Source organism: Orcinus orca, chromosome 13 (assembly GCF_937001465.1).
Source record: "Orcinus orca chromosome 13, mOrcOrc1.1, whole genome shotgun sequence".
In the NCBI taxonomy this organism is placed as follows: domain Eukaryota; kingdom Metazoa; phylum Chordata; class Mammalia; order Artiodactyla; family Delphinidae; genus Orcinus; species Orcinus orca.
The window spans coordinates 81,216,097-81,360,275 of NC_064571.1; the positions used below are offsets into that span (position 1 = coordinate 81,216,097).

The following is a 144,179-nucleotide window of genomic DNA, read 5'->3' on the forward strand; positions in this document are numbered from 1 at the left end:
CATGTGAAATGCCCCTCGTGGTGCTGGAAGTATGGGAATCCCTCAGCAAATGGTGATTTCTCCTTTTATGACAAATGAAATCGGGCATGAAATGTGCTGTATAAACTTCAAAGGTCTCATTATTATTGTGCGTTGGTTCTTTCTTGGGTGCTTAGAGTTTCACTCTTTAATTAGAGGCCACTCCTTTAACTTCCTTGGAACAGCGTTAAATCCCAAAGGCTGCCTTTGATCTGGGCTGACTGGGTCACACCCAGGTTTTTAAATACAGTTATAATCTCCAGCTAATCACAGTATACATGCTGACAGCTTACTGCCTACCAGGGGGTGAGTATAAACCAATAGCCTTATCCACCACTTCAGTCTCTCCATTCTTAGATTAACCAGATAAGAAGTGTGAGAAAGAGCTCTGACTTTCCGATTTTGGGAGGCTTCCTGCAAAATCAGTCATTTTGGTCTAGGAAGCGCTGCTGTCCTACCTAATCCGTCGGGGGGCAGGCAGAGAAGAGACAACAGGAGTCACCACAGTGTTGAAAAGCATAAGCCTTGGAATCAGACAGATGGGTTGACTCAAGTCCAAGGTTATCCATTCCACTGCTGTAATGTAAGTGGTAGTTTATTTCATCATTCTAAGTCCATTTCCCTGTTTATAAAAGGGAGACCATATTGCCTACTCATTGCATTGCTGTGTGATGCACTTGTCACACAGTAAATGCAAAATTCATAGTAGTGTTTCTTTCCAGACTTTCTGCATGTGGACCAATGTCTGCCTCATCAGGGTGCTTTTCCTTCCTGTGCAGAGGAATCTGCCCCTTCCAGTCCCCAAAAGGGACTATTTCCACTTAAATGGTTTCACAGCCTGCCTAAAAGGCCAAAAAGAACATATTCCTCATACACTTATTCATTCATTTATTCAACCTATTGACTCCCGTCAAGGTCCTCTGCTATGAGATGCAGGTTAATTGGAAATTATATTTCATGTTATGTTAAAATACTAACAAATCTCTTGTACTGTACTAGAAAATAATCATTTAAGGAATACATTAATTCAGTAGTAGCGCTTCTGAGATGTTTTGTATTTTAGAAACTATAAATCCTTCAGACGCTTTGATGAGACATGTTTGAGTAATTAATTTATATGCTCATACATCTAAGAAGCTTGCAAAACTATTTTATTTGAATGTAATATATATATGTATAAGTGTCTATATCTAATCTCTCATTATCTTGTGAATTATATAGTCATGTCATGTTTCCATTATTTAGACAGATCTCTAGAAATAAAGGGCAGTCTGTTATTTACATAAATTTACATAAATAAATAAACAATATGTATTTATATTTATTCATAACAAAATAATTCCAGATTTATTGTATTTAAGGATTTCAGCTTTTCTCATCCAAAGCGAAACACAATTAACTCACTCTCGCATTCTTTTGTTTAACATTTATGAAATAACTACTGCAAGGCGAGACTGCCTGATTCCTCAAGTTTGCCTTCTTGTTCCCATTGAGGCTTTTCCAAAACAGTCTCCTCAGGCAAAGGCAGAGACTGAATATTGTTGGTATGCTGTAGAGGGAATGTCATAGTCAATATGCAGATATTAAATCCAAAAGTAGTTGTTGGCCTAAGGAGGCAGCAAAGCTCCTGATTGGAATTGTGAAGTCAAGTGGAGGATGAGAAAGGGAGAAGGGGGTGGCGGGTATGAAAGGCATGTTTCCTGTTTGTGTCTCTTCCACATTCCTGTGTTGAAACCCTAACCTTTCCCCCCGACCCCCACCCCATGACGGTAATTAGGTCATGAAGGTGGAGCCCTCATGTAGACATTAGTGCCCTTATAAAGAAGAGAAATTAGAAAGCTTACTCTGCCCACCCCACACTCCCTGCCATGTGAAGACAGAGCAAGAAGGTGGCCGTCTGCAAACCCAGAAGGGAGCTCTCACCAGACCTGGCCATACTAGCACCCTGATCTCAGACTTCCAGCCTGCAGAACTGTGAGAAGTTTCTGTATAAGTCAGTCAGTCCATGGTGTTTTGTCACAGCAGCCTGGACTGACTGAGATAAAGCGGAAGAAGCATTTTGGGGAGCAGTGTGTATGATTAAGGTGGTGTAGATTAAGTGGTACAGATGGATTCAAAGCATGGACGGCCAATGCCTAAGACATAGGTTTTCATTCCACCAATCAACCAGCCCTTACTGAGTATTACTGTATAGCAGACTGGAGATACAATGTGAAAGTATTCTCCCCCTCAAGCAAGTTTGTCCACTGGCTGTGCCTATCCCAGCACTTCCCAGGACACAGGTCAAGGGTTGATGTTGTCTGGCATGTCTCTAATGTAGCCTAAGATGTATCAGGCGGTCACAGTTTAATGCTATTTGATACTTAGCTTTGACACTTACCTCCTCTCTCTCTGACTCTTCACGAGAAATAAATACCTGGCTAAAATTTGATTTACCGTGTAATTCTTCTACAGGGATAAAAAGTATTTGTCAAAAGACACAGAACAGCTGCTCTCCCTGCCGATTGTAGTTTTCATTGTAAATTAATTAAATGACATGGTGTGGGTTCCACTTGATAGACTTTCTTTGCATTCTGGGTTAAAAAAAAAAAATCGGGGGCTGACCCTGGACTGGTGAAGTCAATGCATATTATGGGTATACAAGACCAAATATATACGTTTTAACCCCTTGTCTATTCTTCTCTGAGCAATGGCAGACTTGAGCTTGAGTAGGAGAGAGTGGCAAGAAATATGGACGGCACTGTGGAAAGGAGTGAAATGAGGTCTGGTCAGGACTCAGGAGGTGCCCTAGCTCCTGTTCTGACACAAACTCACAGTGTGATTCTTGGCAAATGGCTTAAAAACACTGTGTAACTTTTTCTGATCTACTGAAAAACAATAATGTCTAGTCCTAGTCCAGAGTCTTCTAAGGATATAAGACTAACTCATAAAAAATAAGTAAAGAATAGTATGAATAAATGTAAAAAGAATCACATGTGGTGATTATCCCTCGCGGTGTGTGTCAGAATCACCTGTTGTGAATTTTAAAAATCACAAATAACCAGGTTCTAGCTCAGACTTATTAAGATATCTCTCCCTCACCTTCACTACCACCCCCCACACCCCTACACACAGAAAATGGATAAAAGTGATATGAAAAAGAGGTAGAGTTGGAGGAGACCATCCTGGGTTTCACATGAAGCATATTTTCAGATGGAGGCTGCTGAATTGTGAGTCTCTGGAAGGCAGGAAGTGGGGTTGCTTTGTTTCTGGTTGTGTGCCCTTCAGCCTGAAACAGTGCGTTAGCCCCAGTTAGCCCCTGAGCACAGAGCACTGACTGGAGGTTGGAGGTGGGGTTGGGATATTAGGGTTTTAGTCTCTGACTTTCATAGCTGTGTGACCTTGGGCAAGTCAGTTTCTCTCTCTAAACTTTGCTTTCTTGACCTGCAAAATAAGGTGATGTGATATGGTGACCCTTAATGTTTTCCAAAGTACGGATTCTTGGGAGGCAGATTTGGGCTTGAATTCTGGCCCCAATATTTATTTTTGGTCTCGTGCAAATTAACTGGCACCTAGTCTGTTAATTTCCTTCTCCTCTCCTCCAAATTGTAATGTTCAGTGCATCTAACAGGAACATTTACTTCTGGTCTACCTCCTGCTTGTTTTGCTTTCAGTTAATTATACGGAGCGATGATGAGTAAATATGTAATGAAAGGGGAGAGAGCCTAAGCTGTGATCAGACACTTCTGGCTCTAAAAGGTCTGAAAAATTCAACTTCTTAAGACAGTACCTCTGAGGAGATATTGGCACATTAACCACTCTGTCAAACTCATTATAGTTGGCAAAGCACTTTGCAAAACATGGTATCATTTGAGCTTTCCAGCCATCCTGAGAATCATGCAGGCATAGATTGTTTTTCACTTTTGCTGAGGGTGTATCTCAGGCTCAGAGATTTTAAATGACTAAGTCTACCTTCCTTCTTATTCGTAACAGCACTGATCGTTATTAGTAGTACAAAGTATATGGTCTTCTTCAGTGTTCAAAACACCCTCCGTATAATGTTATAGCATCTATAAGTAGCACAGTGAAGTAAAATTCAACTTTGCCAGCCCATTTTACAGCTGAAGAGCCCTCATCTCTGGGAGATTAAATTGTCCAAGTTCCTAAAAATAGTAAGTAGCAGATTCAAGAATTTAATTCTCTGAAGTCTCTCTTTCAGCACTTTGGAAACTCTATGAATAGTTTCTTTAATTACTTCTGTATTTCCATCGATTCATCATCTTTTCTGAGATAATTGTTTCATAGAATTGATCGAAATTCGAAAGCAAAGCAGAGGGGTCATCCTATTTGTACTTATTTAATTCCTCTTGGAATTATCAAGACATACCAAGGGCAAGATCATCTCATCAACCCCAAAGGTACTTAAAATCAACGTCATTCAATGACAGAGGATAGTTCCCGAAGCCAGATGTCGTTCATTGAAGTGTTTACATACAGGTCATTTCTGAGCTGCATACCAGTATAGCCCCACATGGAGTGTCAAGTTACTTCAATCTGATATTTTGACTTGAACGTGAATGCTATGCATTGAGAACGTTATTGATCTGAATTATGTGATGGCTGCTAAATTCCAATGAGAGTTACAAAAATAAACCAAACATGCTCATTAGAAATCTCCATCCCAGATTCAACCACATATTCCCCTTATCTCTAATGGAGGTAATGGTTCATCTTAACATTCTCAGTTCTTGTTTTGTTGTATTTCCTTCCAGCCTTTCCCAAAATACGTTATGAAATTGGAGTTTCTCTACTAATTTGGTAGGTAACACCAAGATGTGTTAATGATTGATCATATTTGTACTATACCTTGTCATAAAAATATCCATGTGCATCACTTTATTTAACTCCTATATATCTTATGATATAGGAACAAAATAAAGTATGATTTTCCCGTTACACATGAGAAAAAGTAAATTTAAGATTGTTGCTAATAGTAATTTGAGAAATTGTGAATTCAGTTCTGCTAACTACAGCGTTTATCTTTTTTTTCTCTACTGTATGATAACTACTTTAAGATACCACTTTTGGGGCTGGTTTTTATAATCAGTGGACATATCTTCTAACCATTTGAGAGTTATGAGGTATGTAGCATTCACCCAGAATGCTCAGTGGCATAGAATAACTGTAGCTTTTGGTATAACTAAAAGATACAATAAGAAAGATTTTTAAATGGTTTAGCAGCTCTGAAAATAAAAATCTTCTCAGTTCAACAGTGTTCCCTTGTGTTTGTACATTTAATCCAGGTTCCTTTTTATGAGTTGCTTTTCTTGCTCAGAGAATTCTTTCTGCTGCTCTTTGTTCTGTTTATAGATGTATTTTGTTGAGTCTCCAAATGAGAAAAAAAATACAAAGAAGAAGAAAACATTTACATGTTATGATTTATTGTCAAAATGGTTATGGTGGTGAGTGGGGATTCACTCTAGTTTATGAATAATATATTTACACTATTATGTCTCCCGGTAAAATTGTAAGATTGATGTTCAACAAAGAGACTCTAAGCATGATGAATTGCTACCACATAAAGGTAGTCAATCTTTATCAGCTTCCATTCAAATGAGCTGGAATTGTTGCAGGAATGCTGTGAGAGCTTTCCAGCTGGTGCTTTCTGCTGTATTCTTTCAATTCTTTTGGAAAAGAGATATTGAGCATCAGACCCCCATTTCTGTGATAAGGTGGGCGGGCTCAGCAGCAGTGGATGCCGGGACTGGGACTTAATACAGAAGGAGAGGCAAAATCTACAATTCAGTTAGAATTGGGGCTTTTGGAGTGACTGAAAGGTTGTAATGTCAGCAGTTGAACATGCATTGTATTCAAATAGGCAGTGAATTTCATCTAGATTCAAGCTGGTATTACGGAAATGGATGTAGGTGGAGCCAGGCAGCATCAATTTTCTATACAGTGACTTTTTCTAGCTAGAAGTAGTATAGCATGCTGGTGTCTTCAGTCAGCTTATGTTCCTTTAGTGCCTACTGCAACCCAAGCATTGCCACAGGCATTTGGATACATCAGAGAACAAAATGAATAAGTCTTTGCCCTCAGGAAACTTACTTGCTACTGGGAGACAGAAATAAATTAAAAGTAAATAGGTAGGAAGTCAGATGATGAAAATAACAATGCTGAAAAGTAAAGCAGGGTAAGAGGGATGGAGGGGGTGAGGGCGGCTAGAGGGATGATTTGCTTTTTTTCATTTTAATATTTGGGAAGACCTTGCTGATAAAGGGATATTTGAGGGAAAAGCATGAAGGAAGTGAAGGAGCAAACCATGTGGATACCTGCTAGGAGCATTCCAGGTAATGGAGCAAGAACCACAAACGCGTTGGGATAAAAGTAAGCTCAGCATGTGTTTAGATGATTGGAATGGAAGCAGCAACAGTAAGGGATGCAAAGATGCACAGCAGTGCCTGCATCTGTGGGGAGCACAGGTGGAGTATGGAAGGAAGCATAGAGAGTAGGAAGGAACTGAGGATATCCATGTACTGAACGTAGCAGAGCACATGCTGAAGACCTTCTACATGCTCGACTCTGTGGGGATTCAGAGCAAACAGATCCTTATGTATCTTTTAAATATCTTTCTTGCTCCTACTCTATCTGACCTAAGTATCTCAGAAACATCAAAGAAATACCACGAAATATCCTTTTTTTTTTTTTTTTTTTTGCGGTACGCGGGCCTCTCACTGTTGTGGCCTCTCCCGTTGCGGAGCACAGGCTCTGGACTTGCAGGCTCAGCGGCCATGGCTCACGGGCCCAGCCACTCCGTGGCATGTGGGATCTTCCCAGACCGGGGCACGAACCCGTGTCCCCTGCATCGGCAGGCGGACTCTCAACCACTGTGCCACCAGGGAAGCCCGAAATGTCCATTTTTTATATTCAGGTCCTGGGCCATCTGGCCTTACCAACCACACAGCTCACTCCAGGTCAGTCTTTCTAGGTTCCTAGGACTGTCCTTCTGCTCAAAAAGTGATGGTTAAACCTTTGAGCCTTCCTGCAACTGAAACAAGATCTGCTCTTTTTCAGATTCTCACTTGGTTCCAACTTTTTTTTGTTGTTCTGGATAGAATTTTTAAAAAATTTTATTGGAGTATAATTGCTTTACAATGTTGTGTTAGTTTCTGCTGTACAGTGAACTGAATCAGCTCTATGTATACATATATCCCCTCCCTCTTGGACCTCCCTCTCCACCCTCATCCCACCCATCTAGGTCATCACAGAGCACCGAGCTGAGCTCCCTGTGCTATACAGCAGGTTCCCACTAGCTAGCTATTTTACACATGGTAGTGTATTTATGTCAAACCTAATCTCCCAGTTCATCCCACCCTCCCCTTCCCCCCACTGTATCCACACGCCCATTCTCTACAGCTGCCTTTCTATTCCTGCCCTGCAGATAGGTTCATCTGTGCCATTTTTCTAGATTCCACATATATGCTTTAATATACAATAATTGTTTTTCTCTTTCTGACTGATTTCACTCTGTATGACAGACTCTAGGTCCATCCACATCTCTACATATGACCCAATTACATCTTTTTATGGCTGAATAATATTCCATTATATATACATATATATATATATATACACACCACATCTTCTTTATCCATTCATCTGTCGATGGACATTTACGTTGTTTGCATGTCCCGGCTATTGTAAATAGTGCTGCAATGAACATTGGGGAACATGTGTCTTTTTGAATTATGGTTTTCTCAGGATATATGCCCAGTAGTGGGATTGTGGGTCATATGGTAGTTCTATTTTTAGTTTTTTAAGGAACCTCCTCATTGTTCTCTACAGTGGCTATATCAATTTACATTCCCACCAACAGTGCAAGAGGGTTCCCATTTCTCTGCACCCTCTCCAGCATTTATTGTTTGGAGATTTTTTGATGATGCCTATTCTGACCAATGTGAGGTCATACCTCATTGTAGTTTTGATTTGCATTTCTCCAATAATTAGTGCTTTAGAGCATCTTTTCATGTGCCTCTTGGCCATCTCTATGACTTCTTTGCTGAAATGACTATTTAGGTCTTCCATCCACTTTTTGATTGGGTTGTTTGTTTTTTTGATATTGAGCTGCATGAGCTGTTTTTATATTTTGAAGATTAATCCTTTGTCCATTGCTTCATTTGCAAATATTTTCTCCCATTCTATGGTTTTTCTTTTTGTCTTGTTTATGGTTTCCTTTACTGTGCAAAAGCTTTTAAGTTTAATTAGGTCCCATTCGCTTATTTTTGTTTTTATTTTCATTACTCTAGGAGGTGGGCCATAAAAGATCTTGCTGTGATTTATGTCTAAGAGTGTTTTTCCTATGTTTTCCTCTAAGAGTTTTATAGTGTCCAGTCTTACATTTAGGTCTTTAATCCATTTTGAGTTTATTTTTGTGTATGGTGTTAGGGAGTGTTCTAATTTCATTCTTTTACATGTAGTTGTCCAGTTTTCCCAGCACCATTGATTGAAGAGGCTCTCTTGTCTCCATTATATATTCTTGCTTCCTTTGTCATAGATTAGGTGACCATAGGTGCGTGGGTTTATCTCTGGGCTTTCTATCCTGTTCCATTGATCTATATTTCTGTTTTTGTGCCACTACCCTATTGTCTTGATTACTGTAGCTTTGCAGTATAGTCTGAAGTCAGGAAGCCTGATTCCTCCAGCTCCATTTTTCTTTCTCAAGATTGCTTTGGCTATTTGGGGTCTTTTGTGTTTGCATAAAAATTGCATAATTTTTTGTTCTAATTCTGTAAAACAATGCCATTGGTAATTTGGTAGAGATTGCATTGAACCTGTAGATTGCGTTGGGTAGTATGATCATTTTCACAATATTGATTCTTCCAGTTCAGGAACATGGTATATCTCTCCATCTGTTTGTGTCATCTTTGATTCCTTTCATCAATGTTTTATAGTTTTCTGAGTACAGGTCTTTTGCCTCCTTAGGTAGGTTTATTCCTAGTTATTTTATTCTTTTTGTTGTGATGGTAAATGGGATTGATTCCTTAATTTCTCTTTCTAAGCTTTTGTGTTAGTGTGTAGGAATGCAAGAGATTTCTGTGCATTAATTTTGTATTCTGCAGCCTTACCAAATTCAATGATTAGTTCTAGTAGTTTTCTGGTGGCATCTTTAGGATCATCTATGTATAGTATCATGGCATCTGAAAACAGTGACAGTTTTACTTCTTCTTTTTCAATTCGTATTCCTTTTATTTCTTTTTATTCTCTGATTGACGTGGTTAGGACTTCCAAAACTATGTTGAATTTTCAAGAGTGGTGAGAGTGGACATCCTTGTCTTGTTCCTGATCTTAGAGAAAATGCTTTCAGTTTTTCTCCATTGAGAATGATGTTTGCTGTGGGTTTGTCATATATGACCTTTATTACGTTGAGGTAGGTTCCCTCTATGCCCACTTTCTGGAGAGGTTTTTTTTTTTTTTTGTGGTACACGGGCCTCTCACTGTTGTGGCCTCTCCCGTTGAGGAGCACAGGCTCCGGACGCGCAGGCCCAGTGGCCATGGCTCACGGGCCCAGCCGCTCCGCGGCATGTGGGATCTTCCTGGACCGGGGCACGAACCTGTGTCCCCTGCATCGGCAGGTGGACTCTCAACCACTGCACCACCAGGGAAGCCCCTCTGGAGAGTTTTCATCATAAATGGGTGTTGAATTTTGTCAAAAGCTTTTTCTGCCTTATTGAGATGATCATATCGGTTTTTTTTCTTTAATTTGTTAATATGGTGTATCACATTGATTGTTTTGCGTATATTGAAGAATCCTTGCATCCCTGGGATAAATCCCACTTGATCGTGGTGTATGATCTTTTTAATGTGTTGTTGGATTCTGTTTGCTAGTATTTTGTTGAGGATTTTTGTGTCTATATTCATGAGTGATATTGGTCTGTAATTTCCTTTTCTTGTGATATCTTTGTGTGGCTTTGGTATCAGGGTAATGATGGCTTCATAGAATGAGTTTGGGAGTGTTCCTCCCTCTGCAATTTTTTGGAAGAGTTTGAGAAGGATATGTATTAGCTCTTCTCTAAATATTTGATAGAAATCACCTGTGAAGCCATCTGGTCTTGGGCTTTGGTTGGAAGATTTTTATTTACAGTTTCAATTCTCTCCTCTTTCTTCAGCTTGGTCAGTTGATCAAAGATTTTCTTTTTAATACCCCTTCTGCTCCACCACATTGTCAGAGACTTCTCCTTTCCACCACCTCCAGGCTCATCTCTTATTCTGTCTCCTCTGACCTTGCATTCTATCACAGGATGTAACACAGAATCTCTGCCCTTAAGAATTTTTCAGAAAGAGAACACCTGCCCAACTCATTGATAAAAGTTGAGTGAAACCAAGATGCAAGCTCTTTTGTTGGAGCAAATAAAGTGAGTTTAGAGAAGAACTTCCTTCTGCCAAAGGAAGGTAATAGAGGCTCATGAAAAAAGTGACCTATGGTTTGGGCCTTGAAGGATAAGTGATATTGTAGTAGGCAGAAGGGGTAAGGTTGGGAAAATACACTCCATGCAGAAGGAGTCACTTGTACAAGTATATTCTTATGTATTCCCATTCCTGCCATTCCCCTCTTATGACACTGTGCTATGGCCCAGTTTACCTACATGTCTAGCCCTACATGATATTTATTGATGGTTTTATATGATAACTTAAACACATGCCATCTTCTACTTCTGTGGGTGTACTTCCGTTTGGTTGGTTGGTTGGTTGATTGCTCACTTGCTTCTGAGCGTGGTATTTTCAAGAATCCTTCCTGAACCTACCCCAGCCTGCTCTAACCACACCTTTATACTGTGATTTCTTCACAGTTTGGCCCTGGGTGATATAGTCACTGTAACTCTCTGCAGACCTTTCCATCTGTGTATGCTGCTAAGGAAAGCAAAGGGAGGTCCCAGAAACCTAGATTCTGGTTCTAGTTCACCATTCACTGACCTATGACAAGTGCCAGACTCCTCTTTGGTAAGGCAGCTCACCTGCCAAGATATGGGATATTGGATCAAATGTCCCTTCCAAATCTGAAAAGCAAGAGCCTATGGTTTTGAAAGATTGCAATCACCTTGAAGTAGGAGAATGAGTTCACTCTTTCTCTTGGAATCTGTGCCCTTCCACTGAATTAGAGGCAAATGGCAATCTTGTCAGGGGTTCCTGTACAGGTTTTGGATCTACTGTTAACTTCCTACATGACCTTGGTTAAGTCTTTTCCACATGCTTAGCTTTAGTTTCCTCACCTACAAATTAGTGATAAGAATAGCCATGTCATATACAGTGGGGAGGATTAAAGGAGATAAAGTGTAAGGATGCAACACATGTGATAACTTTGAAAAACGTTTGAGTTACAACCACACAAAGGAGATGTTCAGCACTTGTTGTTACAATTGAGCTTTTATCTGATTGGACTGGACATAATTGTAACTATCAGCTGACTCTCCATTTTCTGAAATGAGGGAGTTTTCTGTTGCAGAGATAAGTTATAACACATTTTAACTCAGTGGCAAGGCTGCTGCTGAGCTTGCAAGCTTAAGGACATCCTGGAGAATCCATAGTTAACTCAGTGTTTAGTAGAATATCATTCATACTTAGGAATATTTAGCACAAGTACATGAATAGCTAGACTTGCAGTTGCAACATTTAAAAAAAAATCAATGACTTCATAAACTTATCTATAATCGTTAGAAGATGTTTTCAATAAACCTTAATGAAATTTATTATTATTTCACCTATAAAACTAAATAGATTTGCAGACGGATAAGGATCAGCTCAGCTCAGCTCCTCCTGTGAAATTGCCCATTCAGATCTGCCTACTGCAATATATTCAGGAGTGATTTGCAGCAAATTAGGTCAAGTGACTTCACATTACAATCTTCTGCTAAAGACACTTTCCTAATGGATCCTGTTTCTTCCTGGGTTTTCAAAGTCGTCTTTTTTTTTTTTTTTCCGAATTTCAAAAGCACTTAGGACAGTTTAAAGTAGTCCAATAAAATGTAATACAGCTGATTAAGGCATGTAAATAAAATGAGTTTCAAGGCCAGAAAATTAAAACTTGAGTAGCTTATAGCCAGGCAGAAAAAAGCAGTGAAGAACGTGGTGAAAGATGTATGCATTCAACATACATTTACCTACATTTATTTACTGAGTATTTATTGTGTTTTAGGGATCAGAATATGAGTAAAATCTGGCACTTGCCTTTAAGATATTCCTGGTCCAGCCAGAGTGACAGGAGTTAGGTTTGTGCAGGGAATGTATATGAAGAATTTGAAACTTGGAAAGTGTATTAGCTGCTGTAACAAATTACCACTATCTTAGTGACTTAAAACCATACAGATTTACTATCATGAAGGTCTGTAAGTCAGAAGTCCAACACAGGTCTCACTGGGCTAAAATTAAGGTGCAGGGAGGGCTACATTGCTTTCTGGAGGCTCCAGGGGAGAATCCACTGTCTAGAGGTGGTCCTCCTTCCTTAACTCATGGCTCCTTTCCTCCATCTTCAAAGTTCAGCTTATCTTTCTCCCTCTGTATCACTCTTACCTCCTCCCCTGCCTCTCTCTCTCTCTTAAGAACCTGTATTCATTTGCTAGGGCTGCAGAAAGAAAGTACAAAGCTACAAGCAACAGAAATTTATTGCCTTCCAATTCTGGAGGCTAGAAGTCCAAGGTCAAGGTGTTGGCAGTGTTGGTTTCTCCTAAGGGCTATGAGGGAGAATCTGTTCCAGGTGTCTCACCTGGCTTCAGGTGATTTGTTGGCAATATTTGTCATTCCTTGCCTTGTAGAATCATGACTCTGACCTCTGCCTTCAACTTCTCATGGCCTTCTCTCTCTATGTGTTTGTTTGTGTCCAAATTCCCCCCTTTTATAAGGGTACCAGTCATACTGGGTTAGGGGGCCACCATACTCAAGTATGACCTCATCACTTACAGCTGCAATCACCCTATTTCCAAATAAGATTATATGCTGAGGTCCTTGGGATCAGGATTTCAACATGTGAATTCTGAGGGACACAATTCAACCTCTTCCAGGACCCCTGTGATTACACAGGGCCCATCCAGGTAGTCCAGAATAATCTCCCTATCACAAGATCCTTAAATTCAGGTAAGATATTTACAGGTTCCATGGATTAGGATGTGGAACTCTTTGGGGGGGGCTGTTATTCTGTCTACTACAGAAGCTTCTGGGGTCAGGTATTATTGAAGACTTAAAGATGAAAGAAATGGGTTATTATATGAAATCATGTGTGTGAAACTTCTGAAAATTGTAAAGCACTGTAGAATTTAAAGAATCATTCAATTTAAAAAAAAGTTAAAATAAAAAAGAATGAAGGGGAATTCATCAAATGGAGATTTGGGGTGGAGGACACTGCAGGCAGAAGGAGCTGCCTCCCCAGGATATCGTGGGAAACAATAGTGCATTCAGCAAACCACATAGACCCATGCAGCTGAAAGCTTTTATACTCAGGCTTCATTTTTCTCAATTTCACTTGATAGACTACTCTTTGCATCTTAAAGCATCTTCTCCAAGTTTCTGTGACACCACAGTTGGCTTGTTTTCCTTTAACCACTGTTTCTATTCCTTCTCATCAACTCCAGAGCTGGCAGATCACAGCTGCTGGCCAAATTCTGCTTGTTGCCTCCTTTTGTAAATAAAGTTTTCTTGGAACACAGCCATGCCTGTTTTTGTCTGTGGCTGCTTCAGTGATATAATAGCAGAGTTGAGGAGGCACAGGCAAGACAGTGTGGCCTTCAAAGGTGGACGTATCTATTGCCTGGCCTTTTATGAAAACAAGTTTCCCAATCCCTGATCTACTTGGCTGGATTCTTCTCTCCTCGCTTTGCAGGGCTCAGAATTCAATCTTATTCATCTTCCCTTTTCTACCTACATTCTTTAAGTGACCTTAGTCAGTCTCCTGTCTTTAACTACAACCTTACTGCTGATGACATTCAAATTTGTATGGCAAATTCTGACCCCTCCCCTGTGAGTTCCAGATACAAATATCAGTCTTCTCAGCATCTCCACTTAGATAATTCATAGGTATCCAAAAGTTAATGTTTCCAAAAAGAACTCTTGAAAATGTTACCGAACGCAAGTCCATGTGCCCGATGCACAGTGAGGCCAAACAAACTGAAACATCAGAGTTTGGAGCAGAGAAAGGTTTATTGCAGGGCGAGGCAAGGAGAACGGGTGGCTCATGCTCAAAACCCTCTAACTCCCCAATGGTTTGGGCGGGGGGGGGGGACGTTCTATAGGCAAAATTTGGGGTGAGGGTTACAGGGTGAGTGACTTTCTTCTGATTGGTTGGTGGTGAGGTAAAAGGGTGGTGCTCCAGGAATCTTGTGCTCAGCCTGAAGTTGCCATCCTCTGCCGAGGTGGCGGCCTTGGTTCTGTAGAAGAGCTCAAAGATAATGTTTTGTATATTCTTTGAGGAACCAGGACCCTGCCCCAAGGCTGCACTATTGCTTCTTGACTGCTTCTCCCTTGTTTCTTTGGCCCCTCCCTTCCCTGATCAGCAACTGTTTGAATCTGCCCTTTGGAACTCAGGGAAGGTTAAGGAAGCTGAATGAAGCCTATATTTCCTACAAACAAGAAATGGGGAACACGGGAAGGATTTGTACCTGCGAGGGCCCCACAGGGTCCTGCTCAGTTTTAGATACTCCCAAACACCCTAACATGCTCCTCCCCTGGTCAGTGCCATTATTGTTCACAGTTGTGCAAGTCAAATATCTAGCAGAAAGCCTTGATATTTCTCATTCCTTCATCCCCACCTCCAATCCACCAGCTGTCTGGTGAGCACTACTTCTAAAATGCCCCCAAATCTGACCCCTTCTCACTACCTGATCACATCTACAGCTGCCATCCCTGTGCATATCAGCATCCCTTGCCTGTGCCACTGCAATGACACCTGCTGTCCTCCTAGCTTCTACTCTGCAGTAAATTCACTGACCAGCAGTCCAGTAATCTTTTTTAAAGTAAATGATATTTTTTTTCTCTGCCATAGATTACCATCTCACTTAAAATAATAATCAAGTTTCTATGCCATGGCTGACAAAACCCACATGGGTCCATGTGATCTGGTCTCAATCTGCCTTTGCACCCAGCTCTCCCTGGCTCCCCTGGCCCCCTACTCCCCTGGCCTTATTGTGTGGCTTGAGCACAACAGCCACACTTCTGTCTCTGGATCTTTGTGTATTGTTCATTCTGCAGGAACTCTTTGCTCCATATTTTTACATACCTGGCTCGCTCTCATCACTGTGATCTCAGTTTAAATGTCACCTCTGACCATCCTTGCTAAATATCACCCCCCACCCCAGTCCACCCAAAGCCCTTCCTCTCATATCTCACTTTTGTTAAGTTTTATTCATCGAACTTTTCATTTTTCTGAATTTATCATATTTAAATATTGCTTACTGTTTCCCCAAACTCACCCTTCCTCCTCCTCTTCCCACAACATTGGGATACGAGCTACATGATGGCAAGGACTTGGACTTAATTAGCAAATACTTCATGGAAGAGGTGTCACTGGTGCCTTCCAGGTGATATTTATTCGTGCACACACGCATATGTGAATGAATACTTTCACATTTTTATAATTTTACTATCAATATTAAGTAATTTTTTTCATTCAGTATTGCAGACACTTCTGCATGTTAACAGTGTATATTTTCAAATCATGTGTAATGGCCACAGGCTAGCGTATTTTCTAGATGTACCACAATTTTCGTAACCAGTCCCCTAAAGATGAGCACTGTTCTTCTGATATTATAAACATCCTGTGATGATGTCCACTGCATGCATTTTCAACACTTGTATTTTTATAGGGCCAACTTTTGGTCAGTAAGACAAGAGTAATTGTTGAAATATATAAAATCTGTACCAAATTATATACAACTGACCAGGACCACTATGTGCCTCAAGTCTCAGCCCCCTTGTCTGTCCCAGCCTCTGTCTCAGGACCCTTCACACCTTCCTCACAGCCTGGAACCAAAGGTCAATCCCTGCCTCAGCAGGGTCCCTTCTGGACAGACGCTGTTGGGAGGTCACTTCCATGCCAAGCACTGCTGGAACAGTTTTGAATGTTTGATTATAAAACCTGTACTACTAAGGCCTTAAAATTAGATAAAAAGTTATGCACATGACTCACTTGGAAATGTATTACAAAAGTTCTTTCTACAAAATTTGTTTCAGCTGAGCGTTTATGAGTCCTGAGGGTGGGAAATTAATTATAACTTCACCAACACTGGTTATTGCCAATCTCTGATTTTTGTGAATCTTATTGGGAAAAATAGATATCATTTTTGTTTTATTTGTATTAGTTTGACTCTTGATAAGTTGAGCATCATTTTATATGGTATTGGTTATTTATATTCCTTTCTAAGAGAAACTTGCTGCTTGTGTGTTTTGCCCTCTTTTCTTTGGACCTTGGAAGTTTAAAATTTTTTCTCTTTTGAGTCAGGTTTGTTGAGGTATAATTATTTTAACAGCTTTATTGATTATATAAGTCACATACCATACAACTCACCATTTAAAGTGTGCAGTTGAATTGGCTTTAGGATCAGTACATTCACAGATTCATGCAATCATCACCACAATCCAATTTTAGCATATTTTCATCACTCCAAAAAGAAACTCTGTACTGGCAATCACTCCGTATTAATTTTTCCCCACCCCATTCCCTGGCAAGCATTAATCTGCTTTCTGTCTCTCTAAGTTTGCCAACTATGAATATTTTATATGAATGAATTATACAATATGTTGTCTTTTGTGGCTGGCTAATTTAACTTGGCCCTGTGTTTTCAAGGTTTCTCCATGTAGTAGCATGTATGAGTAATTTCTTCTTAGTGTGGAGTAAAATTCCATTGCATGGATATGCCATATTTTATTTATCTATTTATCAGTTGATGAACATTTGGATTGCTCCCACTTTGGGCTAGTATGAATAACACTGCCATGAACACTCATGTACACGATCCAGTAATTCCACTTCTGAATATATACCCCAAAGAATTAACAGCAGGGTTCTGAAGAGATATTTGTATACCCATGTTCTTAGCAGAATTATTCACAATATCTAAAATGTGGAAGCAGCAACCCAAGTGCCCACTGAGGGATGAACGGATAAGCAAAACGTGGCATACACACACAATGGAATATTATTTGGCCTTGAAAAAGAAGGAACTTCTGACATATGCTAAAACATGAATAAACATTAAGGACATTATGCTAAGTGAAATTAGTCACAAAAAGACAAATACCGTATGATTCCATTTATATGAGATACTTACCAGAGTCGAAACCATAGAGACAAAAAGTAGGATGGTGGTTGCCAGGGGCTAGGGAGAGGAGGAAATGGGGAAGTAGTATTTAATAGGTACAGAGATCTAGTGGTACAAGGTTACAAAGAGTTCTGGAAATGGATGGTGGTGATGGTCACACAACATTATGAATGTATTTTATACTACTGAACTGTACACTTACAAATGGTTAAGATAGTAAATTTTATGTTCTATGTATTTTACCTCAGTACAAAAAACTAGGAAAAATTCATGTACAGTTTCTGTATATACATATACTTCTGCTTCTCTGTATATAACCTCGAGTGGGATTGCTGAGTCATATATAAACTCCATGTTTAACATTTTGAGGAACTGCCAAACTTTTTAAAAGTAGCATTTACACCATTTTATATTCCTACCAGCAATCTATGAAGGTTACAATTTCTCTGTATCCTCGTCAACATGTTATTTTCTCTTTTTTTGAATGTAGGCATACTAGTGGGCATGAAGTGCTGTCTCATTGTGGTTGTGATACTAATGATGGTAATCATCTTTCTATGTGCTTATTAGCCATTTGTGTATCTTTGGAGAAATGTCTGGACATGTACTTTCTCTATTTCTTGGCTTTTTAACCTTATTAAGTTGTAAGTACCCTTTACATAATTTCTGGATACAGTCCGTTATCAGACAAATGATTTACAAATATTTTCTTCACTTTATGGAATGGTGTCATTTCCAATACAAAAGTTTTAATTTTTATAAAATCAATATTACATATTTTCTGCAAACAAAATTATGTCATCTGCATATAATTTACCTGCAATAAAATTCACCTTTTTTTCTTAAAGTTCTATACATTTTGACACATACACATTGTCATACAGTTTCATTACCCCAATAAATTCACTTGGGGTACTGCCGATCTATTTTTTGTCCCTAAATTTTTGCTTTCTCAGGAATATCATGTAAATAAAATCATCGCAGATAAAATGTCAGATGTGTTTCTGGTTTTTAGTGAAAAGGAATTCTATTGAGTGGTTGTTTATATTCAAACCTACATCTTTTTCTTTTTTAAACTCTGTTCATGATTTTAATTTCAAGATTTCTCTGTCACAATTTTTGGTGTGACTCTTTCATTGTACATATACAGCACATCAAAATCTTTGCATTCTAATCAGGTATGAAAATTTCCTGGCCTTAAAGTCTTGAGTCAAGTTTGCAAAAAGGTTATTCAAATTAGACATATTACAGATGGACTAGGGTGATGGTTTTCTAACTTTTTTTTTTTAAATAGGAGAGGGCTTCGCTGGTGGCACAGTGGTTGAGAGTCCGCCTGCCGATGCAGGGGACGCGGGTTCGTGCCCCGGTACGGGAAGATCCCACATGCCGCGGAGCGGCTGGGCCCATGAGCTATGGCCGCTGAGCCTGCGCGTCCGGAGCCTGTGCTCCGCAATGGGAGAGGCCACAATAGTGAGAGGCCCGCGTACCGCAAAAAAATAAAAAATAAAATAAAAAATAGGAGAACTTTCTTAAAATAAAACTTTGCATAGAAACTCAATATGTATACACATCAAAGCAGAGTTTCTCCTTTGAATTCTGAATAGACACCCTGCCCATGACTCCCTCTTTTCTTCAGAGCATAGTTTGAGTATCCGTGGTCTCACTCTTGAGTTATCCTGAGTTGACTGATCTACTAGGAGCAGCATTAACATATTGGTCATCAGGATCAATCTCAGAATGAAGAAGAGGGAGAAACCTGAGAAACAGCCTAACTACAGGGTTCTTATCTCAGGCAATGGCTTTCCTACTCTGCTGTTCATTGTGCTGAGCTCCCAAGAGGAAATGAGAATACTCAGGGATAATGACAACTGTCTTTACACACCGGAAGGGCTGCCATGTGGAGGCTGATGAGAATAGTTCAAAATCATTCCAGAAGATAGATCTAGAATGACAGTGATTAAACAAATAAGAAGGAAGAACATTCTACAAACAAGGTCAATGCTGATTTTGAAAGTGAGATAGATTTTCCTGCCCCATATATAAAAATCGGAGTAGAGAGCACAAAAGCCCTCCCAGCATTGAATTCTGTGTCTGTGGGCAACTGCATACACCTGGCCCTTCTGTGATAGATACACACCACTGACTAGCATTCATTTTCTATCGTGCCACTTCCCACTATCTGTCCTAGAGGCACAGAGGGGAGCATCACAGTGACCAGTGACAGGGATCCCTAAAGTAAATGTGTCGTTAAACTAAGTTTTCAATTACAACCTTATAAAAAATGAAGAGACCCCAAACTCAGAGTTTCTAATGTACCGTATTTATTAAAGTACCATACATTTGCTTAATTTCAGTCCCCTTTTCTATGGTATGAGAGATCTTCGCAAAAGAACAGAAAGGAACTCTGTAGTTTCCTCTGTAGATATTGTGATCTGTGTTTTTCAGTGTGTGCAGAGGCAAAGAGGGCTTTTCAGTGACAGTTCCCCATTGTCTCTGCCTTTCTACAAGCATCCATTTCTTGACTCCACTTAGGAGTATAGGGCTGCCTGGCTCTCCTGATCACCACCGTGGGATGGTGCCCATTTATCCTTTGTACTCTTACGCATCCTATTGGATTCTCACATGCCCACTGGTTTACATTCTGTCTGCTTGTCAGTGCAGGGATGCTCTAGCTTGTTTCTTTAATAAGACTGCACATAGTCACGCATTTTGAGAAGGAATTTGGGGACTAACTCAAAATAGTAAATGTGCCAAACCTCAAGTTAAATTTAGTATGATTTTATTGAACTGGCCATTCTACATTTGCTTTGGGTTTTTTTTTTTTTTATGTTGTCCCCCCTAAGGCTTATCACCCTGGTTGTTTCAACTTGGTATAATTTTATAGTTTTTCTAAACAACTGTGGTGTTGTTGATCAGCTGCTGTGACTGTGGCCTTTATTGTGGGTTGGGAGATCAGGCAGGACTTAGCTGAATCCTTGGCTCAGGTTCTCACAGGGCTTCAATCAAGGTGTGGGCTGTGTTCTCATCTGAATGCTAAACTGGAGAAGAATACTTTTCCAAGTTCCTTTAGGTTGTTGGCAGAATTAATTCCCTGTGGCTCTGTGAGTGAGGGCCCCAGCTTTGTGCTGGCTGAAGGCAGCCATCCTAGAGCTTAGAGGCCACCCACAGCTCCTTGCCATGTGGGCTTCTTCAAGCCAGGAAAGATAAGCTCTCCCTAAGGAGGACCCAGTCCTTCTTGTAAGGGCTTTCACCAAAGTCAGGCCACCCCAGGATATACTCCCTTTTGGCTAACTCAAAGTCAACCCATTTGAGGTCTTTTTTACATCTGCAAAATCCCTTCACTTTCACCATATTCTGTGGGCTAGAAGCGAATCACAGGTCCCTCCCACACTCGAGGGAAGTTTTTATACAAGGCGTGACCGCTAGGGTGTGGTGATCTTTGGGGCTCACCTTTGGTCTACCCACCACAGGTGTAAAAAAAATTCACATTGTGGGAGCAAGAGGAGAATCTTAAGTTGAGGCATCTGTGATATGAGAAGTCAAAGGGGTTGTAGAAGTGGGGATCTAAGGAAGCCAATGTCCAGTCTGAGAATGTTCCCAGATGGAGGCTGTTGAATTGAAAGAGTCAGAGAAGCAAGAACTGAATCAGCAGTCAAGAATCATCAGTGGAGAAGGTTATAGACGATTAAAGTTACCAGCAAGAGCACCATGGGCTGAAGGTATGAGCAAAAGTGCAAAAGGCAACAGCCAGTTTTTAATACAACACTTGAACCTCATTTCGGGAGCGTATCAGCTACTTTTAGAGGGTCCACATCTGGTAAAATTGTACCCAGCACTACGTTAGTCATCCAAATATTCTGCTCTTTCACTGTGTTTCTGTGAGGACAAAACGACAGAATCTAGTACTTTGTGAAATACAAAGCTCTGAAAAATGACAAAGGCGAATTGCTCCTTTGACAGTGTCTTTAGGCAGCTTTCTTAGCTTTCTCTTGTCTTTTGCTCCAGACCTTCACCTGTGCAGATCTGTCACTGTGTCCTTACTCCTAGGGGATTGCTTACAGGACAATGAGGGAGTAGATGCATTTAGGACCCAGTGGGTTGGGCCTATAGCACCAGGTAAGGATGCATTCTCTTGTTGGAAAGCCCTAGTGCCTATACCTGAACAGGTGTCAAAATGAAGTTTGTTCAGGGGGAGGTTAAGGCCAAGCTAGGGCCCTGCAGGGCTTAAAGACTATGAAATAGTAGCTAGGTATTATTTAAAGATGCACTTGATGGTACGGGGCCCTCAGGTAGGGAAGCATGTAGCAGTTAACCAAGGAAGTAGAAGAAAGTAGGTCAGAAAACCAGAATTCAGTGGCTGGAGAGGCATCCAGGACGGTAGGTTATCAGTACCAGGGCTCTTTGGCATGAGTGTGGGCATATGAGACCTAAAAGGAGTACAGCCCTCACTTCTGAGTGCTTACTACGAGTCAGGCATTGTTCCAAATGCTTTATACAAATTAATTCATTTGTTCCTCATAACTGGCTTATAAATTATTTTTAAGCTCATTTTACAGATGAAAACTCGTAGCCATAGATGGTAAATAACTTGGCCAGGTCCAGACAGGTAGAAAGCAGCACATCTGTTATCTCCCTTCTTGAACAAGGCACCCCGCATGTGTCTGCTCAGCCCAGAGTCTCAGCCTCTGTATCTACCACCTCCTGCATGAGTGATGGCATCATCTAGCAGCAGAATGGGCAGAGGTAGAGGCGGGCAGGTGACTGACACCCAGAGGACCTCGGGGGGCTAAATTCAGGGAAAGAACGCCAATCTCGAGAGAAACAGAAAGACCAGTTCAGGGCCCCTTTTCGTGAACTAGAGGCTCAGAATCAGGGAGACAAGTTACCAGGAGCAGAGGATGGGATGTGCCTCTAGGCTGACTTGATGCTGAGCTGCAGGATTTCTGTCTTGAGGTTGCTTCACTGGATCCTAAATATAGGGGCAGGGCTGTGGGAACATTCCAGCTATGAGTCCTGGAGGGCAGCAGGCCAAGCAAGTCATGGCAATTACCTAGCAAGCACTTACCCATCACATGTTAGGACTGTTTGGGGTGCGAGGAATTCACAGGGGAGCAAGGTCATTCCTGCCCTGGGACTGTTCCCCAGTGAGTGGCACTGTCTACTCTTTTGCCTACATTTTGTCCACACCTAATATTGCCTCTTTCTTATCACAAGAATAGAAATGATCATTGATATCATCATTTTCTGAGACAAACTTTGCCATGGTAATTTCCACGGCGATTTTAATAAAGCCCAAGTGGAAATTCAATTTATTAAAAACATCTTTTTTTTTCATTTTCTCATTTTCTGTTTAACTGGAACATTAACATTAGTCTGAGAATAGAAAAATTAGATTAGTAGCTTAAAACAAAATCTCTTAAATGCCAATAAAATTGTGCAGAGTGTTACATGTATTTCCCATCCTTGGTCCACGGCGAGCTGATTCGGGCAGTGCGTGGTACCTCTGGGGAACTCACCCAGACCCATGAAAGCTAAGCTTTCATGCTGGTCAGAATCAGACTCCATTGTGTGTGGACCCTTTTAAAGGTAAATGTTTTCACAGACCCTGCAATATGGAACTAGACTGTTTTATCCTCATGTTGTTTAAATATGCAGACACACAAAACTAGGTCTAAACTCCTTATGCTTTTAATTCATACTACTTTGAAGTCAGAACAAATTAACAAGCTAAAACCAAATTACAAAAGCAAAAGTAATTCAAATGCCGCTTGCATTAGGGCTACGGTGTGGACTATTCCTTTAATTTGCTTAGGCCTTTCCCAATCTGTCGGACTGAAGTCAATTTTTTTCACCACTTCTCGCACTGCTTCAGAACCTTCATCCCCACAGTTCACAGTGATGTCATTTAGAGTTCACATGGCAGGAGTTCATCATTTGCCTACTAAATCTGCCTTTGTTCTTTTCTCATTAGCCTGGGACAGTTAAAGTAGCCCTGTTTGGTGACAACTCATTTATAAATATAAGTGCAAACTTGGACACTGGAACTATACGAAAGGATTTAGAAATAAAGCAATTGTGCCAATAATTCAGAATATGGCATTTTAAATTGTTAAAGGAGTCTTCTAGGGAATTTCAAGACCTCTGAGAACTTGTCCTTGGACTTCTGTTTATCAAAATCAATCCTAAAATAACTATAATAGAGAGCTGTTTCTCACTGTACATTGTTTCCATCCTCTTTGTTTTACTTTGGAGGAGACCACAGATAAATGCTGGGCTGGACATCAGGTACTCCTGTGAGAAGTTAGATTGGGATGACATGGATGGACGTGTCCTATGAAATATTAGTATGTGGATAGTCAGTCAACAGAATCAAGTGGAACCAACCCTGAAGCAAAACTATGTGTTAGGGCCCCATATTTTCCTGAAAATAGCCCTTTGGGCTGCTACACAAAAGTCAGTGTTCTACGGGATCCCACATCTGGCATCGTGTGTAAGTTCAGGTTACTCGTGTGACTGATGGCTGATTCACACCTTAAGGTCAGCTGTCTTGATCTATAATGAATTTTTGTCGAGTTATGAGTAGAGATTAAGAAATAGTCACTGGACAAACCTTGGTGACTCCTCTCTCAGCCAAAGAAGGGCTGCCTGTCAGGTTAGAGATGTAGTGTAGCCTAGTCCATAAGAGCTCCGGGTTGCAGTTTGGACTTTGCCTCTTGAGAACTACTTGGCTTTGAGCAAGGTGTCTCTCTTGTTTAGGAATCAGGTTGCTCTGCTGTAAGGTGGGAGTAACAGCAGAACTTACTTGAGAAGGCTGCAGCAAGGACCTGGGTGGAATAAAGCAGGAGAGCGCTTGACGCGATAGCCTCAACAGAGAAAGTGCTCCATCCACTGAGCCATTATTATTTACATGAATACCGAACTCAACATTGTCCTCTAGAACATGAGTTCTCAAACTTGTCTGCTGAGTAGCTACGAGAAGTAGTAACACCTGGGTCCCACCCCCAGAGATTCTGATTCACTTGGTACGCGGTGCAGCTGGGGCACTGGGATTTTAAAAAGTCCCCAGGTGGTTCTAATACGCAGCCAAAATGGAGAATCAGCTTCTGTTCTAGAGGAGCTCACAGTAGGTGAAGTCTGGCGCCATGAATACTGGAGAGTGGAATGCTTGTCCCAATCTGATAGTCGATCATTGTGTCCCTGGGCAAGTCCCCTTCCCACTCAGTTCCCCGTTTATTGTAGAATGAAGGCCAGATTTCAGATTCTATGCTCTCCAGGCTCAGCACAGAGGGAAAAACCAATCTCTTAGGTTATAGCTCTATCTCCAAGCTGCTTTGAAAAAAAAAAAAAAAATTAAATCCATGAAAAAGCTTTTAAACTGTTCGTTTAAAATAAAAATACATAAAGAAATTCTTTATTTTTTACTTTTTTTTTACTGGTTCGTATTTATAAACATACCAAGAAGGCTGGTATTTGGAGGCACAAAATCTAGAAGTTGAACTACGTAGCAGAGAAAAGGTAGAAGGGCAGGGCGTGTTTTACTATAATTCACTATCAGTCACTTTCCTTCTGCCACTTTACTAAGAAAACCACGGATTTGAGAATGTCTTCTACACACCCCTGGCTCTTGTGACACCCCTGGTAGGAAGGTTTGGGACGGGACAGGTTGAAGGTCACACCTGCGCTAGCATTTAACCCCATGGCTAGCCTCAGATGTGTGAGGGTTCACCCCAGGTTCTTAGCTGTCCATTCACAACCAACTCTTAATAACTGTGCTTTAGAAAGAAGTAGACTGAAGGAAAACATCACTGAATGTTATGTGATCTGCAAGTAGCATGATAATGGTCACGTGCAGAACAAGGTATGGCTTACAAAATGTGTTCATGTACATTTCTTAGCGTTCACAGTAAGACTGTGAATGCATCTTTTATTTGAATTTTGTGGTAGAGAAAACTGATGCATAGAGAAGGTGATTCACTCAATGGTATTCATCCAGTAAGTGGCTGAGCAAGGACTCCCTCTCTCCCGTGACGAATTCCACATATCCCCACTGTACCGGGCTCACATCTGGGGCGTGAACTATGAGTCCCATAGGACTGAGTGACTCATAATCTTGTAGTGTCTGCTGTGAGAGTATTTGAATTTCTAAGATCTGTTCTCTCCCCTCCCTAACATCTTCCTTTCCTTCCTTCATCCACTTTCTTGTGTTCTTTCTTTGGCTTTCTTTATATCCTACTCCTTGCCGCTTTCTGTAACAAATCTGGAAATTTCACACAGGTAGAGCCTCTGTTTTCCCTAGTGCACCTGTCATTCTCCTTGAGCGCTACCCTGTTTTTCCCAAGGGAAGCCTCCTCTTGTCCTGATTGAGATGAGTTTGACTCTGGTCCCAGTGCTGCTTGATTAGAGCCCAAACACCCTTCTGAGTTCAAGCTGACTTCCTCTCGCAAAGCACCGGATCCAAATCTCCAGCTGCCACTGGATCTGTGAGGAAAAGGAAATAATTCACCACCTCGAGACTCTACCCATTTCCTCCAGTTGCCTTTTGGCACTTAGGTTCTCGTATGGAATATTGCCCTTGATCATCATCTGAGTTTACGCTTGAAGTCTTCATGTGGTTTACACACCCGGCTTTGGACGTGGTGCCAACCAAAGGCTGCCCTTCCTCTGGCTCCATCCTCCCATGCGTCCAGCTCCCCATAACTGAGGCACAGACCCTTCTTAAGGTAGGATATACTTTCCGCCTCCTTCAGGAGTTCTCTGTCCTACTGAAGAAAGCTTTCATGAGGAAGAGAAAACAGCCAACTTCTTGTAGGGATCAGTCATAAAATCTGGCATATTTTAACTCTTGCCACGAGTTCACTTATTTTAAGACTGAGGAATATTTCTTCATCAGAATGTTATGAAATGTTATGCTGTTGATCTCAACTTTCAGACTAAGAAAGTAACTACTGTGTTTTCTACAGAACTCTCAATTTCATGATAAATTTTTTTTAGAGAACGTGGGTTTCCAGATGGTGAGATTGTGATAATAATCATTTGGATTAGACCAGAATTTAATTTTGATATTTTTCATGGAGAGGATTATTTTAGCTTCTGAATAAATTAAACAAGTTTTTGGTTTGCTGTATTCAGTGAAGAAAACCAGCTGAGTTTAGATTTCTTCCCCTTTCTTAGTCACTGTGTATTTTTTTTCTCGTTTAAATCAGTGGATTATGTATTATAAGATGTGCTTCATAGAAAATGCCTGTCTTATATGGAAATTGAAGGTTACAATTTTGTAATTTGAGCTTGATAATATCAGACCTGCGTTTGAAATTACATCTATTCCCTGTTCCTGAGTTCTGGCATATTTTCTATCAGCTACTGCTGCATAGCTTAAAGACTTAAAGAGAGTCACTCCTTTACCTGGCCTCATTTTTCTCATCTGTAACAAACTGGATTTGAATTAGTTCATGGCCAATGGCCTTTTCAGGTCTAACAGTCTCTTTTATATTAGCTCCAAATTGCCAATCTAAAAACGTCGGGTATTAAACTTGCAAAAATACAATGATTTAGTGTAAATATCTTGTATAGCTCATCTTTTTTGTGGTTACCAAAAAGAACCACAATTTAAAGTTATTTCCCTGGGACTTCCCTGGTGGCACAGTGGTTAAGAATCCACCTGTCAATGCAGAGGACACGGGTTTGAGCCCTGGTCCGGGAAGATCCCACATGCCCCAGAGCAACTAAGCCCACGCCCCACAACTACTGGAGCCCATGCACCTAGAGCCCGTGCTCCGCAACAAGAGAAGCCACCGCAATGAGACGCCCGCGCACCGCAACGAAGAGTAGCCCCCGCTCGCCGCAACTAGAGAAAGCCCGCACAGCAACGAAGACCCAACACAGCCAAAAATAAAATAAATTTAAAAAAAGAAAAATGAAAAAACAAACAAAAAGCTATTTCCCTAACTAGGTAAATAATGGTTTCTTAGTCCAGACAAGACCATGGTTTTTCACTTTATTTTTAAAATTAAATTGTTTGTTTAATAATGACTCATATGATTAAAATATATATATTGGCACAGGCCACATGTGATTTTAGATTAACTCCTTTTAAAGCTCAGCTGTGTTTTTAAGGTAGATTCTCAGTCATCCCAATATATAAGAATGTTGCCCTACCGAATAGGAGCCCAAGAAACTTTGAAACGGGATCCAAACCCATTCACATTTGAAAGGTTCTCCAGAAACTGTTACTTTATTTTTACCAGATAGCTCTGCGATTCTTCAAAGCCTGTAATTGCATTAAGTGGAGGGCAGCTCAGTGGGAAATGCTTGCTATCTCTGGTTGTCTCTCTCTCACCGTATGTTACCTTAACTGTGGATACCTGCATTTCATTAAAGCAATCAGCCATGCCCTTATGTATTCCTTGTGTTTGAACGTACAGGGGGTTAGATGCCTGACCATTCAGCAAGAACATACAATCTTTTGAGTAATGGGGGTTTCTCAGAACCTTTAATAATTCTCAAAAGTCCTTAATTTGAAGAGACAGTTCACTAAGGCTTTAAACAAGTTCCCATGACCTCACCATCTGCTTGCATTAAAACAAGGTAAATCGCTCACTCTGCTTCCACTTGCTTTCTTTTTTTAATTTTATTTATTTTTTTATACATCAGGTTCTTATTAGTCATCAGTTTTATACACATCAGTGTATACATGTCAATCCCAATCTCCCAGTTCTTCCCACCCCCACCCCCCTGCCCCCCCTGCCACTTTCCCCCCTTGGTGTCCATATGCTTGTTCTCTACAACTGTGTCTCAATTTCTGCCCTGCAAACTGGTTCATCTGTACCATGTTTCTAGGTTCCACATATATGCGTTAATATACGATATTTGTTTTTCTCTTTCTGACTTACTTCACTCTGTATGACAGTCTCTAGATTCATCCACATCTCTACAAGAGACCCAATTTCATTCCTTTTAATGGTTGAGTAATATTTCATTGTATATATGTACCATTTCTTCTTTATCCATTTGTCTGTCGATGGGCATTTAGGTTGATTCCATGTCCTGGCTATTGTAAATAGTGCTGCAATGAACATTGGAGCGCATGTGTCGTTTTGAATTATGGTTTTCTCTGGGTATATGCCCAGTAGTGGGATTGCTGGGTCATATGATAGTTCTATTTTTAGTTTTTTGAGGAACCTCCATACTGTTCTCCATAGTGGCTGTATCAATTTACATTCCCAGCAACAGTGCAAGAGGGTTCCCTTTTCTCCACACCCTCTCCAGCATTTGTTGTTTGTAGATTTTCTGATGATGCCCATTCTAACTGGTGTGAGGTGATATCTCAGTGTAGTTTTGATTTGCATTTCTCTAATAATTGGTGATGTTGAGCAGCTTTTCATGTGCTTCTTGGCCATCTGTATGTCTTCTTTGGAGAAATGTCTATGTAGGTCTTCTGCCCATTTTTGGATTGAGTTGTTTGTTTTTTAATATTGAGCTGCATGAGCTGTTTATATATTTTGGAGATTAATCCTTTGTCCGTTGATTTGTTTGCAAATATTTTCTCCCATTCTGAGGGTGGTCTTTTCATCTTGTTTGTAGTTTCCTTTGCTGTCCAAAAGCTTTTAAGTTTTGTTAGGTCCCATTTGCTTATTTTTATTTCCATTACTCTAGGAGGTGGATCAAAAAAGATCTTGCTGTGATTTATGTCAAAGAGTGTTTTTCCTATGTTTTCCTCTGAGAGTTTTATAGTGTCTGGTCTTACATTTAGGTCTCTAATCGATTTTGAGTTATTTTTGTGTATGGTGTTAGGGAGTGTTCTAATTTCATTCTTCTACACGTAGCAGTCCAGTTTTCCCAGCACCACTTATTGAAGAGACTGTCCTTTCTCCATTGTATATCCTTACCTCCTTTGTAATAGATTAGTTGACCATAGGTGTGTGGGTTTATCTCTGGGCTTTCTATCCTGTTCCATTGATCTATATCTCTGTTTCTGTGCCAGTACCATATTGTCTTGATTACTGTAGCTCTGTAGTATAGTCTGAAGTTAGGGAGTCTTGATTCCTCCAGCTCTGTTTTTTCCCCTCAAGACGCCTTTGGCTACTCGCGTTCTTTTGTGTCTCCATACAAATTTTAAGATTTTTTTATTCTAGTTCTGTAAAAGAATGCCATTGGTAATTTGATAGGGATTGGACTAAATCTGTAGATGGCTTTGGGTAGTATAGTCATTTTCACCATATTGATTCTTCCAATCCAGCAACATGGTGTATCTCTCCATTAGTTGGTATCACCTTTAATTTCTTTCATCAGTGTCTTATAGTTTTCTGCATACAGGTCTTTTGTTTCCCTAGGTAGGTTTATTCCTAGGTATTTTATTCTTTTTGTTGCAATGGTAAATGGGACTGTTTCTTTAATTTCTCTTCCAGATTTTTCATCATTAGTGTATAGAAATGCAAGAGATTTCTGTCCATTAATTTTGTATCCTGCAACTTTACCAAATTCATTGATTGACTAGCTCTAGTAGTTTTCTAGTGGCATCTTTAGGACTCTATAGGTATAGTATCATGTCATCTGAAAACAGTGACAATTTTACTTCTTTTCCAATTTGGATTCCATTTATTTCTTTTTATTCTCTGATTGCTATAGCTAGGACTTCCAAAACTATGTTGAATAATAGTGGACATCCTTGTCTTGTTTTTGATCTTGGTGAAAAACTGAAAGCATTTCCTCTATTGAGAATGATGTTTGCTCTGGGTTTATCATATATGGCCTTTATTATGTTGAGGTAGATTCCCTCTATGCCCACTTTCTGGAGTTTTTATCATAAATGGGTGTTGAATTTTGTCAAAAGCTTTTTCTGCATCTATTGAGATGATGATATGGTTTTTATTCTTCAGTATTTTTTTTTTTAATATCTTTCTTGGAGTATAATTGCTTTACAATGGTGTGTTAGTTTCTGCTTTATAACAAAGTGAATCAGTTATACATATACATATGTTCCCATATCTCTTCCCTCTTGCGTCTCCCTCCCTCCCACCCTCCCTATCTCACCCCTCTAGGTGGTCACAAAGCACTGAGCTGATCTCCCTGTGCCATGCGGCTGCTCCCCACTAGCTATCTATTTTACATTTGGTAGTGTATATATGTCCATGCCACTCTCTCACTTCGTCACAGCTTACCCTTCCCCCTCCCCATATCCTCAAGTCCATTCTCTAGTAGGTCTGTGTCTTTATTCCTGTCTTACCCCTAGGTTCTTCTTGACATTTTTTTTCTTAAATTCCATATATATGTGTTAGTATACAGTATTTGTCTGACTTACTTCACTCTGTATGACAGACTCTAGGTCCATCCACCTCATTACAAATAGTTCAATTTCATTTCTTTTTATGACTGAGTAATATTGCATTGGATATATGTGCTTCAGTTTGTTAATATGGAGTATCACATTGATTGATTTGCATGTATTGAAGAATCCTTGCATCCCTGGGATAAATCCCACTTGATCATGGTGTATGATCCTTTTAATGTGTTGTTGGATTCTGTTTGCTAGTATTTTGTTGAGGATTTTTGCATCTATATTCATCAGTGATATTGGTCTATAATTTTTTTTGTAGTATCTTTGGTTTTGGTATCATGGTGATGGTGGCCTCATAGAATGAGTTTGGGAGTGTTCCTTCCTCTGCAATTTTTTGGAAGAGTTTGAGAAGGATGGGTGTTAGGTCTTCTCTAAATGTTTGATGGAATTCACCTGTGAAGCCATTGGGTCCTGGACTTCTGTTTGTTGGAAGATTTTTAATCCAGTTTCAATTTCATTACTTGTGATTGGTCTGTTCATATTTTCTATTTCTTCCTGGCTCAGCCTTGGAAGGTTATACCTTTCTAAGAATTGTCCATTTCTTCCAGGTTGTCCATTTTATTGGCATAGAGTTGCTTGTAGTAGTCTCTTAGGATGCTTTGTATTTCTGCGGTGTCTGTTGTAGCTTCTTCTTTTTCATTTCTAATTTGACGGATTTGAGTCCTCTCCCTCTTTTTCTTGATGAGTCTGGTTAATGGTTTATCAATTTTGTTTATCTTCTCAAAGAACCAGCTTTTAGTTTTACTGATCTTTGCTACTGTTTTCTTTGTTTCTATTTCATTATTTTCTGCTCTGATCTTTATGATTTCTTTCCTACTACTAACTTTGGGTTTTGTTTGTTCTTCTTTCTCTCGTTCCTTTAGGTGTAAGGTTAGATTGTTTATTTGAGATTTTTCTTGTTTCTTGATGTAGGCTTGTATTGCTGTAAACTTCCCTCTTAGAACTGCTTTTGCTGCATCCCACAGATTTTGGATTGTTGTGCTTTCATTGTCATTTGTCTCTAGGTATTTTTTGATTTCCTCTTTGATTTCTTCAGTGATCTCTTGGTTATTTAGTAGTGTATTGTTTAGCTTCCGTGTGTTTGTGTTTTCTCCATTTTTTCCCCTGTAATTTATTTCTAATCTCATAGTGTTGTGGTCAGAAAAGATGCTTGATATGATTTAAATTTTCTTAAATTTACTGAGGCTTGATATGTGACCCAAGATGTGATCTATCCTGGAGAATGTTCTGTGTGCACTTGAGAAGAAAGTGTAATCTGCTGTTTTTGGATGGAATGTCCTAAAAATATCAATTAAATCTATCTGGTCTATTGTGTCATATAAAGCTGTATTTCCTTAGTAATTTTCTGTTTGGATGATCTGTCCATTGGTGTAAGTGCGGTGTTAAAGTCTCCCACTATTATTGTGTTACTGTCTATTTCCTCTTTTATAGCTGCTAGCAGTTGCCTTATGTATTGAGGTGCTCCTATGTTGGGAGCATATATGTTTATAATTGTTATATCTTCTTCTTGGATTGATCCCATGATCGTTATGTAGTGTCCTTCCTCGTCTCTTGTAACATTCTTTATTTTTTGCGGTATGTGGGCCTCTCACTGTTGTGGCCTCTCCTGTTGTGGAGCACAGCCTCCGGACGTGCAGGCTCAGCAGCCATGGCTCACGGGCCTAGCCGCTCCGCGGCATGCGGGATCTTCCCAGACCAGGGCACGAACCCATGTCCCCTGCATCGGCAGGCGGACTCTCAACTACTGCGCCATCAGGGAAGCCCCATTCTTTATTTTAAAGTCTGTTTTATCTGATATGAGTATTGCGACTCCAGCTTTCTTTTGATTTCCATTTGCATGGACTATCTTTCCATCCCCTCACTTTCAATCTGTGTGTGTCCCTAGGTCTGAAGTGGGTCTCTTGTAGACAGAATATATATGGGTCTTGTGTTTGTATCCATTCAGCCAGTCTGTATCTTGTGCTTGGAGCATTTAATCCATTCATGTTTAAGGTAATTATCGATATGTATATTCCTATTACCATTTTCTTAATTGTTTTGGGTTTGTTTTTGTAGGTCCTTTTCTTCTCTTGTGTTTCCCACTTAGAGAAGTTCCTTTAGCATTTGTTGTAGAGCTGGTTTGGTGGTGCTGAATTCTCTTAGCTTTTGCTTGTCTGTAAAGCTTTTGATTTCTCCATCAAATCTGAATGAGATTCTTGCTGGGTAGAGCAATCTTGGTGTAGTTTCTTCCCTATCATCACTTTAAATATGTCATGCCACTCCCTTCTGGCTTGTAGAGTTTCTGCTGAGAAATCAGCTGTTAACCTTATGGGAGTTCCCTTGTATGTTATTTGTCATTTTTCCCTGGCTGCTTTCAATAACTTTTCTTTGTCTTTAATTTTTGCCAGTTTGATCACTATGTGTCTTGGCATGTTTCTCCTTGGGTTTATCTTGTATGGGTCTTTCTGCACTTCCTGGCCTTGGGTGGCTATTTCCTTTCCCATGTTAGGGAAGTTTTCGACTATAATCTCTTCAAATATTTTCTCGGGTCCTTTCTCTCTCTTCTCCTTCTGGGACCCCCATAATGTGAATGTTGTTAGGTTTAATGTTGTCCCAGAGGTCTCTTAGGCTGTCTTCATTTCTTTTCTTTCTTTTTTTCTTTATTCTGTTCCGCAGCAGTGAATCCCACCATTCTGTCTTTCAGGTCACTTATCCGTTCTTCTGCCTCGGTTATTCTGCTATTGTTTCCTTCTAGTGTATTTTTCATTTCAGTTATTGTATTGTTCATCTCTGTTTGTTTGTTCTTTAATTCTTCTAGGTCTTTGTTAAACATTTCCTGCATCTTCTCGATCTTTGCCTCCATTCTTTTTCCGAGGTCCTGGATCATCTTCACTATCATCTTTCTGAATTCTTTTCCTGGAAGGTTGCTTATCTCTACTTCATTTAGTTGTTTTTCTGGGGTTTTATCTTGTTCCTTCACCTGGTACATAGCCCTCTGCCTTTTCATCTTGTCTTTCTGTGAATGTGGTTTTTGTTCCATAGGTTGTAGGACTGTAGTTCTTCTTGCTTCTGCTGTCTCTCCACTTTCTCCAGATGGGAAGTGGACCTGACTTCTGTCTCCACCTCTTCCTTCAGAATCCACAGCACACCACCTTCAAGGAATGATGCAGGGCCAGTGGGGCCATGCTGACTTGCTACACTGAGGTGGAAGAGTTTTTCCTGCATGTTTGCATTTCTCCTACTGCAGGTATTCAGTCTATGGCAAGTGAACTCAGACTTTCCATGTCTATCTGAACATTCCTTACTAGCAGGTGTGTGGATCTGTCTTATTATTAAGATAAATACTATTGCTGAAAATAACTGCAGGCTATTTTGTACTCCCAGAGCACGGTGTACCCGGGACTCAGTGATACTACTGTTAGTTTAATTGTCTGTCTCTCCTAGGAGACTGATCTTCCTGAGAACGGTAGCTTTGTCACATTCATTTTTACGTCCTGCAGCTCCTCGTGTAGCTCCTAAGGTTGACTGACTCACTGACTGGTCTGGTGATGAGACTCAGTAAGAGATAGTCTTTAGCCCCATTTTATATGAGGGAGGCCAAGTGTTCTGACCAAGGACTCTAAACGAGTAAATTGCCCAAATGGAATGAAATCCCAGATACTCTGGTAACCTAGTTATTCATACCACAACATTTATTTATACTATACCATACAATCCATGAAAGAACAGCATATGTGGGAGAAAATGAACTTGAAGCTGGGACTTAACATTGATAAAATTTCTATCAGTACAGGGAAGATGGAAGAAAATATCAGAGAGTAGAAAGTGAAGTGGGGAGGTACAGGGGCAGAACTTGGATATGGACTTGGTCCATGTAGGCATTAATGACTCATTTTGCTTAACTGGAGTTAAAGTCTAAGCTGGGGAAGAGTGGAAACAAAAATAGTTGGGTAGATTTGGGTCTGATTTTGAAGGGTCTTGAGTGTGAGCTGGTGGTACCTAAACCTGCTATAGGACAACTATAAATTAGAATATTTTGTGACAGTCTTTTACATTTGGCTTGTCCTCATTTACATTTAAAATGCTCTTATAGATATTATATGTTTTCATCTTTTTAAATTACCTTATGAGGTAGAAAAATGCTAGATGACTTTAAGAGCCCGAAGCTGGAGCCTCAAGGTGGTATCAAGTTGCACCGTCCTGCAGGGTGCGTCTCCGTTACCTGCTTGTAGAAAGAACTAGAATCTCCTGGAACAGGTTGTGTGGTTCTGAATGTTTTTCCCCTAAATTTTATATAACTTTTCCAAGGTGTCCATGGCAGAAAAAGAATCTACAATACACATTCATACACTATAATACTGTGTTCGTGTTTACCTTTTCATCCCAAAGCTAACTGTTAAACAAAGCTTTGTGCCATTATAACTCATCAGGAACCCGTGGCTGGATTTTGCGATCTTCGTTCTTTTATTGGGTGCCAAGTGCGGCTTTGCTGGGCTCTCCTTCACTCATGTAGTGTCCGCTAGTCACTCAGCAGGCATGGAGACTCTGCTCAGGTCATAGTGAAGCGTCAGACACAATTCCTGCATTCAAGAAACCGACAATTGATGAAAGAAGACAATATTTTTGTGTAATTTCTAGTAAAAGGTAATAAGTTATTCAAATAAATAGTCTTGGGCAGAGAAATTTTAAACAAACAATAGGAGAGTTTGTTACTTTAGGTTTTCTGCAATATATATTTGTACACACAACTTACAAATACCACACCACACAAATATGTGTTTCAAAACGTAGAATAGCTGTGCAGGACATTCTTGAACTTAATGAACTCCACTCTTGCCAAAGAGCTTAATGAACTCCACTCTTGCCAAAGAGCAAAATGTTTGCCTTGACAACTAATATACATACACACACACACATACTCACACATAATGCACACCCATACATACATATATTAATACTTGGGCTATAGAAATTCCCATCTTACATAATAATAAAACACTGAAATAGAACCTTCTATCAACTGGGTAGATATGAGAACTGTAAATAAAAATGTATACTTTTAGGAAAGAGGAAAAATAACCAGATACGTTTTCTGAATAGCTACTCAAAAAACTATTAAAATAATTGAAATTGACATTTCTTTGTCTGACCTGAATTTGCTTTTTGAGAGGAGTGATATATATTCCACTCTTCCTGATCATTAGGGTTAATAAAACATGCATCTTTTACTTTTCCCCCTCTTCTGGACAAGCAACTGACTGATAGCTGAGATTAGATAAAAGAAGTATGTAGTACTTCTGGTACAAATATTAGTACCAGTCAAGATTAATGGAACTCAGCAATCATTAATTCATCCATGTGTATTTACTGAGCTCAAGTCCAGGCAACTAGAACCAATGGAATAAGGATAAAAAAATATGCAGAATACAAATTGCACATTCTAAACACAGCCACAGCAATATTTCCCATCCCACATGCTCTTCCAGAACTTTCCCTCTCCCCCTCAAGAGGTAGAATGTGTACCTTCCTCCCTTGAATTAGGCTTTTGTGACTGAATTAACTAACAGAATGCAGCAGCCCTGACTTCTGAGACTAAGGTCATAAAAGCAATACAGCTTCTGGTTGTCTCAGGACACATCCCTTGCCTTGCTACTTGTTGACCTGCCATTTAAGAAGTCTGAGGCTGCCATCTTGTGAGGAAGCCCAAACTAATTCATGTGGAGAAAACACAGAGAACTGAGAGTACGTGAAGAGAAGAGATGCCCAATTAGCCCTCAGCTGTTTTAGCCCTCCACTGTTCTAGCTCCAGCCACTGTATGCCTATGACTGCATGAGAAATGCCAATCCAACACTGCCCAACTAAGCAATTCCCAAATTCCTGACCCCCAGCAATCACAGAGATAAATGCTTTTTGTTGTTTTAAGCAATTTGGGGGGGTTGTTACACAGTAATAGATATCCAGAACAAAGCACACAGAATACTGCCCTCAGTAAGCAGTAAGTTCTAATTCCCATGAGAAATATCACTTTTAATAATTTACATAAATTACATAATAAATTACAATAACAATTACATTATGAAAGGAGATAGTTATAAGTGCTACAAGAGAAAAGCTACTAAAGTACAGGAACTCAGAGAAAGGTGAGAAAAGGTCTTCCAGAAACTACCATCAAAAACCTCAAAGAGGAGCTGCTGAGTGAGCTTAAATTAAGAATGAAATTTGGATATGTAGATGTGAGAAAATTCCAGGTAAAAGGAACAAGTTACCCACAAATGTACAACTAGTTCAATACATACATTTGCACATTTCTCAATTATAGTGGCCAGTTCAAACCCTATGGCCAGTTCAAATGCTACAGGATTAGCATTTCTGTGACATCTTTCGTCAGTCCGTCCTACGGCAAAATTAACACTATATTTTCGCATCCAATCTGGAATTCATATCTGTTATATTTGATATATATTATTTTGAGAGTTGCTGGGATTTGTGACGTCCCCTGTAGTCAAAAAGCACATTGCCATGAGCCTGAACCTCTGGAAGACTTTGGTAAAAAAGGGAAGAATGAGACGTAGTCCTGATCTTAACCTCACAGTGGCAGTGCAGGGTACCAGGCATTATAAGAAAGGTGAATTACGAGATGCTGAAGGCAGGAAGGAGGGAGTTAGCAACCATGCCTGAGGGGATCTGAGAAAGCAGCCTTTTAACTGAATCATTAAGGACTCAGTTGTGCCAGGCAGAAAAAGACTTCCGGGCACAGGAGACAGAAAGAAAAATGGCCCCCAAACATAAAACATGGTGTGTTTTGGGAACAGCAAATAGTTCAGTAGATCCAGAGAGCAATATTTAAGGGGGGAAGATAAGACTGGAGAAGGAAGCAGGAACCAGCTTGCTGAGGAGTTTGGACTACATCCCAAAGGTGACAGGGAGAATCTTTGAAAGGTCACCAATTATTCAGTCTACACGTTCAAATTGTAATTATTTCCACCACAGCCATTTTCTCTAGGTATGGTTTCTGGGACTAGAATGCAATCTTTGATGAAAAGCCATCTCACTTTTGCCTACTTTAAAATTCGGTCATCCATCTCCCCAGTGGATAGTATTCACCCTAATGATTGGACCTAATGTAGCTGAAAGATGCCTAATGCCACCTTACAGGAATCAGAAGCAATCTATTACGAAGTGTTTTCCACTGACTGTTCTTTCTGGAAATGTGGTTTCTCACGCCATGAAACTTGCATGACGCCATAAAGACACTAATTGTAGTAATTTATGGACTGTGGCTCTGTCAGACCCATTTGATCTCCTAGAGGTGGATCAATTACAGTTTGAGGACCCCCAAGCCCTATACAAAAACCACCTTATTAGCCTGTTCCCACCGTTAGGAAATCTGGTGGTAAATAATTCAAGATAAATACGATCCCAGTGGGGAATTGCAAGTGCCTATATTTCATGACCCGTGACATCCCTTGTGACATATGATGCTGTGCTGAGGGGACCATGGGATCCTTAATGAGCCCTCACATATTGGCACTGCTTCCTTTGGTTCAGCTTATCTGATCTGCCTGAAGCCTTTTCATCCATCATCCTCAGCAATGAAGGACAATTCTTCCAGAAAACCCATTCCCATATTTCTTCTTCTCTGTAAGGCTGATGGTGCTCTAAATGCTTTATGATTTTTTTTTCCATTCAGGTCTTTTAGAGTGCCAGGAGGATAGTTTAAATTCAGCCACCATTGTTAAGATCTTTGGTTTTTTAGTTTTATTCAGTTAGGAAAAAAAATCCTTCCTGGATAGTTAAAACTTCTGGCTATCTATTGAATGGTGAACAGTGCAGATATGGGTCTCGTCTCAAGGAGTTTACTGTATAGCTCTGTATTGTTGGGAAAAGAGCAATGTTAAAAATTACAGTATTGTGTAACACGACATTGTAAAGAAACTATACTCCAATAAAAAAAAATTAAAGTATTGTAGAGCTGACAAAACACTTTCACACACATGTCCTTTGAACACTTTTGGATGTTAGTGTTACTTGGGCACACCAGCTGGCCTGGGGTATAATTTGTTCTGAGGGTTGATGATTTGGTTTTCTCAAATTTCTGTACCAGACTTTGCCCCATGCCCTTCTCTAGGGTGAGTACCTTCAATATATATGGTTCTGAAGTAAGTAATTTCCATTCTTATGTCATCTAAGTCCTAAAATAACCCTGGAGGGAAGTACTGGTAACCTAATTTTACCGATGAGGAAATGAAAGTTTCAAGATGTTCCGTGACTTGCCTCGGTTACAGGACTAGTCCATGGAATTGCTTAGTTCGCAGTCCTGGGCTGTCTGACTTGAAAGGTCTTTGTCTTATTCACTGCTCTAAGTTACATTAGATACCTGTGTAAAATAATTTCTGGAAGTTTCCTTCTAATTAGGATTTTAAGAATATGACAAAGGGATTGCTGAGTGCTTATGACAATTACAACATGTAATTCAGTTATTTTAGTGAACGTAATATAGAGGACCGATCTTAGCTATGGTCATCTGTCCTTTGAGATTTGGATAAAATTGATCCAATTTTCTGCTTGCACTAAACTCTTATGTCCCGTGTTTGCTTTCTCCTTACCCATCCAGGAGTGGCATGCAATTTGTGCTCTATGAGTTCTCTTAGAAATGGTTGTGTGTAAAACATAGACTTCGTTAAAAACTTGGGGGGCAGTGATTGGGTTTTAATTTGTAGCAGTGAAAACAAAATTAAATATTAAGCATACCATAAAATTAAATACATTAATTTTATTACAGGAATAAGCTAGAGTTCACAGTGTAGAAACAGAATAAAAATCAAAGTTGTCTTTCACTTTATATCATATATTTTATCTTTAATATATCATACGTGAGATGCCTGTCTTTCTGACATCTCACCACTTGGAAATCCTTCCCCTTGCTGCCTTTCTCAAGGCACCAGGACCCAGCCATGCTCAGGCTCGCCACTCCTCTTCAAAAGCCTCCTTGTAGCTCAGTCCCCCTCACTTTTTTTTTACGTGTAGAATCTAGTTTTCTATCTTCTCTAAGTGGCTTATGAACATGCTCTCCAAAGAAAAAGGCCATTTACCTCTTTACTCATCTTTTAGTAGCCTGGCAAACCTGTAAGTTTCATCATTTCTTCTTCCACTCAAAGTCCTCATCATTGTAAAGATAAGAAATAGACCATTTTCTCTCCTTACTATCCATATGCTAACCCCCAAAATATTCAAAGGGAGAAGCTTCTACCATCAGATCTGGTTTCATGTATCTACTTAAAATTTTTTTTTCCTGTTGCATATTCACATACTACACAGATACGCAAAATCTATTATGAAGTAATATTCTGTTATTTACAAGTATTTCGTACGAAGTGGAAGGAAACTCTAAGAAGATGCTTTTTCACTTCATTTTGGGCATTGTCTAATTCTACCAACTCTCTTGCGTATGTTCCATATTTGCCCCCACTTCACATGGGCCTGTGTATACTTACTTTCACTTGTATGGATCATTTGAAGAAAATGTGTTGTCTTTTTAGCTTAGTCAAGGAGATGGCTGAGGTTCTGCATTATAGCATCGGGGGAGCATTGGACGACTCTAGGTAGGCTGAATAGCTGAGTGCCAACTTGACTCATGTTAATATACTAGCTGTGCAACATTGGACAAGCATGCTACCTCTCTAAGCTTTATTTTTCTTATGGTAAAATAAGGAACAAGTAATAATTAAGTATTGTGAAGATTAAAATTGAAATCATTCTAGGAGGAGCATTTAACATGGGGCTTGGCATATAGAAAGCACTCAACAAATGCAAGTTGCTCATTTATGATCTCATTATTATTATTGCTCATATAATAATCTCATCATTTCTGTTCTTTCCAAAAAGAATTGTGAATGCTTGTCTCTAATTATTTATTACTTTAGGAATAAGGTCACACCTTTGCAAAACCCACAGCTCCCTGTTTCTTCTTTCAATGTTCTATGCTCCAACCTGTTGCTTACGTGTTCTGTGCCTGAAGGGGGATTTATCTTCTTTTACACAGAAATGAACTCCTGTTTGGGCAGAAAATGGATGTCTTGACCCTCTTTGTACAATACTATTTAAATCAAACATTCTCTTCCAAACTTTACCTGCCCAGTGTTGTAACTTTAGGTGTATCTCTGGTGAATCATTTCTCCCTGACATTGTGTTTGCTACATTAGTTCATATGATCCTGTTTTATAGAGGATGAACTGGAGATCAGAGGTTGAGTCACATGTATGGTGTAGCCATGGAACTAGTCATTACCTCCCCAGAGTTTGATTCATAGAAGGGTCCAAAACATGTTTGTTCCTTGAAGAAGTCATTCAGCAAATACTCCTTGTGCAACGAGATAGTGATGAAATGAATGCACGTTCAGAGAAATTCTAAAATGGTAGGTCTGCACCATTATTAGGCTGAAGGATAAACTTTGTCCTTTTCAGTAAACTCTTTATCCATCTTTGAAGCACTGTCAAGCCATTAGCAAGGAAATGTGAAAATGTACTTAGGTTGATCTGTGTGTGCCTTCCCTACCCGTGTCTATAACACAGAAGTCCAATGATGTTTTTTCTCCCTGAACAGACAGACAAAACACCATGAATTGTGTGCAGTCCAGTGAGACCATTACCTAGAGTTGCCATCGTGGTCTGGATGTAAAAACCGTAACAATTCTTACTGACTTCAGTTGGAAAATAAAATCTTCCAGAAAGGCTGAGGACAGCTGTAAAGGCTAAGACAGGCTCTAAATTATTCTTCTTCAGAGGAGGTTTGGCACATTAGAGCAATTCAATTACAGTCTTAGAGAAAAGGGGACCTCTGAGGTCACCTCAGTGTACCTCACCACAGGTATCAAGCTGCTCAGAGAAGTTGCCACTTATCCAGGGAACACAGCATCCCAAGTGTCTCAGGACGGGCTGAGATTCTAAAATTCCCTGGATGGTTCTCACTTTGGTCCCTTCTCTCGATCACTACTAATTAACCTTAGCTCAAGCCTTAAGGTTTCTTCTCTAGGCTCTGGCGTCAGGCTAACAAGTCTCTGTCTGGTGTCTAGCCCCCATTCCACTCAATCGCAATTGCCCAACATTCTTTTTAACTGTAAATCTGCCCATGTTAATTCTCTGCTCAGAATGGTTCAACTCTTTGCATGGCCTTCAAAGACCGAAGTGTTTTGGTCTGTGTCTACGTATTCCATTTCATTTTCTTTCTCACATCTTATGTTCCACTAGTATTGACATCTCTGTGCCTTTACACGTGCCGTTTTCTTTTTGGTACGCTTGTCCTTCCTCTGCCTCACTGTTCAGTCATCGTCTCTTCCCAAATGTATGCCTCTTCCCCTCTGCTGGGCGAAGGGTCCTGTTTTTCCCTTTGAACGTCCTCTGCTTACCATTCCAAAGGAGTGTTTTGTCCTTCAGTGAAATCATCATCAGAGGCTAAACACTGATCCTGATATGGCTTAAATATGTTGTTTTAAATTTGAATTCAAATCCTTTCAAGCTTTAGTCTTCAATAGATGCTCTGTGACCGAACATATTGGAGACTATTTATATAATGGTTTAACACATACTTTTTCTTTTTTTAAATTGAGGTATATTGGACTTAACAACATTATATTACTTAGAATATTATATTAGTTTCAGGTATACAATGTAATGATTCAATATTTTTGTAGATTACAAACCATACAAAGTTATTATGAAATATTGACTACGTTCCCTGTGCTGTACAGCACATCACTGTGACTTATTTTGTAGCTGGCAGCTTGTACCTCTTAATCCCCTTCATCTATCGATATTTTGCCTCTCTTCCTACCCCTCTCCCTTCTGGTAAGCCCTAGTTCTCTGTAAGTTTGCTTCTATTTTGTTATATTTGTTCATTCGTTTTGTTTTTTAGATTCCATATATAAGTGAAAACATACAGTGTTTGTCTTTCTGTCTGATTTTTCTCACTAAGCATAAAAATCTCCAGGTCTATACTTGTTGCAAATGGCAAGATTTCATTCTATTCCAGTGTGTGTGTGTATCTCACATCTTCTTTATCCATCCATTTGCTGATGGGCACTTAGGTTGCTTCTGTATCTTGGCTACTGTATAATAAATAATGCTGCAATTAGCACTGGGGTGAATATATCTTTACAAATTAGTGTTTTCATTTTCTTCAGATATATACCCAGGACTAGAACTGCTAGATCACATGGTAGTTCTATTTTTAATTTTTTGAGGAACCTCCATACTGTTTTCCATAGCAGCTGCACCCATTTACATTCCCATTCCCATCGACAGTGTACTATGGTACTCTTCTTCACATCCCCTCCAACAGTTATTTCTGTCTTTTTGACTACTGTCATTCTGACAAGTGTGTTGGTGATATCACTGTGGTTTTGATTTGCATTTCCTTGATGATTAATAATGTTGAGCATCTTTTCAGGTGCCTGTTAGCCATCTACATGTCTTTTTGGAAAAATGACTATTCAGGTCCTCTGCCCATTTTTTAATCAGCTTTTTTAATATTAAGTTGTATGACTTCCTTATGTATCTTGAATATTAAACTCTTATCATACACATCATTTGCTTACTACTCAGTGGGTTGCCTTTTTGTTTTGTTGATTTCTTTCACTGTGAAACAGCTTTTTAGTTTTATTAGGTCCCATTTGTTTATTTTTGCTTTTGCTGCCCTTACCTGAGGGGAGAGATCCAAAAAATATTGCTAAAACTGATTTTGAAGAGTGTATTGCTTGTGTTTTCCTCTAGAATTTTTATGGTTTCAGATCTTATGTTTAAGTCTAATCCATTTGAGTTTCTTCTTGGATGTTGTGTGAGAAAATGCTCTAGTTTCTTTTATATATGGCTGCCCAGTTTTCCCAACACTGCTTATTGAAGAGACTGTCTTTTCCCCATTGTATGTTCTTGCCTCCTTTGTTGTAGATTAATTGTATGGTTTTATTCCTGGGCTCTCTATTCTGTTCCATTGATTTATGTGTCTTTTTTGGTGCCAGTACCATACTGTTTTGATTACCGTAGCTTTGTAGTATAGTTTGAAATCAGGACATGTGATACCTCCAACTTTGTCTTCTCAAGATTTCTTTGGCTATTTGGGGTCTATTGTGGTCACATACAAGTTTTAGGATTATTTATTCTAGTTTTGTCAAAAATGCCAAGGGTATTTTCATAGTGAGTACATGGAATTTGTAGACTGCTTTGGGTAGTATGGACATTGTAGCACTACTAATTCATGTGATCCATGAGCATGGTGTATCTTTCCATTTATTTGTGCTGTCTTCAATTTCTTTCATCAGTGTCTTATTTTTCAGCCTATAGGTTTTTCCCCTCCTTGGTTAAGTTTATTTCTAAGTGTTTTATTCTTTCTGATTTGATTTTAAATGGGACTGTTTTCTTGATTTTGCTTTCTGATAGTTCATTTTTAGTGTATAAAAATGCAACAAATTTCTGTACATTAACTTTTTATCCTACAAATTTACTGAATTCATTTATTCTAACAGTTTTCTTAATGAAGTCTTTAGGTAGACTCTTTCTATATATAGTATCATATCATCTTCAAATAGTGGCAGTTTTACTTCTAGCCCCTTCCAGTTTGGATGCCTTTTATTATTTTTTGTTGTCTGTTGTGGCTACAACTTCCAATAAATATTAGCTAGGGTGTGTCATAAATGGCCTTTATTATGTGGAGATATTTTCCATCTCTACTAACTTTGTCTACTAATTTTGTTGAGAACTTGTATCATGGGATGATGTTGAATTTTGTCAGATGCTTTTTCTACGTCTATTGAGATGATCATGTAATTTTTATCCTTTGTTAATGTAGTGTAGCATGTTGATTTGTAACTATTGACCCATCCTTGCATCCCTGAGATAAATTCCACTTGATAAATAATGTATGATCTTTTTAATGTATTGTTGAATTCAGTTTGCTAATATTTTGTTGAGGATTTTTGAATCTAGGTTCGTCGGGGATATTTGCCTGCAATTTTCATTTTTTGTGGTGTCTTTGTCTGGTTTTAGTATCGGGGTAATGCTGGCCTTGTAGAATGAGTTTGAAAGTGTTCCCTCCTCTTCATTTTTTTGACATAGTTTGAGAAGGACAGGTATTGACTCTTCTTTAACTGTTTGGTAGAATTCCTCTTGTCTGGTCCTGAACTGTTGCTTGTTGGCAGTTTTTTGATTAGTGATTCAGTTTCATTACTAGTGATTAGTCTGTTCAGATTTACTACTTCTTCCTAATTTGGTCTTGGATGATTATATATTTCTAGTTATTTATCCATTTCGTCTAGGTTTTCCAATTTGTTGACGTATATCTGTTCATAGTATTCTCTTATCATTGTTTGTATTTATGTCATATTGATTGTAATTGTACTTGTTTGGACCCCCCTCTCTCTTTTTTCTTGATGAGTCTGGCTAAAGATTTATCAATTTTGTTTATCTTTTCAACAAACCAGCTCTTAGTTTCACTGATCTTTTCTATTGTTTTTTGGTCTCTATTTTATTTATTTCTGCTCTGATCTTTATTATTTCCTTCCTTCTGCTAATTTTTGCCTCTGTTCTTTTCTAATTCCTTTAGGTTGAAAGTTAGGCTTTTCATTTGAGACTTCTCTTGCTTCATTAGGTAGGCCTGTATTGCTATGAACTTCCTTCTTAGAACTACTTTTGCTGTGTCCCACAGATTTTGGAAAGTTGTATTTCTATTTTCAAGGTATTTTTTTTGATATCCTCTTTGATTTCTTCATTGACCCATTACTTTTGTAGTAGCATGGTGTTTAGTCTCCATGTGTTTGTGGTTTTTCCGGCTTTCTTCCTCGAGTTGATTTCTAGTTTCTTACTGTTGTGGTCAGTAAAGTTGCTTGATATGATTTCAGTCTTCTTAAATTTACTGAGACCTGTTTTGTGGCCTAGCATGGTGATCTATCTTGGAGAAAGTTCCATGTGTGCTTGAAAAGAATGTGTATTCTGTTGGTTTTGGATGCATGTTCTATAGATATCTATTGTGTCATTTAAGGCCACTGTTTCCTTATTGATTTTATGTCTGGATGATCTATCCATTGATGTAAGTGGAGTATTACAATTTCTCCCTTTATGTCTGTTAATATTTGCTTTATATATTTAGGTGCTCCTGTATTAGGTTATATGTTTGAGAATGTTATATTCTCTTCTTGGATTGACTCTTTTATCATTATATGTAATGATAAATGATATTTATCATTATATGTAATGATAAATGATATATAATGCCCTTCTTTGTCTTTTTTAAAGTCTACTGATATGAATATTGCTACCCCAACTTTCTTTTTACTTCCATTTGCATGGAAATCTACCACTCACCTTTAATCTGTGTGTATCTTTAGCTCTGAATAATCTGTGTGTATCTTTAGCTCTGAAGTGAGGCTCTTGTAGACAGAATTTGTATGGGTCCTTTTTTTAACCATTCAGCCACCCTATCTTTTGACTGGAGCATTTAGCCCATTTACTTTTAAAGTGATTATTGATAGGTATGTAGTTGTTGCTATTTTGTTACATGTTTCTTGGTTCTCTGCAGTTGTTTCTTTCCTTGGAAAAAGATCTAAAGGCAAACTGAGGTAGGCAGAATAATGGCTAGCCCCAAAATGCCCATATCCTAATACTTAGAACCTGTGAATATGTTAAGTTACATGACAAAGGGAAATTAAGGTAGCAGATAAACAGCGTGGTTATCCTGGATCATCCAGGTGAGCTCAACATAATCACAAGGGTTCTTAAGAGAGGAAGAGGGAGGCAAAGAGGGGGTCAGAGAGATGTAATGTTGCTGGTTTTGAAGGTGGAGGAAGGGAGTCATGAGCCAAGGGAGGTGGGTGACTTCTAGAGAATTAAAAATGCAAGAAAATGGATTTAATGGATTTAACCCTAGAACCTCTAGAAGGAATGTAGCCCTACAAACACTTTGTGAGACCCGCGTCAGATGTCTGACAGAACTGTTTGATGATAAATTTGTGTTACCACTAAGTCAGCAATTTGTTACAGCAGTAATATAAAATTAATATGCAAAGATTGAAGGAAAAAAATTTTGAATTTCTGATGGATAGGACTCTAAAGTTTTGGGGCACTGTATTGGTAGTTAAAACTGCCTATAAAGTAAAGAAATGGATTTTCTTGAGGAGATCATGAATGCTCATAGCCCATAAATCCTAACAGCTTATATGTTTCTCATTCTTTACATTTTTCTTATCAGCAGACTTCAGGGAAAGTCTTCAGGGAAAGTCAGAGTGCCTTCAGCAGTCATGAGAATGCTAGGGGCCTGGCATGGTCTTGCTCTCCCTTGTGTGTAAGGGTAGATGATTTGATGCTGGTGAGAAAGATGTTGGGGCAGCAGTTCTGTCAGATGCTGCACAACATCTGTTGATCCTTCATCATGATAATGACAAGAACCATAATGACCATTAATTGTTTAGCATATTTCAGAAGCTGTACATTATTATACTGACCATAAAGACAAAAATCATATGAAGGCGTTATTACACCTATGTGTAAAACCAGGAAACTAAACTACAAAGAAGTTGTACTAAGTGACTCACCCAAAGGTGTAGAACACATAAAATCATGGTGCCTTTACAACGGTTTAGGTCTTTGTGACCCAAGACTGTGCTTTGTACACTGTATTGTACTGTCTCCCCAGCAAGCTGCACCTCTATTTTTCATTTTGGAATAAAAAAGCAGCTGGCAAAAATTTCTATCACGAAGACTTCGGTTGGAGCCTTCCGGGAAGATGGCGGAAGAGTAAGACGCGGAGATCACCTTCCTCCCCACAGATACACCAGAAATACATCTACACGTGGAACAACTCCTACAGAGAACCTACTGAACACTGGCAGAAGACCTCCCAAAAGGCAAAAACCCCCGCACGTACCTGGGTAGGGCGAAAGAAAAAAGAATAAACAGAGACAAAAGGATAGGGACAGGACCTGCACCAGTGGGAGGGAGCTGTGAAGGAGGAAAGGTTTCCACACACTAGAAGCCCCTTCGCAGGCAGAGACTGCAGGTGGCGGAGGGGGAAGCTTCGGACCTGCAGAGGAGAGCGCAGCAACAGGGGTGCGGAGGGCAAAGCAGAGAGATTCCCGCACAGAGGATCGGTGCCGACTGGCACTCACCAGCCCGAGAGGCTTGTCTGCTCACCCGCCGGGGTGGGCGGGGCTGCGAGCTGAGGCGTCGGTCAGAGCACAGGGAGAGGACTGGGGTTGGCGGCGTGAACACAGCCTGCAGGGGGTTAGTGCGCCACGGCTAGCCGAGAGGGAGTCCAGGAAAAGGTCTGGAGCTGCTGAAGAGCCAAGAGACTTTTTCTTCCCTCTTTGTTTCCTGGTGCACGAGGAGAAGGGACTAAGAGCGCTGCTTAAAGGAGCTCCAGAGACAGGCGTGAGCCGTGGCTAACAGCGCGGACCCCAGAGGTGGGCATGAGACGCTAAGGCTGCCACCACCAAGAAGCCTGTGTGCGAGCACAGATCACTATCCACACCCCACTTCCAGGGAGACTGTGCAGCCCGCCATTGCCAGGGTCCCGTGATCCAAGGACAACTTCCCCAGGAGAATGCATGGTGCGCCTCAGGCTGGTGCAACATCACACCAGCCTCTGCTGCCACAGGCTTGCCCCGCGCCCCTCCCTCCCCCTGGCCTGAGTCAGCCAGAGTCCCTGAATCAGCGGCTCCTTTAACCCCGTCCTGTCTGAGCAAAGAAGAGATGCCCGCCAGCAACTACACGCAGAGGCGGGGCCAAATCCAAAGCTGAGGCCCTGGGAGCTGTGAAAACAAAGAAGCAAAAGGGAAATCTCTCCCAGCAGCCTCAGAAGCAGCGGATTAAAGCTCCACAATCAACTTGATGTACCCTGCATCTGTGGAATACATGAATAGACAACGAATCATCCCCAATTAAGGAGGTAGACTTTGAGAACAAGATTTATGATTTTTTTCCCCCTTTTCCTCTTTTTGTGAGTGTGTATGTGTATGCTTCTCTGTGAGATTTTGTCTGTATAGCTTTGCTTCCACTATTTGCCCTAAGGTTCTATCCGTCCGTTTTTTTCTCAATAATATTTTAATTTTATCTTACTATATTTTATTTTATCTTACTTTATCTTCTTTCTTTCCTTCCCTCCTTCCCTTCATCCCTCCCTCCTTTCTTTCTTTCTACTAATTCTTTCTATTTCTACTTCTACTAATTCTTTCTACTTTTTCTCCCTTTTATGCTGAGCCCTGTGGATGAAAGGCTCTTGGTGCTGCAGCCAGGAGTCAGTGCTGTGCCTCTGAGGTGGGAGAGACAACTTCAGGACACTGGTCCACAAGAGACCTCCCAGCTCCACATAATATCAAATGGCGAAAATCTCCCAGAGATCTCCTTGTCAACACCAGCACCCAGCTTCACTCAACGACCAGTAAGCTACAGTGCTGGACATCCTATGCCAAGACAGGAACACAACCCCACCCATTAGCAGAGAGGCTGCCTAAAATCATAGTAAGTCCACAGACACCCCAAAACACACCACCAGACGTGGACCTGCCCACCAAGATCCAGCCTCATCCACCAGAACACAGGCACTAGTCCCCTCCACCAGGAAGCATACACAACCCACTGAACCAACCTTAGCCACTGGGGACAGACACCAACAGGAACTACGAACCTGCAGCCTGCAAAATGGAGACCCCCAAACACAGTAAGATAAGCAAAATGAGAAGACAGAAAAACACACAGCAGATGAAGGAGCAAGATAAAAACCCACCAGACCTAACAAATGAAGAGGAAATAGGAAGTCTACCTGAAAAAGAATTCAGAATAATGATAGTAAAAATCTTGGAAATAGAATAGACAAAATGCAAGAAACATTTAAACAAGGACCTAGAAGAACTAAAGATGAAACAAAAAATGATGAACACAATAAATGAAATGAAAAATAAGGAAAAAAGAATGAAAACAACTGAGGAAAGTCTCAGAGACCTCTGGGACAACATTAAATGCACCAACATTCGAATTATAGGGGTTCCAGAAGAAGAAGAGAAAAAGAAAGGGACTGAGAAAATATTTGAAGAGATTAGAGTTGAGAACTTCCCTAATATGGGAAAGGAAATAGTTAATCAAGTCCAGGAAGCACAGAGAGTCCCATACAGGATAAATCCAAGGAGAAATACGCCAAGACACATATTAATCAAACTCAAAAATTAAATACAAAGAAAACATATTAAAAGCAACAAGGGAAAAACAACAAATAACACACAAGGGAATCCCCATAAGGTTAACAGATGTCACAAAGAAAACTACAGGCCAATATCACTGATGAAAACAGATGCAAAATTCGTCAACAAAATACTAGCAAACAGAATCCAACAGCACATTAAACGGATCATACACAATCATCAAGTGGGGTTTATTCCAGGAATGCAAGGATTCTTCAATATACGTAAATCAATGAACGTGATAAACCATATTAACAAACTGAAGGAGAAAAACCATATGATCATCTCAATAGATGCAGAGAAAGCTTTCGACAAAATTCAACACCCATTTATGATAAAAACCCTGCAGAAAGTGGGCATAGAGGGAACTTTCCTCAACATAATAAAGGCCATATATGACAAACCCACAGCCAACATCGTCCTCAATGGTGAAAAACTGAAAGCATTTCCAGTAAGATCAGGAACAAGAGAAGGTTGCCCACTCTCACCACTCTTATTCAACATCGTTTTGGAAGTTTTAGCCACAGCAATCAGAGAAGAAAAGGAAATAAAAGGAATCCAAATCAGAAAAGAAGAAGTAAAGCTGTCACTGTTTGCAGATCACATGATACTATACATAGAGAATCCTAAAGACTCTACCAGAAAACTACTAGAGCTAATCAATGAATTTGGTAAAGTAGCAGGATACAAAATTAATGCACAGAAATCTCTGGCATTCCTATACACTAATGATGAAAAATCTGAAAGTGAAATCAAGAAAACACTCCCATTTACCATTGCAACAAAAAGAATAAAATATCTAGGAATAAACCTACCTAAGGAGACAAAACAAACACCTGTATGCAGAAAATTATCAGACACTGATAGAAGAAATTAAAGATGATACAAATAGATGGAGAGATATACCATGTTCTTGGATTGGAAGAATCAACATTGTGAAAATGACTCTACTACCCAAAGCAATCTACAGATTCAGTGCAATCCCTATCAAACTACCACTGGCATTTTTCACAGAACTAGAACAAAAAATTTCACAATTTGTATGGAAACACAAAAGACCCCGAATAGCCAAAGCAATCTTGAGAACGAAAAACGGAGCTGGAGGAATGAGGCTCCCTGACTTCAGACTATACTACAAAGCTACAGTAATCAAGACAGTATGGTACTGACACAAAAACAGAAAGATAGAGCAATGGAACAGGATAGAAAGCCCAGAGATAAACCCATGCACCTGTGGTCACCTTATCTTTGATAAAGGAGGCAAGAATGTACAGTGGAGAAAGGACAGCCTCTTCAATAAGTGGTGCTGGGAAAACTGGACAGCTACATGTAAAAGTATGAGATTAGAACACTCCCTAACACCATACACAAAAATAAGCTCAAAATGGATTAAAGACCTAAGTGTAAGGCCAGAAACTATCAAACTCTTAGAGGCAAACATAGGCAGGACACTCTATGACATAAATCACAGCAAGATCATTTTTGACCCACCTGCTAGAGAAATGGAAATAAAAACAAAAATAAATGGCACCTAATGAAACTTCAAAGCCTTTGCACAGCAAAGGAAACCATAAACAAGACCAAAGGACAACCCTCAGAATGGGAGAAAATATTTGCAAATGAAGTAACTGACAAAGGATTAATCTCCAAAATTTACAAGCAGCTCATGCAGCTTAATAACAAACAAACAACCCAATCCAAAAATGGGCAGAAGACCTAAATAAACATTTCTCCAAAGAAGATATACAGACTGCCAACAAACACATGAAAGAATGCTCAACATCACTAATCATTAGAGAAATGCAAAACAAAGCTACAATGAGATATCATCTCACACCAGTCAGAATGGCCATCATCAAAAAATCTAGAAGCAATAAATGCTGGAGAGGGTGTGGAGAAAAGGGAACCCTCTTGCACTGTTTGTTGGAATGTGAATTGATACAGCCACTGTGGAGAACAGTATGGAGGTTCCTTAAAAAACTACAAATAGAACTACCACATGACCCAGCAATCCCAGTACTGGGCATATACCCTGAGAAAACCAAAATTCAAAACGAGTCATGTACCAAAATGTTCATTGTAGCTCTATTTACAATAGCCCAGAGATGGAAACAACCTAAGTGTCCCTCATCGGATGAATGGATAAAGAAGATGTGGCACATATATACAATGGAATATTACTCAGCCATAAAAAGAAACGAAATTGAGCTATTTGTAATGAGGTGGATAGACCTAGAGTCTGTCATACAGAGTGAAGTAAGTCAGAAAGAGAGAGACAAATACCATATGCTAACACATATATATGGAATTTAAGGAAAAAAATGTCATGAAGAACCTAGGAGTAAGACAGGAATAAAGACACAGACCTACTAGAGAATGGACTTGAGGATATGGGGAGGGGTAAGGGTAAGAGAGAGGCATGGACATATACACACTACCAAACGTAAGGTAGATAGCTAGTCGGAAGCAGCCGCATAGCACAGGGAGATCAGCTCGGTGCTTTGTGACCGCCTGGAGGGGTGGGATATGGAGGGTGGGAGGGAGACGCAAGAGGGAGGAGATATGGGAACATATGTATATACATTGCTGATTCATTTTGTTTTAAAGCAGAAACTAACACACCATTGTAAAGCAATTATACTCCAATAAAGATGTTAAAAAATAAAAAATTTGTATCACACCTTCCTTTATGAAATCTGCCTCCCTTCCCTAAAACCAATCCTGTACGCAGAGCTGTTTGATATATTAGATAGTCAGTGCTCACTATTTTTAGTAGATGTTGCACATCAGTCTGCTGCTTACGGTACTGAAGAACTAGTATTTCACTACAATATCATCATACAAAATATCATTGTATTTTCCCAGGCACAGTGTTGTGATACGCAGTAACACTTAACTCATAGTCTATTAGGACGTTTTCCCAGAACAAAACGTGTCCCAGAAGAAACCATGTGATGTGGTTTATCCTGGTGTGTTATTTTCTCCAGAGCACTTGTCTCCTCCCCCTGAAAGCTCACATATTTTAAGCTTCACAAATAACACTTTCAAGAGGACTGTGAAATGAAAGGCCCACACAGTGATGGAGGACTGTAGGGGGCATGCGTGTGTGTTTGCTTTCCTTAGCCAGATTCTGAAAAGGTACAGAATGTGGGAGGTGTTATGATAGGTTTCATGAGGCCTGGGGAACATGAAAGAATCCCTTCATCAGCCTTATTTTTGCAGAACTTCAAAGGGAGGCCAAGAAAGAGTATGTTTAGGAGCAGTCAGGCTAGAAATTCACCATCTACCCTTGTTTGTTTCAATTGTGTTTCAAGTCCATTGCTCAGGTGACCTCATGCTGTGCTGGGAACTGACGGGTGGTGAGCACAACTGCTTGTCAGAACTTTACTAAGTTGCCACCTGGGTTTTTTTTCTTTCCATCTCAGGCTATGCACATTCATCTGGAATGGAAGGTGGTGACTAAGGAACCAGCAGATAAGAGATTTGTATCTTTTAGGGTTGACCTATATATTTTATCCCCAAGAAGTTGGAGGTGAGAAAATTCATACTTTTATTTATATTAATCAATCATTTTAATTAAATATAACCAGTGTACTCAAAACCTAAGTGCCTCCTGTTTCAAAGAAAATACTGTTTTATCTTCTCTCTAGACCATGCCACTTCATACATCCTGTGGATAATATTAAACATGTGATAACTGGCATTATCCTGCCCTTGAGAAACTTGTCTAATTGGGGAGAAGAGACCTCACATGTGGAACAATCCAGAAGTACTTAAGGCACCTACCATAAAGGCTTAACACATTAAAGAACTGAGAATTATTTGGCTATAACAGAGAATCTGCTAAATTAATGGCATGGCCAATACATGCCATATTTCCAAAGAGGGTGCTAGGACTATGGGCCAAAATTACCTGGGAATGTTCGAGAAGGCAGTGAGTGTATAAGCTGAACTTTAAGGAAATCTGTAGGAATTGAAGGCGTAGAGGAGAAAAACAAGGGCATTCTAGGTGGCAAGGCTGCTGCATGCCCGTCCCCAGGTAGGTCCAGGAGGAATTGGAGAGGTTGGAAAAGGGGTTGGAGAGGCAGGTTAGGCAAGGCCTTGAGTGCTTTCATAAAAGTTTACACCAGGTTCTTCAGGTAAAGGCAGCATTTTTCTTTTTTTTTTTAAATCAGAGTAGTGGCAGGTACGAAAGTATGGGCTGAAGGGCACTGGCTGTGGTGAACAGGATGTTCTGGGTGATACAGGGACAGGGAATAGGGTGTCCGGCTGGGGAGGTCCTTTAATGGACCCAGCAGTGAGAGAAGAGGGCAGGAGAATGATGAGTAGCCCCCTTAAGTGCCAGATGCCTTTCATATATGATCCCGTTTGTTTTTATCCTCTGGAAATCCTGCACAGTGGCTATGACTCTCCTTACTTTAAAGATGAAGAAACTGAAGCTTGGGCAAGTATGATAATGAGCTTCACGTCAAAAGACTACTATTTTAGTAGAACTTTTCTTGGCTCTAAATCCCCTGTTCTTTCCACTTTGTCAGGCTGCTGGGAGCTCATGAGCACAAAGTTACTGCATGTCCTGATTCAACCTCCACGTTGCAACTGCCAACAACAGAGCTTGTATCCCCCTCACAGACACACAAACGCGGTCAGCTCATCACTCCCACGCTTCCCAAAAGGCTGGGAAAGCGAATCAGAACGTTAATTGAAGTCCTCTCCTTCCTGAATTCCACCGTGGTGATCCCACGATATGACACACCTGTGAGCCTTTTCTCCCTTTCCGGGTGCTCTGGGAAAGATATACTTCATAGTATTTACATTTTGGAACCTTGAAAGGCAGGTTGTAATTAAATTCCTTTTTCTTTTTTTTCCACCTTGATGTCATCTGTTCTCACATGTACAACCAGATGTCCTATACACAACACCCTCCCAGGAATGATGGCCTTATCCTGGAATGATGTGTTTAGTGTCTCTCCCACACCTGACTGAGAGCTGTTTGAGACCAGGATGATTGCTTAAAAAAAAAAAACCATATATATATATGCTTTCCTAAGTTCTGGATCTTCATCTAACATCTTGATACACCTAACGGAAGTATACATTAAGAACTCTGACTACATCTATAGCACAATAAACAACTAGGCATTTCAAAAAAATATTCGCAAGAAAATCAGTGGATTCAAATATTCAGAATGATTAAACAATTGGACACGTGGATTTAATGTGGATGGTCCCCTGTTGTGAAGGCTTAGTATTTGTAGGTGCTCATCTTATGCAGTAAGTAAACACAAATAGGAAACCAACATTTCTTACTAGATAGTCTCAGCCCCAGGTATTTTATTTATTTATCTTTGCAATGAATCTGTTTTTAGTCAATTTACTGTTATTTATATATTATTTTATGTATCAATATGCATTTTATGTGATATATATCTATAATATGCATTTTATGTGATATATATCTATATATATTTTATATTATTTATCATTCTTTAATTATTAGATTCATTTTGGTTTCTTCCCTGGCAGTATTTTTAAAATTTCTGTTTCACCCCATTGTCATGTTGCATAACAGAAACAAGTGAGATAACAAGTGACTTGAGTTTTAGTTCCTCTCCTGACTCTGTGACATTGAACAAGTCATTCCTCCTCATGCATCAAATTCCTCATCTGTAAAGTGACTGAGTTACTTTAAATAAGTGTTACAGTTTCTAAATAAGTGTTACAGTTTCACCAACGAACTCAAATTTACAGGCAAGGAAAAGTGGGATGGTTGTAGCTGAGGGCTAGTGTGTATCCAACTTGGAGGTTTCCAAGAAGTCATAAACCAGCCGGGTGGGTTTGACCTGATTGATAACTTTCCCAGCCTAGCATCTCAGCTTGGCCGCCTGCTTGACTCCTGACCAAACTTCCTGGCAGCCCTTCTAATGTTCAAGCATTCTGCGTAGGGGGTCTTGGAAGAAGTAAATATGCTGCAATTGAAGTTTCTGGTTTCCAACTTTTCACCCCTAGGAACCTTTTTTGTTAAATTGTTCCTTTAAGAATTTCTTTGTTTTTAAAGTTTGGCCAAGCAAACTTCATTATTTCTGTAATGGTTCTATTCCTTTGTATTTGTGTTGACAAAGAGATATTGAATTGTTAATCTGAGTTTTTGGTAAAACAGTGATAATCATCAGTGTGACTCTCCAGTTAAAAGCAAAAAACTTCAATTGTTATTTCATGTGATCTGTGTGGAGGTAAATGTATGATTTCCAATTATGACAGGGCTTCACATAAAGATGGAAAGATCTGGAGCAATACGGGGTGAGGGAAGGATACTGACTAGTGGTCCTTTGTTAGAGATACATGGGAAGGGGAATTCTCAGGGCCAAGCCAAGGTGTGGTTAGAGCAGAGGAAATGCACAGCCAAGTATTTCCATGTGTAGGCAAGCATGTTCACCAGAAAAAATTGCAGATTTGAATGAAACAGCAGAAAGAACCCAAGAAGGGGCTTTAGGGAAGTACAGAACCAACAGTATGTGGAGTAACCTAAGATGACAGTCATGCGGTTGAGTAACTAATCCCAAGGTTTGAAACAATATTTTGGTGTAAAGTTACTTTGATACAATGCTAATTCAGTGTGAGGTGAGAGAATTCCACCTGGTGCAATGTGTCTGGTTGGCTAGGGCAGTAAATTGAGATGGGTTCTCACGCTCTTGGATGGGAAGAATTAATGTTGTTAGAATGGCCATACTACCCAAAGCAATCTACAGATTTAATGTGATCCCTATCAAATTACCCATGACATTTTTCACAGAACTAGAAACAATGCTGAAATGCATATGGAACCATGAAAGACCCAGAAAGCAATCCTAAAGAAAAAGAACAAAGCAGGAGGCATAACCCCCCTAGGCTTCAGACAGTACAACAACGCTACAGTAATCAAACCGGCAAAACAGACATATGGATCAATGGAACAGAAGAGAGAGCCCAGAAATAAACCCACACACCTATGGTCAATTAATCTGCAACAAAGGAGGCAAGAATATGCAGTGGGAAAAAGTCTCTTAAGTAAGTGGTGTTGGGAAAGTTGGACAGCCACGTGTGAATCAGTGAGGTTAGAACACACCCTTCTCACCACACACAAGAATAAACTCAAAACGGCTTAAAGACTTAAACATAAGACACGACACCATAAAACTCCTAGAAGAGATCATAGGCAATATATTCTCTGTCATAAATCATACCAATGTTTTCTTAGGTTTCTTAGGTCAGTCTCCCAAAGCAATAGAAATAAAAACAAAAATAAACAAATGGGACCTAAATGAACTTAAAAGCTTTTGCACAGCAGAGGACATACCATAAACAAAACAAAAAGACAACCTATAGAATGGGAGAAAATATTTGCAAATGATGCACCCGACAAGGGCTTAATTTCCAAAATATACAAACAGTTCATACAACTAAACAACAAAAAACAACCCAATTGAAAAATGGGCAAAAGACCTAAATAGACATTTTTTCCAAAGAAGAACTACAGATGGCCAATAGGCACATGAAAAGATGCTCAACATCTCTAATCATTAGAGAAATGCAAATCAAAACTACAATGAGGGGCTTCCCCGGTGGCGCAGTGGTTGAGAGGCCGCCTGCCGATGCAGGGGACACAAGTTCGTGCCCCGGTCCGGGAAGATCCCACATGCCACGGAGCGGCTGGGCCCGTGAGCCATGGCCGCTGAACCTGCGTGTCCGGAGCCTGTGCTCCACAATGGGAGCGGCCACAACAGTGAGAGGCCCGCGTAAAACTACAATGAGGTATCACCTCACACCGGTCAGAATGGCGGCCATTAAAAAGCCTACAAATAACAAACACTGGAGAGGGTGTGGAGGAAAGGGAACCCTCCTACACTGTTGGTGGGAATGTTAGTTGGTACAGGCACTGTGGAAAACAGTATGGAGGTTCCTCAGAAAACTAGAATTACCATACAATCCAGGGCATCTATCCAGACAAAAACTCCTGGGCATATATCCAGACAAAAACTCTAACTCAAAGAGATACGTGCACCTCTACGTGCATACCAGCACTACTCACAATAGCCAAGACATGGAAATGACCTCAATGTCCACTGACAGATGAATGGATAAGAAAGATGTGGTATATTACACAATGGAATACTACTCAGCCATAAGAATGAAATAATGCCATTTGCATCAACACAGATGAAACTAGAGATTATCATACTAAATGAAGTAAATCAGAAAGAGAAAGACAAATACCATATATCACTTATATGAGGAATCTAAAATATGACACAAATGAACTTATCTATGAAACAAACACAGTCACAGACATAGAGAACAGACTTGTGGTTGCCAAGGGGGAGGGGGCTGGGGGAGGGATGGAGTGGGAGGCTGGGGCTAGCAGATGTAAGCTATTATATATAGAATGGATAAACAACAAGGTCCTATTATATAGCACAGGGAACTATACTCAATATCCTATGATGAACCATAATGGAAAATATTAAAAAAGGATATATACATATGTATAACTGAATCACTTTGTTGTATAGCAGAAATAAACACAATATTGTAAATCAACTATACTTCAATTAAAAAAATAAGAAAAAAAAGTTGATACGGGTTCTGTTATTCCTGAGGCCAGCATGAGGATGGACCTCAAGTCTTCAGAAGCCTGGTACATAGCTATTGAGACAAAAATGAATGTTGGTTAAATTGTTCTGATTATTTGGAATTTTAATAAAAATATTAGATTGAATAAATGAATGATCAATCCTATGTTTCACATCTGTAGAATTCAGGAAAAGTCTAAATAGAGAATGGATGTGGGCTGGAGTGGAGTGAAGTGGAGAGAGATCATGGAGTAGAGCCATATACAACATTTTCTAGGGTTGGTGTGGGGAAGGCCAGCCTGTTGAAGAAATACCACAGCACTGATGTGTAGATGGAATCCTTGATTCCTAGTGACCAATAGGTAGAGCTCAGACCTGGTCTGGAGCCAGAGAAAAACAGGATTCAGGGCCTGGATTACTATGAGATCCAAGGATGGTCTCAGAACAGTGCCATAACCATGCAACAAGGAACCTAGGGGTAGAGATCATGTTAAGTCACTTAGCCCCACCCAGCACACCTCTCAATTTATGTTTAAGGAAACTGAGGCCCAAGGAAATAAAGTGATTCACCCAAGTTCACACAAATAGAGAGCTGAGTATGGGTCTTCTGATCTTTCCACTGCTTCACACTGGCTCACCCATAAATCGACAAAGACCCCAGAAAACCCCTTGGTTTGTGGCAGTCTCAAAGATTTCCACAGTGCTCTGCTAGACTGCCTTCTCCTAAAATACCCTCCAAATTGTACCATCAAATGATGTTCTTTTCCCTCCTGAAACTGTTAGGAATGTTCTGGTCACATCTGACAAGTGGAGCAGAACTCATACGCTTTGCAAAGGCCTTTCATTAGCCAAATACAGGAAAGCCTCATTAATTTGAGTGAATCAGTGAAGGCCTATCAAATAAGATCTGTGAGCCAAACTAAACCCTGACCCAAAAACCAGGACAGGTCTCTTTAGTGTAAAGAAGCACGAATAGCAATCTATGGAACTAGAATGCCAAAGTACTTCCAGATATTTTATGAGGCTCAAATCCCTTGCTAAGTCCTAAATTAGTCTGCATTATGCAATACTTAAATATAAATAAAAATTTTAATTTTTTCAAATATACATAATCGCTAGCCTTCAACATTCTTACCTAATGAAGGTTCTAGTAGAGCTACACCAAAGACTCAGTTTGGTTGTACATAGATTCCTATTTGTGTAAAGAATGAATACTCTTTTATTATCTCCCTTTTGTTTTCCGATCTAAGATTCAATGAACTTAATGTTGGGAAAATTCAACTTCAGAGAATTCAATTCAGTAGTCTTTAACGCTATTCACCAATCACTCAACTATTTCAAATGATTTTGAGAAAAATTATGTCAAATTTCACTTTCTGTGGAAAACTGAAGGACAGATTTGAGATTGTCTATTGAAATTCTTCTGCAACTTGGCAGTGTTCTAATGGCAGAGGTTGGCAAACTGTAAGGGATCAGAATAAATATTTAAGTTTTGCAGGCCACATGTGATCTCTGTCTCATACCTTTCTTCCTTATCCCTACCCCCCAACCCCTGATGATAAATCTTTAAAAATATTTTTTAAAGTTCTAGCTATGGGCCATACAAAAATAAACATGGCCATGTTTGGCCCATGGGCAATAGTTTGCCCATCTGTATGAGTCTTTGAGTGATATGTCTATAGATTTAATATCAGATATATTGTGTCATCTCTTGGTACATGGGTCTATAGCTAATGTACTCACAGTACATCAGTCTGGACTTAAAAGTTCTCCCAAACACCAGTGCTTACTTACCTTGTGGAGCAGTCATGGACATGCACATAAAATTTGCTATATACCACAGACCCTATCCATACAAACAGAATTTTGCATAAAATTCAGAAGGCTCATTGACTGTCTAGATCTGTTCATAGACCCTAGGTTAATCAAAACATGTTCTAGATAAGCGTTTTTTTCTTATCCTCTCCCCACACCCACCCCCCACCCCCAAATGGCCAATCATTCCTACATACTGATACAAATATCTTCTTCTAAGAGAACTTTGGGTAAAGTGAACAACATTCTGAGCATATGAAATTAAAAGTCTGGCTAATATGCTTTTCATGGAATGTTTGCCAATTTGTTTATTCATTTTGCTATATTTAGATGTTTAACTAATTGAAGATTTTTTTGCTATTATAAAATGGTGAACATCTTTGTGCATAAAACTTTTTGTTTTATGACTATGTATTTTCTCTCATAACTGGAATAACTGGATCAAAGGATCAAAAGAAGAAAGCTTTTTAAGAATTTTGTTAAACACAACACCAAAGATAGTTATCAAATCAAAAGAGAAGAGAACAAAAGAGGAAGGGAAGAAAAAACACCTACAAAAACAAATCCAAAGCAATTAAGAAAATGTCAATAGGAACATACATATCAATAATTACCTTAAATGTAAATGGATTAAATGCTCCAACCAAAACATACACTGGCTGAGTGGATACAAAAACAAGGCCTGTATATACACTGTCTACAAGAGACCCGCTTCAGATCTAGGGACACATACAGACTGAAAGCAAGGGGATGGAAAAAGGTATTCCATGCAAACGAAAACCAAAAGAAAGCTGGAATAGCAATACTCATATTAGACAAAACAGACTTTAAAATAAAGACTGTTACAAGAGAAAGGGAAGGACACTACAGAATAATCAAGGGATCAATCCAATAAGAAGATATAACAATTGTAAATATATATGCACCCAACATAGGAGCACCTCAATATGTAAGGCAAATGTTAACAGCCATAAAAGGGGAAATCAACAGTAACATAATAATACTGGGGGACTTTAACACCCCACTTACACCAATGGACAGATCATCCAGACAGAAAATCAATAAGGAAACACAAGCCTTAAATGACACATTAGACCAAATAAACTTAATTGATACTTATAGGACATTCCATCCGAAAGCAGCAGAATACACTTTCTTATCAAATGCACATGGAACATTCTCCAGGATAGATCACTTTGTGGGCCACAAATCAAGCCTTGGTAAATTTAAGGAAACTGAAATCATATCAACCTCAAAACTGAGATGAGAAATCAATTACAGAAAAAAAATGTAAAAAGCACAAACACATGGAGCCTAAACAATGTTACTAAACAACCAATGGATCACTGAATAAATCAAAGAGGAAATCAAAAAATACCTAGAGATAAATAAAAATGAAAGCACAATGATCCAAAACCTATGGGATGCAGCAAAAGCAGTTCTAAGAGGGAAGTTTATAGCAGTACAATCTTACCTCAGGAAACAAGAAAAATCTCAAACAACCTAGCTTTACACCTTAAGCAAACAGTGAAAGAACAAACAAAACCCAAAGTTAGTAGAAGGAAATAAATCATAAAGATCAGAGCAGAAATCAATGAAATAGAGACAAAGAAAACAATAGCAAAGATCAATGAAATTAAAAGCTGGTTCTTTGAGAAGATAAACAAAATTGATAAACCTTTGGCCAGACTCATGAAGGAAAAAGGGGAGAGGACTCATATCAATAAAATTAGGAATGAAAAGGAAGTTAAAACTGATACCACAGAAATACAAAGGATCATAAGAGACTACTACAAGCAACTATATGTCAATAAAATGGACAATGTAGAAGAAATGAACAAATCCTTAGAAAGGTACAAACTTCCAAGACTGAACAAGGAAGAAATAGAAAATATGGACAGACCAATCACAACTACTGAAATTGAAACTGTGATTTAAAAACTTCCAACAAACGAAAGTCCAGAACCAGATGGCTTCACGGGCAAATTCCATCAAACTTTTAAAGAAGGGTTAACACCTATCCTTCTGAAACTCTTTCAAAAAATTGCAGAGGAAGGAACACTCCCAGTCTCATTCTACAAGGCCACCATTACCTTGATAACCAAAACCAGACAAAGATATCACAAAAAAAGAAAATTACAGGCCAACGTCACTGATGAACATAGATGCAAAAATCCTCAACAAAAATACTAGCAAACTGAATCCAACAACACATTAAAAGGATCAAATACCATGATCAAGTGGGATTTATCCCAGGGATGCAAGGATTCTTCAATATATGCAAATCAATCAATGTGATAAATCATATTAACAAATTGAAGGATAAAAACCGTATGATCATTTCAATAGATGCAGAAAAAGCTTTTGACAAAATTCAACACCTACTTATGATCAAAACTCTCCAGAAAGAGGGCACAGAGGGAACCTGAAACATAATTAAGGTCATATATGACAAACCCACAGCAAACATCATTCTCAACGGTGAAAAACTGAAAGCATTTCCTCTAAGATCAGGAACAAGACAAGGATGTCCACTGTCGCCACTCTTATTCAACACAGTTTGGGAAGTTCTAGCCACAGCAATCAGAGAAGAAAAAGAAATAAAAGGAATCCAAATTGGAAAAGAAGTAAAGCTGTCACTGTTTGCAGATGACATGATACTATACATAGGAAATCCTAAAGATGCTGCCAGAAAACTACTAGATCTTATCAATGAATTTGTTAAAGTTGCAGGATACAAAATTAATGCACAGAAATCTCTTGCATTCCTAAACACTAACAACAAAGGATCAGAAAAAATTAAAGAAACAATCCCATTTACCATCACATCAGAAACAATAAAATATCTAGGAATAAACCTACCTTAGGAGGCAAGAGACCTGTACTCAGAAAACTGTAAGATACTGATGAGAGAAATCAAAGATGACATAAACAGATGGAGAGATATACCATGTTCTTGGATTGGAAGAATCAGTATTACCAAGATGACTATACTACGCAAAGCAATCTACAGATTGAATGCAATCCCTATGAAATTACCAATGGCATTTTTCACAGATTTAGAACAAAAATGTTTACAATTTGTATGGAAACACAAAAGTCCCTGAATAGCCAAAGCAATCTTGAGAAAGAAAAATGGAGCTGGAGGAATCAGGGTCCCTGACTTCAGACTATACTATTGCTACAAAGCTACAGTACTCAAAACAGTATGATACTGGCACAAAATCAGAAATATAGATCAATGGAACAGGATAGAAAGTCCAGAGATAAACCCATGTACCTATGGTCAACTAATCTATGACAAAGAAGGCAAGAATATAATGTTGAGAAAAGACAGTCTATTCAATAAATGGTGCTCAGAAAACTGAATAGCTACCTGTAAAAGAATGAAATTAGAACACTCCCTAACACCAAAAATAGAGAATGGACTTGAGGACACGGGGAGGGGGAAGGGTAAGCTGGGACAAAGTGAGAGAGTGGCACTGACATATATTCATCTCCAAATGTAAAATAGATAGCTAGTGGGAAGCAGCCTCATAGCACAGAGAGATCAGCTCGGTGCTTTGTGACCACCTAGAAGGGTGGGATAGGGAGGGTGGGAGGAAGACACAAGAGGGAGGGGATATGGGGATATGTGTATACGTATAGCTGATTCACTTTGTTATACAGCAGAAACTAACACAACAATGTAAAGCAATTATACTCCAATAACGATGTTAAAAAAAATGAAATTCGAAATGGATTAAAAACCTAAATATAAGGCCAGATACTATAAAACTCTTAGAGGAAAACATAGGCAGAACACTCTCTCTCTGACATAAAATGTAGCAAGATCTTTTTTGACCCACCTCCTAGAGTAATGGAAATAAAAACAGAAATAAGCAAATGGGACCTAATGAAACTTAAAAGCTTCTGCACAGCAAAGGAAACCATAAACAAGACCAATAGCCAAAGCAATCTTGAGAACGAAAAACAGGGCTGGAGGAATCAGGCTCCCTGACTTCACCCTATACTACAAAGCTACAGTAATCAAGACAGTATGGTACTGGCACAGAAACAGAAAGATAGATCAATGGAACAGGATAGAAAGCCCAGAGATAAACCCACGCACATATGGTCACCTTATCTTTGATAAAGGAGGCAGGAATGTACAGCGGAGAAAAGACAGCCTCTTCAATAAGTGGTGCTGGGGAAACTGGACAGGTACATGTAAAAGTATGAGATTAGAACACTCCCTAACACCATACACAAAAATAAGCTCAAAATGGATTAAAGACCTAAATGTAAGGCCGGACATTATCAAACTCTTAGAGGAAAACATAGGCAGAACACTCTATGACATAAATCACAGCAAGATCCTTTTTGACCCATCTCCTAGAGAAATGGAAATAAAAACAAAAATAAACAAATGGGACCTAATGAAACTTAAAAGCTTTTGCACAGCAAAGGAAACCATAAACAAGACCAAAAGACAACCCTCAAAATGGGAGAAAATATTTTCAAATGAAGCAACTGACAAAGGATTAACCTCCAAAATTTACAAGCAGCTCATGCAGCTCAATAACAAAAAAACAAGCAACCCAATCCAAAAATGGGCAGAAGACCTACATAGACATTTCTCCAAAGAAGACATACAGATGGCCAACAAACATATGAAAGAATGCTCAACATCATTAATCATTAGAGAAATGCAAGTCAAAACTACAATGAGATGTCATCTCACACCAGTCAGAATGGCTATCATCAAAAAATCTAGAAGCAATAAATGCTGGAGAGGGTGTGGAGAAAAGGGAACCCTCTTGCACTGTTGGTGGGAATGTAAATTGGTACAGCCACTATGGAGAACAGTACGGAGGTTCCTTAAAAAATTACAAATAGAACTACCATATGACTCAGCAATCCCACTACTGGGCATATACCCTGAGAAAAACATAATTCAAAAAGAGTCATGTACCAAAATGTTCATTGCAGCTCTATTTACAATAGCCAGGATATGGAAGCAACCTAAGTGTCCATCATCGGATGAATGGATCAAGAAGATGTGGCACATATATACAATGGAATATTACTCAGCCATAAAAAGAAATGATACTGAGTTATTTGTAGTGAGGTGGATGGACCTAGAGTCTGTCATACAGAGTGAAGTAAGTCAGAAAGAGAAAGACAAATACCATACGCTAACACATATATATGGAATCTAAGGGAAAAAAATGTCATGAAGGACCTAGGGGTAAGACGGGAATAAAGACACAGACCTACTAGAGAATGGACTTGAGGATATGGGGAGGGGGAAGGGTAAGCTGTGACAAAGTGAGAGAGTGGCATGGACATATGTACACTACCAAACATAAAATAGATAGCTAGTGGGAAGCAGCCGTGTAGCACCAGGAGATTAGCTCAGTGCTTTATGACCACCTAGAGATGTGGGATAGGGAGGGAGATGTAAGAGGGAAGAGATATGGGAACATATGTATATGTATAACTGATTCACTTTGTTATAAAGCAGAAACTAACACACCATTGTAAAGCAATTATACTCCAATAAAGATGTTTAAAAAAAAAGTTGTTTACAGCATACATACAAGATAAAATTAAATTTGAGAAAATGTAAGCAGATGAGGAATACATATAAGAAAGATAAGCTATAGCTAGCAGGGTGGCTGGTATGTGGAATGAATTCTGTGAAGCCCTACACAGTAGACAGAGATCGACCACACATTCACTCCTAAGCTTTCTAGCCAACAACACAGAGAGGGAGACACAGTAGATGATGTGGCTTCTACTTCATTTTGAGGACCAAATGAAGCATTCACAGGAAAATAAAGCAAAATGATTCCATTTAAGAAAACAGGAAATGCTCAACATCATTAATCATTAGAGAAATGCACATCAAAACTACAATGAGGTATCATCTCACACTGGTCAGAATGGCCATCATCAAAAAATCTACAAACAATAAATGCTGGATAGGGTGTGGAGAAAAGGGAACTGTTGGTGGGAATGTAAATTGATACAGCCACTATGGAAAACAGTATGGAGGTTCCTTAAAAAACTAAAAATAGAACTACCATACGACCCAGCAATCCCACTACTGGGCATATACCCAGAGAAAACCATAATTCAAAATATACATGCACCCCAATATTCACTGCAGCACTGTTTACAATAGCCAGGGCACAGAAGCAACCTAAATGTCCATCAACATAGGAATGGATAAACAAGATATGGTTCATATATGCAATGGTATATTACTCAGCCATAAAAAAGAACAAAATAATACCATCTGCAGCAACATGGATGGACCTAGAGATTGTCATACTGAGTGAAGTAAGTCAGACAGAGAAGGACAAATATCGTATGATATTGCTTATATGTGGAATCTAAAAAATGGTACAAATGAACTTATTTACAAAATAGAAATAGAGTTAAAGATGTAGAAAACAATCATATGGTTACCGGGGGAAAGCGGGGGGGAGGGATAAATTGGGCGATTGGGATTGACATATACACACTACTATATATAAAATAGATAACTAATAAGTATCTACTGTATAGTACAGGGAACTCTACTCAACACTCTGTAATGAGCTATATGGGAAAAGAATCTAAAAAAGTGTGGATGTGTGTATATGTATAACTGATTCACTTTGCTGTACAGCAGCACAAAGTAACACATCGTAAATCAACTATACTCCAATAAAAAAATTAAAAAAAAATTTTGTACCATAAAGAATTTTGTTGCTAACTACTAAATCAGTTATATATATATATATTTATATAAATCATATATATTTTTTAATATGGGTATATATATATATTTTATTTGGGGGGTCATCATAGGAAATATTCAGGTATTGTACAGAATGCAACATTATTTGCGGTGTTTACCCCAAACATCACTTTTTTCCTCTATACTTTAAAGGTCTAAAGAATATGAATCCCTAATCACCTGTCCTCTTGAGTACCAAGAATCCTAATATACTGAACTTACCTTTGCCTCAGTGAACAGTCAATCCTGAGATCTTTGTGGCTTGATATTATTTTGATAATAATTAAATTTCTGGTAGAAATTACTTCGGTAGAATTTTCATTACTCCATTTATTCACCCAACAAGTATCATTTAGTATCTATTTTGTACAGTAGTGTTCTAGGCAAGAGAATATATCATCATTATCATAACATCATTGGGGCAATAATAATATTAAAACAATAGCAAAGCTTTTATTATGTAGTGCATACTAAGTGCCCGCCATTGTTTTAAGTGCTTTTACATGTATTAACTTATTCTACTCTACGAGGTAAACAGTTTTAGCATTCCATTTCACAGATGAGGAAACTGAGGACTAACGAAGTTTATGAATAAGCCCCAAATCATCTAACAAGTAAGTATGAGAACCAATGTTTGAACTCAGGCAATCAAAATAGATATCTCCTGGTCTCATGACTATCCCACGCTAATATAGTGAGAGTATTCTATACAGGGTGAAGAATTTTCCATTTCAGTGTTTCGAGTCATCTATACAGATGAAATTTTGTTTGCAAGAGAGGTGAATAAGATGAGGAAGAAGTGACAATGGATCACGAGCTTGTATGTTTCTCTTTTCCTGGACGTAAGTCCAAGCAAACTTCTCCCTGCACACGGGTGACCCCTTCCCTGAACAGACACATTCAGACCATGTTAGCAGAAGACCATGTTAGCAGAAGACCCTGTGGCCCAGACTCAAGTAACAGCAAATGTTTTTTCAAAGCATTCACCGGTTAGGGTGCTATTCTTCAGGCATGCCATTTCCCAGAAGGTTCTTTTGTCTTTTTCCCCAAGCCTCCCCTGATTTTAGCTCCATTTATTTTGCTTGTTATCCTCAGGGCCTTGCACAAGTTCCCAGGTCTTAATGCAGCCTCACAACAGGATTTGAAGGGAGTGAATCTTCAGTGACTAACACTGTTGGGAATTCTGTTAAAGAAACACTTTCCTTATTAAGAGAAAATCTGTGCCCTGCCTCTAGGTCACTCTTAGCTTCCAGACACTGCTTGAGACAGCTGTGATTCTGATTGCTTAATTCTGTTCTAGAGACTCATAGAGAGCAGAAGCACACATTTTAGAGTCTACAGACCTGAGTCAGGCTCTCACCTTTATCCCTTACTAACTGTGTGATTTGGACAAGGTATTTCACTGCTAGTTTCCTTGTGTGAACACCAGGGGTATAAGTCCCACATTGAGCGATCACAGATATGAAGAATGAATAATATTTATTAGGTAGGAAGTACTCAATAAATAGTAGTGTATTTCTCTTCTCCCCAGACTTTAAAAAAAATACATCCTTAGTGATTAGGTGGAAGAGAGAACAGGAAATATGAACTGCTGAGAATTTAACTCCTTAGGATAGATGCATGAAAATAAAACAGAGTCATCAAAATTATTTCTAGGTTGTTAAATGCAGATTTTGCTCCAAATTAGCATCAGAACCATCTTCCTGAAACACAGCTCCAAATATTTCCTTCAAATCCTCACAATCTCTCAACGGCTCTTCACTGCCTGCAGGGTCAAGTCCAAGCCTCTTGGCTGGACATTCAAGACCCTACATAACATCGAACAAAATGAAAATAAAATTCTTAGGCCTCGCCACTTCCCCTTGTGTAATTATGGTCCAGCAAACGAGAAACATTCATTATTCCTAGAAGATGCTTTCCTGATTCTATGCCTTTGTGCCTCCTCTATCTTTCTCTTGGCACGTTCTCTCTGTATTTCTGCCTGGTGATTATTCCATTCTTTAAAGGCTCTCTTTAGAAGCAATTACTCTTGGCCTCCACAACTTCATGGGTCAGCAATCACAAATCACTCCCCTTGTCACTTCTCCATGGTATTTTGTGCTCCCTCTATCAGAATGTCTTGGATTCCACCTTGAATTTATTTGAGGGTGTGGTCAACTACTTCCCTTTTAGTTCATGGGCTCAAGAGCAGGCCTGAGACTTTATTACCTTTAACTATTGTAAAACGTGGCACAGTGCCTCACGTGATGGTCTGTCCTTAATAAATGTTTATTCATTGAATGAAATAGATAAGCTGGACATAAAAACTTTGGCCCAGAGTTGCCCACCTAGATTCTAATCCTAGCTGGTGATCTTGGGAAAGTCTTTTGTCTACAATCGACAATGTGGTTAGAAGCTTTCAAGTTAGACTTCATGGAGTCAAGTTCACTGAAGACCTTCTGGCTCAAATCTGAGGGGAGACGGAATTCCAGGCTTTCTCTCCTGTTACAACGAGCAAAGTTCCTCTTTCATCTATTCATATCAGGGATACCAAATGAGCTTTTATTTAAAGAAAATATTTTGTACATTAAACAAATTACACCATGAGACTGGCTAATCCGTGAGGATCCTTCCATTTCTCACTGCCAGATCTGTCATAAATACACACACAATCAAAGACATATTTAAATGCTGCTCCATGATAACTGGGACTGATTCAAAGCTTCCTCAAATTCAGAAATGAAGGGGCAGAACACTACTCCTTACTGGATACTTAATATATGTTTTGATTATCTACTAAGTGCCAATTCAGTGCTAGTAATTTTACTAGTTTATATGTCTACATATATGTCTCTGTTGTAGATTTTAACTTTAAAATCTACAACATAGGCATAAGTTTTCTCACTTTACACATGACAAAGAAGATGGAGTAAAAAAATGCCTCCCATTAAACAGCCAGGAGGAGTTGGATCCCTGATAGAAAGCAGGTATGACCAGCCTAAAAGCTTGTGCTCTTTCCCTGGGATGACACCTACGTCAATACAAACGGATTCTGGGAATTGAAACACACATACTCATACCCAAAACAATGGGGTGGTTTTGGAAACACCTCTCTTCTCTTCATGTGTAAGATGTATCTGTTATTTGGAGAGTAGCAGTGACTCAGACAGCCTCATTACAATTTCCCATAAGAGGTTCAGCTCAGACCAATGAATGTAATGATTATAAAGCCTGTTCCCATGCTGTTCAACTCATATTTGCTCAACCAGGAGCTGGCTTGCCTATACTAGAATTGTATTCACTGCCCAGAAAACATGCAGGGAGGCTTTAGCTAGAGTACCCAGCAGGAAACAAAAGCCCAGCTTGGTCCTGGAGAGAGGGAGGTGGTGCAGGCTTAAGGGGGAGTCTGAGAAGTTCAGTTGCGGGCATAGGGCCACGTGATGGCTATGCTGAATTAATTAAATTTATGGAGGGAACTTTGGATACAAATTAGTAGATTTAGGCAGGTAGTAAAGCAGGATTTTGTGGGCTTTAGCTGGAGACCATTGAAAGAATGATGTTTTAGTATCTTATCCAAAACAGAGTGCCCTGAGCAATATCCCTGAAGGGAACCGTAGGAACTTGGACATCATTTAGTGCTGAAGTGTCAAACTGTTTTGATTGTATTTCACTCTGATGAGAAAAATTCCAGGACATCACTTACACCATCCTTTTCTCCAGTTGAAAAAGAACCAGTATCCAAGCAGGACCCTGTGTGGCCTTCCCAGAACAGACCCCTCCCTCAAATCCTTTGCTTTAGCTCCCCTCTGAAGTACCTAGATAATAGTATCTGATGCATATTTCCTTAGTTTTACAGATGCCAAAACCACCAGTAAATGGAAGAAATTAACTACTTGATGATCATAAGTAGCCCCTAGACCTTCTGGCACCTAAGGATTGATCACCATCAACCAATCAGAGAATTGTACACGAGGTGATCACATCCCCTGGGACGCCCCTCCTTCACCCTGCCTTTAAAAATGCTTTGCTGAAACCCATGTCCTCAAGTCCATTCTCTACGTCTGCATCTTTATTCCTGTCCTGCCCCTAGGTTCTTCAGAACCATTTTTTTGTTTGTTTTAGATTCCATATATATGTGTTAGCCTACGGTATTTGTTTTTCTCTTTCTGACTTACTTCACTCTGTATGACAGACTCTAGGTCCATCCACCTCACTACAAATAACTCAATTTCGTTTCTTTTTATGGCTGAGTAATATTCCATTGTATATATGTGCCACATCTTCTTTATCCATTCATCTGTCAATGGACACTTAGGTTGCCTCCATGTCCTGGCTATTGTAAATAGAGCTGAAATGAACATTGCATCTCCAAAAATCTTAATAAAACACAACAGGGGGAAAGGAAGAGAGAGGAAAGTGATTAATATTTATAAATGTGTCTATATTTACATGTAAGGGAGTATACACAGCTATATATTACACATACCTATACAACGAGCAAGAAAGAAAATATGCAAAGTTGCTGCAGTTCTCTTCATCGTAACTAGTCACGAAATCTTAGTTGATGTCTGTAATTTCTTTCTTTTGCTGTCAATTCCACATACCCTTTTTCCTCACCTAGCTCCTCACCTGGTTACCTGAAAGATCTTAAATCACAATGGTCCTCAACAACAAAAAACCAAACAACCCCCCTAAAATAGGTATAAGACCTAACTAGACATTTCTCCAAAGAAGAAATACAAATGCCCAATAGGCACATGAAAAGATGCTCAACATCTCTAATCATTAGAGAAATGCATTAGAGAAATACAATGAGGTACCACCTCACCCCAGTCAGAATGGCCATCATTAAAAAGTCTACAAATAACAAATACTGAAGAGGATATGGAGAAAAGGGAACACTCCTACACTGTGGGTGGGAATGCAAGTTGGTACAGCCACTATGGAAAACAGTATGGAGATTCCTCAGAAAACTTAAAATAAAATTACCATATGATCCAGTGATCCCAATCCTGGGCATATATCCAGACAAAACTGTAATTCAAAAAGATACATGCACCCCTATGTTCACAGCAGTACTATTCACAATAGCCAAGACATTGGAAACAACATAAGTGTCCATCGACAGATGAAGGGATAATGAAGATGTGGTATATATATACAACGGAATACTACTCAGCCATGAAAAATAATGAAATAATGCCATTTGCAGCAACATGGATGCAACTAGAGATTATGATACTACGTAAAGTAAATCAGAAAGACAAATGCCATATGATATCACTTATATGTGGAATCTAATATGTGACACAAATGAACCTATCTACAAAACAGAAGCAGACTCACAGACACAGAGAACAGATATGTGGTTGCCAAGGGGGAGGGAGTTGAGGGAGGGATGGAGTGAGAGGCTGGGATTAGCAGATGTAAGCTAGTATATATAGAATGGATAAACAACAAGGTCCTCCTGTATAGCACAGAGAACTCTATTCAGTATCCTATGATAAACCATAATGGAAAAGAATATTAAAAAAAGAACATATATATATATATATATATATGTATAACTGAATCACTTTGCTGTACAGCAGAAATTAACGCTATGTTGTAAATCAACTATACTTCAGGGAAAAAAAAAGCCAGGCAGCAGAAATGATCCCCCAAAACCCCTGAAAAACAAAAAATAAGAAACAATGGTCCTGATTTGGGGTTATCTGTAATTTTTCATTAATTTTACCATTATATATGAGAGTACTAATAGGCACACCAAGGAAGCCTCCAGTTCTAACCAAAGTCCTTCTTAACCTAATTAGATCACAAATAATCAATCCTTCCTTGGTAAACAAAATTAATCATTCCCAGCCAGTTCTTGATCCACTGGTTTGCTGACATCTGGGGTTTAAAATGGCCAGGGGGTTAATAAAAAGGAACAGCTAAGCAAACCTCCACCGAGTGCTTAGAGACTCTGTTTTGATATTGGGTGCCCTCACAAATCCCTGAGGCTCCATGGGGAGGAGGTTGAAGAGTTTTCTTTCCAGGTAGCCAGTACTGTGTTCAAATGATGCTGTCATAAAGTATCACCTAAACTTGTATGCTTTGAAGCCCATTTTGCCAAGGGGCAAAAAAGAAATGGACATTTCTGAAGCTCAGGACAGCATTGTAACTTAAAACACATGGTTCAGTATGACACTATGTGGCATGATATATTTGAGTTTCTGGGAGGATATAAATAAAAGAGCATTAAAGATGGTTTAAAAAAAAAGTTAATAAATAAATAAAATGGCCGGGGGCAATCTCAACTTCCAAACTAGTTCCTTGTTGGAAGCATTTTCAGAAGAGTTCAAAACTGTTAAGAAGTGGTATCAAAAATACAGCAAATAGAGAAAGGGATCACCTCCCCCTTCTCCCACTTCATTCCTAGGTCCATGTTTCTTGCTGTTGGAAAAGTAAAGCCACAGACTGATGGCTGATTCCAACCATATACTGCATCCTTGGGAATGTGTCACAATTACCAGTGGAACTGTAGATTTAATGGTCCATTACATGTGTGTCAGGCCAGATGATTTTGGGGTGGTAGGATATATGGAAAAAGCAGAGAATTTTGTGAGAGCCCACCGATAGATTTTTTTATGCTTTAAGTGAGTACCTTGGTCACAAGCAATACTGTATGGAATACCATGTCAGAGAAGAAGGCTTTCTGTGAGTTCAGGGTTGGTTAGGCTGGCATACCAATAGCAGTCAGGTGGGGCAGGGGAGGCAACTCCATATCCAAAGTATATGATTATTCCAGGGATGAAAAATAATAGCCACTCCCTGCTGGATGAAGTCCATTATCATCAAGCTGTTGCCAGGTGGCTGGCTGGTTCTCCTAGGGAATGATATCGCTTATCCGGGCTCGTTATTGGTCTCTGCTGTTGGAAAGTAAGGCCATCAGCACTGGAAGTAGCCGTGACATCCTTGGAGAGGGGAAATGCATGCTGTTGAGCTCATGCACAGCCTCCATCTACAGCTCCATGACCACTGTGTACACACAAACACACCCAAGGTAAACCAGGCATTGTGCTAAGGTGGGTACAGAGCAGAGTAGTGGGGATCAGATCAGGCAGGGCCTTGTAGTCCCTTGGTCAAGCATTTGGATTTACTGAACAACAATGGAAAGTCACTGATGGAAGATGTTCTGCATAGGAATGATGGGGTCTATATCTAAAGACGGTTCCTACAGCATTATGAGTATGGGAGGCAAAGCTGGGAGTCTCGTCAATTTCCATACATACCTTTATACACATATTTGAACTTCCATGTAATATCCATAACGATTTTATACTTTTTCCTATAAAACTATCCTTCAAAGAAACAAATACACTGTCACCCTCCCCCCGTAAAGGGGACAGAAAATACCAACAATCATTGACTTCCAGGCCCAGTGAGCAAGTACTAACGTGGCTGGGACAAGAGAGTAACCAACATTCACACAAAGGGTCACCTTGCCCATTTCTTTTGCAGTAGATGCCCTGGGTTAAGCAGTGACAAGAAACAAATATCTTCACACTTTGTGCCCATTCTAAGAGTCCATCCTCAGGCTACTCAGCACAAATAAACATCCTTCTGCACACTTGGACATTTCATGAAACAACAACATTGCATGCTGTTAAGTAGAAGCATGATAACCATCTTACAAAGAGTTCTGCAGAACCAGAAAAGAAAGATATTAATTACTGCAGAATATTTTGATAATTTACATAGAAAATCCAAAAACTGATAAAATTTGAATTCAAGATCCATATTCAAAGATAAATGTCAATCCTATACACCAACAATTTATTTTCTAGAGAAAGATATTCGCAACAGCAAGTTAAATTATAAGGCATATGGAAAGAAACCTAATAGAGATGTATAATATCCACATTAAGAAAGTTATAAAACGCTGTTGAAGGAGATAAAAGAAGATTTATCTAAACAAGCAGATGAGCATGTATAATTTGTTTATGGATAGGAAATCTCCCTATCCTAAAGTGGTCAGTTCTACCCCAAAATAATCCATATATTCAAGACTATTTAAATCAAAATCTCAACGTGATTTTTTCATGTCACTAAGTAAACCACTTCTGAAATTTTTGGAAAAAGCAATTATCTAATATTTTCCGAAATGATTATAAAAAATAAAAAAGAACCAAGATAGCTTGCCCTATTAGACTTAAGACTTTATAAACTATGGTAATTAAAACATTAAGGCAGAGGCTTAGAAGTTGACAGGTAAAGGGAATCAATTGGAGAGACAAGAAAGTCATTCAGGAACATGCAGAAATCAGTACCTGGTGTGCATGGCATACAAATCCTGTGCAATGACGGACTCTTTAGTAAAAGGTATAGTGACGCAGTTAGCTTTCCTTATGGAAAATACAATCTAAAGCAATACTTCACATCATACAAAAAATAAATTGCAAGTGCATAAAATATCTAATTTATAAAATCAAACTTGCAGGGAATTCCCTGGTGGTTAGGACTCTGCACTTCCACTGCAGGGGTCATGGGTTCAATCCCTGCTCAGGGAACTAAGATCCTACAGCCATGTGGCATAGCCAAAAAGAAAATTAAAAAATTAAAAAAATAAATTGTGGAAAATAAATAAATAAAATAAAACTTGTAATACACTTAAAAAATGTAGAAGAAATGTCTTTAAGACATCTAAAAATGTAAGCATTTCTTAAATAAGACAGATTAAAAAACAGAAAAGATCAATAATTCTCATTATATCAGAATTTTAAATTTCTGTAATATAAAGATACCATATACAAAGTTTGAAAAGGGCCACATTTGGAGAGAATATTTCCATTAAACATAAAAATCAATATTTAAAAGAAAAATAATTCAACAGAAAAAAATGAACGACAGAGTTAACTGAATGAACAGACAATCCCAGAGGCGCAGCCAATAAATATATAAAAACATGTAACCTCGCAGGAAAGTGAAACAAGGAGAGGCTTATGCACAGGTATCGGATGATTGGCAAAACTCGGTAAGTCTGATATTACAAAGTGTTAGCCAAGATGAGGGCAAATCAAAGCTTTCATACTCTCTGTAGTGTGAATATTAATTTATAAAATGAATTGAGAGAGCAATTAGAAACCTAGTGACATTGAAATGAACATATCCTGCTACATAGCAATCCTGCTCCTTGGTTTACGCTATAGAAAAATTCACATACTAAGAGAGTAGAACTTTAGCATTTACACCACCGAAAGAATAAATAATTACATGAGGCGATGGATGTGCTAAATCAAATAATTAACTGTGGAGTGACATATACAACATGACAGCATTAAGGCAAATTAAGAGGGGATAAAAAGCATACCTAAAAAGTGGTGTGGAAGGGTACACTCAAATCAAGATAGACGCTTCCTTTGGAGAGGGAGACTTAATAATCCAATTTGGTAACAAAGGAAGTTCCCCCCCGGCATTGTATGACTGGAGCTTACATGATAAAATATTTTTATTAATTCTTGTTGTTGGGTATTGGCATTTCCTTCTGAATTTTTTTTTTAACTCTTCAAAATTAAAACACACACAGAGCTCTCAGTGACCACTAAAGAATGGAAGAAAAATGGAGAAAATGGCTCTTGAAAAGTTTATTAACAGAGAACCAAGAAATGGAACAGTTAATGGAGTAAACCTGTGGGAGACAGAGTCAAGGGATAATTTTTCTTTTTTTTTTTCAGATATAAAAGGCTAAAGGATGCTCCTAAGACATTGGGAAAGATTCACTAGAGAAGCTAAGACTTCTTTTTTTTAATTGAAATATAGTTGATTTACAATGTTGTGTTAGTTTTAGGTGTACAGCAAAGTGATTCCGTTTTATATATATATGTATTGTGGAGTCATTAAAAGGTAGAGAGATGTTTTCTCCATTGAAAATAGAAAAAAAACGATGGTGCAAGTTTATACAGGACTGGTGGTGTGAAGACCATTAGTCTTCCCCAGTCCGGGTGGCTGTTTCTCCCCATAGATTTGGGGAAGTCAGCTGGAGTAGTGTCTTATAATCACCACTGGAGGCCAGAAGTTGCCCAGTTCTGCTGTCATTATGACTGAAGGCCAGTCTTGGTAGGAGATATGAGTCTGCAAAGACACTGGGTTGATGTGTAGTATATTGTGGTGGGTAAAGAAGGAAGCTTCACACAAAGATAGTGCAGAACTTAAGCCGCATCCTACCCCAGGGGTCAGGTTTTATCCATGCGTGCAGGTGCTTTTTGGCTTCTTGTGTTGTAATTACTCCCATGTCCAAATCTGTTCCTTTGACAAAAGATTCCTCAACGGAGAGTTTGGAACATTTGCAGCAACCATTGGTACAAGGAAAGTGCAACTTCCTTTCCCCTTTCTCAGAAACTTATTTCAAAAAGAATGTTAATGGAACACATAAGCAGCTTGGAAGTAGTGAATGGAGGCATGTCTTAGTTTTAAAATTTTTGATCCTAGACACCTACCCCTGAGAGAGGAATACTAGGTGTCACCTAGTATATATTAAGAGGGCACCCATACCAAAACAGATAAAGCGATTCACATCTGATGACTTTAATTTTCGGTTTGAAATGTGAAGCTAGGTCATCAGCTGAGAGTGAGGAAGAGATGGTTTGAGAAGAGAATTAGCTTTGAGACAGTCGTTTTGGACCATGACAAAAAGAAATATTAGAGACACATGGAAGGACTCCTAGGCAACTCTCCTTTCAACTTAATGATCATGTAGGGAAAATAAAACTTGTTAGCACATGTGTGTGATTTTCCTCAGCCAGAGTCAGCTGCTCAGGTGCAGATCTCGAAGATATGGATCAAAATTTTCATCTAGGATGAGTAAAGGAGAGGAAGATAAAGACCAAGAAAATGACAGAATTTTTAAGAGATTAATAATAGTGATAATGAATCAAGCAATTCATGACCAAAGAGCTGAAAAGTGGGAATTCATTAGCAGTGAGAAAGTGATGGCGTCATTGGCTTGAATCCCTGATGAGGTTAAAAAAAAAAAGCACAGGGATAAATGGGGGTTCTTAAAGGCAAGAATAATAGGAATTTATAGATGGAAATTAGGATGTTTACTGTTGGGCTTCCCTGGTGGCGCAGTGCTTGAGAGCCTGCCTGACGATGCAGGGGATGCGGGTTCGTGCCCCGGTCCAGAAAGATCCCACATGCCGCGGAGCGGCTGGGCCCGTGAGCCATGGCCACTGAGCCTGCGCGTCTGGAGCCTGTGCTCCACGACGGGAGAGGCCACAACAGTGAGAGGCCCGTGTACCGCAAAAAAAAAAAAAAAAAAAAAAAAAAAGATGTTTACTGTTATAATTTTGGAAGTTATCTAGTCTTAGGTGATGATAAATTCTGGAATAAAACTTCTGACTCGTGTGCAAATAAATTACTGGAGTTGAAGAGATAAACTGAGAGACTGTTGGATGATTAATTCATGTAGATGCTGAGGTCCCTGACAACAGGAATTGAGACAGAAAGACTATGGTCCTAGAAGTAAAAAGAAATGAAGAAAAGACAAGTTCCTTCATAGAAGACAGAAACCAGGGGGAAAGAAGAGGTCCTACCTTGATGATAAGAGCTTCAAAAGAGGAGGAGATATGTCCACACCCCCCAAGAGAAGGAAGGATGTAAATGATCTGAAACTAGCAAAGAGGAGCAAGTGGACACCTAACCAAACCCCTGGCCCTCAGATGAGAAGTGAACAAGACCACAAAATCCCACAATCCGCTTAATTTTGAAAGAGCCGCAAAGAAAGTAATGTCCTCATGGGCAGCCTTAGTTTACTTCAGTCAAAGTAGTAGAAGGAATGTTCAGAAAAAGAGGTTCTGAGTATAAGAACACTGACAGAGAACAGTCCCAGAAGTTGCAGAGTGCCCGATGGAAGATTTGGAGAGGGAAGAAAAGAGTGGAAAATTACATCAGATGAGGGGATGTATACAGGGCAGTAGGGGAGGAGGGCAAAGGTACTAATTGCTGCCTAGGGGCAAGGACTTCAACACAAACACAATCAAAATCCCAGTAAGTTATTGTGTGATATTGACAAACTGTCTCTAAAGTTTATATGGAGAGGCAGAAGACCCAGCCTAACCAACACAAGATTGAAGGAGAAGAACAAAGTTGGAGGGCTGACACTACCCAAGTACTATAGCCTTATTATAAAGCTACAGTAATCAAGAGTGCGGTATTGGTGAAAGAATAAACGAACAGATAAATGGAACAAAATAGCCCAGAAATAGACGTTCACAACTATAGTCAACTGACCTTTGACAGAGGAGCAAAGGCAATTCAGTGGAGAAAAGACAGTCTCCAAATGACACTGGAACTGGACATCCACATGCAAAAAAGTGAATGTATACACAGATCTTACATCTTTCACAAAAATGTACTCAAAATGGATCATAGACTTGCATGTAAAATGTAAAACTATACAACTCCTAGAAGATAATATAGAAGAAAATCTAGATGACCTTGGCATTGGCAGTGACTTCCTAGATACAACAAAAACATGAAAGTAAAAGAAGAGAATGGTAAGTTGGATATGATCTGCAAAAAACACTGTTAATAGAATGAAAAGACAAGCTACAGGCTGGAAGAAAACTGATCTAAACATTACACATATTCATGTGAGAGGTAACCACAACTGGTTAACCACACCGGGTGATAGGTACATACCTAAACGAAGTATGTTAAAATGTTTGGAGCTCGGCGGGAAACAAGACCTACAGCAACAACAAAAAGATAGCATGCAAATGCAAAGAAAAAAGGAGCAGCAGTTTCAACACTAATATTAGGAATCATGAAAAATAAATCTCCACTTTATAATTATTAATGGGACAATCAGAAATTATGACTTCATGTTTGCGTATGTTAAGCAATAAAGGGTAATAATGTATTAAGCAAAAATATGATAAAAATACAACATGAATGGGAATATTTAACACTTTTTCATTGTTTACAGATTAAATAGATCAATCATGCATAGATATAGAGTAGGGGTTGGAAAATATTTTCTGTAAAGGGCCAGATAGTAAATACTTTAGACTTTGTGGCTATATGGTCTCTACTGAAACTGCTCAGCTCTGCTGCTGTTGTATGAAGGCACCCATAGACAATGTGTAAACAAATTGGCATGACTGTGATCTAAGAAACTATAACACAGCTGCCAGCTGCATTTGGCCAGCGGCAGTACTTTGCCAACCCCTGGTATAAACTATCTGAATAACAATAAAAATACCCATCTCAAGTATGCCTATTTGTTTTTATACACATGTGCACACACATAAAACTCTATACCCTTTACATCGAGACTGCATCCTCTTTTCAAACACTATCATTCACCTACCGCATTCTAAAGAACAATAATTGTTTAGAAAGGATCAGATTTGTTCAGCACAATAACCACACAAATAGCAAAAGTATAAATTTTAAAAAGCAACCAATTATTTTTAAAAAGCTTTCTCTTGACCACTCTTGAACCAAGCAAGTTCATGTATCTAGTGCAGGATATCTAGTAAATAATGTCAATGATATCACTGTAGTTCAAACTGTAGAGATCGTATCAGCACTGAATATCTAAGCTATGAGATAAAGCTAAGAATGTTCTAGGGGAAAAAAAAAAAAAAAAGAAAAAAATGAAGCTTTAAATGGTTTCATTTTTAATCATGAAAGAGTAAAACTGGAATAATTTCACTGAGTTCATTACTATATACAAATAACTTGCCTGGGCAGATCCTACATAATAGCTGCAGAATAAGCAAACCAAGGAAGCAGCACCATGACAAAATTATTTTAGTTTGTGTGAAGAAATCTATTTCTGCAGGAGTCTGCTGTGTTTCTCATGACTGCGTGCCAAAAAGTGCAGGACTTCACCTCATTACAACAGAACTCCCATCCTGAGACACCTGCTGAGGGATTCAATGATGATTTATGTATGTACTGAGGGGAATCATGGAAGCTATCAACATGATCAACATAGACTTCTATTTGTAAAGGTGAGCAGACAAGCAAAAACCACCAGATACATGAAGAAAACTGGCCACTCTAAAGAAGATTACCTAACTGAGAAATCATAGTAAATACTGTCTAATAAACAAGAATTTGAGATACAGGGAAATCACAATGGGAGATAGACAGATAGATAGACAGACAGACAGACAGACAAATGGATTTGAGGTGCTAATAAAGTATTAATAAAACTGGCTTCTTTTGGCAAAGGAGAAATTAAAAAGTATATCAAAAATTAAAATTAAAAAAATTAAGTAGTGAATATCATAATGGACAGAACTGCATACTGAATTAATGAAAAGAGAGCCAAAATTCTCCCCAAATTCAAAGAACAAAGATAGGGAAATAAAACTTATGGGAGATATAACCAGAAAAAAAAATTGAAAACAACTCTGAATTCTGGGGGAGGGGGAGGATTGTGAGTCAAAAATTTTATTGTAAACTAAATTATTATTATTAAGGAAAAAAAATTTAAAGACATGTAAAACCTCAGAAGAATATATTCACAAATCTTTCTGAAAAAATTTATTTCATGTTAGTACCTGAGTAGAAAAATCAATAATATATGTAGCTGTAGTCTAGTTTAGCAGTCTTGGGGAAGACTGCAAGGACAGAGGGGAAAGGGAAAGTAAGATTCCTCTATCCCATCAACCTGATAGCTCCATGGGATTGAGGTCACGCTCAGGGTGAGTAGCTTAAGGCAGTAACTGGCAGAAGAGAAGGGGAGCACCTCATGGAGCTGAAAAGAGAATGAAGAACTGTTCCAAAAATGGAAGCAAATACAAAGAGCTCGAGAGAGATAGCAAAATCATAACATTAGTTTATTCCAATGAAAGAGAGGCACGCTTTTATAAAGAAGAGAGGGAGAACCAGACACTTTAAAGATGATGGATGGATGAATTGATGGGTGAGTGGGTGAATGGATAATCCAATATATGTGCATACATGAACATCAACAGAAAACATTCTGGATCCAAAAATTAGGTATGATTTATGGGGATTTTCCTTTTTTCCTTTTAAGTCTTTCTATTGTTGTAAAGTGGTATAATAAGCACCTATTTCTTTCATTATAAGAGAAAAAATCTTTATAGATTTAAAATAGAACATTAATACTTTATCTAACTTAGCATATTTAAAAAATTACATTAAAGGTCCTCCCCATCATCAACTTGAAAAGAACATCTATAGAAAACCTACAGCTAAATCACACTTAATGGTGAGAAACTAGAAGCTTTCCCACTAAGATAAGGAACAAGGAAACAATGTCTCTTCTCACCACTCTTTTTCAACATTATACCAAATGTCCTAGCTAATACAATGAGACAAGGAAAGGAAATGAGAGGTACACAGACTGGGTAGGAAGAAATAAAACTGTCTTTGTTCACAAACGGCATGACTCTATATAGAAAATCCAAAAGAATCAGCAAAAAAACCCTCCTGAAATAAGCAATTATAAAAAGGTTGCAGGATACAAGGTTAATATACGAAAGTTAATTGCTTTCCTATACACCAGCAATGAGCAAGTGGAATTTGAAATTAAAAACACAATACCATTTACATTAACACACCAAAAAATGAAATATTTAGGTAAACCCAAACATAACAAAATAGGTACAACAAATATTTGAAGTAAACTACAAGTCTCTGATTAAAGGAATCAAAGAAGAACTGAATGAATTGAGAGATGTTCCATTTTCATGGATAGGAAGACAATATGCTCAAGATAGTATTTTTTTTTTCTAACTTAATCTATAGACTCAACACAAACCCAGTCAAAAACTCAGTAAGTTATTTTGTGGATATTGACAAACTGACTCTAAAGTTTATATGTAAGCACACACACACACAAAAAACCCAAAAAACAAAAACAAAACAGAATAGCCAGCACAATATTGAAGAACAAAGTTGAAGGACTGACACTACCCCATTTCAAGCCTATTTCAAAGCTACAACAATCAAGAGTGTGGTATTGGTGAAAGAATAGACAAATTAATGGAACAGAATAGAGAGTTCAGAAATAGACATACATAAATACAGTTAGCTGATCTCTGACAAAGGAGTAGAGGCAATACAATACAGCAAGATAATCTTTTCAATAAGTGGTGCTGGAACAAGTTGATATCCATGTGCAAAAAAAAAAATCTAAAGACAGAACTTTATACCCTTCATAAAAATTAACTCAAAATGGATCACAGACCTAAACAAAAAACATAAAACTATAAAACTCCTAGAATACAACACTAGAGAAAATCTAGATGGCCTTGGATATGAAAATGACTTTTTAGATACAACACAAAAGGCATAATCCAGGAAGAAAATGATTGATAATATGGACTTCCCTGAAATTAAAATCTTCTGCAATGCAAAAGTACTGTCAAAAGAATGAGAAGACAAGCCACAGGACAGGGAGAAAATATTTCCAAAAGACATCTGATAAAAACTGCTGTCTAAATTACACAAAGACCTCTTAAAACTCAACAATATGAAAGCAAACAGCCCAATTAAAAACGGTCCAATGATCTTAACAAACACCTCATCAGAAAAGACACACAGATGACAAATAAGCATATAAAAAGATGCCCCATATCATTTGTAATCAGGGAAATGCAAATTAAAACAATGAGATAGCACTACATACCTATTAAAACGGCCAAAATCTGAAACACTGACAATGTCAAATGTGGGCAAAGACCTGTAGCAGCAGGAACCCTCTCTCATTGCTGGTGGGAATGCAAAATGGTACAGCCACTTTGGAAGACAGTTTTTCAGTTTTTTTACAAAACTAAACATACTCTTACCATACAATCCAACAATTGGTCTCCCTGGTATTTACCCAAATGGATTGAAAACTTAAGTCCACCAAAAACCTGCACTAATATTTATAGCAGCTTTATTCATAATTGCCAAAACTTGGAAGCAACCAAGGTGTCTTTCAGTCATTTAATGGATAAACTGTGGTACACCAGACAATGAAGTATTATTTGATACTCAAAAGAAATGAACAATCAAGCTATGAAAAAACACGGAGGAAACTTAGATGCTTATTACTAAGTGAAAGAAGCCAATCCGAAAAGGATACGGTATCATTCCAACTATATGACCTTCTGGAAAACAAAACAAAACAGAGACAATAAAAGGATCAGAGATTGTCAGAGGTTGGAGGGGGGCGGAGTGGGGAGAGGAATGTACAGGTGGAACACTGAGGACTTTTAGGGCAGTGAAATTACCTTGTATGATATTATAATGGTGAATAAATGTTATATTATTTGTCCAACCCACAGAATGTACAAAAGCAATAGTGAGCCCTGATGTAAACTAGGAAATCTGGTTGATTATGATGTGTCATGTAGTTTCATCAAAGGTACTACTCTGATGGGGGATACTGATGATGGGCGAGCCTGTGCGTTTGTAGGGACAGGAGGTATACGAGAAATCTCTGTACCTTTTACTCAATTTTGCTGGGAACTTATTAAAACTGCTTTAAAAAATAGTCGATTAAAAAGAAATCATCCCCATCAGATAACTCAGTCATGACTTGAAAAAGAGTTAATCACACAAAATTACGGTTAAAAAAATAAAACTCTTGTTTACGTTCCAGGTCAAAATAGTTATATGGCCAGACCAGTATGTACCAAATCCCTAAATGCAAAGCATCTTTATTGGAAAGAATCTTCCTTCACTTCATGTCCATTCTCCAACTACTTATTTCACTTTTATTTATTTAATTTTTGGAGAGAACTGACAAGCAAAACTCTACTCATCACTCTGAAGATTTACTTCAAAGGCTTACAGCAATTTACCCCATGCCAACTCAAGCAAACAATTACTCCAAAATTGGGAGAAAATCCATTTTTTCTGAATGTGAAACTTTTTCTCTATTTACAAGTTCAAATAATTAGTAAAGCAACTCAGAATTGAATTAATCAAAGTATAATAAAGTAAATTGAGTATTCTCTGATTTCAGGGTACAATTAATTTTTTTTCGTAATTTTAAATATATAAATAAAGTACCACAATTACAAAGAGAATGAAAGCAGAATCAGTCTCAATTATAGTGAAAGGTATTATTTTTGTAATTTGTTTAATATAATAAACACCATATTGCTTAGAAAATTGTGCTCAGGACACCCAACTGAAGGTCAGATCAATGTCAGTGGAAAGGAGTTTCGTCTTATTTTCACTTTCCTTCTTCCTAATGATAGTAACTCACATGCGCAGTCTTCAAAATGAACACCTGTCTCCCTCACAGCCCTCCCACCGCTGCTCTGTAGGGACATTCTGCATGACAGGCTCTCTTAACACAGCATGAGGTACCTGGTCCATTTGCAAGGCAATGTATAATTTTCAAAGTTTGGATGGAGGATAAGTAGTATACTGGAAATAAGACATGTCACTGAAAACAGAAATATAAAAGAATAGAGCCTAACATAACCAATGTAATAGTCTCCACAAGCTGAGAATACAAATGAAGTCATGGTATTTTTATTTTTCCCTACAAATCACTGGAACCCCATTTCCTTATTAGCAGGAAATCCAGTACTCCCCTCTAAATATTAATATGTGTACCCCATCCCTTAAATTATTCAAGAACCCCAGTTTCATGCTTCACCCAGAGCTGAATCCTCTGTTAATGCCAAGCACGGAATAAACTGGACTCCAGCTAGTCTGTTATTGTCATAGATTCCTACGGTCACACCGTATCTTTACTGAAGTTTACCCTACACAATCTGATTGGTGATGTTCATCTACTCTAATAATGATATTTCTGCTTGTTGAATCCCAGGTTCATGACGAAAGGATGACTCCACTTTTCTGAACGTGGGATTCAGTTGATAGCACTTAGCAATCTTAGCATACGTGTCTGAGAAGGAAAGCAGCCCAGAAGCCTCAAATAAAGAATCTAGACTTACTATGCCTCCCCCACCCCATTATCAACTCTCCAAAAACACTGGGTCACCTTCTTTATGAATTTTCTAAAAAAAAATAAGAAAAGCCTCATTAAATCCTATTCCTGGAAAATTAAAGATATTTTTTCTCCATCCAACTTTGTCAGGGCGCCTACACTTAATAATGCGAAGATGATTTGTTATTCTAAGAAAGTATCCTTAGGAATTTCAGGGTGACTCTCCACTCTGGCTCATACTAAGAAGAAAAGCGTTTTGCTGCCACAGAAAGGAAACTAAAATGTTGATCACCTCCAGGGAAACCCTTTGGTAAAGCAGCTGGTTACACTAAGAATAGAAACTTTGTTTTTCCTGTCTTCTGAAAAGATAGTAATTTATCAAAATGGTACTCTCTACTTATTGTTGTGTGCTATGCTCTCACTCACCCCTTATTTTAACCATCTGCTATATCACTATATAATAGAGGGGAAAAACTGACACTTATTGATGCATCTATTTAATGCCATTTAATTACATGATCTCATTTGATCCTCCCTAACAGTACTGTGATGTACCTTTATGGATAAACAATGACTCATCAAACTGAGTTGCCTGCCTCAGAACTCCAGCTGTACGGCTTGTGGGCAGGACTTGAACCAGACCTACTAGAGGCTATCACCCCAAACTGTATAATTACCGCAAGTTAAGAGGAAAGAAAAATGAATCTCAAAGATATCAAATAACAGACCTATACTACGATCTCACAGCTGACAAGAATCCAACCTAAGAGTCAAACCCTCCAAATGCTGGGCCTGTTTTTCACAGCATTTTTTCTCCTTTCAAAGAATAAGAACAAAGTCACACTGCATTAGTGACCACATCTGGCTCTAAGACACTTCCTTTCTGTCAGCATCAGAATGAAGAGAGGCAGACGCTAGTGAAGGTCATCAATCATCTGGAAGAAACCCTGAATGGGGCCCATTAGCCATAAAAACAAGATGTTTTGGGACACCTTTCAGAAATTCTCTTTCAGTGACCTTCACAATACAATGACGACCTTGTCTCTGTTATCAAAGGACTGTCAGCAAGCACTTAAGGAACTCACCTGCCTGCTAAAATGCCACACAGACCAATGGAAAATTTCCCTCAATCAGGAGCAGAATGTCAGGGGCTCCTCCTGATTCCACAAGATCGGGAGACAGCCTAGCACAGCTCGGGGGCCGCTGCCTGTCCGTCTGACCTTTGTCAGCATCGACGTGACCAGCCATGGTAAGAATTTAACAAGGAAACCACTAAGGTCCTTCCCCTCTCCATTGCCTTTGAGAATACTTAACATTTTCACTTTCAGCTACAAAAGCAAACCTTTATTTTAAGGGCAAGTCATTTCTCCATAGGAGACTCAGAGAAAGTTGAAAGCCTTCAGTCAACTAAACAATGTTGGAATCAACCATTATCGGATATTATCCCATATGCTTTATATAAATTATTGCATTTAAGCCTATGGAAAAGCACAGGTGAGGATCCTGGGTTTCTGCGCATGTAAATAGTTTAAAAGGCTTGTCCTAGCATCAGCTGCTAGCTGGGGGTGAGCTCTCTTTCTATGGTACCAAGTTCCATCCCAGAAAACCTCCTACAGAGAGTTTAAGGACAAAACACAGACAGGTAGGCAGGAAGTGTCAGGGAACCTGATGTAACCTAGCAGGACCCTATGAGGTCTTCCCAGAAAACACCCCCACCCATGTCCTCCGCCTGCCTTTTGCCTGCAGAAAAACTTTAGTCAAAGAATAAACTTAGTAAGAGAAATGAGAAAATGCAAAAAGAAAGTAAAACAGTCGAGCAAGACAAAATAATAATACTTTAGCCACTAAACAAAGTCAGGACCTTTAGTTCCTCCTCAAGGGCTACAGATAATATTCTGAGCCATGTCCTTTGAGCTGTTTTGCAGATGCTGAACCCCCACTCCCCACCCCCGAGGTGGGAGAAGTGAACTGTGTGCTGCCCACGAGCACGCAGACCCCAGACCAGTTGGAACCAGAACGTTAATGGCGTTGACTCCTGATGACCTCACCACCAACCAATCAGAAGAATGTCCACGAGCTGCTCACACACCCCACAATTGCCCTCCCTCACCCTGTCTTTATAAACCTTTCCCTGAAAGCTTTCAGGGAGTTCAGGTCTTTTAAGCACCAGCTGCCCTGGCCTCCTTCCTTGGCGCCCTGCAATAAAGCTATTCTTTTCCACTTCACCCAAAACTCTTGAGATTCAAATTGATGCCAATGTACAGAGGCCGGGTTTCGGCAACACTGAGAAGTGTAGGATATCCCATTCAGCCCCTAAGGAAGTGCAGTCCTACACCCACACCCGCCTCCGCTGTCCTCTTCCCCTTTCTAAAACCACCATAGACACAGGTCTGGTGAGTTGCGAGGCAGACGGGCAGGGGCCTCAGCATCGGTGCCCTCATTCAGCCAACAGCAAGCTGGTGACTCCAAGCAACTGCTTACCCTCTCTGGGCCTCAATTTACACATCCATAAAGGGGGGGCTTTGAACAAGATATCTGCCAGACTCCATAGTTCTAATACCCTCTGAGTTTATCATCCTCAGATGGTTATAACAACACTATAGGTTGACATAAAATATTAAATTGCCTTATTCAATAATTAATGAATGGAAATGAATTAGCGGTGATGTGTTATTTTCTCAATAACCTTTGAGCCAATTCACTGAGAATTAGAGAAGTGTCAAACTCAGAATACAGACTTTTACACCACAAATTGTTCCTGCTTTGGGGAGGGCAAAGGTAAATATCAACTAATACTTTTATCATGTTCTACAGTTTATATAATCCACATATATTCTGTTATTAAATCTCCACCAGTCTTTGAAATAGACATTAATGTTCCCAGTTAACATTATTAAGACCCAGAAAGTATAAATGAGTTTGCCCAGAGGGGACAGGGCTAGTAGGTGGCAAAGCCAGGACCAAAATCCTTGCCTTGCCATTCCAAATCTCATGTTCTTTACACATGCACACATTTTCTTTAGAGTAACAGTCAGTAGAATCCATTTTCACCCAATGAATTAAAATTCAACATGTACCCTCAAAGACATCACTAGATCTATTCGGAATATGACATTTCTGAATAGTCTGAAGTTAATTATTTGTTATGCGTCCCTAAAGTTCCAGCTTTTCATTTTATAAAAGCAAACATGAGGGCTTCCCTGGTGGCGCAGTGGTTGAGAATCTGCCTGCCAATGCAGGGGACACGGGTTCAATCCGTGGTCTGGGAAGATCCCACATGCCGCGGAGCAACTAGGCCCGTGAGCCACAACTACTGAGCCTGCGCGTCTGGAGCCTGAGCTCTGCAAGAGAGGCCGTGATAGTGAGAGGCCCGCGCACCGTGATGAAGAGTGACCCCCGCTTGCCGCAACTGGAGAAAGCCCTCACACAGAAATGAAGACCCAACACAGCCAAAAATAAATAAAATAAATTAATTGAAAATCACAGCCGAATTAAAAAAAAAAAAGCAAAAATGAGAAGGAAAAAATATTGGAATATTTCTACTTTTTGCCACTGAAAAGTGAATTTTTTTTTTAACATCTTTATTGGGGTACAATTGCTTTACAATGGTGTGTTAGTTTCTGCTTTATAACGTGAATCATTTTTTTGAACGAAAGGTTCACTGTGTACCCAAATGCAGGTCTGACTCAGTTCTGAACTGTCGAAACATGTTTTCCTGCCGAGAGCTAAAACTGTTTCTAATACACCTTTCAAACACTGTGACCAAACCGACAAAGTTTTCAAGTTCCTCTGTTGTTTAAATGAAGCAAAATTATTTCTTGAAAAACAAAAAAGCATTAAAATGCCATTAGCCCATTTCTTCCCCGGGAAGGAGAATTAGCCCCTGGGGAGCTTTAAACGGGTATCATTTCCTATAGCGCTAAGCTCGTTTCCTAATAGTGCTAAGACTATTTCCTATAGTCTTAGTTACAGTTTGCCCAACCTGTCGAGGTGATCTCTGTGGGAGGGTCAGAGACTGCAGGGGCCCTGGAGCTGGCTGGAGATGCCGGCTATGTGGAGTGACAGCCCAGCAGAAGGAGCCGGCTAAAACCTGGAGTTGTGAATGGGGTAAAGCAGAAGCAGATGGGGGCAAGCCTTACGTGTTCCTCAACTTCCTGATAACGTCCTGTGAGGTGGAGAGACAGGGAAGGAGAAGCCGGAAGTGAACTCCAGGCTGGGCCTTGGGAGCGCAGCTATTCGGAAGGTCCTATTGTCCCCACTGCAAACCACGCCCCCAACCACAACCATGTCTGTGACAATCAAGGCAACCAGCTTCTAGTCCTGGCTGGTGACATTGAACTCTGACGTTAAGCAAGGAGCGAAACTGAGCAGGACCCTGTGGAGCCCTCTTGGGTACAAAAGCCCCTCCATGTCCCCCACTTCTTGTTTGTTGAAAAAAAGCTGTCGTTTCCTTGACCTTCCTGAGTGCAAACAGCAGACTCAAGCAGTTACTAATTAGGGAAGTGGGGGAATGCAGAAACAAAAGCAGTGGAGAGAAAAGTAATGATAGCTTAAACAACAGTTCAGTGATAAAACAGAGTCCTCAGGGCATATACGTAACAATCTGAATTGTTAAAATATTACTATTCTTCCATGTTGGTTAATTAAGAGCAACTGCACTGGACTCACTAAGCTAAAATGGGAACCTGTTTCCAAACTAAATACCAAAAACCAGGTTGAATCCCTTCCTTGGTCAAAGCCCTTTTCACAGCTGATCAAGGAAGATCTCTCAACGCAGTATGGCTTGGTAGGCTTGGTGCCTGTCCAAAGCCTTCCGCCAATGTAAGGAAGATTTCTCTCTTGAGAAAGAGAGGCAGAGAGAGAGGGAGGGCGGGGAGAGACAGGGTCATCACTATTCATCTGTACTATATATAAATGTATACATTTAGTTATAAATGTATGTCGATAACTATTTATTTACGTGTCACATCCATTCCATGAAAGGCTTGAAGCCAAGAGAATGAAAAGTTCATTCAGGGGCTTCCCCGGTGGCGCAGTGGTTGAGAGTCCGCCTGCCGATGCAGGGGATACGGGTTCGTACCCCGGTCCGGGAAGATCCCACATGCCGTGGAGCTGCTGGGCCCGTGAGCCATGGCCGCTGAGCCTGTGCGTCCGGAGCCTGTGCTCCGCAACGGGAGAGGCCACAACGGTGAGAGGCCCGCGTACCGCAAAAAAGAAAAAAAAAGCCCTCGTGGCTCTTTGCGCTCAGGGCTGACCTATCCCTTACACACAGTGGCCACGGTACACAGGGTCCGCAATACACTTAGGGGAGCATGAAAATGATTTAATTTGATTTAACATCAGAAAAGTTAATGTAATGAGTCTGGATTATATTCATCTTTATACCATCACATTAAAACAGAGAGAGAGAGACGGAGAGAGAGAGAGAAGATGGGGGAGGGGAAGAGGGAGGGAAGAAGAGAGAAATTGATGGAAGAAGACTAAAACGTTTAGGGTCCACAAAAGTCATAATGCAGCCCAGCCCCCAACTTCCCCCACTCCTTTCCCTGGTTATCTCCTACGCATCATTTAAGGCTCAACTGGGGGGTCAACTTCTTGAATAAGACTTCTTTGAAACAGGAGAGAGAAAGCAAGAGAGACTGAAAAACTAGTAATCAGTCATTAGAAGAAGCCCAAGCTTAAGTCAGAATCCCCTGCATCAGTACCATGATGAGAGGATGAGAAGCTTCTGTCCTTGTAAGGCTGTCAGGTGAGAAAAATGCAAGATGAGCAACACTGTATATCCAGGCAGGAGTCAAACCCAAATTACTTTACAAACATAATGAGGAAGGAGAGAAATCTATGGAATCTCATTTCCTCCTCCTGGTTATAGAGAACACTTATTTATCGATCAATTCTAATAACTGATTAGCTAATAAGAGGCTGCTTTTATAGCTGTAGGCAACAGTGGGTCCACTGTCACTAGGAAACAGCTTTTTGGGGAGGGAAAAAGGAGCCAGCAAGGAGAATGAGGTGGTGGGAACATCCTTCAATCAAGAGAATCACTTGAAGAAACAAACACTTCCTATTTTGCTATGAAAATGCTTTTGACTTTTCAAGAATTCAGACTGATCTCTTTGCAACTCCTCCACGTTAAAAACATTTTCCTAGAAGTGCAAAAGTAGCCCTACTTATCATTGTAAGTTCAAAACAGATTAATTACTTCTACACTCAAATTTCATTCTCTCATCCTCTCTTTCACTTTTTTTTTTTTAACTGGAAAAGAAAAAAAGACATAAAGGAATATATATTTAAGGAATATATACATTAATCAATTCAGGTACCTATCAACTGATAATATTCATGGAATTCTTTAATGAATAAATAAGATTCACTTGTAATTATTACTTTTGTTTACTACAGGAGCTTAGAAATAGCTTCTACTAACTCTTCCCTCTCCTATGCAAATGTTATGCTACTAATTTGTTCAAAAAAAGAAAAAAGTGAGTCTTCCTAAGTGTAATCTGCATGGGTTTTGACTAAGTGGAGTAGAAATACAGATGGTTTCATAGGATTTGTGATTACTTTCAAGGTAAGCATTCAAAGATTTCAAATGGCATCTTGATAAACGGCTCATGTCTGCTGAACTGATTCCTAGTGGTTAGGAATTCTAAATAATGTAACCACAAATAAGTGGTTAAAGATATTTTAAACAGCCAAGTTTCATTGTATTGCTATAATTTTCTATGGTTGTAAACTCCAGTAACTTGTCTATCTTCTCCTAATTCTCTACTCAGGCTGAAAAGGAGGCTGAGAGCTACTCATTCAGATGGTTGTCACTGGTTGTAAAGAGGTGGTTATTATTCATTATCTCAGCAAATGTTTATTGAATTTCTGCTATTTCAGGACCAGTTCGCTATATCAAACACCTATCAGTACCTGGAACATACTAGATAATGTCACTGTTAATTTTTTATGGGATAAAGAAATGAGCCATAAAACATCGACATGAAGCCAAGAAGTCACTTTCTCCTACCTAAATCAAGAAGTTTTATAAATTTCTTTTCATCAAAATGGAACTGAGGGCTTCCCTGGTGGTGGCAGTGGTTAAGAATCTGCCTGCCAATGCAGGGGACACGGGTTCGATCCCTGCTCCGGGAAGATCCCACATGCTGCGGAGCAACTAAGCCCGTGTGCCACAACTACTGAGCCCGCGTGCCACAACTGCTGAGCCCGCATGCCACTACTACTGAAGCCCACACACCTAGAGCCCGTGCTCCACAACAAGAAAAGCCACCAACATGAGAAGCCTACCCACCACAATGAAGAGTAGCCCCCGCTCGCAGCAACTAGAGAAAGCCCATGTAGAGCAACGAAGACCCAACGCAGCCAAAAATAAAAACAAATAAATAAATTTAAAAAAATGGAACTGAAAGGTTGGCTCTTTACAGCCACCACATAACATCCCCACAGAAAGAGAAAGAGCTACGCCCAGTTATTTTCTGTATTTGCAAGAATGTGAAGAAGGGTGATGAAATCAAATAGCTATAGCAGTCAATATGCAGTTAAAGAAAACTCTATTTTACTTTTGTCTCTTTTTTATTCCAGTTTTATTGAGATATAATTGACATAACATTGTGTAAGTTTAAGGTATACAATGTGATAATATGACATATATATTGTGAAATTATCACAATAAAGTTAGTTAATGCATCTATCACTTCTCATAATCACCATTTTTTGTGTGTGGTGAGAACACTTAAGATCTACTCTAATTTTCTTTCTAATTTTCAGTATATAATATATAATACAGTATATAATACAGTATTATAGACTATAGTCATTATGCTATACATTAGATTCCCCAGAACTTATTCGTCTTACAGCTGGGAGTTTGCACCTTTTACCAACATCTTCCTCATTTTTCCTGCCTCTCAGCCCTTCACAACTACCATTCTACAATGTTTCTATGAGCTTGTATTTTTCAGACTCCACATATAAGTAAGCTGCTATAGGAAAACTCTATTTCAAAGTTTGTGTCTTGGATGAACGCAGTCAAAAGGCACAAACTTTCAGTTACAAGATAAATAAGTACTAGGGATGTAATGTACTACATGTGAAATATAATTAACATTGCTGTATGTTATATATGCACCTTCTAAAGAGAGTAAATCCTAAGGGTTCTCATTACAAGGAAAAAATGTTATTTTTCCCTATTTCTTTAATTTTGTGTCTATATGAGATGATGTTCACTCAACTTACTGTGATCATTTCACGATGTATGTAAGTCAAATCAGTATGTGGTACACCTTAAACATTACAGTGCTGTACGTCAATTATATCTCAATAAACCTGCCAGAAGAAATTCTGCTAACAAAAGTAAAATGAATACATAAAAATAATAAAGTTTGAGCCTTTGCAGTTGAAGGACAAAAGCTTTTACAGTCCATACTGATATCATGAACAAGGTCCAACATGGGCTGATGTAGGGACACAGAAATAGACCAGTCAACCATGGAGTCCAAATGACAACAGAAGAACATTCGAATCAGAACAGAGGAAGACTCACCAACTGTGCTCAGCTAAATGTTTCGCCAAAACTCTAATTTGGACACATCAGAGACATTCTTCTGTATTGTGGAATATCATATGTCTGTGCTAACAGGCTAAACAGAGCTCATTTCTGAGCATGAGCTCCTTCCTTTAAGGTCAATCTTTAATTGACCTTAAAGCCTTCAGTTAAAAAAAAAAAAAATCCACATACTGTAGGATCACCAGCTCTTGTTGGTCCAAAATGAGTTCACCAGTAAGAAATCCCTCTTAAAAAACTGAAGAAGATAAGGCCTCCTTGCTTGCTCTGTTTGGAACAGCCCTAAAAATATATGTCATCACCTAGAGGGGTGGGATAGGGAGGGAGACACAAGAGGGAGGGGATATGCGGATATAAGTATACGTATAGCTGATTCACTTTGTTATACAGCAGAAACTAACACACCATTGTAAAGCAATTATACTCCAATAAAGATGTTGAATATATATGTCATGAGTTTAAACACTGAATATTAAAGGAGGAAAACTTTCAGGCATGCTGTTCTCTGTTGGTGGTTTTCGTTTTGTTTTTTTTTACATGTGACTCATTGAGGAATGCATTATAGCTACCTGGTCTGCTTTTTCTTTTTCTTCACTTTTTTTTCTTCAATAAGTCTAGTATACTTCAGAAGTGACTTGTCCCACCCCAAATCCAACAGTGCTTACAACAGGCTACAAACTTTACTTGGTAAATGCTTTGTTTCTTATAAGTTTGTTTTATAAGGTCAAGTTCTAACACCCTTTTACTCCTCACCAACAAACTGGTTCAGCTGGTTTTAGAAAACATTTTGATCCCCATAGCTTAATTTCTGCTGGAATTATACTCCATCAGATTGCAGCTTAACTCATTTCATTAAAGGTTACTACTAGTTTAAACTGTTTCACTGGAGCTATGCTTTAGAAATGTTTTTAAATCATCTGGGTTTTTTTTAAAAAAAAAATCAAGGTTTTGTGTAATTGCAAAAAACTAGGTAGGGTTACATTTACTTTTTGTACACAGTTGTTTGATTCTCATGGCTATTTCTAAAAGAAGTACCATTCAACAGAGCTCTCAAATCAATGCAACTCACTCCAGGGAATGCTTTGTGTTCACACTCTATCTTTTGCATCCAGTTAATGAGAACAGCTCCATATTCCTCCAGTAATCACACTACTATTGAACAATTACATCGACAGTACTGTAGGTCTAATTGGGTAGTTTCAATTTCAAACTGAATATTACAATTTTCACTAAGAACTAACAGAGACGAAAAGAACGATAGTGACAAAATATGAATCTATGGTGTTTAACTAAAACTGCATCGTTTTAGTTATTACTTCCCCTGGGTCTGTCAAACAAGGGAAGCCCGTGCTAGAACAAGTGAAGCAGAAGAAGGCACCGTGAATTGGTGAGAAGAATACTCCCCAAACTCAGCTTCGCCTCCCTTGCTGCGCAGTCTGGTGTAAAGGACAGAACTCTCTGAGCCTTACCTGCGTGATGGCTTTGCTCCAGGTGATGCCCCAGACTTCTTCTGCTTGTAGCATTTTATGCAACTCACTGACATTTTACAATTTTTATCTTTAAAATGAAGTCCATTTCAGGAAATTTAGATGTCCCAGGGAGGAACCATGGTAGTCACATACGTATCCATTGCTAGGCATAAACAGTATGCCGCATTTTGTAATCTGAAGTTGTGACTTAAGAACGTGATGGAAATTTAGACTAGATTAGGTTTATCAAATAATATATATCAGCTTTTTATGTCAAGCCTGTCTCTGAAAATACTAGGGCTCCACGCAGTTGTTTGATAGCACACTCTCTACCTGCCTGCAGGATCAAGCTTCCAGAATACCTGTCTACAGTGGGGAGACCAGTGAGCTCCATTAGTGCAGCCCTGAAAACAGGAAAGGCCCTCCGACCTCCATCAGCTGGATACCGACAGCTGCAAGAACTACCTTCCCTCATGGCACCATGGGTAGTTTATAATCTTCCCTGGGGCAGTTCCTTCCACTCGACTCTGTTCCAAGGGTTTTGCAATTGGAAATCACGCACATGTTGCTCATCAAGTCTCTAGGGTGGCCTTAACCACGGCCTTAAAGTCTCCCTCTTCTTACTCCTGGTTACTGCTGCTGAATGCGGCTTGCCTTGTCTTTAGCCCGCTCCTCTCCCAGGTGATTTTTCTGAGAGCCCATGTCCTGACTAGACTCATTTACCCATTGCCAGGTCTGGGCTCCCCAAACCCTCCCTTTCCAGCGCTGTATGATCTGTAAATAGTCGCCCTCCCTTTCTCTCCTTTGCCCAAAGCTGCATGTAACAGATTAAATTCGTATCATCTCTTCCCCTGTGTCATTCCTTTAATCCTTTCATTGGTCTCCTTTGCCTTTGTGGTATTTATTTCTACCATCATCAACTTCCTTTTCTTTGTATGGGAAATGGCAACAAAAGCCAGATTCAGGCGAGGCAGAAGTAGCCTCACACGTAAGTGCAGAGAAAGAGACCCAAGTATAGGGTTGGCCAAAAAGTTCTTCTGCGTTTTTCCGTAACGTCTTACAGAAAGTCAGGAAACCTAGGATACGGTCTGAGTTACCACCAACTTCCTGTGTGACCCTAGACAAGTCAGATGGGTACCAGCAGCAAAGCTTCCCTTAAAACCTCCATATGTCTTTGAAGAAGCATGGCATAGAATTTGCATTCACTGGAGAGCTTCACATAACAAGCGGGGGAGTGCAAATGCATGAAAATCAATCTTGAGAACTTTTTCCAGCGATAATTATTTATCTGCAATATTTAATTTTCCTTTCAGAAATAACCTCATCCTAGAGTTCCCATATCAGAGTTTGCTTGTTTAGGTAGCTTCATCATTAATGTACATTTTGGTATCCTATCAGTGTGTTACTTCCTCAAGGAATGGAATCAAAGGCATCCCACCAAATGTGGAATCATTCTCACCATCAAACCGAAAGAGGGAAACAAAAAACCAGTCAGCTTCAGAAACAAGCAAATAAAAACAAACCCCAAAGAAAAATGAGAGGAGGAGACCATGCTGCCTTATCGAGAATTCAAGGCTGTTAACCAAAGCCTTCACACCTGCCTCTAATCTCGGCCTCCCCCGCAAGCCCTGCGTTCCCCAGGCATCACAGGAGGGCAAATTAGATCATATATGTGAAGTACTTGTAGGAGAGGGGCTACGTAAATCCTCAGTGTTATCACTTTCTATTCTTCCCATGCCTTTGACCTTAGCTCAGTGAAAGTAATTTACAACTGGTTTGTAAGGGCACCTGACAGCAGTTCCACCCACCTCACAGGTAAAGAGGCCTGAGGCAGGAAGCACTTGGCAGTCACACTCGACTGCAGGACCCCCTCCAAGGCTTGAGTAAACCTAATTATAAGGCAGTAGCAGCTGTGACATGCCACGTGGTGGCAGATGGTGAGCTACTGCCAGATACGTTGGGAGGCAAAATCAATCAGACCGCTGCTTCCCACTTCACCAGACATCCTCCCCTCACCTGCCCAAGTGCACCAAGTGAAAGGAGGCACCTTTGCCGGAGTTTAGAGGTCCTGCCCTGTATATAGCAGGATCCATTGGAAAGTGCGGCTGCAATTTTCTTTTTTTCCCATTCACTGGTTTCAGGGACTTAAGGGAAAACAGATGAGAACAATTCCCCTGAGAAAGCTGGTAAAATAAATCACAATCAAGAAAAATAAACCAGGTACATTAATTCCCTTAGTTTGTGTCATCATTTGAACCCAGGCATACAAGTCATATATGTCCATCTTCCTTACTACCCACATCCAGTTACAATTTTCTATCAGTTATGATGGAAGATAGATATTCTCCTGAATATCCTCCAATTCACCCTTTTATTTATTCCCTACTGTTGTTGCTGTCATTAGTACCCCAGGAGCCTGTTTCCTGCAGCTTTTCAGAAAACTTCTGTGTAGTAGGATTTCTTTCGGTGCGTCCCTCCAATCAATCCCTTGTGCACTTTAGGAACCAGAGAAATTCTAAAAGGTGCAGTTCAGCAAACAAGTTAGGGTTACAGCTGTGAAGAGGAGGGAAAAGCCAGAGAGCTTTCTGCTGTCAGAGGCCTAAGAATGGGAGTCAGCTTTGGCCTCAGGGCAAGGAAGGAGGCCTTAAGCATTAATCACCAACCAGATACCTGCCTAGAATGTTTCCCTGGCCCCCAGGTGTGTCTCATCATAAGACACATGCACACCCAGGATCTAATCCAAAAGACATTTTCAGCCTCACCCTTTATTTCTCCCACAGAATCACCCAATACTCCCAACAAAATTTAAAGCTTACTGTCTTCAAGCCTTTTTTTTTTTGCGGTACGCGGGCCTCTCACTGCTGTGGCCTCTCCCCTTGCGGAGCACAGGCTCCGGACGCGCAGGCTCAGCGGCCATGGCTCACGGGCCCAGCCGCTCCGCGGCATGTGGGATCTTCCCGGACCGGGGCACGAACCCGTGTCCCCTGCATCAGCAGGCGGCCTCTCAACCACTGCGCCACCAGGGAAGCCTTTTTTTTTTTAAACCAAACATTTGCTTCTCCATCTCCATGCCAACTGCCTTCCTCCCCTTTGAACTCCCAAACCATAGCCCCCAACATCCTCTTTTGTCTTCAGCTGAGGATGTTATTTAAGGTGAGGGTTTCAGACATTTCGGAAAGTTACTCAGTTTTCCTGGGTCTCCCCCCTGTACACATGTTATTAAAACTTTGCTCAATTTTCTCCTGTTAATCTGTCTCATGTCAATTTAATTCTCAGGCCAGGCAGAAGAACCTGGAAGGGGAGAGGAAAACTTCTTCCTCCCCAACAATATGATGTAATGTTGGGATCATGTCTTGGGGAGATACGCCAAATATCTTCAATATGCCAAAGCGATAAACCAAAATCCTCATGCCCTCCCCACGCCTTTCACTGCATGTCACCAAAAGAGTTTATTTGAATATACATTGATTCAAATCAGGCAATGCCAAACCAAAAGTGGTTAGGAGTTCTTCATCAGCAGGAGCTAGGGGCAAGGTTTTTATGGAGAAGACATGAACGCAAAGCAGGTAAATGATTTGATTGGTTATAGTTTAAGTAGCTGTATTGTTTGGGAAAGCCTAGTTGGCTATTTGTGATTGCTTGTTCTTAAGTTTCTTTATCATGATCGAGAGGATGGACTCTGGCTTAGGTTTGGGTTTACATAATCTACCAAGATGTTAGAGCCACGCCAACATAATGGGTCCTCGTTTAAAGACTAACAGCGCCTGCATCCAATATTCAATCTAGAGGTATCTTTCCCTTTACCTCATTTAATGGATTCACTGCAATAGGGTCCTTTACAATTTGCCAGAATTTGAGAGATCAGGGAAATTAAAATTTCCTACAGTCAATATTTAAGCTGGATGGCTTTAGTTGGTTTTACCGTCCAATCAGATCTTTGGATCCCCTATATATAATATCTACAACGTGTGGAAGGTATTATTGTAGTGGATATGAAACACTTAATACAAAATTTTTAAACAGTGACAATCTCCATCTTTACATAAGGCAACCAAGTTTCAGGAAAATGAAATCACTTACCCAGTTTTGCACAACCAATCAGTAGCAAAATCAGAAATCAAACCCAGACTGTTCCCAGCCCAAACCATATGTTTCTTCCCTTGCCTTCTGCCATCTTCCTACAACCAATGTCAATGCCAGCCTTTATTCTTCACTCTTTCAAAATCACAATCACTAACATGATTCATTTCAACTGAATTGTTTTTTAAAAACGCAGTTTCCATGGAAAAACTTCCCTCCCGCCCACTCCAGGATTTATAACCCAGCTTTCAAGACCAGAGCACATTTTTCTTCTTAGGCAAATTAATTACAAGCTGTGATTGAAAGCACCTGAACATTTACTGCTCCAATCTGCTTCGCAGGAGTGTGCTATGTGGAAGACTAGACCAAGTTAAGAGTACAAAGGTTTTGAACCGTTTGTGCATTCGTCGACTTCATTAAAAAGATGGAGAAGTTAGTGCTTAGGCACGTTTCTAGGTACTTTCCAGGTCTGAATGTATCTTATTCACTTAACACATATTTTGAGCGAAACGAACATATTTTCACTGACAGTATCAGTGAAATCTACCTTCCCCTTTCTATTTCCATTGCTGTGCACTTATTTCAGGGCCCATCTTTTGCATGGGCAACGGCATTTATCAATCATTGACTCACGTAGCACCCACTATCGAAAGCCTGCTTCCTGGGAGGCATTTTCACACACGCTCTCCCATTTTGGTTCTTCAGACCACTCTGAACGATATCCCCTGCTCCCACCTCCAGAATTAAGTACATTCAAGCCAGAAAGTAACTTACCCGGCGTCACTCGACCTGGTAGAAGCAAAGCCAGATTTGAAAACGAACGTTCTCCCGTTTTTCCTTCAACTGTTGCAGCAGGGGAACGCGGAGCTCCTGACTGAGGGAAGAATCCACGCAGCGTCAGCTGCGAGTCGTGGTCAGTAGCCGGGCGGTGGGTGGAGCTTCCAGTGAAAGATAGGATAGGCCCGGAGAGATCCCGCGATAGCGTGGGTTTCAAGGAGCCTCCCACCGGGAATATCTTAGAAATGCATGCTCTTAGGCCCCACTCGGACAGAATCTGAAACTCAGGGAGCAGATCTGGGCATGCCCTCAAGGTCACTTGGACGACTGTAAAACTGGAGAAGCACTGAACTACAGGATCCTGTTCTAGGGTCTCTCAGATCCCCTTTCCCCTGGGAATCAGACAATGTAGTGCTCAAGTAGCTGTTTAAAGAAGAAAGTCTGAGACCTTGACCTGACATGGCAAGAAAGGAAAGTAGAGGAAAGGATCTGTCACTATAACATTGAGTATATTCAATGCTGGCGAATTTCTGGATTTCCTCCATAACAAATGTGGTTATAGAATTCAGTCAGATTTAAGAACTGAAACTTTATTGGTAAGAGGGAATGAATTTATTCTGTCTAGCCTAGGAAATAGAATGAAGGCTAAGGGATAAAACGTAGGCTTTATATAAGAAAGACTTTAAAAGGTGAGGCAACTAATATATAATAAAATCATTGAAACTAACATGTATTTATCACCTACTGTGTGTCAAGCTCTTAAACTAGATGATGCATGGAAATTAATGCCTCGATGGGTCAGAGAAAGGCATGAATTTGCCTAATTTTAAAGTAGGTGTCAGACTCTGGCATCCAATTTAAAAAAACAACAACAACTAGATTTGAACAAGCAGAGAAATTTGCAAAGAATATGAACTATATCACATCTGGGGTGCAGAAATATATGTGCATGTCTTCAATGTCAAAGAAAGTCATGGTATTGAACCACGGGGCTGATGTGCATGGCCTTAGAGAAGAAATGAACTGTGGAGCAGAAATAACCTGACCCCATTAGCCAAGCTCAGCCTGCAGACCTGAGAGCTGAAGGGAAGTAATGCTTCTGGTTCTACAACAGATTTCATCTTGCTCCGGGGCAGCAGCTGCTCCTCCTAGAGAAGAACATGATTGCTCTGAGACTAAGGAGAACTAAAATTCTCAGGGATGAAGCAAAACTCTTCACGGGGCCCCCAAATGGTAGAACAATGGAGTGAAAAGGGGATGGTCCACCTAGAAGAGCAGTTTGAAAGCATCCAGGGATCAAAGACTTAGATTCCAACAAGTAACAGTGGTGGACGGCAGCTCCAGGGCAAAGTCCAGAACTAGACTTGGCAAGGAAAGTCTGGAGCTGGGAGCCACAGCAGGAGAGAGGAGACCCTGAGGGGTGACAGTCAACAGCCCAGGAGCGTCATCCTGGCAGAGTCAGTGGCAAGAACAGATGCCCAAGTGTCATCAGGGATTTACACTTGACCGGGATCACTGGGTGGGCCAAAGGCTGGTCCCTCCAGCCAGCCTGATGGCATCTATAGGGGTTTCTGCCCAAAGCAATTGACAACAAACACGGATGGGGAAGGCTATTGACATTGTACCACAGCGGAGGTGGCACTGCAGAGATCCCCATAAGAACCTGGTCACATGGGAAACAGCCCCAGGATTCCCAGAGGGACTTCAGAAAGAAGGAGGGTGCTTCTGAATGAGGAAGGGCAAGAGCCTTTTTTACCCTACAACGTTGTGAGGTTGAAGTCTCTCTAATTCTTAAAATTCTCCCATATATTGTGTGTTGTTAGTCACTTTTCCACATTAAGGAAAGAAAAAAAAAATTAAAGGCAAAGTTTAGACAGCTTTTTTACTGTCTACAGCCACATAGCAGTTAGTACTTAACCCAAAATTCAAATTAAGTTTATTCAGTCTTTTCTCTGTTCAAGCGTTTCTCAAAATGTGGCCACTTGAACGCCTGCAACCGAAGCGAATGACCTCCAGCATCTCTAGAGCTTGAGCCCCAGTAACCAGAACTTGCATCACCCTCTCTGAGCTACTCTGTGTTATGCACAGTATGTTTCTGAGGACCACTCATCTATCCCATGTTGCTTCTGTAACTTGGACAACAAAACCGGGAGCCTTCAGAAGCATGTGTGCCTTGGAGAAGATGCATCCAGCCTGAGATGAATGCCCACACTCCTCAGATGTCTGGGGGTGGACCACAGCAGGAGAGGCGGGTGGAAGGAGATAGCTTGATTTGCTGATCTCTGAAGGCCCAGCCACCTGTTTCTTCGATTTTTATGAGCCAAACCTCTCAAGTAGCTATGATGGGTTGAACTGTGGGTCCCTAAATGGTATGTTGGTTTCTAACCAGCAGAACCTCAGAGAGTAACCTTATTTGGAAATAAGGTCATCGCAGGAGTAATTCGTAAGATGGGGTCATACTGGAGTAGAGTGGCCCATCTGACCCCTGTCCTTATAAGAAGAGGGAAGACCATAGAAGACAAACACGCAAGGAGAACATCCTGTGAGGACAGAAGCAGAGACTGCTGTGATGCAGCTGCAGGTCAAGGCCCCTGAGGATGGCTGGCCACCATCAGAAGCCGGGAAGAGGCAAGGAAGGGTTCTACCCGGAGTCACCTAGCGAGCAGGCCCTGCTGACTGTTTGACTTTGGTCTTCCAGCCTCCAGAACTGTGAGAGAATCAATTTCTGTTGCTTTAAGCCACCCAGTTTGTGGCAATTTCTTAGAACAACTCTAAGGAATGAATACGACGGCTAGTGATGGGGGAATTTAGCGCTTCCTTGCCTCCTTCTCTGGAACTTGAACTATTCTTCTTTCTTCATAAAGAGAGCCTGGGTTTGAAGTCTCCAGGACTGAATACATGCTATCAAATCAAAACAGCGTCTGTCTTCACAGAATGTTGATGAAAGCTCTTTGAATCCTCCGGCTCCGCCCTCCTCCACTGTCATCCTATGAATCTCCACTGTCACCCTATGAATCTCTTCTGGGAATTATCTATCTCTCTCTGCTACCTTTACTGTGAAGACAACTTCCAAGGCCCATACACCCCTGCTGCAATCCCGCTCCAAGGCTGCTGCAGCCTACATTCCAAACTGCATGGAAACAAGCAATTCCTGGTACAGGAAGTGTTATCAGTCTTCCGGGGGGTGGGGGAATATATATATAATGACATTTTAAAAACACTGCCTCTGAGTAGTTGCTGCCAGTTGGAAGGGCCAAATATCAAGGCCAGAAGTCGTTTGCCGTTGAAATGTTTGTGTTGCCTAACAGGACCCAAATATTTGTAAATCAGGGACTGAAGCTAATACCGATCGCGGGAATAAAAAGGCAAAAGGCCAAATTCCCACTTCCGTCAGCTCAGAATAAATGTCAGTTTTTCTAAAGGCATATTTAAAGCCTGAATCCCAGGATGAATCAGACCAAGTGTTCTTATTTAGATGATAGTGAAATCAGGCCTTCGAGAATTGTTAGTCAGCAAAAGTCAATTTTGTGAAAGCCATGTTCTGGGAGAGGAAATGAAGAGATGTGAAACCAGAATTAGACCTGCCAGAGACCCAAAACGGTAAGGTACAGAGGAGAGAGATTCATGCTGTGCTCTTCTGGCCGGATGCAAATACAGGGAAGCTGGCGTAAGCAGAGTGAAAGGATTCACTCACTCTGCTAAGTTCTATGAGCTGCTTCCAACTCTAAGATCAGCAGCAAACCACAGTCTTATGGTGGTTTCCCTTGGTTACCAGCCTGCTTCCACTCCACTGAACGACCTTGCTTTTTCTCTTGGCTACAGCCCCTCCTCCAGGAAGGCTTCTGGCTCAGCTGCACGGCAGTCAGCGCCTCACTCCAGGTCTCAGAAGCTGCAGCCCATCAGGTCTTGGCTACTGTCTGTCCTTGGGTGCAGAGGTAACTTTCCAACAGAGCTTCTGGAAGATGGGGGCTGTAACTTCTCTTCCTGAAGCTTCTTCAGTATGAGGATGGTTTCCAAACAGGCTTTGGAGGAAGAGACACAGCTGTACATCTTGTCCTTGTCAGTCACGCAGTATGGGAACAGAAGAAAGTTGTGGCCAGAAATCAGCTCTGTTGCCTTCCTCTAACTCTATCTCATCTAACCTCATCGCTGCACAAATTCCTGACCTTGACAATTGGACCGTTAGTCAATCATTCCCTCCTCAATTTCTGCCCCTGGGAATTCACCCCACAGGCTGCTGGCTTCCCCTTGTCCCTGAAAGTCACCATATTAGATATCTAAAAGGTGGTTCAAGTCTAGCTGCTTTTCACAGCATCCTTTGGGGGCCATTCTCAAATATCCCATTGCACCAAACAGCGGGAGGGTAGTCTGCCCTTGGCTTCCCTGTTCCCTTGCCATGCTTATAGGTAGCTCCAACTGCTTGCTGCTTCTGGGCTAGAAGCAGGCAACTGATTCTATGGTCACCAGGCCATCTGTATTCACCTCCCATAAGAATGACCTCAGAGCACTAAACTCTGATGGGCTGCCCTCCAGTGACGTGTGAATTTTGTAGCTCAGTAACATCTACCTGGGGAGGGCGGTCCCAGTTCCTTTCTTGCTGACCCCCTAAAACTCTCTGGATCATTCTCTTGGAGAACCCTTCCCTGGGCAAGAAAAGGAAAAAGTCTCAGGTGTGACTACCACTGAAAAGTTTTCTTGTCCTCTAACCAATTCCCTCGGAATTTCTAGTCTCCTATTTGCACAGGTTGTTTGGGGATGGGGGGACGGGGGATTGCAAGACTGTTCTGGCAACATCCTCAGGAGCACTGGGAGAGCAAACTGGCAACAACTTGGTGCTCTATTTAGAATGTCACCGTACTTACTCTTTCAGGTTTTGGGCTTCAACCAAAATTCCAAGACAAAAGGAAAAGCCTCATTCAATATCTTATTTTAACAGCTTTGAAAATTACAAAGGACTCTTGTCATTGTCATTGTTGTTGATTTTAGCTCTTCAAGAACTCTAGTTCTCAGAATATAGAGTTGAGCTATCAACCATGGGGTAGTGAACACGAAATGCTGACCTAAGTTCTGTGTAGGAGCTATACATGGAAATGATAAGATAAAGTTCTGCATTAGACATGGGTGATGGGGAAAGCTTAGGGAAGAGATGTAAGTATGTCTGTATGTGTGAGGTTGGTCAAGGGGACTACTTCATGTTCTACTCCCGGGGTCAAAACTTTGGGAGGAAAGGATGGTAGAAAACCTCAAATAATTTTGGAGGATCTCAAACTGAGAAGATATATCTCTTGCCTTGGTGTGTGTCATATTTAGGGGATCCCTGTGCTTTGCAAGGAGCCAAAGGGTGGAGCAGCAGCAGCTCCAAGGAGACCCAGAGAAAGCTCCTTGGGGTCTTCTGCAGCCCTGTCAGAGGGGAGCATTCAAAGGTGTCTGAAAGAGCTAGCAAATACAAAGACCCCTCCAGCTGGGACAAGAAGGAGACAGTGTGTACAACTGGAGGCCATGGTGAGTCGGCAAGCAGGTGATACAGACCCAGCAGGGATGGGGTTGGGACCAAGACCTGGAAGGATGAAATGCACCCCAGTGGTGGCTGATAAGAATGCGCAATGGGCTGGGGCACTATGCCCACCTCCCTCCACACCCCAGCCCTACCTGAGCCAGTAGCTAACATAGACAGCTGCACCCTGATACCACCCCAGGGGAAGAGAAGGAAAGGAGAGCTACTGGGAGAAATGGAATTAATGTAGTAGTTACCTAAATGAGGTTGGATTTTAAATTAAAATGACTGACGTACCTTAATTTGCAAGATTTAAATTTTTGTATCAGAAGAACATAGGTGGCTCACGAACTAAGAGGAATTCGGATATTGAGAAACATAAAGGTGTGCTTTGTCTACTCCAGCTTGTACAACTAGGCATCCCCCTTCACACCCGAAGTTAAAGTTAGGTATGTTGAAAACTGGGGTGGGCGGGGGCAAGGCAGGGCTCCTTAGCATCTAAAAAGGGTTTGTGATGAAGCCAGATCTCTATCCTGATTTTAATCATTGCCTTACACCAGAAAAGATAATTTCTAGAACCACCAGGGGTTGATCTGGAGCATTTAAAGAAGGAAGCATTTTTGCCAACACATTTCCTCTGGATGTGTTGAATCCTGCCCTGCCAACGGCCAGGTCCTGCCAACAAAGCCAAAACCTAAATCTCTAAATAATGTGTCCCTTTCCTTAATCCTCATCTATGTGGACACATATTCATGTGCATTAAAATTGGCATCAAAATACTTGGAAGATTTATAGCCCTCATTTGCAGCAATGGAGATATACTGTTTAGGTATGGAGGCAGTGTAATAAGTTAGTTAGAAAGAAGGCTCTAGGGTCAAATCTTGAGTCTATAATTTACAGATATGTAACCCTGAGCAAATTGCTTACACTTTGTATGCCTCAGTTCCTCCTCTTGTAAAGCAAGGAGGATTATAGTAGTCTTTTCGTAGTTGTCATAAATCTTAAGCCAATGTATCTACATACAAGAGTGAGTTCTCCGTCAGTTCAGATATTCAAGTTTAGGCTGGGCGGCCACATGGTGGGGATGTTGCATTGGACTGAATAACTGCTGAGATCTTTTCCAACCCTGATTATCCTTTGAAAAAGAAGGCTCACAGCCAAAGAAAAGAATCCGCTTTGAGATAAACCCAACTGACTCTCATCTGGAAAAGGAGGCCAAAGACAATCTATTTAAAACTAAGATAGAAATAGGCCCCGTCACCCTTGTTGACTCAGCAGCTAGAGAGTGTGGTGAGTGCATTGGATTTAAAGTCAGGAGACCTGGGCTACAGTCCCCAAACTGTTCTCAGCTGTGCGGTCTTGGGCCGGTCAAGTGATTGATACGGCTTGCAGTTTCTTCACTTGCAAAATGGGTGTAATTTTTTTTTTTCTCAAAAAGTACTCACGAGGATTAAATAAGCCAACATGAAATTGCTTTGAAAATGGTAAATCATGGAATGAATACAGGTGTTATCATTTCCACAGCTGAAATTACACTATACATCATTAGTTCTGAAAATAACATATGTAACCTCAAACCCTGGCTGAGGCTAAGCTATTATTTTAAACATCATGATGGGTGTAGAGGCTGGGAAAACTGCCATTTCAAAAGTTTTTGCATGTTTTTTCTTCTACTCAAGAGTGGAGACTCCAATTTATCTTTAAGGCAGGTAGTGGCTTTGTTCCGAAAAGAAGAAAAATCAAAACAAAACAAAAAACACAGCACTGGGCCAGACATATTTATGCAAATATAAATCAGGTCTCACCTACTGTTTTTAGTGAGGTCAGCCTCAACTTGAATGCTGATGTCTCAGACCCAGTATTTCACTGTTTGTTCCCTAAATTAATCAGATGTATCTTCTATCAGAGTTTTTCTCTAGAAATTTTCACTCAAATATTTAATGACAGTAACTCTGTGCCAGGCAGGTTAGACTGTTGACAGCTCATATATGTTCCTAATGGTGTCCACAGGCTATATTAGGAGCCAGAAAAAAAAAATAAGCAAAAATTACACAAATAACTTAGAAATACAAATGTCCTAAAGACAGTGAGGAAGTAAAAAGTGCTTTGAGAATCTATAAGCAGAGGACCACTAAAGGTGGAAGTGGGGAGGTTTTCCTAGGAAAGGAATATTTAAGCTGAACTTTGAAAGATGAACAGGAGTTACCCCAGTGGGAGATGCCAGGTGAGGACAGAAAGTTCCAGGAAATGTTTCTTTGTAGTTTCTTTGAAGATAAATGTTTTTTTGTCCCCCCTCTGGGTAAATTTAGATTACTGTGTCTATATATAATTGCTTATTCTTAGCAATTTCTCTGTGTTCTTCTCTGGATAGATGTTATCAAGAGAAGCAAGCCAAAATGAAAAGGGCTCTGTAAGGGCAAGGATATGCAGCATATTTTCTGTCTTGTCTTGGAGGGGGTGATGTGCAAGGAACAAGACTGGGCTCAGTAGTGACTGGATATCAGATATTGGACGTTATGGAATGTGGTCTTGTTGGTTTGATTATCTTACTAGCTTCACTTGGCACCCAAAAGCAAGGTCACTCTCTGAGTGAGGCTGGATTTGCACCTTATTTAAGTGGATAATCCCACTGTATCATCCCATGCAGAGGTTCATCCTGGGACAGGAAATGAAGACTCACTTTTGCACCTTGAACTGAAGGGTGCCCTGGGCTTGGGCTTGAAACCAAACCTAAAAATAACCATGACCAGACATGTTTGCTATGTTCTCTGTGATGTGCTTTACTTCTTTCTTCTCCCATCTTTTAACACCTTCTTGCTAGAAGCCAAAGCCTGGTCTCAGCTGTGCTCTGCTGAATCAGTAGATCTTCTCCTCTATACTTGGGAAGGTGTGGCCAAGGAAAGAGTCCCCTTCCAGAGCCTAGAGCAATGGTGGCAGCGGCAGCATCGTGCACAGAAGACAATTATGTCCAGCAATTGTGTCAGAAATGTGGTGATAATGTTCAATTTTACGCTGGCACTACCGTCCTGTAAAACAGCCTTGGCTAAGAAACCTCCCACCCATTCTTTTGTGTTCTGGGAAACAGCTTACTGCAAAGAAACATCCTTCCCCAAATGACTCCAGTAAGACGCACAGATATAAGACGCTTGTATACATATCACAAGACCAAACACAAACCTCTCAATTCTCACTCTTTGTCTCATAAATGATTGGCTATGACGCTTTCCTCCCCCATCAATTAGAACAAAATGCTTGTTAACCCGATTTTGATTAAGTTTCTTTCCTCCCCACAAGCCCCTGAATTCCGACCTTGTCCTGAGCCAGCACACAGGCTGTTCTTAAACCCACCCCTTCAAGAACAGGCTGATCTCAGAGTAAAACATTCTACAGTCTGCTATCTGATCGAGCCACCCTTTCATCCCACTTCCACACACCTGGTTTTATCTAGCCTTGTTGATTTCCCATAAAAGTAAAAACTCTTTTTGCCTAACCTTGATCATAAACCTTGCTGATCATGTGATCAGAGAGCTCTACTTATTGTAATAGTATATAACACTGACCACATAATCAGAGAAGTGATCCTTGAAATAATCCTTTCTAATAAAGTCTCTTTTTACTAAGCCTGGATTTGTTTTTTATTTGGCAGTGGTGAGAAGAAAATAAGTCCTGAGCAGAAAAACACGTGAGACCCCTTTTTGAACACACATGAGTTAGAATTCTGGGGAACCCTTAGAAAGAGTAAGAAGGATAGTATAAAGAAGGACAATTAGGCCAGAGTTATCACATTATCATCATTTTGGTATTAAATATGATATGTACTCTTATTTTGTGGACAGTTTTGGGGAACAGGGCAATTGGGCTACATATAAAATAATTTTTAATGGGAAAAACACCACAGGTAGTAGAATCCAGCTAGCTTAGAGCAAGCAATTCTTTCTCAGATACTGGAAATTGCTCCAGCATTAAAATCTAGCCTACTATAAAGAATATACAGTTAAGGGAAAAAAATCCTTATCTCCACAGGCAAAGATTCTGCCTTTGGCAGAACAAAGCTAGGAATAACTCTTCTTTCCCTGCCTGCCAGGAAATGCAGTCCCTACATCTTTTCTCAAAGGTGACCCCCAACACCTCTGAGAAACTTAAAAGCTCAATACATTCTTTCTATCAGGACCACTTCCTATGTTCTGACCTTCTCTAGACATTGAGGTTCTGTCAATCTTCAATACAAGCAGAATTATTAATGCTTCAACTTTTATCTACACTTATCAGTTAAACACACAATCCTTTAGAGTAAGAGTGTTAGGAACAGGGGGAAAAGGCCAACATTTGAAGTCAGACAAACTAGGTTCAAATCCAGGCTTTGTCACACATTTGCTCTGTGAGCTTAAGAGCAGGTAATGGAGCTCAGTTTGCTCATCACTAAAATGAAAATAATGCTAGTTACCTTAGAGCATTTTATCAGGATTGATAATCACTGAAAACATTATGAAAAGTACTTGGTCTTGAATAGATGGTCACTAAATATTACCTCCTTCCCCTTTACTCATGCTGAGCACATCTTCAGCCAGCTCTTCCATGTTTCTATCTCGAATCCAATGCAATGATTAGTACCCATCCCTCCTTAAAGCTGATTATTTAACCAATCATAAAATTATTTTGGTTAGAGGCTATATAAAAAATAACAAAATTAAGCTCAAATGATATAGACATATTTCTTCCTCTTTTTCTTCTTTCTATTTTCTTTATGAATTATAAGTTGGTTCCAATTCCTTCCCTTTCCATCAAGAAGTCAGGGTTGCTATGCTTGGCTAGGCCAGGGCCAAAGAGGCAGCCAGGGCTGGAGAGGAGACCCAGGCCAAAGAGGTGATGGAGACCAAGAGAGTGACCAGCAAAGGGGCAAGTCGACATCATGTGCCTCCTCATAAAAAGATGTTCAACATCACTAATTATTAGAGAAATGCAAATCAAAACTACAATGAGATATCACCTCACACCAGTCAGAATGGCCATCATCAAAAAAATCTACAAACAATAAATGCTAGAGAGGGTGTGGAGAAAAGGGAACCCTCCTACACTGTTGGTAGGAATGTAAATGGATACAGCCACTATGGAGAACAGTATGGAGGTTCCTTATAAAACTAAAAATAGAACTACCATGTGATCCAGCAACCTCACTCCTGGGCATATGTCTGGAGAAAACCATAATTCAAAAAGATCATTCACCCCAATGTTCATTGCAGCACTATTTACAATAGCCAAGACATGGAAGAAACCTAAATGTCCATTGACAGATAAATGGATAAAGAAGATGTGGTATATATACACAAATGAATATTACTCAGCCATAAAAAAAAGAATGAAAGATTGTCATTTGCAGCAACATGGATGAACCTTGAGATTATCGTACTAAGTGAAGTAAGTTAGACAGAGAAAGACAAATATTATATGATATCGCTCATATGTGGAATCTAAAAAAATGATACAGATGAACTTATTTACAAAACAGAAAGACTCACAGACATAGAAAACAAACTTATGGTTACCAAAAGGGAAAAGGGGGTGAGGGAAGGATAAACTAGGAGTTTGAGATTAACATATACACACTACTATATATAAAATAGATAACCAACAAGGATCTACTGTATAGCACAGGGAACTGTGCTCAATATTTTGTAATAACCTATAAGGGAAAAGATTCTGAAAAGAAATATATAAAAATATATAAAACTGAAGCACTGTGCTGTACACCTGAAACTAACACGATATTGTAAATCAATTATACTTCAATTAAAAAAAATTCATGTGCTTCTTGATGTGATGCACAAAGATACAGTATCATTTCCGGGATATTCTTGCCAAAAATGCATAACCTCCATCTAATTATAAGGAAATACCAGACAAATCCAAAAAGGAGGAACAGTCTATCAAACAATTTGTCTCTATTCTTCAAAATATTATCATGAAAGACAAGAAATGATTGAGGAACTAATCCAGAAAGTGTATCTTAATTCAGCTGTCTATCAGAAGACCATGTTAAGCAAAGATTTCTTAAATAGGACCCAAAAAGCATTAATAATAAAATGAAAATTTTATTATTAATAAATAAAAATTATTTTTTATTTATTTCATTTATAAATAAATAAAAATTTATTTTTATTTATTTAATTAATTTATTTATTTAATAAATAAAAAAATAAATTGTTTATCAAAATACATCAAAAAAGTGCATAGCCACTGTATTGATAAGGATAAGAGAGTCATAATATATATCCAACACAGAAGATATAAAGAACTCCTACAAATCAATAACAAAAAGGAAGACAGTCCAATTTTATTAAATTGAGAATAATTTGAGTAAGTACTTCAAATTATTATAGAATAATTAGAAATATCCAAATGGCCAGAGCTCATTAGTTATCAGGGAAATGCAAATTAAAAGCACAACTATAGTATATCACTACACAGCCACAAGAATGGATAAATACCAAAGACTGATAATATTGAATGTTACTGAAGATGTAAAGCTTTGGAACTTGCACACATTTCTGATGGGAGTGTAAATTTGTCCACCCCTTTTGGAAATACTTTTGCATTATCTAACAAAGCTATAGACATCCATCTCTACTACGACATAGCAATTCTATTTTTAGGAATATACCCAAGATCAATGAGTGCACACATCCACCAAAAGACACATACAAGGATGTTTATAGTAGCTTTATTCATATTCTCCAAAAATCATAAATAATCCAAATGTCCATCAACATAAAAAACAATAAATAAATTGTGGTATAATCATTTAAAATGAACAAAAAAAGAACTACTGATATCCACAAAACCACAGATTAAACACAAAGATATCACAATGAGTGAAAGAAGCCAGACACAAAAGATTACACACTGTTATTCCATTTATAAGAAGTTCAAGAATAAGCAAAACTGGCATATAAGAATAGAAGGTAGAATAAGCCTTACCTCTAAGGGGAGCTTAACTTGGAGGGGGACTGTGGAACACTTCTGGGGTGATGAAGATGTGTGTTATCTTGATATGGAGAGTGGTAACAAGGGTATTCATATTTAGAAAAATTCATTGAGCTGTACACTAAAAAATCAGTACATGTATCTCAACAGCAATTATATATGGTCATAGGCCACCTATTTGAAGGGCTCCTGGTTAACTGGAAACCATTTGGGGTTTAGAAAAAGTCTCTGCTATGGCTTTGATCATACTTAATTCCCTCCATACCTCCTCAAAAGGTCATATAAATAAAATCTAGTCCCCATAAAAGGTAGAAAATTCAGTCACATCTGGTTGGCACGATCTATCATCTTTGTTGGATAATCTGCATTTATATGTGTCATGCATGACAACAAAGAAAATGAGAATGAGTTAGTTTATTGCTAACCTCAGAGTCAGAATATGTCTATTTAAAAAGGTAGCAGAAACAAAGCTGAACAGAGATCTCATAAAGCTTGGACTTCAGTAAAAATTGGTATCTCAAGAGTTGGAGAATTCAATGCACCTTTTACCTTCAAGCTCTTTCCTGCTAATATCTCTAGTTAATTCTGCCCCAAACAGGGTGTGCATTAAGAGTCTCCAGCAACATTTGGGTTAGGAGTTACCTGTGCTGCCCTGAACCTAGCATCTGGAGGGCTTGGGATGAATCTTACATTTCCCATGCACCTCCTGGCCCTGTGCAACCAACTGGAATTGTACCTACTTCTCATCAAAGATGAGAGTCTGCTTGGTTGGAGCCCCGAAACCAGACCAGCATCTACCACTGCCTCCTCTTGGGAAAAAAGTTCCCTCCCCTATCTTCCTGTATACTAATGTCATGCTTTAAATTGATATATAATCCCCTGAAACAACAACTCTCCTCCTCCCTCACACATCTGGTAAGCCCTGTTTCCTGTTCTGCTGGTCTGATCCCAAAATAGGTTGGAGCTCTTTGGACAATAACCCTGACCTAAAAAAACTCACCCCTGGATAACATGTATTAGAACATTGTCAGGACCTGGCTTTTGAGGGTAGATTCCACAAGCAAGTTTTCTAAAGCCCAACCCACTCAGACACAGCCTCTTCCTATTCTTCATCACACTATTAATTGACATCCTAGTGTTCCTTGCAGCAATGTCCACTTTAGTTACCCCAATCATATGCAAGACATCAGAAAATCTCAGAAGACCATCTTTTATCTCTCAGAATCCCTTGCACCTATTATTTGACTAGGCCAGATGTTTAGATAACAAAGGGCCAAAATCGTTGTTAGAATGGAAGGGATCCTAGAGAGGATGTGATATGCTTATGACGCCAGACTATCTACTGCCCGATAACCTGTAGCCTTGGGAGTTTTAGAATAAAGTCTAGAATAACATTCAACAGCTTCTTATGCTTGAGGTCAATGTTCTCTGACTGTTATTTGTTCTGTTTTAAGCTGTGGAGGGAGAGAGAAAGAGAAAGGGAGGAAGAAAGAAACCTGATCTCCCACATACTTGTTAATGGGAAAGAACTGCTGAGTTGTGGATGGTTATTGAAAGGTGAAGTGTGCAAGAGTGTGAACAGGAAGGCGTAGCCTCTCAGAGTGGGGAGCAGTAAGGAATGGCTCTGTGTCCTTCAAGTCCCCCTTCCATTTTTGACCACATACCTTAGATTGCCAAACTCTGGTCCAGAATTAAGTAAGATGCATTATTACAGCTATAGTCTGTTAGCATAGGTACAACAGGGCAATGGCCCCCAAGGGTTATCAGGCCCTGAACTGGCAATCCAGCACCAATTCTTACTGAGCCTATTTTTCAGCTCAGGACCCTCTCTCTATGCCTACTGTTTCTGTCCTCTTCAGAAACCTTATCACCTCTTACATGGAATATTGGCAACAGCCTCTTAATGTTCCTTCCTTCCAAGCTTTTCCCCACAATCTCATTCCATGTGGTAACCACGATCTGCCTAAAACTAAAATATGACCATGTCATTCTTCTCATTAACATCCTCCAGTGGCTTCCCGTTGTGTCTAGGCTAACATCCAAGCTCTTCAGGCTTGAAAAGCCCTCTATGATCTGGCCCTTCCCAGCCATATGCCCATGTGGAAACTTTACTCACTAATCAGAGCCTGACATTAAGTAGGTATACTTGGCAAATATTTGTTGAATGAATAACAAATGAATGAATAAGTAAGTAAATATAGAGATGTCATTGATGCAAGGCCAGTTGAATACTTTAGATATGTTTTGAGTCAGTTATAGTTTGCAGCAGAGACTTTGGAGAAGGAGGAACCCCCTCTGACTAGATGTGTGTTCCCTAGTCAGCATTCACAGAGTTGGGAGCCAAAGACTCTTCTGCTGATATGTATGTTTCCATCCAAATGTTGGCTATATAGTAGCTTTAATAATAGAAAAACCTCGAGGCTAATTCTGTTGCTTAAGTTTCCCTTTGTTCACATCTACATCTGGACAGAGATAAATATGTTTTTTCCCCACGTAAACGTAAAAAATATTCCTTCTTCCCACATGGAGCAAATGTTCACCGCAACTGATTTCAAATCATAGCCATGGAGAAACTATACAGTAGTTCATTAATGTAGTTTCCATCTCTCCCTAACTCCCAATACTTCCTATAGACAGTAAGATTTATCTTCCCACAACCTCAATCTCCCTACCTCCTCCCTCATCTTGCTTTCATATTCTCTCTCCCAGCTAACATGTAAGCATTTTACTAGGAACATGCTGGTATTTAACAGGAACCTTTCATTTTTAGCCTACATTGAACAATGGTGAAATTTTAGGGACCATGGTAAACTTCTGTAAGAAATCACTAGAGGCAGAATTGTTAGAAAAGGGAATTTTTGCCTCGCATTACCTTGATCTTTAGTTATTCTTAGAACATTTAGTTGTTTATGTACAGAGAGTCTTCTCTGATAACTAAAAGCAGCAAACCCTTGTTTGAAAATATGAATGGCATTAACTTGGGCATCCCTGCACAATTTAGTCTTCTTCACTAGAATATGGGCCCAGTAATACAAATCCTATGTTCTTGGCTATTCAGATTTTCTCTGAATGTTGACATTTGTTTTCAAACCCATCTTTCTGAATGTATCCGGAGAGGCTATGTTTATGTATAACGGAGTGAAAGAGGTAATAAAGCCAAGATCGATAGCCTAGTAATAGATGTGATTCCATAGACATTAAAGGGTATGGGTAATTTAGGTCCCATAATATGGCCTAATGCCTATCTTGTGTAGTTATTGATTTTTTTAATAAAAGGACAGCCCCAGAAAACCTTTCAGGACTAAGTTTTCCCTGTTACATCCAGCAAAGAACAAAAACAGGTCTCTTTTACTATACATAGAGAATCCTAAATATGCTACCAGAAAACTACTAGAGCTAATCAATGAATTTGGTAAAGTAGCAGGATACAAAATTAATGCACAGAAATCTCTGGCATTCCTACATACTAAGGATGAAATATCCGAAAGTGAAATCAAGAAAACACTGCCATTTACCATTGCAACAAAAAGAATAAAATATCTAGGAATAAACCTACCTAAGGAGACAAAAGACCTGTATGCAGAAAATTATAAGACACTGATGAAAGAAATTAAAGATGATACAAATAGATGGAGAGATATACCATGTTCTTGGATTGGAAGAATCAACATTGTGAAAATGACTCTACTACCCAAAGCAATCTATAGATTCAATGCAATCCCTATCAAACTACCACTGGCATTTTTCACAGAACAAGAACAAAAAATTTCGCAATTTGTATGGAAACACAAAAGACCCTGAATAGCCAAAGCAATCTTGAGAATGAAAAAAGGAACTGGAGGAATCCGGCTCCCTGACTTCAGACTATACTACAAAGCTACAGTAGTCAAGACAGTATGGTACTGGCACAAAAACAGAAAGATAGATCAATGGAACAGGATAGAAAGCCCAGAGATAAACCCATGCACATATGGACACCTTATCTTTGATAAAGGTGGCAGGAATGTACAGTGGAGGAAGGACAGCCTCTTCAATAAGTGGTGCTGGGAAAACTGGACAGGTACATGTAAAAGTATGAGATTAGATCACTCCCTAACACCATACACAAAAATAAGCTCAAAATGGATTAAAGACCTAAATGTAAGGCCAGAAACTATCAAACTCTTAGAGGAAAACACAGGCAGAACACTCCATGACATAAATCACAGCAAGATCCTTTCTGACCCACCTCCTAGAGAAATGGAAATAAAAACAAAAATAAATGGGACCTAATGAAACTTCAAAGCTTTTGCGCAGCAAAGGAAACCATAAACAAGACCAAAAGACAACCCTCAGAATGGGAGAAAATATTTGCAAATGAAGCAACTGACAAAGGATTAATCTCCAAAATTTACAAGCAGCTCATGCAGCTCAATAACAAAAAAACAAAAAACCCAATCCAAAAATGGGCAGAAGACCTAAATAGACATTTCTCCAAAGAAGATATACAGACTGCCAACAAACACATGAAAGAATGCTCAACATCACTAATCATTAGAGAAATGCAAATCAAAACTACAATGAGATACCATCTCACACCAGTCAGAATGGCCATCATCAAAAAACCTAGAAACAATAAATGCTGGAGAGGGTGTGGAGAAAAGGGAACACTCTTGCACTGCTGGTGGGAATGTGAATTGGTTCAGCCACTATGGAGAACAGTATGGAGGTTCCTTAAAAAACTACAAATAGAACTACCATATGACCCAGCAATCCCACTACTTGGCATATACCCTGAGAAAACCAAAATTCAAAAAGAGTCATGTACCAAAATGTTCATTGCAGCTCTATTTACAATAGCCCAGAGATGGAAACAACCTAAGTGCCCATCATCGGATGAATGGATAAAGAAGATGTGGCACATATATACAATGGAATATTACTCAGCCATAAAAAGAAACGAAATTGAGCTATTTATAATGAGGTGGATAGACCTAGAGTCTGTCATACAGAGTGAAGTAAGTCAGAAAGAAAAAGACAAATACCGTATGCTAACACATATATATGGAATTTAAGAAAAAAAATGTCATGAAGAACCTAGGGGTAAGAAAGGAATAAAGACGCAGACCTACTGGAGAACGGACTTGAGGAGATGGGGAGGGGGAAGGGTGAGCTGTGACAGGGTGAGAGAGAGTCATGGACATATACACACTAACAAACGTAGTAAGGTAGATAGCTAGTGGGAAGCAGCCGCATGGCACAGGGATATTGGCTCGGTGCTTTGTGACAGCCTGGAGGGGTGGGATAGGAGGGTGGGAGGGAGGGAGATGCAAGAGGGAAGACATATGGGAACATATGTATATGAATAACTGATTCACTTTGTTATAAAGCAGAAACTAACACACCATTGTAAAGCAATTATACCCCAATAAAGATGTTAAAAAGAAACAAACAAAAAAACAGGTCTCTTTTATAGGAACCCAGCCTAGAGAAATGTCTTCTATTCTGAAAGCTAAAAGGACTCAGGCTTTTGAACTCCCTTGATAATGTTTCCTGCACCTCTTCCTTTTTCCACCTCCTCGAAAATAAAAAAATAAAAACAACTTTAAAAACAATGTTAAGAGGGGTGTTTTACTACTTAGCAGCTAACAGTGAGGAAGCCCTAAAAAGCAATAGCCCATCACAGTTGACCACTCTAGCTGGGAATGATGTCCTGAAATGATTCATCACCTTTTAACACAAGCCCAAGACCTTGCTGGAATGACCCAGAGACTTCCAGGGGTTAAGAAAGCATGAAGACAGACTATGGCTTCAACATTCATATTGCCAAAGGGCAGCCTTTAAGACAAATACATACTTCCTCCACTTGGCTATTTCCAATGAGTTTTTGGAGGGTATGCCTCTCTGATGAGAGTATGACCCTCATTTCAGAGTCCCAGGTCATATCCTTGTTCTGAAAGGATTTTACCTACCCTTGAAAAGCCTGCTTAGCTCTATTCTCCCACAGCACTATGTTCACACAACTCAAGCTTTTTGACTTCCATATTAGAATGTTTAGATAAATAAGATGTTATGAGCTCAAGGTCAATGACTCAGTAATACGTAGCTCTTGAGGCTACATCCATGCTGGCCTTGTTCTGTGTTTCTCTAAGTGCACTCTTGTCCTATTTTTGTATGATTACGTTTTTACTTTTTCCTAAACCATACAAAAAACATAAAACACAGGGAAACAACATAAATCCAGATTCTGACACTTCTTCTGGTTACATTCTGTGACCTTGGGCATGTTCTTTTAACCTTGATGAGCATAGTTTCCTCATCTGTAGTGAACCTTTCTCTGCCTAATCCAAAAGGTCAAAGCAGTGGTTCTCAAATATTTGTACTTAGGAACCCTTTAAAATCTTAACAACTATTGGTGACCACAAAGAGCTTTTCTTTTTTCCTTTAAATGTGAATTTCACCTACTAATATTTAGCTAGAAGTCAAAACTAGAGAAATTTAAAAATATATATTAATTCATTTAAACATAAGAGCTTCATTACATGTTAACATAAACAATATTTATGAAAATTACTATTTTTCAAAAAAAATTAATGAGTAAAGTGGCATTATTTTACATTTTGTAACGTCTTTTGTTTTTTTTTCTTTTGCGGTACGCGGGCCTCTCACTGTTGTGGCCTCTTCCGTTGCGGAGCTCAGGCTCCGGACGCGCAGGCTTAGCGGCCATGTCTCACGGGCCTAGCCGCTCCGTGACATGTGGGATCTTCCCGGACGGGGCACGAACCCGTGTCCCCTGCATCGGCAGGCGGACTCTCAACCACTGCGCCACCAGGGAAGCCCTGTAACGTCTTTTTAATGTCTGGTTTAACAGAAGACAACTAATTCTCATATCTGCTTCTACATTCGTTCTTCTTTTTTGGTTGAAATACACGAAGAAAACTTGGCCTCTCCAGACATATAGTTGGAAAAGTTGGATTATCTGAATAACCTTTTCAGATAATTATGGACATTCTGCTTTGATACTACACTAAAACTGAAGAAGTAGTAGCTTCTTTAAGGTTAGTTGAAATACGGAATCTAAAACCACGTCAATGAACTTTTTATAATCTGGTGAATTAAAATCTACTTCTCTATTTGCTCCTGGGATGGATTTTTTATTCACATATCTTTTTGTTACATTGGTTGTTTGGAAAATACCAGTTCACTGAGTTATGCAGATTTTTAAAATGTTGACCTATTTCAATACACAATACTTTAAAAATCACATTTATTAATATCACTACAGATCTCATTAGAGAAGTCTTTTAATATTGAAAAACTGTCAAACTCATGGTGGTATATACAAGTTTTACAAATTCTGATATTTATCTGAAAACTTGAATTTTATCGTTGGCCAAGAATGCAGTCAATTGTTGTCCTTGATGTAACAAGCTCACTTCATTCATTTTGGAGAAAACATTCAGAACTGAATACCATTCTCTCTCAGTTGTTTTTTCAAGTAAAAATGGTGTTCCATAAAAAAAGCGTCTAGTTTAACCAGCAGTTCAAGCAATTATACAAGTGCTTTTCCTTGAGCTGATCATTGTTCGCTGATAGGTAGCAGAAATATTTTTATGCCCACATTTCCCAAACTGCATGCTGAAGCACCCCTAAAGCACCACCAAGAACCCACAGGAATGCCAAAGGCCATTTTATATTTTCAAGGAAGACACCACAACATCTGTTGGACACTGGGGAAAAATGCACTTGCAACACGAAAGGAGAGTGGCATCCAATCTGATTCCAAGGTTTGAAAAATGGATGCAGTGACCAACAGGCACATCCCATTGGTAAGTATTTGTCATCTATAAATGACATAACAATATTATTGTTTATATGTATATAATTTTTCAAATGCCTACTAAATTGTTTGGACTTAACTACTTAAAAATGGAACTGGTAGATTCTTTTTGTTTGCTTGTCTGTTTTGATCTAGGGGTTATTATAAAATAAATCACTGAGATACTAATGCAGAAAGCTTAGAAACCCAAGCTTTAAGTGTACTTCTCATTTGATCACACAGAATATTAAACAGCTACGTACTCAAAGGTTAGATATTTAATAAACACACTATTTTTACCGCTTCATCAAAGACAGTCTTAAGCAAAATTTTCTTTTTTTCCTGAGAGTGCATGGTGGTGAAAACTATAACAAGTACTGAATAGTTTGGTGTCACTGCCTTGATTCTTGCTAAGGTGACAATATTTTTACCCACAATTGCTTTTGCTCCACCAGTAAATGTCAACATGGAGAAAAAGGCAAATAATTTCTCAGTTTTGTTATACAAAAAGTTTCGATCTTACACACCCATTGAAAATGGATCCCCAGGGACCGTACTTTGAAAAGCACTAGATTAAAGGAGTGATCAAATGTGATCAATGAGAAGATGCTTCGTATAACATAAAATGCTGGATACATTCTAGTCATTTCATGTTTTACCCTCTCCTATCTTGCTGCATAAGTCCTTGGCCTAGAAACCAGTGGCCCCATCCTGAGTTTATAAAGTTGTTCTTTGTTCTTAGTTCTGAGAATAAACCATCTCCTCTTGAACTCCAGACCCAGGCTCTTTGCAAGCTACTGAGAGTGGCCCTGGTTTTCTATATGCTCGTCACTGTCAGGCTCTTGTCCATCAGATCCACTGAATGAGGCAGAAATCTTGATGGCAAATGAAAGAATATGATGGCTAATATAAGCAAAACAGGAATGGATTGAAAAGGAACTAAGTAGCTCACAAAACCGAGCAGCAGACTGGCATGCCAGTTTCAAGCATGAAACAGGGAGGAAAAGCAGAGCTAAGATCATACCCCAAATAACATCTTTTGGAATGCCGTTGCTGCTCCTCGACACTCACCTGCTCATGGCTGGATTCTTGACTCCACCACAGCTGCTGAGGATAACCTCTGACAGACTCTACACCTCTGTCATTCTCACCAGGTTCAACTTCCCGGGTGGAAGCAAGTGACTGACTGTAGGTTAGTGACGGACCCATGGCCTGTCAGGAGGAAGGGAGAGTAAATATGTTTCCTCTTTCAGCTTCTGACTCCCATCTAGTTAGAGCTTCAGCTGAGATAGAGAGGATGTTTGATGCTGAGCAATTAAATTGACAAATGTCAATACTCTTCACTCCTTTAGTGAAAAGCGTCCAAACACACATTTCCTTCCAATCTGCAATTTAAAAAAAAATGCTTTTACCCCTGACAAAATTGCTCCACAAGGCAAGACATTTCAAAATTATCATCAGTTATTCCACCTACCTACAAGTTCAGCACATCCTGGCAATATCTATTTCTCCTATAGGTAGTTCTTTGTGATTTAGCATAATATCCTGTAACTAACACCGTCATATACTTTAACAAATAGTTGGAAGGTGTTGAAAGCAAAAGAATACATTTGTTAAATTATATAGCTATGTAATTAACCCATAAAGGAAGGAAAGATAGGTAATGCTATAGTATTTAAATGTGCAAATGTCCACTATATTGTAATTGATATTTATGACATTTCTCTTCATATACTTTCCCCTTATATTCTTCAAGTTCAGCCAGGACTATGGTTCTTCAGAGACAACCTGTGGTTGAGTGACTAAAATCTTTATGCCTAATGAGTCTGAATCCTTGGGGGTCCTAATCACATAGGACTGAAGTTGTTTACCGTTAACTTTAACACCAGTAATACTAGGAGTTGTTCTGTATTCCAGGGGATTCTCTATATGCCATTCATACTCTTTGTTACCCCCATGAGTTAGCAACAACTCCATTTTCCCTGGAGAGCAGGACTCAATCACCCTAGTCAATATCATAATCCCTGTTTTAGTTTGCTTTCTTAGTGATAGGAGGAGGCTGACGTAGTCTATCAGGACCAATGGAACTGTTATTGGATCCCCTGGTGTGTGCATTCTTCCCTTGGCACTAAAATCTGTAAACCAGTAGAAACAAGTGTAAGCAGGGATGAAAAGCACAAAGTATGCAAGTAGTTAATTAGAAGGAATGATGACAGATGCCATTCCCAATTCTACCTCTCACTCACCTGCCCCATAATTCATAGTTATGGGAGAATTAGCACCACAAACACTGTGACTAGAAGGAAAGAAGGGGTTTTTCCAGCTAGCACCATAACTGATCTTTAATATCCCATCCTGCTATTATACAATGCCAGCTCTTTCAGGATGATGGGTTATAAAATGCTTTCATTCAATATCTTTTTTTAAACTATTCAGTGAGTATATTGAAAAAAATAAATATTGTATAATTCACCATGTATGAGAGACCATGATGGTATAAAAGGCATCCAGTAGGTCCTTGAATTATAGTATTGTTAGAAATATAAGGAATAGGGAATGCAAATGAAAAGACAGTTGAATGCTTCTTCCAGTGAGAACTACCTCTTCCATGACTGGGGTCAAATATAATCAATCTACTGCTAGGTAGCTGACTGGTCCTGCAAGAACATAATAGACTACCTTGGGCTCAGGATTGGTTGCTGAAATGAAAGATTGTGCACTTGGCAGTGGAAAAAGATAGGTCATTTTTTAAGAGGTAAACTTGTGGACACATAAAGAGCCTCAGTCCCTGCTGCTAGAGCCACTTAGTTGAACTTATTGGGAAACAAGTTGGGTGGTTAGAGAACAGGGCTGACCCACATCCATTCCATTTGAGTAGTAATTCCCTTTCCAGAATATTTTTCTTTCTGTTAGTTGGTTTATTTTGTTTTTGATCAGCAATCATATTGGACATAAATATTCTTACATTTTAAGCCTACTGGAAGAGCTTTGTCCATATATCTTCTGGCCAGATGATTCGCCACTGCCAAGGAATGGCTGTAGGTTATTACTTCAATCCATCTCTTCTTAAAGAAATGTGAATATTGAGCTATACTTCAAATGTTCTATTCAGTGGGGAGTATTTCCCTCTCCACTCTTCTCTATCTCCCCTGAGTAAGGCTGTAACAGTCCACAGAGCCATGTGTAAACCAGACTTGATTTATTTTTGTCCTGAATTAACGACTTAGGGTTAACTTGCCAGAAGGCCATAAATGGGAGTTGGAGGGAGACACTCTGCAGATAAGTACAACACTGGAAATGTGAAACAGCTCATGCAACTTACTTGCAAAATCACAACTGCATGATCCCAGTCCTGTAAACACACTTCCGATTGATAATGGAGTGCTACTAGGAATGCTCAAGTGTACACCCAGGTGAATCAGATAACCCCCAAGATGTGCCTAGTTAGCATAGTTACCTGGTGACCCATAACCAAGCATTTAGTCAAGGGGTTGGCAAACTTCTTTCATAAGGTGCCACATATCAGTAGAATATATTTTAGGTTTTATGGGCCATACCAGCTGTAGCCTCAACTCACGTCTGCTGTGGCAGTGTGAAAGCAGCCACAGACAATAGGTAAACCAATGAGTGTGACTGTGTTCTAATAAAACTTTATTTACAGACATTGAGATTTGAATTTCATGTAATTTAAACATATCATAAAATATTATTCTGCTTTAAAATTTTTTTCAATCCTTTAAAAATTTAAAAATTATTCTCAGCTCCTGGGCCCTTCACAAACAGGTCAGATTTGTTTGGGAGGCTTGCCTTGTGGGGAATTGTTTGTCTGAACCTAATTTAGGCTCTACCAAAACCCAATAGGAATCCAAGAACTACTTTGAAAAGGACAACAGTTACTTGTCCAAGAGGTCATACATTTGCTTCAAAACTCTAGGAAATTTTGCTTCAGAAACTTGTCATATGATGCATACAGCATACTATTCGGCTGTTGAGACTTGGAGAAATATTGGGCATGTAAGTTGAGAAGAGCAAAAGGTGTTGAGAGGGTTTGCTGCAGCTGGAATCAGCTAGAGGGCAATTACCTCCGATGAGCTGCTCTTAAAACCTGGCATTCTTTTGGTTCCCCCAGTAAATTGGTGGGCAAATCACAACCAAATTTATGCCTTGTTTCCAAAATCCAAAAGGCATCTAGTAAAGCAGTTGTAGTTTATACAGTCATTTTCCCAAATCTTAAGTGTACAGGCTGATAATTTGCTACATTCATGTACATCCATGTAAATACCATTCAGATCAAGATATACATCTCCCCAGAAGGTGCCCTCAAGTCAACATCATCAACATAAATTAGTTTTGCCTGTTCTTGAATTTTATTTAAATGGAATCCTATTTGGCTTCTTTCACTTGATATTAGACCTGTAACAGCCATCCACGTTAGTAAGTACGGCAATAGTTCATTATTTTTATTATTGCTGAGTAATATAATATTTCATTCCATGAATATAAAATGTTTAATAAATTAATGAAAAGTGATCGAGAAATAAATATTCTGATGACTTAAAAATCAACTGAATACAAAAGAAAGAAAAAATATCAGAAATGAAGTTAGCTCCAGACTTCCCTTCGTAAACATGAAACAAAGAAAAAACATCTACAGAGCTTGTTAAGAAAAAAAAGTTTGTACACTAAAAATTCTATATTGCAAAAAAGAAATAGAACAAAATGCCACAGATATGCAAATACTCAGTCATTATACCTCTAAGAATCAGTTCACAAACTGTTAAATGAAAATGAAGTTGGCTAACTGGATGCTGAATAAAAAAATTAAATAATGGAAAATGTGGGGTTAAAAGATAAGAAACAGAAAGGACTGGTGGAAAGATAATATTGAAATGATTGAGCAGAGTTAATTATAAACAATTATTGGAAATATGGTTTAAAAGTATTGGTAACTAATATTAATAATATGGCTCTCAGATCCCAGGTTATATCAACAAAATTCTGCATAAGTGTGGAAAATGGGTGAAAACTGAAAGAGGGTAAAGGAAAAGTTAATTCCTCAACGAACATATGAAAACCAATTGATGTTATCACAAACTGGGTATAATAAGAGTACAATAAGCTCAATTAAAATGCCATGTAAAACAAAAGTTAACTAGGAATAGGATTCAAAACAGAGTAATTTTCCCAGACCAGTGTATTTGGTGGGCTTTCTGTCAGTACATACAGTTCTATTTTCTTTTTCTCAATCCTTGCAGAGTTTTCCTAAATAAGGATATATTATAATTAATTTAAACAACTTCTATTGAAGGACAAGTGGATTGTTTCCAATGTCTGTTATTATAAATGATGCTGCAGTAAAAACCAAAAATATATATGACAATATTTTAAAATATATGTATTTTAAATTATTGTACATAATAACAACTGAACTTCCAAATAAAATTCACTCATTCAAACTATTACAAACAGTTGATAATAAGTCACATTTTTCATACCTTTATCTAAACTTGATTTTTTTAAGCTTTTTTTCTTAGGAATCAGGTGAACAAAATATGATATCCCATGAATATTTCACTGTTATTTAACTTACATTTATTTTTTTTTACCACAGGAATTGACTATTTTTCATGTTTGTAGTTTTCTATCTTAGAATTGATGTTCATGATTTTTGTCCATGTTTCTATTAGTTTTTGTAAACACATCAACTTGTTTAAGTTTTTATTCCAGATATCAATCATTTCTTTGTTAAATATTTTTGTTCAGTTTTTCATTTGTATTTTAACTTTCATTATAATGTCTCTGTTGTATAAAAGCTTTTATGTTTTTATAACTTCACATAAGCATTTTCTTTTAGAGATAATGGACTTAGGTCCTACATAGAAAAACCTTTTCCATTCCAAAATTATAAAACTAATATTATATATGTTCTTTTTATAATTCCAAGGGATCTGTTTACTTGTTTATGTTCACATATAGTTCTTCAATCTATTGGATACTATTTAGCTTTTGGTATGAAGTAAAGATATATCTTTATGATTTTCTAAATGATAGCAAATATCTAGAAGTAATTTACCAAACAGGTCATCTTCCCCCACAGATTTGAAATGTCAGCTTTATCTTACATACATAATTATCTGTCATCTGTCTATTCTTATGTGTATAATAGTATATACATATATAATAAAAGAAGGAAACAGTATATATATTTAGTTTTAATTAGCCTAATTTTTGTTGCATTTAAAATATTGGAAAAGCAAATTCCTTTTCATTTTTTTCAAAAATTTTCTTTGCATTTATGATATGTTAATTTTCAGATAATCTTTAAAACAGCTTATCAAACTATTAGAAATCCATTTTATTTTAATTGGGATTATATTAGAGTTTGTAGGATCATTTCAAGAAGACTCATTTAATATATTGAGTATTCTCATCCAGGAGCATATCATGTTTCTCCTTTTATATATGGTTCTTTGATCACCTAAGGTAAAGATTTATAAGTAATTTAAAACCCTTCTTTATTTCTTATTAGGTTTATTCCTAGGTATTTTACAGCTTTTGCTGCTATTATGCCTATAACCATCTTTCATTTATATTTTTGAATTGGATGTTACGGTATTAAAGAAGACCATTGATTTGTGTATATTGATTTGTTTATATTGATTTGATTTTGCCAAACAAGGAAACTAGATTATTAGTTCTAAAAGGTTTTGATTCTTTTGAATTTTTGGTGTAGAAAATCACATTGCCTGCAATTCACTGAAAGGTCTCAAATCCTTTCCATTACTTATACTTCTTATTTATTTTTCTTACCTGTATGTTAATTAGGTCCTCTAGTGCAATATTGAATAAATAGTAGCAGATATAGCAATCAAATTTTATTCTTAATTATGAATCCCTATAGTTTTATAATAGATGTTCTTTACCAGGTGAGGCAGTTTCTCTTATTTTCAGTTTGCCAATGGTTTAAAAAAATTTTTTTTAAATCAGTGTTGAATTTTATGAAATGCCTGTTTTACATATATCATATATTCACTGCTTTCCCATTTTTGAAATAGAGAATTACATCAACAATTTTCCTACTTCATATCATCTTGAATAAATCTACTTAATCATGGTATACTTTAAATATGTAATTCTTGATACTATTTTTGGACCTTTATATCTATCTTGAATAAAATTTGCTTTTATTTTTCTATATGTGATTGACTTGATTTTTTAGAATAATAATCTTGCCAGCTTCATAGAATAAATGAAAAAGCTCCACTGAAAAATAGATTCATGTCTCCTATGCTGGTTAACAATGAAAATAACTTAGAAGTTATCTGTTAATAAATAAGTTGATAAACATTGCTAGTGAAATAATTTGAGCCTAGTTTTCTTTGTGTGTCAAGTTTTTGCCTACCTTTATTTTTTCATTTTCTAAATTGTTATTGGTCTATTTAGTTTTTTACCTCTTCTTGAATTAAATTTTATAATTATATTTTTCATGACAATATTACATTTTATTACGATTTTAAAAAGTATTTACATACATGGCACAAAATGTTCTATCACAAAATTGTAAAACACATTATGTTCCTGTGATTACATTCATTATTTCTTACTAACAATTTTCACTCTGTTTTCCTCTTTTGTTCCCTTTCATCTGACAGGCAAAAGAATTGTCTGTTTAATGACTCTTTGCAAATGACCAGCCCTTGATTTTTATTTATAAGCCTAAATTTTATATGGAACTGTAATTGCAAGAGTGTAAAAGTTAATCTTACACCAGAGAATATAAAGTGGACCATCATTTCATTCTATTTGCTTTCCAATGCCCCTCTTCTCTCCAGTGAAAACTATGATTAACTTTTTGGATTAAAATCTTCCAGAAGTTTCTAAACTTTTAACTGTATTTAAAGAATGTGAATGGATTCATATAGCACATGTTTTATTGTGACCAAATTTTTGTTTAACACAAAATCTCAACTTTCAAGAGAACACAATCATTACAATTAGCAATAATCATGATAATACAATAATCATATGAAATTTTACAGCCTATATTAGTAATGGCTTTGTGTATGATCAATTGTTTATTACTCATTGATAATATGGATAATAGCCTGTAATCTATTGATATAAAATTCAAATACACATAAGACCAATGGTAATTTTATTCATTTACTTATATTTGCTGTACATTTTATAATGAAAATATTGCTTTTGTAATTATAAAAAAATTTTTTGCATTTATAATTTTGCACTTCAAATGTTTTTCTTTTATTAAGTTGTCCAACAAATATTTATTGAGTACTTACTTTGTCATAGGCATTATTCTAAGAACAGAGGATACAACAAAGTGGATTAAAAAATGCTTCTTATACACAGCCTAATAGTTCACACTCTACTCACTCTTCATTATTTTTCATATTCAAGTGAAAATTAACTTCATTAGCACTAAGCTTACTCTTTTTATAGTACCTACTTCCAATTACTTTAGATGTTGCTATTCATAAATAAAATTCTCTTAACTTTTTATCTGGTTTCTCTCCTGTCTGACTGGTCTTTTGGTATTAAAATAATTCTGCTTTTTTTCCAAGCCTAAAACACAGCATAAATTAGGAAGGAAAACAATTTCACAACAACTATATAGAAGCCTACACAGAAGTAGGACCAGTGGACATCATAAAAAGCAATTATTTATGAAAAGGCATTTTAACTACCCAATGTATATGCTAAAGGATAAAATTCATCAAAGAGAGAGATGAGAATTTATAAAAGATTTTGCACTTTCCTATCTAGAGATCTTATGATGAGACCATTTAAAAAGTAAAACTGAAATATATCAAGTTCCCACTATCACATCAAAGGCCATTGTTTTTTTCATAATACTTTAGCTTATTTCATGGTGTAAGGAATAGGTGAGAGATAATCAGACATATTTCTTGTTTTAGAAAACTGAGGTTGAAGACTTTCAATGTGCTCAGAAAAGGGCAAGAATCCTAATAGACCAACTACATCTGCTGATTCCAAAGGCAGTCCTTTCTATTTCTACTTCACCATAGCTAGATCTTCTCTACTTTTGGTCTTTATTGTCCTTGAGTTTCAACAGGCTTTTTTTTTTTTTTTCCTGCAGTGGGGTTGTGGTGGTGCTTTTAAATTAATATCTGTGTTGACATTCCAAATGACAGATAAATCAGAGTAAATGTCATCTTCCGGTTTGGCTATCATATCTGCTTAGCCTTATATAGTATTTCAAGTATTGAGTAGTCTGAGTACAAACAATTCAGGAAAGAAAAAAAAATAAAGTTTTGTTTAGAAAAGTAAAGGAAGGGAGAAAAAGCATAATGAACTTTCAACTTGAGGCCTAGGGATTTGGAGACATAGACCATACAGCTTCAAACAGATTTAGGCTGCTCACACCAATCCCCAGTCAATATGGACTTGCTCTGCATGACTAATGGGATGAGGAAAGCCACAAGAAATCCAAGGATTGTTTTCTTTCACGTAAATAATAGCCTTGGTGTTCTTCTTTCCAAACAGGAGGATACAGCATTTAAAAATATATAAAATGTAGTTCATCCAGATAAATAAAGAGCAATGTGAACCATGAATTACTGTACGCTAAGATCCCTTGGGAAGACCACTGGAATCTAGACCAAGAAATTCACAGGTTTTAATGTTAGTTTATGGTTTCCCACTCTTTGAGGAGCAATGTTGAGCTTTCCTTGCCGTCCTGTATACAGCAACCATAATGAAGGGATTAGATCTTGCTTTCATTAAGACCTCAGAGATATTCATGATTAGGGAAACTACAATGATGTTATTATATAGTGTGAGGACACCATGCAGAACAGTAATGCTTGTGGTGAAGACTGTGTGTGTGTCCAACTTCCTTTTGAAAATTCTATAAATGACTTGAGACTGTCGTTAATCATTAAAAATTTGTAAAATTGGTCAGTGGAGGATCACTTAAATGTTCAGTTATATTTTATTATGGGGGAGGGAGGAGGATAGGTTGCAAACTTAATTATACTATCTGAACATAAGACACATTCTCCAGTCTCCATATTTTTGTTTTTGGCTCTCCTTTCCCTGGATAGGAGAATCTTAAACTAAAACTTAAAGATATTGAGAAAGTTAGTTATGCCTATCATGAGAAGAGCTTTCCAGGCAGAGGGAACAGCCAGTGCAAAGGCCTTGAAGTAGAAGCATGCTTGTTGTCCAAGAAGAGCAAACAGGCCACTGGGGCAGCAAATAGTGGACCAGGGTGAGAGTAACATGAGATAAGATGAGGTAAGAAAGGAAGTTGGAAGACTCATAGCATATGAGGCCTTATAGATGATATTAAGGACTTTGGCTTTTATTCTCAGAGATATCAAAAACTCCTGGAAGGCTTTGAATAGAGCGATGGCATGCTTAAATATATATTTTAAAAAGATCCTATGGTGACTGAGTTGAGAACACGGTGTAGAGCTAAAAGGGTGAAAAAATGAGACTACTATGTTTCTACTATGTTTTCAGGTAAGAAATGATGGTGGTGGTTTAGATGAGAACAGTGGAGGTGGGGAGAGGTAGTTGAATTCTGAATACGTTTTCAGGGAAGAATTTACTGATGGATTTTATTTTGGGTATGAAAGAAAGAGGAGTAAAACTGACTTCAAGGTTTTCATCATGACGTATAGAACAAGGAAGTTGCCAATAACTTAAGTGGAGAAGATTGTGAGTAGATTTAAAGGGAGCAAGGTCAGAAGTTCAGCTTTAGTTATGTTAAGTATTTTTAATCTCTTTAAGACATTCAACTAGAGACATCAAGTGAGCAACTGAATAAACATGTAGGTAGCTCAAGAGAAGAGTCTGGGCTAGAGATATAAATCTGGAAGTTGTTTAGGTGGCAATGAAAGCTGAGAGGAAGGTGAAGAACACTAATGAGAGTAGATAAAAAAAGAAAAAAGAAAAAAAAACAAAGTGAGAAGCTCCAAGGACTAAGCCCTTGAGAATCAAAAAGACCTGAATTCAAATCATAGATCCCTAAATCTACAATCACATGAACTTTAGAAATTCATTACAGTTTCTTGATCTGTAAAACACAGCATGGTTGTAAGGATTTCTGACCACGCTCTTTTAGACACTAAGCACAATATGTGCCTCATGGTAAATGCTCATTAAGTAGAAGCTATTTGTTCTCTTATTACTATAATTATTAGTACGTGTGATTAAAAATAGCCAACAAAGTAGTTTCCAAGGCCTCCCCTGACAATGTAATTTATATTTGCAGAGGATCAGATTATAAAACCAATATGGCAAGAGCAGTCCATTTTTAAATATTCCTGCTAAGCTAGGAGAATGAGAAACAGGAGGAGACGAAATAGCCAAGGCCTTTTGTGCTAAATTGGAAGTTTCTCAATCCTGACCTTTTACCTCTTGGTGAATATGACCCTGCTGACGACTCCCTTCTTCTGGAAATAGATCTTTCCTTAGACATCCTCAGATCAGGGTTTTATGAATTTCTACTTTCTTTCTTTGACTATCCTTTAAATTCTGATGTTCTCAGAATTCTATTCCAAGTCCTCTTCATTTCACGTTAGTTTAGATTACTCTTCAAATCTAGATGAATCCAAAATGCTTATACGTAACCAAGATTTATCTCATGATGTTTGGAATCACATGTTTGACCACCTACTACTTACTGAACATGCCCCTTCTTACCCAGGATGTTGGTGTGTGTTATTTCTGCTACCTGGAGCACGATTCCTTGCTCTTTTTATCTGCTGAATATGACCTGTCATTGAGCCTGGAAGCCATTTACTCCCAGCACCCTCCTGACACCTCAGCTATACTCTCATGTGTGCATGTGCCCACCAGCACATCCTATTCAGGATCAGGGGTCATTCCCACTTTTAGTATTCACATATAGCTGACAGAGGTTTTGAATGAGGAAAAGAGAAACTTTGCATTCTCTACAATTAATACATGAGCTATGGAAGAAAAGAATAGTTCATTGTGGACCAAAGGGGATCTGAAACAAATAGAAAGATGGTATAGAAACACCCAAAACCAAACAAGGAAGGAAGCAAACATAAACAATATCTATTGAGGAAAAATTGGTCATTAAACATTGCAAGCATATAGTTATATCTGTTTGTACCTGTGTGTGCATGTCCACACATATAACTTAGTGAGCTATATTTAATTTCTGCTGTAATTTGGACACTGATTTTCAAAATAAATCTTTCATTGTCTTTCTAAACTCTTAATTAAAACAATACATCTAGGTATGTTTTTTAAATCCTCAAAGTGAAGTATGCAGATAAAGCTTATGGGGCCCTTATGAGACAGAGTATAAAAGCAGTTACCTCTAAAAGGTCTTATTCATAATTTCATAGATAAGTATAGATATAGATGATACAGATGTAGATATAGATGTGTGTGTGTATGTATATCATCCTTTACCTAACACCAGTTCTAGGGTTATTTGGTCTTTAAGTTCAAAGGATAAAATCTTTTGAGGTCTTGCTAAAATGAAAGAACACTGAATTTTATTACCCTTACAGCCCAAGCTGAGTACTAATGTATAGACAACTTGAGTTTTACCACTACAAGAGTTCACAGGGTAATTAAAGGAATGTAAGCTTTTTTTTTTTTTTTTTTTTTTTGCGGTACGCGGGCCTCTCACTGTTGTGGCCTCTTCCATTGCAGAGCACAGGCTCCGGATGCGCAGGCTCAGCTGCCATGGCTCACGGGCCCAGCCGCTCCGTGGCATGTGGGATCTTCCCGGATCGGGGTACGAACCCGTGTCCCCTGCATCGGCAGGCGGACTCTCAACCACTGCGCCACCAGGAAAGCCCAGGAATGTAAGCTTTTAATTACTGCCATCTGGTGCCAACTAAGGAAATCACATTTGCCAAAGCTTATCACTAACCAGAGAGATCATCTATTGTTTTCTCTTTCCAACACCTTCTCCCTTCTCCAAGGACAGAATGGATCTTCTGGGAACTGTCCCTTCCTCCACTGTATCCAATGTAAGCCCTACGCTAGCCACAATTGAATGATCCGAGGGTTGGCTCTTGACCCAAGCTGTTCTTCCAAATGTTGTGTCCAGAACATCAAGTCCCCACTTTCAGGGTTAAAATCATAACATGTTAATATTTCAAAGCTGTTGGTGACCAACTGAACAAAATAGAAGCCTAAATTTATTTGACCTTGTATAATTTATAATCTCTATCTAGGCTTTGATTTTCCAAGATAAATAAATTAGGGGTTGAAGAAGGCAACATCTAAGAATTCTTTTGATTTAATATTCTATGAAACAAGGACACTCGTACCACTTACTATTTTTTTTAACTATTTTATTGGTTCTATTGAGGGGATAAATGAAAAAATCATCTGAATAAATAAATTTTGAAAGAGCTGTTGCTGTATCAATTTTATTATTTTAATTGTTCACCAGTTTTTTTTTTTTTTTTAAACATCTTTATTGGGGTATAATTACTTTACAATGGTGTGTTAGTTTCTGCTTTATAACAAAGTGAATCAGTTATACATATACATATGTTCCCATATCTCTTCCCTCTTGCGTCTCCCTCCCTCCCACCCTCCCTATCTCACCCCTCCAGGCTGTCACAAAGCACCGAGCCAATATCCCTGTGCCATGCGGCTGCTTCCCACTAGCTATCTACCTTACTACGTTTGTTAGTGTATATATGTCCATGACTCTCTCTCGCCCCGTCACAGCTCACCCTTCCCCCTCCCCATAACCTCAAGTCCGTTCTGTAGGAGGTCTGCGTCTTTATTCCTGCCTTACCCCTAGGTTCTTCATGACATTTTTTTTTCTTAAATTCCATATATATGTGTTAGCATACTGTATTTGTCTTTTTCTTTCTGACTTACTTCACTGTGTATGACAGACTCTAGGTCTATCCACCTCATTACAAATAGCTCAATTTCGTTTCTTTTTATGGCTGAGTAATATTCCATTGTATATATGTGCCACATCTTCTTTATCCATTCATCCGATGATGGGCACTTAGGTTGTTTCCATCTCCGGGCTATTGTAAATAGAGCTGCGATGAACATTTTGGTACATGACTCTTTTTGAATTTTGGTTTTCTCAGGGTATATGCCCAGTAGTGGGATTGCTGGGTCATATGGTAGTTCTATTTGTAGTTTTTTAAGGAACCTCCATACTGTTCTCCATAGTGGCTGAACCAATTCACATTCCCACCAGCAGTGCAAGAGGGTTCCCTTTTCTCCACACCCTCTCCAGCCAGTTTTTGTTTTTAAAGGATTTTCTTCTTATAGGTTGCTTTATTTTGTTTTTCTTTTTATAAGTTTTTCTTTGAATGCATAACTATTTTATATTCACCTTTCCTAAACTATCAGTCAAATTGTTTAAGGTGCCCATTTGCCTATGTCTAAAAAGCTTTATTATCCCATAGTTTTAGTATTTTCGTTATTGCTACTTTAAAGATATTCTTCTGTTTTAGTTTTTTTTTATTTTTATTTTATATTGGAGCATAGTTGATTAACAATGTTGTGTTAGTTTCAGGTGTACAGCAAAGTGATTCAGTTATACATATACATTGTCTATTCTTTTTGAAATGACTTATTTTTTTTAATTGAAGTATAGTTGATTTACAATGCTGTGTTAGTTTCAACTGTACAGCAAAGTTATTCATATAAATGTATATACATATATATACACATACATATATATATATTTCAGATTCTTTTCCATTACAGTTTATTACAAGATATTGATTATAGTTCCCTGTGCTATATAGTGGGTCCTTGTTGTTTATCTATTTTATATATAGTAGTGTGTATCTGTTAATCCCAAACTCCTAATTTATCCTTCTCTCCCCTTTCCTTTTTGGTAACCATAGTTTGTTTTCTAGGTCTGTGAGTCTATTTCTGCTTTATAACTAAGTTCATTTGCATCATATTTTAGATTTCATACCACAAACTTCAATTTTTCTCTAGAAAATGTCCACTCTGGGCTTTACTTATATGTACACCATGTTCACTGATGCAATAATCACATGGAATTGAAAAGAATAAACACCTACTTCTAATCTAAAAAACCTTTGAGATATACCTCATTGGACATCAGACAGATTCATAAGCTTTTAAGTCAGAAAATGAAATAGGAACAGTTCTGAGAAACATAGAAAGGAAATAGGCAGCTATTATGATACCTCTCAGTCAGACTTTTAATGATCTAAAAATGTCAAGCCTACTGAAAATGACAAATATTTAATCACGAGTGATTTAAGATTTGGGATATGGTTGACCCTTGAAACACAGGGCTTTGAATTGTGTGGGTCAAATTATAGGCAAATTTCTTACAATAAGAAATAATACAGTGCCACATGATCTATAGTTGGCTGAATCAATGGATGTGGAATGGCAGATACAGAGGGCCAACTATAAGTTATACTTGGTGGGTGGAGCGTCAGTGCCCTTAAGCCCTGTGTTGCTCAAGGGTAAACTGTATATGGTTGTATTGATATGTATATGTACTATATGGTTCTTTTCTGAAAATCTATATGAGGATTTCTCCTAATTATTATATAATGACTTATTTACTTTATAATTACTTATAATTAATTATTATATAATTACTTATTTGTATAGTATTCACCAGTAATGATCTCAAAGAATGCGGACTCCAATGATGAGTGTGAGACATTTTTTAAAAAAGAAAGAAGGAAAGGAAGGGAGAACAGAAAAGAGTTAAAGAAAGAAGGGGAAAAAAGAAAAGAAAAAGAAGACAAATCACAGAGTAAAATTGGAAATTCAAAATTCTGGGATAGAAGCTGAGACAACTGAAAATAAGACAGTATGGAAATAAAAAAAGATGAGATGCAATGTGGAAACAGCAGAGATTACCTGAATACGGTTGCCTTGGCTCCAATTTCACTGGGCAATGCTACAGTTTACTCAGAATTTATAACATGCCTGATATTGTAACATTTATTTAGCTTATATTTTCAGTCTCCAAGATCTTCATAATGTACCCACTAGATAGGTTTACTGATTCAGTTTTTAAAAGAAGAGGATTCTAAAGGTTAGTGAGTTTTGTCCAAAACCATGAATAATGAGAGGGGCAGAATTTCAAGTAACTTCTGCTTATATTCTTTCAACTATTGTTTTTACAAGTACATGTAATGGTCCAAAGGCTTACAAATAGCTCCGTCATTCCTGAAAGGAAAAAATGTGGCCCTTCTGGATGGAAGATCTTCTATAGAAGTGGTTCTCATATGTGGTTGGGGGTCAAGGACCATCAGCATCAAGTGGGAATTTGCTAGAAATACTAATTCACATTCTCCACCCACAAATCTACTAAATCAGAATTTAGGATATGGATGCCAGGAAATCTGTTTTAATAAGACCTCAATGTAATTCTGATGCACACTCAAGTTGGAGAACAGCCGTTGAACGTTAGTAGTACACCAAGACCTTATATTTCAACTTTTTTTTTTTTTTTGCCATTTAGAGTATGTCTTACATCTGTTCTTCCAATTCTGCCTCCAAACTACAAAATGTGTAATACTTTACTCAGAACCATTTTGATAATTTTTAAAAGTCACTATGTTCTACATATTTTGATAAATTCCAACAGATGCAAAAGTAATTAAGTCTCTAGTTTTCAACAACTTAAAATCTAGTGAAGGAAACAAACACACAATTAACCTTAAGACAAGATAAACTGTGATAAATACTCAAACGGGAAAACAGAATAGATTAAAAATATAGGGCAGAGGAAGTAGTTCTAACTAGGGGTGATATGGAATGCCTTCCTGTCAAAGGTGCGAATTTAGCATGGTCTTTAAATAATCAACAGGATCTGAGCAGAGCCATATTGAAGGAGCCAGGTTAAGAACAAGTAGAGAGCAAAGGTGGTTAGCACAGAAGATATGATGTTGGAGTGGTCAACTCAATCTCCCTATATTCTACTCTGTGTTCTCTTTCATCCATGCCTCCTCTAACACTGTCACCCCTTATGGGAACAGTGGGAAGTGCTTTGGCTATCCAACAGTAAATAGATTCCCCTTTTTATTTCACTCCCTGCACCCTGAACTTTTCCTTCACTGCATGGATTACAACTGACACCTCTCTACTTTTAAAAATCCCTTTCCATGTCCTTCCGTGATAATGCAAATTCATTAGGACAAGGCTCACCAGGTCTATTTTGTCTACCTGTATATACCTAGCACACAGCACAGTACCTATTCTATAGCACGCATACAATGGATATTTGCTTCTTAAAAGCACAAGATGACAACGTGGGTTGAATCATTATCGTGAAGGGGAAAAAGATGGTCTTTGCAATCAGACAGACTAGGTTCAAGTCATGGATCTTGCCTTTCCTAAATTGTGTGATCTTTGGCTCTTTTCTTCATTTTAAAATAGAGATAAACTTACTGTATTGGAATGTTATGAAAGTTAAATGAGAAAATGTACTTAAACTATGTGGCACATCAACAACATTTAATGAAATAATAACAGTATTTAATGCCACATAAAAAGCAAGATAAAAGAAGACAGATAAGATCTAATAAAGGTTATTGAATGTGGAGAGGGAAAAAAGACATTTAAGAGGATGAAGTGTCCTATAAACCCTTACTGTCCCTATTCAAACAACAGTCATGATCCTCAGGTGATAGCTCAATGAGGGAGGCAGTAACAGAACAACATGAGGAAGCAGAAGGAAGAGTGCAGAGAGAGAGGAGACAGAGAGAGATAAAAAGAAGAGTGGAGGCTTCCCTGGTGGAGCAGTGGTTGAGAGTCAGCCTGCCAATGCAAGGGACACGAGTTCGTGCCCCGGTCCGGGAAGATCCCACGTGCCGCAGAGTGGCTGGGCCCGTGAGCCATGGCCGCTGAGCCTGCGCGTCCAGAGCCTGTGCTCCGCAATGGGAGCGGCCACAACAGTGAGAGGCCCGCATACCGCAAACAACAACAACAACAAAAAAAAAACAGATGTAAAACAATCCTGCACTATACATTAGCAAACAAAATCCAGTAGTATACAACAATAACAATACACCAAAGCCAATATTATAGATATGCAAGGTTAGCTTAAAACTTGGAAATCAACGTAATACACTATATAAACAAAAAAAGAAAGAAAGAGAAATCATATGATTAATCAATGGCTACAGAGAAAGCATTAAATGGAATTCAACATCCACCACGATAAAAACCCTTAGTAAACTAGGAATAGAAGGGATTATTTTTATTCTAATAGAGTATCTACAAAAAGTGTACAGTTAACGTTAGACTTATTGGTAAAATGGAACTGTTGCATTTATGGACTGGACATAATCTTGGTAAAATGTTGAATGCTTTCTTCCACAGACTGGCAAAGAGATAATCATGATTTCTATAACCATTTCTATTCAACATTCTACCAAAGGTCATAACCATTGCAATAAGTCAAGAAAAGGAAGTATAATTTACAAGGATTGAAAAAGGGAAAAATGGAACAATTGATATTCACAGATGACATGATTGTGTTTGTAGAAAATTCAAAACAATTTTAAGAAAAACCATGAAAATCAATAATTAAATTTAATAAAGTATCTGGCACAAGTCAAAAAATAATAGTCAGGATGCCAGTCTTTCCAAGATAACTTTCACATAGTTTCTGTCAAACAAATTAATATATTTGGATCTTACTTCTGAAACTTATTTTTAAGTCAATACTTCATAAGTTAAGGTACATTTTCTCACAAACATAGGTCAACAGTAAATGGAACTGTTGCATTTATGGACTGGACATAATCTAGATGTTAACATAGTAGGGAATTCCTTTGTTTACCTACATTGGTATCATTCTATTGATCATTGATCATTTGGAGTCAGGTGGAGAAATCATACCTAGGGTATGCATAAATAAAACAGACTTTTAGCACTCTCCATTTTTTTCTAAATCCTAGTTGATGATATCTTAGTGGATTCCATTGTTTTTGGAACCTGAATCTGAACTATAGTGCCTCATCTTAAAACTCAGCCATGGTCTGATCTCTTAGCAGGAGTATGTCATGTTATAGAACAGGCAATGGCTTAGCAGTAGAACAACTGGTTTCTAGTCTTAGCAAATCCCTCATATGATTTTATGAAATTCACCTAAATTTCCCAAGCTTCAATTTCCTCATGGTTTCTAATGGGGGAAAGGTATCTGAGGTCTCTCTTTAGAGGACATTACTTTTCACATAGCATGGATTCAACATATTTGAAAATATTCAATTCCAGACCACAAATATAAGTTCATCTCCTTGAAATCACAGTTAATCAGATTAGAAAAAAAATAAAACAAAAAAAATAGCAAATATTCTATTTTTAAATAGCACACAAATACTAAAATTCCTTTCAAAATCTAATCCTGATTCTTTTATTTATTCACTCGGTACCAATAATGTGCCATTTATAAGGATAAGACTCAGTCCTTGCCTGCAGAGAGTTCAGAGTGAGAAATGAGAAAACATTTGAAGTACTTGATGAGCACTCTTTCTTGCATTCTTATCTACTCACGGTCATTGGAGGGACAGGGAATCCAGATTGTGAGTTCCTTAAAGTCATGGACTGCACCTTATCCTCAGTAACTCATTCCTGCTAACTCCAATCTTATTAGCCTTCTTTCATACCTCCAACATACCCATTTGTTTACTGCTTTAGACAGTTATCTTTTCTCTCTGAAATTCTGAGAATTTAAGTCACACAAAAAGTCAGAAGTAAATTACACAAAACTCTTCTGCATTCTTATTCTCAAATTCCTGCCTAAATATCACTTCCTCTGATAGTATTTCCTGGATTAGTTTATTCAAAATATTGCCCTCTCCCCACAATCATTCTTAATTCAGCCATTCCTTTGTCTTCCTATGACACTGGTTCCTATTATGACATCAGTTACAATTCATTTATTAATTTGTGAACTTACTGTTTCAAAATAAACCAAATGAAATTAGAGGTCTTCCCTATTTCTCATTACATCTCAGATCTTAGCATACTTTATTGAATAAGTGTTTACCCCAATTTTTTTTAGTTTATTTGTTTTAATATCTGAATGAGGCAACAAGAGTTGATTACCATTTCACCCTAGTTTCATTTTAGATGGAGATTCATTTTCTATTTTACACTTTTTTTTTAATTAATGATTTTCAAGGAGGGAATTGTGGAAGAAAGTATTCCTTCCACCTTCTATTCTAGAAGATCATTGTGCATTTTGTTATAGGCTAGATTTCCATCCCTCTGAACTTTACCACTGATAAATAGAACTCAACTTTCAAGGCCCAGTAGGAAGCCCCAAATACCTTAACCAAAGGAACTCTTGTCCTTCTTTGAGCTTGTGCTCTCCAGTATCTTTGTTACTCCCTGGGTACCTGGCCTAGAATGTCTTGGGCAGTTCTCTAAATTCTGAAGTATGAGCTACACAGTAGCTTCCTACGATAACTTTGCCATAGTTTCATTAACCATTTTCATATTTTTTGGCTTTGGTTGCTAGCAAATATTTCATGATTACAAAAAGGCTGTGATGAACACCTTTGAACATGAAGCTTTTATTCATTTTCAGATTTTTACAAGTAGCGGAATCACTTGGTCAAAGCAGGCTACATCTTATCTGATGCACTGACTGACTCTAAAAACTTTATCATCCCTAACCTTGGCTTTTTAACAACAGAAGAGGTATAATGATAGTTCATCTTCAATTCTGGAAAAATGGTAAACTCCATTTGCAAAGAGCTTCGATGTTATGTGAGACCATGGCTTTGCTTCAAAGAGATAACCCTGTTAAACCCCATGCAGACAGCTTGAACATTAACCTTTCATCATGTCCTCCATGGAGGCTTGCTTTCCAGACCCAAATCGAATGGCCCTTTCTGCCCTGAAAATGAGTGTGACAGTGTTGCAGGCCATATAGAATTACACATTACATTTTGATACTTGTCTCTAAATTCATAAGACATCTACCTCCCAAGGAGGGACATCTCTTTTTACAAAGAAATCAGGCCTCTCCTTCCCATATGGTGCATGGATAATACGGTTCACACAGGAGTCCTTCATCTGGATTTGCACAATGGATTTAGTATCTCAGCATGAAATTCTTCCCTCTCCAAGTTAGTGATCTCCTTTTTAAGGGCCCAAGTGACCATGATTTGAAAGAAAGAGTGAAAGGATGTGTACTTGAGGATAAGCATCAGGATTTCTTTACCTTACATTTGACCTCTTCTTATTGATTCTATATTTTTCTCACTTGACACACCTACTACAGCTGAGATAGGCAGGTAACTATAAATTATTTTCTCATGCTTATTCCTCCTAAATATATTTAGAATTGGTTTCAAGGAGACATAGGAAAGTATGAGGTTCCTATCAATTTTTTACCTACCACACACTGCTGAAATTAGATCTTGAGTTTGTTCAAAGTCATTGGTAGTGAAAATAATGACTTAATTTTCCATTAGTTCAAATTATATATGTGAAAAACAGGTGAGCTGCTCCACACTCTTTGGAAACAGAATATTTTTTCTTTGTGTAATCTTCAATTATGAATGATATTTCTCTAATCTCTCCAGGTTAAGTTAGAGCCTACTTGTTAACTTCAAGTATATTTTCCAATAGTGCCTTGGTCTTATTTTCTTCTCAAAATTCTCCTATATTGGCTGACAGTGGGTATAATGAGGGGCACTTAACAAAATAAAAAAAAAAATTCAAATGTAGGCTGTATATTCCTATCTCAGCTCTTTGCGTTTGCACTGTTTTGCTCCTAGAATGTCTGTCCCATTATTCATTCATTTATCCAATACGTATTTATTAAGAATCCGCTCTGTGTCTAGAATTCTGTATGAAGATTCAACCTACTCTTTAAGAGGCAGTTAAACTGTCACCTCTTCCATAAGTTTGTCCCAGTCTCTTTATTTGGAATTTAGTTTTCCTCATTTTATTGGCCAATAGTAGTTTGTTTACACAGTTGTAAGATTACATCTTATAACAATTATCACATAATTGATCGTGTTCATTCCTATCTCCTCCCACTTGACTTTAAATGTAGTTCGGAGGTTATGCAGACAGAATAAGCCTGTTTAAAACTTGAGGCTCCTTAAAAAACTACAAATAGAACTACCATATGACCCAGCAATCCCACTACTGGGCATCTACCCTGAGAAAACCATAATTCAAACAGAGTCATGTACCACAATGTTCATTGCAGCTCTATTTACAATAGCCAGGACATGGAAGCAACCTAAGTGTCCATCGACAGATGAATGGATAGAGAAGATGTGGCACATATATACAATGAAATATTACTCAGCCATAAAAAGAAATGAAATTGAGTTATTTGTAGTGAGGTGGATGGACCTAGAGTCTGTCATACAGAGTGAAGTAAGTCAGAAAGAGAAAAACAAATACCGTATGCTGACACATATATATGGAATCTAAAAAAAAAAAAAAAAAATGGTCATGAAGACCCTAGGGGCAAGACGGGAATAAAGACACAGACCTACTAGAGCATGGACTTGAGGACATGGGGAGGGGGAAGGGTAAGCTGTGACAAAGTGAGAGAGAGGCACGGACATATATATGCTATCAAACGTAAAATAGATAGCTAGTGGGAAGCAGCCGCATAGCCCAGGGAAATCAGCTCGGTGCTTTGTGACCACCTAGAGGGGTGGGATAGGGAGGGTGGGAGGGGGGGAGACACAAGAGGGTAGAAATATGGAGACATATGTATATGTATAACTGATTCATTTTGTTATAAAGCAGAAACTAACACACCATTGTAAAGCATTTTACTCCAATAAAGATGTTTAAAAAAAAAACAACTTGACCACTGCCTCTCCTGTCTGCTGCAGTATAAACCCCATTAGAACAGCGACCATATCTCTGATGTTCACTGATGTTTTACCAGGGCCTGTCCCAGTCTCTAGCACGTAGGAGTCATAAAATAAAGTTTTGTCTAACGAATGTGTGAATGAATACACTCATGAATTGGAATTTTGGCATATATCAATATGGGGCAAGAGAAATATGGTGTATATTTTGAAGAATTTCCTTGGGTTTGCAAAGTGGAAGAAGAGGAATTTAGAATGTATCAGGAGAGACTTGATTGTTGCT

The 144,179-nt window shown here is 38.8% G+C and overlaps 2 long non-coding RNA genes across 4 annotated transcripts; one reads left to right on the forward strand and one right to left on the reverse strand.

Annotated features, from left to right (window-relative positions):
• Window positions 1-22,969: 22,969 nt before the first annotated feature.
• Window positions 22,970-103,803, reverse strand: LOC117203257 (uncharacterized). Of its 3 annotated transcripts, none has more exons than XR_007470759.1 (4): window positions 103,462-103,803; window positions 100,804-100,903; window positions 34,984-35,189; window positions 22,970-25,775 (listed from the first exon to the last, which is right to left on the reverse strand). It is a non-coding gene; the product is annotated as an uncharacterized LOC117203257 (long non-coding RNA). The 3 variants fall into 3 exon arrangements; XR_007470760.1 differs by having other exon boundaries at window positions 100,804-100,930; XR_007470761.1 differs by lacking the exon at window positions 34,984-35,189.
• Window positions 67,406-89,410, forward strand: LOC125960763 (uncharacterized). The gene is made up of 3 exons (XR_007470765.1): window positions 67,406-67,630; window positions 70,844-70,968; window positions 86,454-89,410. It is a non-coding gene; the product is annotated as an uncharacterized LOC125960763 (long non-coding RNA).
• Window positions 103,804-144,179: the final 40,376 nt, after the last annotated feature.